At 50.2% G+C, this 111,546-nt stretch overlaps 8 protein-coding genes across 27 annotated transcripts; 3 read left to right on the top strand and 5 right to left on the bottom strand.

Moving 5' to 3' along the window:
• Positions 1–1,970: 1,970 nt before the first annotated feature.
• On the bottom strand, positions 1,971–33,606 carry TLN1 (talin 1). 3 transcript variants are annotated; one of them, XM_082404474.1, is made up of 58 exons: positions 33,481–33,606; positions 27,295–27,462; positions 26,954–27,051; positions 26,560–26,689; positions 26,306–26,458; positions 25,903–26,045; positions 25,666–25,793; positions 24,880–24,940; positions 24,122–24,226; positions 23,636–23,791; positions 22,772–22,873; positions 22,526–22,602; positions 22,119–22,299; positions 21,830–21,943; positions 21,608–21,716; positions 21,210–21,418; positions 20,955–21,053; positions 20,490–20,540; positions 19,770–19,937; positions 19,288–19,582; positions 18,567–18,733; positions 17,588–17,716; positions 17,308–17,424; positions 17,091–17,204; positions 16,752–16,886; positions 16,460–16,588; positions 16,180–16,282; positions 15,834–16,042; positions 15,372–15,491; positions 14,969–15,166; positions 14,638–14,777; positions 14,359–14,452; positions 14,168–14,257; positions 13,931–14,053; positions 12,505–12,648; positions 11,856–12,017; positions 11,477–11,617; positions 11,202–11,383; positions 10,869–11,001; positions 10,550–10,651; positions 10,294–10,464; positions 10,059–10,208; positions 9,850–9,951; positions 9,651–9,770; positions 8,750–8,896; positions 8,413–8,579; positions 8,121–8,304; positions 7,905–8,030; positions 7,685–7,801; positions 4,858–5,043; positions 4,609–4,716; positions 3,990–4,095; positions 3,666–3,790; positions 3,438–3,563; positions 3,242–3,304; positions 2,949–3,131; positions 2,670–2,798; positions 1,971–2,540 (listed from the first exon to the last, which is right to left on the bottom strand). In XM_082404474.1, the coding sequence occupies exons 2-58, from the start codon at positions 27,422–27,424 to the stop codon at positions 2,415–2,417; spliced, it is 7,677 nt and encodes a 2,558-aa protein (XP_082260600.1). In that variant the 5' UTR covers positions 27,425–27,462; positions 33,481–33,606; the 3' UTR covers positions 1,971–2,414. The 3 variants fall into 3 exon arrangements, with proteins under 3 accessions (XP_082260600.1, XP_082260599.1, XP_082260601.1); XM_082404473.1 differs by having other exon boundaries at positions 33,439–33,578; XM_082404475.1 differs by lacking the exon at positions 20,490–20,540 and having other exon boundaries at positions 33,439–33,578.
• Positions 33,607–33,784: 178 nt separating this feature from the next.
• Positions 33,785–37,951, top strand: CREB3 (cAMP responsive element binding protein 3). Of its 3 annotated transcripts, none has more exons than XM_082404484.1 (10): positions 33,785–33,926; positions 34,138–34,275; positions 34,381–34,528; positions 34,605–34,672; positions 34,780–34,878; positions 36,086–36,192; positions 36,303–36,371; positions 37,018–37,102; positions 37,200–37,284; positions 37,363–37,951. In XM_082404484.1, the coding sequence occupies exons 2-10, from the start codon at positions 34,138–34,140 to the stop codon at positions 37,677–37,679; spliced, it is 1,116 nt and encodes a 371-aa protein (XP_082260610.1). In that variant the 5' UTR covers positions 33,785–33,926; the 3' UTR covers positions 37,680–37,951. The 3 variants fall into 3 exon arrangements, with proteins under 3 accessions (XP_082260610.1, XP_082260609.1, XP_082260611.1); XM_082404483.1 differs by having other exon boundaries at positions 33,917–34,042; XM_082404485.1 differs by lacking the exon at positions 36,303–36,371 and having other exon boundaries at positions 33,917–34,042.
• Positions 37,952–37,959: 8 nt separating this feature from the next.
• On the bottom strand, positions 37,960–48,566 carry GBA2 (glucosylceramidase beta 2). 3 transcript variants are annotated; one of them, XM_082404476.1, is made up of 18 exons: positions 48,073–48,545; positions 44,900–44,991; positions 44,490–44,605; positions 42,433–42,651; positions 41,887–42,126; positions 41,559–41,661; positions 41,249–41,402; positions 41,033–41,158; positions 40,661–40,833; positions 40,278–40,382; positions 39,961–40,068; positions 39,709–39,860; positions 39,480–39,586; positions 39,190–39,332; positions 38,995–39,110; positions 38,704–38,895; positions 38,540–38,594; positions 38,244–38,410 (listed from the first exon to the last, which is right to left on the bottom strand). In XM_082404476.1, the coding sequence occupies exons 1-18, from the start codon at positions 48,405–48,407 to the stop codon at positions 38,379–38,381; spliced, it is 2,568 nt and encodes an 855-aa protein (XP_082260602.1). In that variant the 5' UTR covers positions 48,408–48,545; the 3' UTR covers positions 38,244–38,378. The 3 variants fall into 3 exon arrangements, with proteins under 3 accessions (XP_082260603.1, XP_082260604.1, XP_082260602.1); XM_082404477.1 differs by lacking the exon at positions 38,540–38,594 and having other exon boundaries at positions 37,960–38,410; positions 48,073–48,566; XM_082404478.1 differs by lacking the exon at positions 38,540–38,594 and having other exon boundaries at positions 37,960–38,410; positions 41,887–42,121; positions 48,073–48,106.
• Positions 48,567–48,686: 120 nt separating this feature from the next.
• On the top strand, positions 48,687–54,644 carry RGP1 (RGP1 homolog, RAB6A GEF complex partner 1). 4 transcript variants are annotated; one of them, XM_082404480.1, is made up of 9 exons: positions 48,687–48,917; positions 49,475–49,609; positions 49,985–50,121; positions 50,408–50,491; positions 50,593–50,742; positions 51,011–51,157; positions 51,370–51,497; positions 51,705–51,894; positions 52,400–52,787. In XM_082404480.1, the coding sequence occupies exons 2-9, from the start codon at positions 49,494–49,496 to the stop codon at positions 52,621–52,623; spliced, it is 1,176 nt and encodes a 391-aa protein (XP_082260606.1). In that variant the 5' UTR covers positions 48,687–48,917; positions 49,475–49,493; the 3' UTR covers positions 52,624–52,787. The 4 variants fall into 4 exon arrangements, with proteins under 4 accessions (XP_082260606.1, XP_082260605.1, XP_082260608.1 ...); XM_082404479.1 differs by having other exon boundaries at positions 48,694–49,059; XM_082404482.1 differs by lacking the exon at positions 48,687–48,917 and adding an exon at positions 49,024–49,127 and having other exon boundaries at positions 52,400–54,644.
• On the bottom strand, positions 52,848–53,823 carry MSMP (microseminoprotein, prostate associated; the record flags this gene model as incomplete). The annotated part of the gene is made up of 3 exons (XM_082404486.1): positions 52,848–53,028; positions 53,402–53,510; positions 53,694–53,823. The coding sequence occupies 3 exons, from the start codon at positions 53,821–53,823 to the stop codon at positions 52,848–52,850; spliced, it is 420 nt and encodes a 139-aa protein (XP_082260612.1).
• A 32,925-nt stretch (positions 54,645–87,569) lies between the features above and the next one.
• On the top strand, positions 87,570–105,357 carry NPR2 (natriuretic peptide receptor 2). 3 transcript variants are annotated; one of them, XM_082402313.1, is made up of 22 exons: positions 87,570–89,068; positions 89,898–90,103; positions 95,923–96,036; positions 96,340–96,475; positions 96,719–96,813; positions 97,041–97,173; positions 97,401–97,485; positions 97,717–97,846; positions 98,009–98,083; positions 98,295–98,372; positions 98,603–98,707; positions 98,825–98,896; positions 100,658–100,817; positions 100,999–101,154; positions 101,232–101,400; positions 101,560–101,706; positions 102,206–102,329; positions 102,519–102,587; positions 104,186–104,360; positions 104,432–104,530; positions 104,793–104,884; positions 105,018–105,357. In XM_082402313.1, exons 1-22 carry the CDS (start codon positions 88,402–88,404, stop codon positions 105,081–105,083), a joined length of 3,153 nt encoding a protein of 1,050 aa, XP_082258439.1. In that variant the 5' UTR covers positions 87,570–88,401; the 3' UTR covers positions 105,084–105,357. The 3 variants fall into 3 exon arrangements, with proteins under 3 accessions (XP_082258439.1, XP_082258441.1, XP_082258440.1); XM_082402314.1 differs by having other exon boundaries at positions 87,571–89,068; positions 97,726–97,846; XM_082402315.1 differs by lacking the exon at positions 98,009–98,083 and having other exon boundaries at positions 97,726–97,846.
• Positions 103,352–108,380, bottom strand: SPAG8 (sperm associated antigen 8). 3 transcript variants are annotated; one of them, XR_014247558.1, is made up of 7 exons: positions 107,696–108,380; positions 106,768–107,593; positions 106,491–106,665; positions 106,273–106,318; positions 105,889–105,951; positions 103,796–103,982; positions 103,352–103,639 (listed from the first exon to the last, which is right to left on the bottom strand). XR_014247558.1 is itself a non-coding variant. In XM_082402352.1 (7 exons), exons 1-7 carry the CDS (start codon positions 107,731–107,733, stop codon positions 105,582–105,584), a joined length of 1,461 nt encoding a protein of 486 aa, XP_082258478.1. In that variant the 5' UTR covers positions 107,734–108,380; the 3' UTR covers positions 105,456–105,581. The 3 variants fall into 3 exon arrangements, 2 of the variants coding, with proteins under 2 accessions (XP_082258478.1, XP_082258477.1); XM_082402352.1 differs by lacking the exons at positions 103,352–103,639; positions 103,796–103,982 and adding exons at positions 105,456–105,779; positions 106,074–106,188; XM_082402351.1 differs by lacking the exons at positions 103,352–103,639; positions 103,796–103,982 and adding an exon at positions 105,599–105,779.
• A 140-nt stretch (positions 108,381–108,520) lies between these two features.
• On the bottom strand, positions 108,521–110,928 carry HINT2 (histidine triad nucleotide binding protein 2). 7 transcript variants are annotated; one of them, XM_082402360.1, is made up of 6 exons: positions 110,560–110,844; positions 110,202–110,351; positions 109,206–109,346; positions 109,004–109,108; positions 108,828–108,900; positions 108,521–108,718 (listed from the first exon to the last, which is right to left on the bottom strand). In XM_082402360.1, the coding sequence occupies exons 1-6, from the start codon at positions 110,782–110,784 to the stop codon at positions 108,705–108,707; spliced, it is 708 nt and encodes a 235-aa protein (XP_082258486.1). In that variant the 5' UTR covers positions 110,785–110,844; the 3' UTR covers positions 108,521–108,704. The 7 variants fall into 7 exon arrangements, with proteins under 7 accessions (XP_082258486.1, XP_082258484.1, XP_082258485.1 ...); XM_082402358.1 differs by having other exon boundaries at positions 108,521–108,707; positions 110,560–110,712; XM_082402359.1 differs by having other exon boundaries at positions 108,521–108,707; positions 110,280–110,351; positions 110,560–110,698.
• Between the last annotated feature and the right edge of the window lie 618 nt (positions 110,929–111,546).

The following is a 111,546-nucleotide window of genomic DNA, read 5'->3' on the forward strand; positions in this document are numbered from 1 at the left end:
TTTGTTTTGTTTTTCGAGAAAAGATCTCCCAGATACCCAAGTCTGATAACCATGGTTTGTCTGTCAGTCATTCCTGCAGGTAAATGTGGTGCTCCATGAAAAAAGCAGCTAGTTCAGCTCACAACTCAAAGAATTGTCTAGGTGCTTTCCTTGAGACACCACCATACTTCGGTATGCAGCAGAAGTGCTCTATGCATACTTCCCAGTTCATCACACAGAATATTGAAAAGACTTGTTACTAAAGGACTAAGATTTAATAAAATTAATATTTTTTTACTGCCTCATCAAGGACATTCTTAAGTAAGAAGACAGCACTTATTTCTTAAATTGCTAGTGCATGGTGGTGAAGACTACAATGACTATTTGTAGTACAGTTTGGGCTACTGCCTTGATTTGTACTAAGGCAGTTTACCCACCAATGTTCTTGCACCATCAGTGCAGATGTTGACACTGTGAAAAAGGAAAATAATGTCTTAGTATTATTATGAAAATAATCTTGACCTTATGGACCCCTGGAAGGGTCTTGGGAACCTCTAGGGGCTGGAGGGCTAACCACATTTTAAGAACTGCTGGTCTAATGGGTATTCAAGTCTCTCCCCAGAAGGCTCCCTGAGGCATCACTAGTGAGAGGTACGTGATTGGTCACAGTTCCTGAGGATATGGCAGGGAAGTGGTAGCAGGAGTCAGCAGCTGTCCTGGGCTCATAGCTGGAGGAGTTCAAACAGGCTGGACTATCACTTGTTGGGGAAGTTGTAAAAGGGATTTGATCTCTAAGGTCCTCAACGATGCTAGGACATTGAACCTGGGGTTAGGGGGCCACAGCAGTACGTATTGCAGTTGCCAGTCTGCGTCAGAGAGGTGATAATACATCTCTGTTTTCCAGTGCTTAGCATGGGCATGGCTTAGTAAATATTGAATGAATTAATCACAGGCGACACGAGTGATGGTAGGAAGTTGGCACCTCCCCTAATGGGCAGCCCTGGGAAGGACAAACTCATTCTGTCTACTTTAAACTTACTCTAATGGGATAGGAGTAGAAGATGTCATGGCTTCAAGGAGGTGACAGGAGGTGACAAGAGTAGCAGCAGATGGGCAGTAATTGTGTTCTGCTTGGACGGAGAAGCAAGGAAATAACACTGGGCAGCAAGGCTGGTTAAAGAATCATGCATGAAAATAGCGGCAGATCTGAGAGGACTGCCAGGTGGTCCATGCAGCGTGGGCAGCGTGGGCGGATGTGGAAGCACACAGCACCCACCTCCCTGACCGCTTCCCTCCACTCAACCTACAGGTTAGCAGGGCAGCTGGAACAGGGCTGCCAGCACCCGCCTGGCCACTAGGGGAGCTCTGGTCTCTGATTATGCGGCCTCACACTTGGGTCCGGCTTTATCAGTTACTTTTCTTCTAGCGCTATTCTAGGCAGCAGAGGCCTGGGAGGGCCTGGAAGTGCCCAACCTGGTCAACAGTTGAGCCTACCTGAGGCAGCCTCAGGTTGGATTTTTTGCTTGTTAACTGCCTCAACCAAATCTGTGGCCACAGTTCTCTTAGGCCCAGACACTTGTATCCGTAGGCTTACTGTTTTCAGCAAAGCTGCTTTTTGAAAATTTGGATTTGGCTAGGGACTGGATTTGTTCACATCCTCTGAGCAGTGATGAAGCACAGAGTGTCCCTTGCAGCCGCATAGAGCAGCGGCAGCTGCTGTCCCAGCAACAGAAGAATGACACTTGGTGAGGCGTGGTGAGGCGCAGGCACTGGCCAGTGAGCTAGGGGACAACAGGAGTGCGACTCCTCGGGGACAGCTTCCTGACTAGGATGACTTCAGGGATCTGCGTGCAAGTAGGAGGAAGGGGCCTCGGGGCAGACTGCCGGTCTGCCCCCACTCCATTTCTGAGACAGATCAAGTGGGTACAGAACTGAATCCCACTCTCTCTGCCCTGCCCTGGGGGAACCTCCTCATGAAGCCAGGCAGAGGCTGCAGGCAGAATCACCTTTATTGGAGCATGACCTGTTGGGGGCTTGCACCCTCACGGCCCCCACAGGTAGCTGTGGGTGGGGCTCGCCAGTATCAAAAAGGAGGAGAAGAGCGGAGGCTGTGGGGACTGGCTGGAAGCTGCTGGCGGGGTGCAGCGGGCTGGGGCCCTGGCAGGTTCAGAATGAGGTACAGCAGCGTTAATAATACTCTCGGAGCGTTAATACTCTGGGGAGGGGCAGGCACTTAGGGGGCCCTAGGGCATGAAGGCACTTGGATCCGGGAAGGGACAGGGGATGTGCAGTGGGACTGGGCAGGGCCAGGCCCGGGGTTTGGCAGGCACTTCGGGCAGTGCTGGGGTGGCAGGCTGGGCCCGATAGCCCAGAAGGCTTTGGTGGTGGCAGGCACAGTCTCTGGGCTAGGTCTGCGTCGAACAGAAGCGGCCGCCCTAGTGCTCATCTCGAAGCTCTGAAGGCAGGAACTTGTACTGCTGTTGCCGGATCTGTGCCAGCTTCTTCCGCGCCTCTTCCAGCTCTCGTTCCTTCCGAAGCATCTCTTCCTGGGCGGCAATGATCTGAGGGATGGAGATCAGGGACTCGGGTCAGTGCGTGTGTGCGTTAGGGTTTAGGGTAGTTGGGACCGGCACGGGCACTGGGACCGCCCTGCTGACAGTGTCCCTCAGAGTGTCTGGGACAGAGCTTACCTGGGCAATGCCCCCGACCATCTTCTCCTTCACCACCACTGTCTCGTTCTCCTGCTCTTCAAAGGCTGCAGCCTTCTGTGCCGCCTTCACCAGGTTATCCGAGGCTCGTTTCACTGCATTGCCGGCAGCCTGGGTAGAGAGAAGGCAGCATGAGTTGAGAACTCAGGTAGGGTCCCAGCTGAGAGAGTCCCTCAACTCCCTCACAGAAAGCATGCCTTGGGGGTGACAGTTTAAAGCAGCACAGCTCAAGGTACAATGGGATGGGTCAAGGTTCCTCACCTGAAGCCGTTTCATTGCCTCAGAGTCCTGGTCAGCCTTGACCTTGCAGGCCACGAGGAGCTGGGCTGTGGAGGCAGCGACCTGCTTGGCTGATGAGATGAGCTTCTCCTGGCTGGCGTGGCCTTGGACAGCTGCATTGGCTGCCTCACACAGATTGTTGGTGGCTGCAGCCACCATCCGCGCCTGAAACAGGGAGATTAGATTACAATATGCCTCTTGCCCTGGTCCATCCCCTCTCCAGCCTTCTCAGGTCTCTGAAGCTCAGAGGGATGTAGGGGGAGTTATACACTCACGGCAGAAATGAGGCCCTGGGACCACTGCCCATCATCCAGTGCATTGGCTGGAATGGCGCCCACCTGTGGAGGAAGGCGGGAGCCTGCTTAGACCTGTGCTCTCCGCAGGTCCTAAGAGCCCCCCGGCTACAATGCAGGCAGGTGTGGACGGCAAAGCTGCTGCTGTCCCCTTTCTGCTGGCTATCCGAGTCCTTACCTTCCCTTGGGCCACCAGTTCCCTCTGGGCAGCGGATGCAGCCTTCACCAGGGCACTGGTGGCTGCTGCGATGGACTTGGCAGCTTCCAGTATCTGCTCCTCGAAGTTCAAGGACTCGTCCGCCTCCTGCAAAGAACAGACGAAGGTTGCAGAGAGAGATGCAAAGTAAGAGGGGGCTGAAGGTGCAGATGTTCTGAGGGTAGGGAAGAGGGAGGGAGCAGGACTGACTTTGGGTTTGGCCCGGGGCTTCAGCTGCTCCAGCTTTTTGGCTGCAGCCTCAATGGCAGCCGCAGCTCCCAGGAGCTCATTCTCAGCAATGACTGTGGGGTCCTCTGGGTCCACCCATTCTGTTCCTGGTGGGACAAAGTGGGAAAGGAAGAGGCTAAGGCAGAGCAGGGAGGTCAGGAGCACTGGGCAGCACGGTTACTAGCACCGGGGCCTTGGCATCTGTGAGGACCACGGGCAGAGGCCAGCTCCGAGCAGACTACCGGAAGTAGAGGTCTCCCCGGGACAAGGGTCTCCCTTCCCTCCCTGCCCCTGGTCGCCCCTCACCCTTCATGGCCTCAGCAGCCTGGATGAGCTCAGTGACTGAACCAGCCACACGCTTTGAGTGCCCCGTCAACTGCTGCTTCAGTTCTGGGCTGGGCTTCTGCAAGGTCTGGGGAAGATGGGGGCAGGGAACATCAGATCTTAGCTTCTACCTTGACCTTTGAAAAAGGGCAGATCAAAACCCTCCCCACCCCGCCCCCATTCCTAGACCGCTCCACACCACAGCCTCAAACACCACACAGCCTATCCAGGTGGACTCCAGGCATCACACGGCACACGTGGTGAAGACAGTGGGGCTGTGTGTCACTCACCGGCTGACAAGGAACAAGGAGAATGATGAAATGAGAAGAAAGAAGAGATGATGAGGTAGAGGAGGAGAAGGTCAGGTGGGGAGAGAGGAGAAAACAAAAAGAGGAAGAGGTGAGTGGGAGAACCAAAGATGCTAAGACTGATGGGGCCCCAGTGGAAAGGAGACTTGGAAATAAGAACAGATTTGGGGAAGAGATGGTAGGGTTGGGGGGGAGATTGGAACAAAAAATTAGAGAGCGGGGTCTGAGGCCTGTGGGAAGGGAACTGTGTGTTCAGGGAGGCTGGTGTGAGGAGCAGACAACTCCCGCCTTACCAGCAGCACGTGGTCCAGCAGTTCCAGGTAGCCATTGGCACATTCCCGGCCATAGTGCAGGGCTCGAAGCCGCACATCAGGGGCCACTTCTGGGTGGTAGGCTGCTTCCTATACCACCGGGTAATATGTTAGCTTTAGGATCCTTTGGGAGCTCCCAGTCCCCCAAGTCCCTACAGTTTCTCCCTACCATGTTCTGCCCTAAAGCTGCCTCACTGCCTCAAACTTCTGCCTCACCACCAGGATGTCTACCTTGCAAGCCCGAAGCATATCTGCGATTGCACGGCGACTTAGATTGGCTGTGGCAATGACATCCTCCTGGCGACAGGAGTTCCCAGCGGCAACAGCCTTGGCTGTTGCCATGGTGATACCCTTGGTCATGCGGATGAAATCTTCTGGGGTAGAGGTCTTGGCAGGTGGCTCTGGGGAACAGAAGACCTGTTGGGGGTAGAACAAGAAGAAAAATTCCACAGTGAGTGAGGCTGTAAGATAGCGCAGCAGTCATGTGATTGGTTTATTCATCCATGTGTTCACTCAACAAGCATTCACTGAATATTTATCATAGGTCAAGTGCTTGGAGACTTTCACACATTCACAGCTAATATAATAGAAGGCAGCTGGTCGTCATTTCTGACTGAAGTGATCAGGGACAATTTATCTGTTTGAAATTAAAGAAGTACCTCTGAGCTGGGTTTTCATTCATAAACTAAAGAGAAGCCTTGACAGGGTGAGTGGTGAAGGTGGGCAAGGAGCTGGGTCTTAAGAAATATAGATAACAGGAGGGCATTTTAGGTAAGTGGTAGAGCATGAATAACCAGGACGTCAAGTGGGAGAGTATCAAGGAATGTTCTAGAATACACGGATGGAGGAGAAAAGATTGTTGGGGTCTTGAATATCAGAATAAGGAAGTTAGAATTTCACATAATATGTAAAAGTCATAAAAATATTTTGATGTATGTGTTCATCCAACAAATTACTAAAGATCAGCTAGGTGGCAGATTCTGTGTGAGGTGCTAGGAATGCAATGGGGGATAAGGTAGACAAGGTCCTTGTTCTCGTGGAGCTTACATTCTGGTTTTGGATACAGATTATACATAGGTAAACGAGCAGAGAAACTAGACTGTGAAGGAAAAAAAGAGGGTGCTGTGATGAGAAAGAAAAAAGGAAGTCCTTTTTCAGAAAGGTGGTCAGGGAAGGCCTCAGAAGGAGGGGATGTTTAAGCTGAAGCCTAAAGGAGTAGAAGGAACCAGATGTTCAAAAAGCTGGAAGAGAGCAAGAGCAAGGGCCTGCAGTGGGTGGAGCTGAGAATGCAGGGGCCCTGGGGCCTGGGAGGCGATGGTAAGGAGAGTGGATTTTACCACAGATGCCAGGGCAGTCACTAAAGGGTTGTAAGCACTGAAGTGACGTAACCTGATATATATTTTTAAAAGATTATTCTGGGAATTCCCTGGCGGTCCAGTGGTTAGGACTTGGCGCTTCCACTGCCGTGGCCCCAGGTTCAATCCCTGGTCGGGGAACTAAGATCCCACAAGCTGCACGGCACAGCCTAAAAAGAAAAAAAGATTATTCTGGCTACCGTGTAGAGAGGATGGACTGGAGGGGGTGAGTGGAGTGGGGAAGCAGGGAGATTAGACAGATGCTATCACATCAACACAGCTAAGGACCGATGATGGTTTGGACAAGGTGGTGGTAGCAGAGACGGGGCAAAGGGAAAATGAGATCTATCTGGAGGGAGCACTAAAAGAACTGCTGATGGGCTCAGATGTAGGGAACGAGAGAAAGATGTTAAAGCTGGGTTTCTGTCTTTAGGAAATGAGTTACTAAGAGGTGCCATTTACTGATATGGGAAAGATGAGGGAATGATCAGGTTTGGGAAGCAGAAAGTTAGGAATTTCAATTTAGCCATCTCTAAGGAGAGGTGAAAACAGAAGATGAGAAAGACGAATTTAGAAGTTAGAAAGATGAGGGACTTCCATGGTGGTCCAGTGGTTAAGAATCCGCCTTACAACGCAGGGGACGCGGGTTCGATCCCTGGTCAGGAAACTAAGATCCCACATGCTGTGGGGCAACTAAACCCGCGCGCCACAACTTACAGAGAGCCCATGTGCTCTAGAGCCCGCAACGAAAGATCCCGCATGCCTCAACTAAGACCCAACGCAGCCAAATAAATAGATAAATATTAAAAAAAAAAAAAAAAAAAGCTTAGAAAGATGAGTAGGAAAGATGAAAGTGATAGAGACTGAAGGCAGGGACACCAGGTAGAAAACTGGCACAGCAGTCAAAGTGAGGGAGAACGCTGCCAGTGGGCCTGGAGAGGAGGGATGAAAGGAAAAGAGAACAGAGGAGGGTGGCTGGCAGGACCTGGCGATGGCCTGGATATGGTGAGTAAGGCAGTGAAGTCAAAGATGACTGAGAGGGAACCTTCAGGACCGGGAGGCTGTTACCATCATTAGTGGGAAGCAGCACGTCAGGAAGAACAGCTGGTTGGGAGGCACTGCATCTCGGTGCTGATGTCAAACAGGCAGTTGAAAATAACTAAACTCAGAATTGGAATTCAACTTGTTAGAGAATGATAAAGAGAGTGGTTAAACTTGCCAAAGAAGAGGATAGAGTAAGAGGGCAATGTGTGCAGTTCTGGGAAGGCCTCTACGTTTACTAGGTTGAAGGTGATTCAATGACGACTATAGAAGAGATGTGGGAGGCAAGAGAAAAGCCAGTGTCAAGAAGGCCAAAGGAAGAAAGGCTTTCAAAGAGAGGCTTGCTAAGGGAGTCAACTGCTTTGGAAATGTCTGAAGAAGATGAAGGCCAAGAAGCGGCCACTGCATGTGGCAACTAAGAGGCCACTGGTGACCAGAGAAAGTGGGGGGATGAAAGGGAGGTGTCAAATGCTAGGGCGGAAATAGGTGAGGAAGGGGAAGACACGAGTGCAGCTCGTGTAAGAAGTCTGGCAACGAGCAGGAGACTGTGTATCTACGTGTGTGTGTGTGTGTGTGTGTGTGTGTGTGTGTGGCGCAAGTTCACAATCTATCACGACCCTGCTCTCCGACCCAAGTCCCCGATGCCCCAGACTTGCACTCACTGCCAGTTCCTGCCGTATGTGCTCAGTGGTTGCCTCCAAGGCCCGTGTGCCTTTGGTGGCCTCATCCTCCACAGCTTTCACAGTCTTAAGCAGTGATGTCACATTGGTCACCATCACCTGGGGGCATCAGAGGAGGGAGGGAAGGAGGGATCATTTTAAGGAACAGGAGGAAGCACAATGATCCGCTCCCTCCCCAGAAGCAGCTCTCATTTCCTCCGACCTTGGCAGAGTTCTTGAGCTGCCACACGGCAGGGTCATCCCCAACTTTGCCAGCTGCAGCCTTTGTTGCACTGATGAGGTCTCCCAGGGCCTTGGCCACATCTTTCACTGCGTTGATCAGCACCACCTGTGTGGGAGAGCAGAGGCTCTGGTCTGTGGGAAGAAAAGGGGGAACAGGAAGTGGTTCTGGCCAGAATTAGGGGTGTGAGTTGGATACCTGGGTCTCTGGGTCCTCGGCTCCCAGGCTGGCTGCACCCAGCTTGACCACATCGGCGAGGCGGGTGATGGTGGCCACAGAGGACTGGGCAGCCTGTGCCAACTTCTCCTGGCTCCCAGCTGCATTCTGCACCAGGACCTTGGTGTCCTCCACCAGCACCTTTGCAGTCTTCAGAATGCCCTCTCTGGGGGAGGGTCCGGCCTAGTCAGCTCTTCTCAGGCCTCCCCCGGCCCCTCCAGCCTCTGTGGCCCAAACCCCACCCTGCCTCCATGAGGCCCAGTGCCCTCCTCACCGGTGGTCAGCGAAAGTTTCAGCGCCCTCTCGATTGAGTGTGCCAGCGGTAGCGAACATGATGGTGGTGTCGAGGTCAGCAATGATGCCGGACACAGCACTGGCTGCCGTGATGCAGGCCTGGGTGCCACGATTCCCGGCCTGGAGCGCAGCCAGCACGTGGGAGACCTGGGGGAGGAGAGTCATGTGGCGACTGCGGCCGGCGCCCCGTGAAAGGGAAAGGTCACCGGTGTCTGAGAGAAGGGACAGAGGAGAGGGCTGGGAAGGCTGGAGGAGGACGGGAAAGGCTGCAGGGCTGGGGAGCCTGGCCCTCAGTCCGTGGGCATGAGCTCGGTCACCTTCTCAGAGACTCTCCGGGCACACTCTATGAGCTCCTTCTTGGTGTAGGCGTCACTGGGGCTGCACTGCAGGGCGCCTGCCTTGGTGACCAGAGCAGCACAGCCGTGTCCCAGTTCCTGAACCCGGTGCTTGATGTGGGCACCTATCTGTGAGCACATGAAAAAAGGAGATGGATTTTACGAGAGGCGCTCAGCTACGTCCAGTGCGCTCAGAGGAGTCACTAAGGACCTAAGAAACCATGCACTGCAGACTGAGGTAGTGAGAAAAGCGCCTAGCACAGGCTTGTCCTGTGTCATAGCTTTTAGTCAGGAGGTCACCTCCCACACATGGAAAATACTGGCTTGTGGGCACCAGCTGTGAGGACCTTGTTAAGCACAGTGAGGAGGAGGGGAGAAGCACTTCATGCTGGGGTATCTGAATCAGAGGCCATGGCTTACAATTTGGCCTGTGTGCGGTTGTGGAGGGGTTTGGGGTTGGGGATTAGGTGTGTCATGCTAAGATCCAATTACTTGCTTTCTTGGAAAGCCAGGAGCTTAGGGAAGGAAGCGCTTCAGGGCTTTACAACACGGAAGAACTAGGAAGGGAATACAGGCTTGCAGCACAGCAGAAAAGCAGCCACAGGCCCAGAGGAGGGTCAGCAGAGAAACAGCGGCAGACCAGGAAAGCTCTAGATCCTGGGCTGTCTCCTTTATGTCTGTGACCAAAGGCTTTGATGCTGTCCCTATGCAGAGCCCTGATCACTCTTTCGTGGAGTGGCCCTGAGGAGGAGTTCCCCTTCCTATGAAAGATCAGAGGGGGCGAGGGTGGGACAGCCCCAGAGGCTGACATGATGGGACAAGGGGCATGCCTCTGGGGTTTTCTGTGAGGCGCTGGGGAAGGTCACAACTGCCTCCACGTTACCTCTTCATTTTCAGCAGCCACAGCTGCAGGCTTGGCCTGTGAGGCCAGACGGCCATAGTCACTGGTCAGCTGGTTAGCGAGAGGGCCCAGCTCCTCAGGGCTGGTGTTTGACTTCGTTACCTGGAGACAGTGGAAGAAGTGAAGTTATGTCCAAACTCAACTTTCCAAGAGCAGTCCTCTTATTCTCTCCCAAACTCACCATCTCCTGAACGGTGACAGCAATGGCCTTGGCTGTCCGCACCATAGTTGTCTGGTAATCCACGAAGGAACCTTCTGGTTCACCCATTGGTCCTTCATCTAGCTAAGGGGAGAGAATGGGGGAAGGGGAAAGATTGTTGGTCTCTGCCACTGGGCTCAGGGACCCTGGTCCACAGTAGGCTCTGTCCATGGGCACCCCAAGACTCCAACCTGGTTGATGGCCTGGGTGATGGAGTCCACCATGCCGCCAACAACCCCGGCAGCACTGGCTGCCTCGTTGAGGGTGGCTGTCAGGTCCTCCACGGCCTCTGTCATCATCTGTACAGCCTCCTCCAGGGCTTCCTGGGTGTGAGCTGCTTGCTGTGGGGCAGAGTGAGTGAGCTGGGGCCCAGCTGTTCCTGCTTCTCTTACTATAGAAGCAGCCTCTCAACCCGGCCCTCAGTACCTTGGGGTTACCGCCAGCCTCCTTGGCCGTGTACAGCAACTGCAGGGCAGACTCAGCCAAGGTTTTGGTCTGGTCCAGGAGTGCCATCTGCTGAGGGTGACTCAGGGTCTTGGAGGCAGCACCCACTGCAGCCAAGGTGAGTGGCTCAAAGTACTGGGCCATCTGGGACACCTGAGGCAGGGGATTGGAATGGGTCAGCCGGGCCAGGTACCCTTGTTTACCCTATCCCGGTCTCCCCACGTGTCTCCCCAGGTACCTTGTGTCCCAGCTGGGAGGCTTCCGCCCGGGCAGCACTGGCCAGTGGCTCAATAAGATGGGAGATCTCCTGCACTGCAGTGAGCATCTGGGTATGCAAGGCCTGGGGAGGAAGCGAACTTTAGCTCTGACTGTGACCTGCAAAGGGACCCTCTAGTTGCACAGGACCCCACTCTTCCTTCCACATCCAACTAACTAACCCCCTTGGCATGTTCCATACCCTCGATGTTTCTATGAAGCCCATTCCCAGATCCCCCACCTTCCTCAAGCCTGCCATAGCTCCTCCCAGACACCTTTCATAGAACCCCCTTCCCCCTTACCTCTTGAGAGATTCCCTCACGGGGAGCAAGCTGCTGGCTGATTGCGGCAAGGGAAGCCTGGTCTAGGTCCCGCAGACAGCTGTTCAGAGCTGCAATGGCCGCCTCACACTCCAGTTGCCCTGGAGCCTTGTCCCTGCAGACACATCACAGGCTCCAACACCAAGAACGTCCCTTTAACATAAGGCTAGCCTGCCTTTCCCTGTATCCCCCAAATCTTGGACAACAGGTGTCCTCCAACACCATCCCATCTCATTGCATGTAAGTGCCCACCCCTCCATTCTGTCACAACGTATATCCCCCAGTCACACCGGTTCTCCAGCCCGCCCCCTGTACCTCATGCTTGTAATGAGCTTCTTGATGGAGTCTGAGACAGTACGGGAGTGGCCAGCCAGCACCGACCAGCGCGGGGGGTCCCGGGGGTTGACTGCCAGGGCCCGGGCTGTCTGGATTAGGCCCCCAGCACTCTCCAACATTGTCTTGGCAGAGATCACAATGGGCTCCATGGCAGCCCGGCCCTGGGGAGAGGGGAAGCAGGGAGGTGAATCTCAAGACTCCTGGGAAGATGAGGCAGCAGACGGCCCATCCGTTCTGCCTTCACCCGGCCTCACCTCGGGGCTGATCTGGGCGGGAACGCTGGAGAACTCAGGGTTGGACGCAAAGGCACTCAGATTGTCCACAGCCTCCAGCAGCGGGGCCGTTGCTGCTCGGCACTGTGCACGGTTCTCCTCTGTGAAGGCCCCGTCCAGCGCCTGGAGAGGGAGTGATGGGGAGGCCCTCAGGACGGACTGCAGACAAAGGCGGTGCAGCCCAGGTCTCCCTCCTGAGCTTAAAGGGTGTGGGGAGAGGCTGGTGATGACCAGCGTGGATAGGAAAGGCCTTGGGCTCAGGCAGGTGGGATTTGGTAGAAAGCCTCAGGGAATGACAGGGGGTCAGGAGAGAGAAAACTGGATAGGTCAGGGAGAGGCTGAGAATTCAAACACCGGGAACCTTGATGGTCTTGACAAGATTGGCCGTGCTGTTGGCCACCTCCTTGGCCGACTGTACGAACTGGCGCTTGGCGGTAGGATTCGCAGTCCGGGCAGAAGCCAGGCGGCAACTGTTACACAGTGCAGACGTGTGTTTGGCCACAATGGTGGCTGCAGAGAGCACCTGAGGAGACAGAAACGTGCAAGAGCCACGATGAGGGCAGGAGGGAAGTGTCCACTCCAGGGAGCAGCCCCTTTAGCTCGGGGGATGTATAGCCATACCCTTGGAAGTCTAATTAGGAAAGACAAAGTCACCTGAAAAGTCCAGATCTGGGAGACAGAGAGATACCCAAAGATGAGCATGAGCAGGGTGTGGGGGAAAGGAAGATGAAAAGCCGACACACTAATGGAGAAATAGTAACAGGCTCTGTAGGAGAGTGAGCTCAAACATCCATAAAGAGGTGGTGAACTTGGCAGTAACTGAAGGAACAATGAGAAGCACGGCCGGAGAAGACAATGACCCAGAGATGCTGTGGGTGGGAGGTCAGAGCTGGGGCCCCAAGCTCTCCTTCCCCACGTGTCCTGCATCTCCTTCTCCCCCCAGGGGCTGGTCTGTCCTGGCTCAGCAGCCTTTCCCAGGCTTGTCCGTGGTGCCTGTCCCTTTGACTTACCTGGGCCTGGGTGCAGCCAGGCTCTCCCAAACTCTGACAGGCCATCTGAATTGCCTGGTTTGCTCGGGCAAACTGCGTGGGCTCCACCAGCCCTTGCTGTCCAGCTTGGCTATTGGGGTCAGAGACGCCAACCAGATATGCAGCCTGGGGAGAGAGAAGAGGTGAGGTGAGGAATAAGGAATATTCCTTAGGTGGGACTCGAATAGCGATAGTGGGGACAAAGGGGAGCAGGGGTAAGTTTAGTGGCCAGGGTTCTATGTGAGTGGAGGTATTAGCTACAGTTACACTATAAGAGGGAAAAAAACCTCTCCTGTTTTGTTAAATTTGTTCAAACATTTCAGAAGATTAAAAAAGTACACAAAAAAAGGAAAGACACACAATAAGGTTTTTATTAAAATTCTATGTGTATGTGTTTGTATGCTGGGTCTTAAGGTGAAAAGTACTGCTTACTGTAAGTGGCAGTAAAAAAAAGTTTGAAAGCCACATACACACACACACAAAACCTCTTTTAGAGATAGTTGTAAAACTACAGAGGGTGTTAGGCTAATTAACACTTACGATACCTCCAAGCTTCAGAGATTTGGAAAGAGGGAAGGGATGGGTGTAATGGTTGCCAAAATCTGTTTCTGCTTGGAAGACCATCATAAGGTTTGATTCTTACTTCACCCAACACATGGTAGCTTTGCTTTTTCCTCTTCATGCTTTTCCAGAAATAAGTCAAACCATATACAGCAGGCCACCCAACAGAACAGGACACAGGGAGGTAGGGAGATTGAAGGAGCAGGATGATAGGCCTTCAGGGAAACAGTCTGAGATGATGAGCTCTCAAGCCAGTTTGTTTTAAGGATTTATATATGAAAGCAAAATACTCTGAGCTAATAGGTTGTTTTACACTTCATAATGCAGAAAAGGCAAAGTTAAGTGGTGACGCAAGTAACTGGAAATTTAGTCCCTGGTACTATTCTAATAAAGTAACAATTATGTGGGGACTTTCCAGGTGGTCCAGCGGTTAAGACTTCCACTGCAGGAAGCCCAGGTTCGATCCCTGGTCAGGGAACTAAGATCCCACATGCCCTGCGGCACACCCCCCTGCTCCGCGCCCCCCCCCCGAAGTAATAATTATGTGAAAATAATTTGCATATGCTAATCAGCATATACCAAGAAAGCTGGGTCTGGAAACAGCCCAATGATTGGACAGTGTAACCATAACTCAAAGCACCAGGGCTCAGGAGTGACAGTGATCAGAATTGCTGGTGTTCTATGATTGCTGACAAATATCTCTACTTTAGGAGGGGGAAAGATCCCCAGTTTCCATACAGTTGGCTTTGCAAGCATAACTTTTTGACTTATCTGCAAGTGTGTCAGGCTGCGAGGAGGTGGGGTAGGGAAAGCAGGGGCATTCCAGGGACCATCTCAGGAGAATAACCTGTGCAGCTGCCTCGGTGAAGCCGCAGAGGGCCTTGGAGGCTGTGGCAATGGCCTCCCCAAACTCTGGCAGGTTTCCGTTCTTGGCATTTTGGGAGATGCCAGTCATGGCCTCACCCAGTACCTGAGGAACAGAGTGTGTCAGGAGAGTCAGAGCCTGTCCTCAGAGGGATAGAGCAGCCCCCGGTTAGTTCCATCTTCCTGTCCTCTGCCCTCCTGGGTTCCTGGGTGCACTTACCTTTGAGTTTTCCATGACACTGTCCAGGCAGCCAAAGTAGGACATGTCATTGATGGGCTGGACCGGGTTCTCTAGGAGTTCCCGGACCGTCTGTAGAGGGGGAGGGTGAAGTGAGATCCAAGACGCCCCCTCACCCTCCAACCAAGAACCCTTTCCTCAACCTCAACCCCATTTAGCCTGACAGAGCCCACCTCCAATTCCCGCAGGGCATTGTCACACTCCTTCTGGCCTGGCGCCTGCTGGGTGCACATGGTGATGAGCTGGTTGATGCTGTCCGTCACTGCCCTGCGAGGAAGAGAAAGGCAAGTGAATGGGTGCAAAGGTCATCATTTCTGCATCCTGTACGTGGAGGAAGTCTCTAGCCATTTCTCTTTTGCCTGGAACAACTCCTAAGCCAGGGACTTCTCATGAGATGTCCCCTCCCCAGTCTCTTCAACATTCTAGGGCTGGGCTTCCCAGCTCCTACATACCGGGCAGCTGCAGCCAGCTGACTCTTGAGGTTGGGGGCTGCAGGGTCTGTGGACAGGGCTTTGGCGGCCAGAAGAAGTTTGCTTGAAGACATGGAGATGCCCTTCAAGTTGGACACAACCTGGGCGCGGTCCTCCTGGCTCTGTTGAAGGCAAGAAGGTCAACACATTGTCCAGTCCTTTCTTATCTGTCTCTAAAAGGGATCTTCTGTCCCAGACACTCAAGTACTGCTAGAGACTGGGGAGGGGAGTGAGCCAGGAGCAGGTGAGGACTCCGTGGTCACAGAGATGCCTCTGTTCTAACCCTTGAACAGGACCCAGTGCCTCTTCGTACCGGAGCCTGGCCTGCCATCTCCACACCAGCTTCCAGGAAGGTGCTGAAGTCCTGTCCGAATCGACCTGAGGCTCGAGCCAGGTCCTGAGGGGTTCCCCGAGAGGCCTGCACCAGTTCTGTGGCTGCCTGATTTAGCCCAGCAGCGGCTTCATTCAGCCGGCTCTGAGCTTCTTGAAAAGTCCCGGTGCTGGGGGGAAGCTGCAGGGTCAGAGACAAAATCAGGTGCAAGAATGGGAAATGACATGAGGGAGAGTCTGGTAAAGGAGCGCTGAGAGGTGGGCACAGAGCCTGGGGGCAATGAAAAGGGATACATCTGGGGAGTCAGGGTCAAGGAGAGGTCCAGAGGTAGAAGCTTGGAGTCCTTCATCCTCCCTGTGTTCCCCCCACACCCCTGTCCTCCTACCGAGTCACTCAGGAGTCGCTTGCTGGCATCTCCCACTGCTCTCAGGGCATTGTCCACATCTCGCTGACCAGGCAGGCAGCTGACGCAGCGGTTCAGGGCCTGGGTCACTGCTTTAGCCACCTGAGGTGGGAAAGGAGACGGGTTGCCAAAATGGAAACAACTGGGAGATCCCCTCCTCCACCCATGGGAGACTCTGAAAGTGAAAGCAGAAAGGGGGTGTTTTAGCTGAACAGACTAGGGTATCACGTTAGGATATCAACTGATGGTGACCAAACTTCCCCAAATGTGGCTTTCAGCTAGGCCCCTGCCTCAGTCTAGCTAAGACACTTCTACTAAGACTGAGAAGGAAGGGAGGAATCCAGAGAGGAGCTGCGGTGTCGATGAGACTCTTCCCCCGTCAGGGTAGGCCTTCTGATGGGATCTGGGGGAGAGGGAGGGAGTGGCCCTGTCCCAATACCTGACCTGCGCAAGCCGCTGCTGGCTCTCAGGGTCCCCTGGATGGCCAGCTGCCTTCTTCGCCTCCTCGATGAGGCTGCTGGCCTTGTCCAGTACATCACTGGCTGTGTCAAGCACAATGGCTTGCACCGCAGGATCTGATGTCAGGGCAGCTACGCCCCTGGCGGCTTGGGCCAGTGACCGCAGCCCACCTGCCACATCCCGAGCTGCGATACCTGGGGAAACAAGGAGAGAGAAAGGAGGGGAAAAGGCACCTTCACTGCCAGGCCCTGATGCCAGTGGCTTCCTCCATCCAACTCCCATTCCCCTATCCTCCTCACCACATGCCCCATTCCCAGTCCTGTCCACGTACCTGCGTAATTCTCATTGCCCTGGGCAACCTCCCCCAGCAGCTGGGCGATGGCGGAGCTCACTGCTTTGGTGCTGTTGCCCAGGTCCTGGGCACACTTCTCCATCTAGGGATGAAGGGGGAAATTCAGGGGATCAGGTGCAGGAGGAACGGGGAAGAGGGAACCTGAGAAGCTATTCAGGGACAGCTGGCAGTTTGAGTGAAGGTTCTGGGCAGCTCTGGGGCACGGGTGAGAAGGAAGACCTCAGGGTTTGAGTAAGAATGAGGTCTTTCGAATACCTACCGTCTCCCCAGGTAAGGGCTTAAGCTTGCCATCTCGAGCTGCTGCCTTCACTTCCTGCAGATCTCTCTCTAGATTCTGTACCACACTCAGAGCAGAATCCATCTCCAGAGGCCCACATGCTTCCTGAGCCTACAAAGATACAGGGGGCGGGGGGGTTGAGGTGTAGGAGGTACACTGTGTCTCCCTCACACCTCAGGTCACACAATTACCCATTTTAGGATATTCTGAACAGATTCTCCATTATCCTAGGACTCCCCCCCTCATCTTCCAAAAAGAGAGCCAGCTCCTATACCTTCTGGGCAGCGGTACGGAGTTCAGCCAGTGCGGTGCCAAGGTTTTTAGCACACTGACTCAGCTGCATGGCCGATGCCTGGTCCTGAACTGTTGGCACTGAGGCCTTCGCGGCTGCCACCATCTTCCCACCTGGCTGTTGGGGAACAGGTGGGCAGATGAAGTGTACCATACGCCCTCTGGGCTTGGGTACAGGGACTGATGATGGTCAGGATGTGGTGAGCACTGGGGCTCAGTACTGGGAGAGAGGCTATTGGCAGAGATTGAAATTGATTAAATATAAGGCCTTATTGAGGAGTGGGAAGGGTCTGGTCTGAGTGGTGAGCGGAAGGTGCCTTGCCTGCAGGAAGCTCTGGCTGGCAGCGATGAGGGCTAGCTGCGCACTGGGACTGTCAGGCTGGGCTTGGCTCCCTCGGACGCCCTGCACCAGCAGTGGAATCTGCTCTGCCACAGCCTGCAGGTGAAAATGTCATCAGAGTCACCTCTCCGCAAGCTGGGGGAAAAGTCCCCCTTCTCCCACGCCTCCTCCCGCCCCCAGGCGCTTCCTGGCGTCTCACCTTGCAGCTCTGCATCAGCTGTGGCTGGGGGCCGGCAGAGGCCTTGGGGGTGGAGGCTGCATGTTGGGCCGCAGCGATGGTCTGTGTAGCTGAGGCTGCAGCCTGCTTGGCTGCGTGCTTTAAGGACAGAATAGTGAGGACGAGGCCCAGACATTCCTATACCCTGTCCCTGGCTTACCCTGCCCGTGCTATCCCCCCAAGGAAACATCAGCGTCCCCGCACATCCCTCCCAGTTTCACTCCTCCCACAGCACCTACACTGGCTTGGTTCCCAGCCTCACCTCCAGGCGCTGCACCAGCTTTTTCTTGATGGCGTTCTGTGCGGCTGCGTTGGTCGCCATGCGGAGACCCTCAGCTGCCTCCCGCAGCCGCTGCTGCTGCTCCTCACTGTCAGGGTGGGCGGCTGCCCCCTGAGAAGTGGCCAGGGGACAGTTACCACCCTGTGTCCCTGTGGACCCGAAATAAGCTCTTCCCTGACCCCTCCAAACTCAGAGGTATTTTCCTGAAGTCATTTCTAACCACCCCCACTGAAAGGTAATCATAGTTGAGACGAGCTACCTCAGGCAGGCAAAAGGGGAGCCTAAAGGGGCTCTGGCTTCCGTCTGGGATGCTGAAATCCCTTCCTTAGGTAGAATTGTTTCTGCTTCCCCTCTCTGGGGAAGCGGCCATATTTCATCCCCCCCTCCCCACAAAATACCACTAGCAAATGGGGGTGAGCAGGGCTCTCTGGGACAAGAAGGATGCAGTTTAGAGCAGGGATCTCAGGGATACCAAAGCAGGGGCCCTGGTTACTCCTGCAAAATGAAGAGCCCCAGAGCCCAGGGAGCCTGGGAATCTATTGGCTTCTTCCTGACAGTCCTCTGCACCCTTGTGTCCCTGTGTCCCACTGCCTTGTCTCTGTGCTGCTAGCAGCGGATCCCCTGGGACTGAATGCCCGCGTGCATTCACAGGAGACCAGGAAGCAGAGGGATCCAGGAAGCAGACAGGTGGTGGCAGCAAAGTAGGAACCGCAGGCCTTGGACTTAGAGTAAGAAAAAGGGTACAGTTTCCTGTCAGTCAGCAAGGACTCTGGGAGTCACACTGGCTGGAAGCCTGGCGCCATCCACTCACCGCCTAGGGGTGTATTTATTTCCTCAGTGCTCCTGTTATTTGTTCTCTTGTATCTTCTACTTTTCACCTCCCATAAATGAGGGTGACTATCTGGACCCTTCTACTTCCCTACAGGGCCCAGTCTGGGGGTGTGCACAGAAGGCTCTCTACCTTGGCAGCCTCCACCATCTTGGCTGTGGCATCGGCCAGGATCTTAGCGGCGCTTAAGAGCTTGCGGGAATTCTCCAGATCACTCTCCCCCTCGGCATCCGCCTTGATGGCATTGACCAAGTCAGAGGTGGCTTGGGCTAGGATGCGGGCCTGTCGCACCATCTCACCTGAGAGCGAAGGCACAGTCAGCGAAGGGAGCCAGAGACACTGAGAGGGTGTCGTGGTGGAGGAAAGTGGTGCAGACAAGGTAGGTAGGGCTTTTAGGGACAGTAAGGAGACAAAAAAGTTCTTGAAGTGATTTCCCTGGAGTTACTGTTTCCTGGGTTTAGGATCTTGGAAAGGAACGGATTTCCTGGTGCATTTTGATGGGGGGAGGGGCGGGGGGGCAGTCTCCAATGTGTATTTTCCACAAGAAGTCTTGAGAGGATGAGACTCCTTGTGAAGGATTTTGGGGGTTAGGGAGTAGAATGGGGATGCTATCTCTTAATACCATTTTCCATCTATTTTTGTGTATACTTTGGTATGTTCTTTAAATACACCAAGGAAGGCAGAGCAGATATCATATTCCTGCTTTACAGATGGGGAACTGGAGATTTCAGAGATTAAACACCCAGCCCACTGTGCTGAGTCCTTGGTGGGGGGTGATGGGTCTAAAAGGGAATTTCCAGTGGACTCGGGAACCTCACTGGGATTCTCTGTCTTCCCAGGGGGCTGTCCTTACCAGCATCACCCATGGAGCTAAAGATGTTCTCGGTGACAGTGAGGATGGTGTCAGTGGCCTGGTCATAGCGGCCAGCAGGCCCAGCCCCTGTGGCGTGGGCCCTCACGTGCTGCAGCAGCTCATTCAGGGCCTGGGTGACAGCTGTAGCTGCTGCTCCCACTCCCCGCAATAGCTGCCCGTCCTCTGTGGCGGCCTGGGAGGCGGACACGCAGCCCTCCACGGCTTTGGCCACTAGCCGTCCGGCCTCCACCAGCTGCTCTTGGCAGACAGGGGAGCTGATAGTAGGAGCCACCACCTGTGGGCACAGTGAGTGTCAGAGACGGAGGGGAGGGAAAGGAGCCGTGAGGTAGGGGTGTCTGTGGTGTTCACAATAGTTATTAGGTTGGGTAGTGAGGTCTTAGGGGCCAAAGAGATAAAATGAGAGGCTCTGTGTGTGGTAGCATCACCCCTAGGCACAGGCTGCAGCAACCTTCGGGGCTCACCTTGGTACAGGCCACCAGCTGCGAGGTGGACAGGGCACACTGTGTTGCTGCAGCAATAACCTGGGTCTGAAGCCCCGAGTCCTCTGTTCGCTGGGCCACACTCTTGGCCTTGAGGACCAAGGCAGCTGCAGCACTTGCCACGGCCTTGGCTAGTTGCATGAGCACCTCCTGTGAGAAAACGGCAGTCAGCATGGCCTGAGATCCAGCTTGGGATCCACGGACCCTTCTCAGAGGCATAAGCTGTTTCATTAGTCCCACCGACTCCAATCACAGAACAGTGTGTGCAGAAGCAACCAGAACCTACCCCAAGCCCCTGCCTCAAGCACCAAGTGGGACAGAACCCCCACCAAGGAACAAACCCACACCGAGAGAAACAGTGTCTACACCAAAGGGAGAAACGCATGAGGCGGATACACTCGGACGGCAATGGGGAGGGAGGGTGGGCCGCACTGTTACAATGGGGTGGAGGGAGGGGTCCCTCCCACCCGCAGCGTCTTTTCTCCATTTCTTCTCAATCTTGGTTGGAAGCAGTCACCCTGGAGTCTTGGGAACAAGTCCCTGTACTACCCTTCGGACCCCATTTTCTCAAGTCCTGCCTGTGCTGTGCCTCCCCAGCTCCCGTCATGTTCTGCTCCCCCAGGAGGCCAGGGGAGGGGGCAGAGCGAGTGTATGCGGCTCAGAGAGGACAAAGCTGGGAAGGCCCAGGCCAGAGGCCGTTACCGTGGGGGGATCGGGGGGAGATGGAACCCCAGCCCCTCTGGGCGCACAGATCTGCATGGGAAATCCAGGATGACAAGTCAGCTGAGGAGATGGGCATGGGGTGGGAAGGGGGAGCGAGAGGACAGCATCCTCCGGGTGTGTGGTCTAAAGGACTGGAAGTGGGGCTTCAAGATGCCCTCAAGTTGGGGTGAGGGCTACATATGGGGAAGACCAGGAAAGATGACAGGTGGCCAAAAACATATCACCAATAAGGGCCAAGAGTGAACTAACAGGTTAAGTTTGGATTCAGGGGTTCTGAATTCTTATCCCCAAAAAAGGGACTGGGGGTTCCCAGGGTCATCCCTGGAAACAGAGGTTCAGGTTGGCTCTGAGGGGTCAATTTACAGTAGCAGGACTGGAGCTGGATTCAGGACCAGAGGTTGCCTCCTAGAAGCTGGGGTTCTGGGGCTTGGGTAAGTCACCAACCTGGAAGTGGGGGTCAGTATCACTTTCCCCAATTTGCTGCAACAGCTCCCCACTGGCCTGGCCCACGTTCCCAGCTGCTTGCAGCAGGTTCTGACGGGGCTGTGGAGAGTGAACACCGGTCAGAAGCTGCCTAATCCATGTCCACGGGTCCTACACACCCATGGGTCTCACACTTCCATCCTGCAACCTGGACCGCCCCCTTCTCCTTGGGCTCAAACCCTCCCCTCTCCCTAGAGCCAACCCCTGGCCCCTGACCTCGGCACTGGCCGGCTGGGCACTGCGCAGCAGTTCTGACACCGCCCCCGCCAGGCCCTTTGCTGCCTGCAGCAGGGGCCGGCCACTGCCACCTTCGTCCTCCAGCAGGGCAGCCAGCAGCTTCACGCCACGGGACATCTCCGTCAGGTTGGAGGAGATTGTGGTGACTGCACAGCCCACTGCGGTGTAGTCTGTCTCGGCAGGGTCCCCTGGCGGGAGAAGGAAGAAGAGGAGGCCAGTCACAGGCAGTTAGTCACACACGCGTCCTGAGAGAGACGTACACACAAAGTCCCTTCCATGAGTCAAGGTGCGGTCACACCGAGCCAGTCACACTCATGCTTGCACGTGCTCGCCCTCCCCTCCGCCACCGCACACACAGGGCTGGGCATCCGGTCTACCTGCTGTCAGGTTCACCACGGAGGCAGTACCGGCTGTGATGGCGTCTACCTGGGAGTGGATTTCATGCTTTGATTCATCCATCTTGTTCTTACGCCAGGCTTTCGAGGCCTGAGAGGAAAGAGAAGAAAACCTCAGGATCTGCTCTGCTGCAGTTAACCCCAACCCTGTTCCTTGGAGTGCCAGCTTCAGCACCATCGGCCTCTCCTCCATCCCGTACTCACCGCATCCTGGCCCAGAGGGGGCAGAGTGTCAAGGTCATCCAGAGTGGCCTGGGCAGCCTGCACAGCCTGCATGCTGGAGTTGATGGTTCCAGTGAGTGCCTGCTGGGCTGACGTCTATGAGACAAAGAGAGAAGTAACAGGGAACATTTAGAGGAGAGAGAAGGTAAAAGAGAGCCTGAGGCCGAGAAGGAGACAAATAGGGACATGGGAAAGACTGCCGAACTCCTGGCTAGGCCCAGCCAAGGCGGGGCTACGCCCGGAATCACGGCGGCAGTGGGGGCACTCTTACCAAAGGAGGCATGTGTCCTCGGTGCATCTGGCCACTGGTAATCTGCTGCTGGGCAGGTGGCATGCTGCCCACCTGGAAATTTTCAGGACCAGAGGCTCCGGAGCGCATGATGGCAGGCAGGGCCACGGAGCCATGCTCCACCTTCCCCACCCGGTTACACTGCTGCTGAAGGACTGTTGACCTAGAGAGGGGACGTACGGGGAGCACTCCGAGGACCCCCTCCTGTCATCCCTTCCCGCCCCGCTCTACCGCCTCCGCACGTCCTATGGTCTGGGCGGTGCGTGAGGTCTCACCACAGCCTGCGACTGGTCAGAGGCATCCTAAGGACTCCCCACCTCCCACAGTCCTTGGGGTCATGCCTTGCCTTCCCTGCCCAAGGGATGGGGTCAGCCCAGTTCCCCTCGTACTTCTTGGGGGACACCGAGTCCTCCAGCATAGTAGACTCCTCGTCTCCCTCCAGCCCAAAGTGATCCTTGCTTTTTTTCTGTAGGGAGAAAAAAAGAACAAGAGTTAAAGAAGAGGGAAGTGGAAAAGGCAGCCTTCTCATTCTGCAGTCAGCCATCTTCCGGAACCTGGGTCCCCATTTCTAAAGGATCGGCTTGGGGACAAGGTAAGGGAGGAGAAGGAGAAGGTGGGGGTCAGGCAGTGCTCACCTTCTTAAGGATGATATCGATGTAGCCAGCAATGAGCTGTGCGATCTGCTCCCCCTCGGTTGTCTGCACCGAGTAGTAGCCATCTTGGTAGTCCCCGAAATCCTAGGGGGACGAGGTGGGGACTCAGTGGGAAAGCCTGAATCCACCCAGGATGGGAAAGGGTGGGGCGGAAGCCCAAGGTCGAGCTGATGAGGGGCGCTTCCCCACCCCGTGCCAACAGCCTCTAGGACAACAGCCTTTCTTCAACCTCCTATTTCATTTTCCTTGGAGAAAAATATTTTATTTCCAAGGAGTGCTCTTTATGCTGCATAGTTTCAAATGTGTGGCATTTAGGAAATCTCTCTTCTCTCACCCTGAATTGGGAGGACACATTTATTATTTATCATTAAATGACCATAGTTAAGGATTAGTACTAGTATCCAAAATGGAAAAACCACCTTTACTAATTTCCCTTCTCAGTGGGCCACTTCCTCAAGGTGGGATCAGTTTTCAATTCATAATGCCAAAACATAAAGCTAGAGGAGGAAACTACTATAAGTAGCTGTTGCTGAAAGAGGGGAGGCTTATTTTTCTTTCTGTCACCTTTTTCTTCCCTCTCCCCAAGTTTCCTGTGATCTCAGCTTGCTGGTTACGGTTTTGTTCCATTGATTTTAAAAAAATTGTTTCATTTAAGCTTCCCTCATTCTTCAGGAGAGTTTCCCCTCTAGTCTAATCTCCACGTTCCTGCAATAGTTCCAAAGTTTTCCTTTTTTCTGGAGTTGCATTCAGTGCACCTATCCCTGAGCAGGGGCGCGGGGGAGACCTCTGTGGCTGTCCCTTCTCTGAAAACTCCAAAGCCCTTTCTCCCCCGAGACCCCAGCTCACCAGGGTGAAGCTCTTGGGAGAGGCAGCCCAGCGTTTGATGTTGGTGAGGTTCCATTCCTGGATCACCTCTTTAGTCTTCTCGTCCACTCGCATCACACACTCCTTAGTGATGCCCAGAAGCCTGGGCACCAACTTGTTTTTTCCTTTCATCTTTTCCTGTGGGGCAGAGGTTGTCATTGGTGTTGTTGGTCAGGGGATCAGATCCAGACCACAGTGGGGTGCTGAGGTGGGCAGGAGAGCTAAACCACGGTGTCTATGGATGGACCCGGGACAAGGCTATGTTAGGATAAAGGGAAAGGGAAGGAAAATGCAGGGTAAGGAGGGAAGTGATGGTGGAGAACTGACAAAGGGGCAAGTTTTCACAAGGAAGAGAATGGGATTCTTGGGGAACAACGGGAAATGTGACTGGGGGCAGGGTTAGAGACTCAGAGAGGAAAGGGTAAGAGTGGAAATAAGGGCAGGCAGAGAGAAGAATCCGTAACCCACCTTGACCAGGAAGAAGGAGACGCCGTACGTCTTGAGGGAACGGGCTAGCTTCACGTAGCGTACCTTGGCCTCGATCTCACTCATCTGTCCACAGTTCTTGTGTGCCTTCGAGTATGAAATGGGGAAACATTTAGCAAAATGTGGGGAGGATGATATCGCAGATGAGGAGTTAAGTTGGGATGTGAACTATGATGGGAGAGCATTATGGGAACAGAGGAAAGGTTAGGGGATGCAGGCTATAAAAAATTAGAAGGTGAGGGGATGGGGCTGATAAAGGATATGCAGAAGCGATTATTCAAGAAGCCAGGGATACAGTTAAGGAACTTGCAGACATTCTGTAGAAGTGAATGGATGGTTAGGAAGTAGAAGGTCAAACACAAGGCCTTTTGGGCTGGGGATTCAAAGAGTGGGGATAACACCTTCCGTCTGTACGAAGATATATACTCTTCACAGTAATCTGGGCATACTATCTCGTTTGATTCCCCTATCAATCCTACTCAGGAAAGATAGTTATCCCATGTTAGAGGTAAAGAAAAGAAAACAAGATTACTGAACTGAGTTCCACAGCAGATGCAGTGTGCAGGTGGAGACCAGAAGCCCAGGTCTTCTGCTTTCTTGGTGCAGGAGGGGTGGGAGAACAGCTTGGAGGGTGGAAGCAGGGTAGGGGTGATGAGGAGGGGGCGGGGGTCCATTTAGTCAGTAGGATTAAGCAGCAAAGCTCCCGGGTCATCCCAAACACTTTCCCCATCCCCATTCACCTGGAAGATCTTACGCTCTCCCTTCTGCTTCACATATTCCTTGGGCAGGAAGTCCTTCAGGCTACACCAGAAAAGGGAGGGTCAGCATGTAGTGGACAGCATCAGGGCTATGTGGGCCATGGACTGTGGGCCTAGGGTTGTAAGGAAATGTCTAGGAGAGTATTATCTTTGGGGAGAAGGAAGACTCAAGGGACTAGAGTCTGGATCGTCCCTGAAATTGAGATGACTTAGTAATAACTCTTGAATACAGCCTGTGTCCCTCCTTACAGAGAAAGAGACTAAGGCAACTTGAGTTGGAGGCTCATTCCTTCAGGAAAAGAGGGTCGAGAGCACAATTTTAGGGAACCAAGAGCAGAAGGAGTTCACTAGAAGGATGACCATGCTTGTAGGAAGCTGAGAAAGCCACACCAAACTGTATATATTCTGAGAAATACCAGTGGATGAGACCTGTGAGACTTTTGAAATCTGATGTTCCCTGTGACGAAAATGTAGTTTCCCTCTGGCTATTGCAGTACAATTCTTCAGAGCATCTCAGAAAAGTTACATGCTTACTTCAGAGGTAGGGGGCAGGGGCAGAGATTCTGGACTACATTTATATTCTACATGAGGCCAGGGAGGAGACAAATGGACGATGGAGGCTGCAAAGGTACCCATATGGGTCAGACCCTGGGACCTGAGAAGAGGAAATAGGGGAGAAGATCTGGGATGGAGACAGGCCCATTGTGCTGGGGCCACAGTGGGAGGGAGTCCTGGGCCCTGACAGGGTATGGGATGAGGGTCACTCACTCGAGGAAACCAGCCTTGTGCTTCTGCTCATTGTGGGGCCCAAACTGGATCTGGCATTGGAAGCCAGCGAACTCACAGGCCTTGTCGAAGGAGACAGGGTGGGAGCCATTCAGGATGTCATCTCGTGCCTGCAGAGCACAGCGAAAGGAAGCGAATGTTGTCTGGGGTACAGAGATACCCCCACTGCGCTTCTGCCTCTCTCCCTACCACCCCATGCCAGGCAAGTCCTCTCCCTACCTGCACATAGAGAAGGTTCAGCTGGACAGGGTCCCGGGAGTCCACATTCTGGTCTGAGTAGAAGAACTTCCTCCGGAGCAGAAGTGTCTCGTGCTCCTCCACTCCCTGTTCCCTCAGCGTCCGGCCATGGTCCAGCCAGTTCACTGGGACACGGAGAGTCCCCTCAATGTCAAGCCCCTAGAGCCCCTGTGCCATCTAATCTCTGGCTGTTTGTTTCTTCATTTCCTACCCTCTCTCACTAATATGTTAAGTTCCGTGAGTGTAGGACTCTGTTTTACTACAGATGCATCCCCAGTGTTTAAACAGTGCCTTGCAAAAGCAAGTATTCAGTAAATAACACAGAAACGGCTGCCCCTGCCACCCTGCTTGTTTCGAATGCCCTCTTCTGTCCCTTTCTGCTTACGCTCGTCATCTGTGTGCAACTTCTGCTTTAGTTTCTCCATCTTCTTTTCATCTCGCAGCAGTGTCTTGTCCTTTCGTAAGGTCCCTGTCACCTCCTCCTTCTTCTCTTCCATGAGCTCTCGAACCAGTGAATATTCATCATGGTTGGTGATGCCTGGGGGAGGGGGTGGGTTGGCAGCATCCCAGGCACTGCAGCCAGGTCTTCCGGCAGAGCTGGGGCCTCCCCCTGAGCCTCCGGCCCCACGAGCCCCTTACCAATGCGGGCACAGATGGTCATGAGCATGTCAGTGACGGTCTTAGAGTCGTCCACCATGACAGTCTTCACAGTGCCATCCAGCATACGGATCTTCAAGGGCCTCTGTTTCTTCCTGTACTCCATGGTGTCCTATTGGGGCAGGAATAGGAGGCAGGGGCCCACTTTAAGCTAAAGGTATTACTTCCTTTTTAGGCAGCCAGAGGCAGGAGGAAAGTAGATTACTAAAAGGAAGACTATGGTGGCTCGCTCGAAAGCAGGGTATTTTGACTGCCTGTAATAGAAAAAAAGCATGGGGGAGGTCAGAGACAACAGACGCGGGTGTTGAAAATAGGAAGTGGAAGGAGGGAAGTGATGGAAGAGGATATTGGTGGTCCGTGATGAAGTCATACTCACCCCATTTCGGAGCATGTAGTAATCCAAAGCTTTCCCGGCCTCCAGCCATATACCCTTTTTGGGGTCATCGTCTGATAGAAATAGCCCAAAGTCGCTGGCTAAAAGAGAGGATGGATCACCTCAGACTTATAAGGACCCCAGTGTGGCTGAATGGCTGCACCATTGCCCCTTATTATTTTCTCAGTGATCCGGGGCCTAAAGGGGAGGGACGGAACCAAGGAGCACAGACCTGAGTGATGAGAAGCCCTGGGGGACAACAAAGTCATCCCCCAAGGCCAAGAGCCTGGGAATGAGAAGGGATCAAGGACTCCTGCCCCAGCCATCTGGGTAGTCAGACTCACGAGGGCCAGCCAGGGCCTCTGGGATCCGCTCACGGATGATGCGACAGGCGTCATACACCATGGTAGACGGCTCGAACTGCATCGTCTTCACCACATTCCCAATGCTGATCTTCAGCGAAAGTGCAACCATGGTGGCGGCTTCTCCTCTCCAGCCTGGCTATACCTGACCTATGGCATCAGGGCATTAGAATACACCCTTGTTGGAGGAGAGGAGGCCCCCCCCAGATGGAGCCCCAGGAAAGGGAGTCACCAAAACAGATAGCAGTGAAGTTGTTTTTGTTTTATTTAATAATTTTGAAGAATGAAAGATGAGTTGCATCAGATGGATGTCTAAGGTGTCTAAGACATCTGAAGGAGAGGCCGGTCTGCAAGGTACAAAAGCAGGTCTGAAACGCAGTGTTACCCGAGGACACCGCCCCGCCCCCAGCACTGGAATCTGTGCCTCCCTTTTTTCTTCCAAGTGTTTCTCTCTTACCCTTGTCCCTGCTCACCTCCTTTCCCAGCCCCGCCTCTGCCCTGTTTTCATCCTTCCTGGTTCAGTCTTCTTCTCTCTTTGTCTCTTACTATACCCTGCTGGCTTCATCCTGTCTGGAATTTTCAGAGCTCTGCCCTGACTCATCATATGATCTTCCCTCTCACAGCTTTAGCCTCCTCCTCTGCAGAATGAAGACGTTATATTAGATAATCCCCAAGGGCTCTTGAGACCTGCAAACACTGTCTCTAGCTAGTCCGGCAGGGAGGCCAAACACTTGCTGTTCAATCCATCCAGGCCCACTTGTCTCAGCTTTCCTCTAACCTGATGTGCTAGGGGCCTCCCGGAGGAGCTTGGCCCATGTTTGGTTCCCCAGCAGTCAAGCTAGAATCATGATTTTCTAATCCAAAGGGATCTCCGAAGTGATCTAATCAACTCTTTAATTTTGCTGAAGGGGAATCAGAGTGTGTGTGTGTGTGTGTGTGTGTGTGTGTGTGTGTGTGTGTGTGTGTTTCAAAGCAGGTCAGAGAAAGAGCCCAGTCCTTCTAACTCAGTCCTTGCTCCTTCTAAGTCACCAAGTTACTACCCAGTTCTCACCGTAACTCCTCCTATGCTCTCTCATCTTCAGTTAGTCCTTCTGAAACTCTGCCCTCCATCTCAGCTGCCTCTCCTGACAGTATTTTCATTGCGGCCAGGGACACCAGTCTCACCCAGCCCTCCCGGCACCACCTCTCAGTGGAGGCGGCAGGCAGTGCAGAGTGTACCAGACCACAAGTCTGCCTGACAGCTGATGATGTGACCCAGCTCTGCACAGAGATTGGTGCCTCTTACCTAAGAGAGTGAGCAAATCCAGGCTGCCCATTGCCCTCTCTGCAAACTGCTAGCCCCAAAGGGGAGAAAGCAGACTAGAGAGAAGGCTGGAAGCAGAGGTGGGGGTGTTAGGAAACAGCAGCTGGGGACCAGGGAACTTGGCAAGGGGTATGTTTTTGGAGGGTGAAGAGATTAGGAGGGATTGAAAATCTAGGTAGAAACAGGAGGCGGGAGGCAGATGTGGGAAAGGTCTGGACCAGGGATCTGATAGACAATTTCTAACCTTATAAATAGTACAGAGTCTCAAAAAAGAAGCAGCCATAGCTCGTCCTCTATCTTTACTCCCAAGAGCGGACTCTCCCAGTCTCCCCACTACTAGGTCTCTACTCCCCTCCCCATTCCTGGAGCACCTCTCCCCATAGCTGGACAGACCTGGCTGTTGGGTCGCTGGAAGGTCTGTGAAGCTGAGGGCACACTGAAAAGACCTTAGACCCTAAGCTGAAATTGCATGTCTCCCCCCATTTCCTCCGGACATATGGACACCCCCTTCTTCCTCAAGCACGGAAACCTCTGGTGAGACCCCGATAAGGGAGTTGAGTCATGGCTACCCTCACTTTCAGGCTGGTCCTCAGTGGACATCCACATGGCTACAAGAGGGTGAGGGAGGAAAGGGAATTGAGCGAGTTGGGGGCGATGATAGCACAGAACCAGGCCCCTGGAAGTATGGGGAGAAGCTGTCCAATTCCTGTTCCGGACTGAGAACTTTGCTCCCCTTTCTATCATGTTTTATGGAACAGCAACAATGCCCCCCCCTCTGTGTCCCCCTCCCAGAGAACTCCTCCTCCCTCAAGACATTCCTGAGATGCATTCCAGAGGAGTTGGGCAATTGGAGCGAGGGGGGGGGGGTGGGGGGGTGGGGATAGAGGACAGGAGGTCAAATCCCCAGCAAGGAATGGAATGTAAATGTACTGGGGGTAAGGAATTTGGGGTACATAGAGAATACAGTCAGAGCAGGTACCCACAAAGGGAGCTGCAGAAAGACAGGGAGTTACAGAGAGGGACAAAGGGAGACAGAAAGCTGAAGACAGAGTCAGAACGTAAGAGGGCTGGGGGAGTAACACTCAGTCTGTTACCAAATTTGGCCTCTGAGTCTGTAACCGCTGAGAGGGAGGGGAGGGTTGTGGGTGAGACTGACATATCCGGCCTCAGGCTGCTGGAGGCTCATTTAGGGCTGGACTGGGCAGCTGAAGGGCTGGACCTGACTTCCCCCAGCACGACCCTTCCCCACCTACATCCAGATCCATGCATATTCATTCTCTCTATGCACAGAGCCTATGTACCCCAGCCTATGCACAGAGGTCTTTCCCACAAAGCTACTTACACAGTCTCTACATACGCATTATCTCAAACACACAGCTCTACACAGATCCATCACAACCACGTCATCTTCCTATGGACTCCACCCCACGCACACAGCTGGGACGTACAAATACACCTCTATCGGCAAGCACACAGCACTCGGCCCCAACACCTCTCCTCCCGTTATACAGACATTCTCCTTCCATCCATCCAGCGAGCATTTTCGAGGGCGTGTTATGGGAAGGCCCTGGGCCAAACTCTCAGTGGCGGGTAAGCCCTAGCCTATGCCCTCAATGGGCTCCCAGTCAGCAGAGTGGATGAGCTACATACAAAGTTACAGAAGGCAGGATGTGGTAAGAACCAGGTGGTATGTGCTCATGGGAGAGATCCCTTTAGGTCAGGGAAGGGGGACTAAAATGTCTTCACGAAAAGTGTCATTTGAAGTTAGAATTAAAAAAAATAAAGATAATAAAAAATAACAATGATCTATCTTTTATTGACTATATGTCAATTGCTTTGTGTACATAATTTCATTTAATCCTTACAGCAACCCTGCAAGGTAGGTGTCGTTATTTCCATTTTTACAGATTAGGAAACTGAGGCTCAAAGAAGTTAAACACTTGTTCAAGTGTTTAACTTGAACAAGTCACACAGCTAATAAGTCACACAAACTAATAAGTTGTGAAGCCAGGATCCAAACCCAGGTCTCTGACTCCGAAGCCCAAGCTCTCTCCACTATTCCAGCCAGCCGGAGATGAGTCAGGGGTGGCATTCCAGGCAGAGAGAATAGCATAAGCAAAGGTGGAGAAGCAGGAAATCACGGAGGGGCATTCAGGGAAGTGAGGAGGCAGGCTGGTTGAAGCACAGGGTACCTGCAAGTGAGCAGTGATGGGGAAGTCACGGTTAGGGTGGAAAGGCAGGGGAGAACTCAGCAGGAGTATGTGGAATTTCACCTACCGGAGGGCAACAGGAGGCAAAGGGAGGCTTTGATCAGAGAAGGGGCATAATCAGAACTAAACTTTAGGAAAATAACTCTGGCATCTACCTTGGAGATTGGTTATAAAGACACTGCATTAGCACAAGTGGGAGGTAATGAAGCCAGAGTTAGAATGGTGGAGAGGAGGACGTCACTCATTAGAAATTTTAAGAAGTAGAACTGACAGGACCTGATGACAGTCTATCCTCAGAAACCAAGGCCCAAAGTCAGGCTGGGGTCCCATTGCTTCGCGTCATCAGTAGGCACTCAGAGTGGCTGGGAGAGCTTGAGTTTAGGCAAGGAACTGGGAAAGGGGGAAAGAAAGGAGCAGGTGGAGCTGAGAATGTGAAGATGAGGCTGCAGTTAGGGGATGTGGTTAGCAGCCAGGTAGGGGCAGAAGGGATGGGGTTAGTGACTGTATAAGCCTGGAAATGGGGAAGACAAAGTGTAAAGAAAGGCTGGGGAAGATAACAGTAGGAAAAATACGTCTATAGTTAGTCACTGGATCAGGCTGGGGGAAGAGGAAGAATAATTATGTGGATGGTGGCTAAGACAGGGAATGATGGAGTGAGGTCAGAGGCCAAGTCAGGCTGCAGGAGGTTGAGAAGAGATGTGGTAAGTGGCTAAATTAGGCTACATTAGTGGGATGCGGGGGGAGAGCGAAGGGACGTTGGCAGTGTCTAAGTAAAGATGGAGTTGAGGGGAATGGGGTGCAGCCAGTGGCCGGGTCAGGCTGGGTAGGGGATAGTGTTGTGGTCAGTGGCAGGGTCAGGCTGGGAGTGAAATGGGGGTGTGGTCAGTGGCCTGGCTGGGCGTGGGATCAGCAAGATCCAGTTTCCTCTTTGGGTCTCATTTCCTCTTTTCTCTTGGGGGAGTGGGGGAAGGGGATCTATAACTGGACCAAGAAATTAAGGAGGCTTAGAATCAGGGAATGGCACATAGCAGGGACCGTAAGGACTTGGCAGTAGTGTTGGACTGGTGGTGGGGTATTCAGCAGATGACCAGGAGGTATGCACTTGAATGAGTGGATGAAAATGGTGGGAGAGTGCTTTAAAATGATGGGAAAGCTCAGATTTGCACGAGAGTAGGATGTGCGGATTCAGGGGTGGGAAGGGAGGCAGAATTCACACTGAGAACGGATGGTAAGGTGAACAACATGGGAGCATTAAAGGCAAGGGAAGTATTCTGTAAGTGGGTAGGCCTGAAGGGTGTGAAATGCAGGGCCAGGGAGGAGAGTTGGAGGGGAAGGCTTAATATCCAGGGAATGAGGGAAGAGGGAGGCAGTAGGGCTGAACTTTCAGAGGATTAAGCCATCCCCTTCTCCCATGGGAGCAGTTTCCTTGGTCTGCTTCCCCCTTAATCACCATCCCTTCTCCCCTAGGCAGTCCCCCACTTGTTACTAAGCCTTGTACACCTCCTGAGTCCCTAACCCTTTCCCACCTCCTATCTTGTAAACAACATGGTCCAGAAACCCCTGCCCCTCAACTGTGGTGGTCACAGCAAGAGCCCTAGGCTTAGACAGTAGAATGAAGCTGGAATCCCAGATGCTTGCAATCCTAGCTGAAGCCCAGAACCCCTGCCTGAAATTAGTTTGTCATTTCTCTGGGCCAAAGAAGCCCCCGTGACTACACAGGCATAAGAGCCCTCCCCGCAAAACAAGGGCATCTACTTACTGCCAATCTCTTAAATTTTACCTGCCCGAGGTCAACCACCCCGACCTCATCTACAACACCGAAAACTGCCCGAAATTCCTAACATTAACCCTGACCCTAATCTGTCTCCTGATTCCCAGTACTGGCTTTGACACTCATCCCTTTCTTAGCACACACCTGAATCCAATCCCTGATCCCTAATTTTGATCTAATTTTTACCTTTAGCACCAAATCCCGACCTTAACCCTAAATCTTGACACCTAAACCTAAAGCTCATTTGTCATTTGATTCCTGATTCACCCCTTCCCTGTTTATCCCTAATACTGACTATGCCAACCTTCTCTAATCCCTAAAACTGGACTTCTAACCTAGTTCCTGTTGGTGACCCTTAACCTGACCCTGAACTCTAACTTTGACTTATGTTGGCTATCCTAGAAAACAAAATAATGCCCTTAATCCAAACTTCACCTACACAAAACGCACCTGACTCACACTAATAAGTCTAAATTTTAACCCCAGTTTTATAACTCCAAAAGCTAACCTTAACTCCTAAACCCAACTCCACCTAATCCGCAACTCACCCAATGTGTTCCTACTCACCCGCTATCAACTAACCTCAAAGCCGATCCCCGCCCTGCGCCACACTGCCACCCACTCCTCACCCTCCCCCAAACCTATCTGCTCCCAGGAAGGGCCTGGCTCCCGAAAAACGGCCTATTTAACTCCGAGCACAAGCGGAGATACACCGGACGCTGACCTCTCCAACAGGACCCGAAACAGACGCAGAAGAGTCAGCGGCCCCGCCCGCCCACCCGCCTCCCGGACCTGGCCTCGCAGCCCCACCCTGAAGCCCCAGCTCGCCCGGTCCTCCCTACCTGCGCTGCCCGGCTCTGTGCCCCGCCCGCTGGTCCGCTAACCCGCTCGTTCTCCCGGTGGCTCTCAGACTCCGGCCTCGCCCTCTCTTCGACACTCACTCGGCCACTTCCGTCCCGGGAACGTCCCCCACCCGCGGGCGGCGCCCTGGGCCCGCGCTCTATGGTCGCGGGGGCTGCAGGAAGCTGCTCTGGCTCCAGCTCTCGATGCTCGGGAGCCCGCCGACTACCGGCAGCCCCTCCCCGGCAGGAAGCGAGGGTGCGGCGCAGTCAGAGAAAGCGCCCGAACTGCGCCGGAGTTCCCTTTTAGGCTCTAATCCTTCCTTCTTCTAGCCCGGGGAGAAGGCGAGGGCGGTTCCCCAGAATGCCCGCCCTCAGGGAGTGAGGGGGCGGCAGGCACGTACCCTCTATTTGCATAGCGCCCGGGACGTGGCGCGCACCGACGCCGCTTCCGCGTCGGGGGAAACTCCAAGTCCCGGAATGCCTCTCGGGTAGGTGCGTCACTTGTGTTGTGTTGGAAGTTGCGGGGAATCGAGTCTGGGATGCGGGTCCGTTTTCAGAGACCCTGCTAGCAGCTAGGAGGAAAACCTCGCTGAGGAGCCTATAGGTGGGGTCGACTGACGGTCCGGGTCGCGCATAGGGTTGGGGATTGGGGCCGGGTGGAGGGGTGAACTCCTGCGTTTCTGCACATCTTTTCCGTAGATGTCTCATATGGAGCTGGCGTTGGACCCGGGTGACCATGACCTGCTGGGCTTCCTGCTAGAGGAAAGCGGAGGTTTGGGGGCGGCGCCCGATGAGGCCTTGGAGGCTCCGCTGGGTTGGGAGCTGCCACTTTTTGAGGTGGGTAGGGGTCTGAGTCGGGGAGGCCCGGGGCCGGTTGTGGGGTGTGTCCCTGAGGCAGTGGGTGGTGATAGGTTAAAGCCTGTTAATCTGAACCCTGTGCAGGCTCTGAGCAATTGGGACGTAGAGGATTTCCTGAGCTGCCTGCCGAGTCCCCCAGCATCGTTGAACGTTTTCAGCAGCTCTAACCCCTGTCTTGTCCACCATGATCACACCTATTCTCTCTCACAGGAGCATGTCTCCATAGATCTAGGTAAGTCTGAAATAAGTGAAGTTTTGGGGGAGGAGAGGACTCACGGGCCTGGCTATTCATACTTTCCCTTTTGCAGATAATGAGAGATATGGAGAAGAGGGGGCTCAGATGACTCCATTGCATGTGGAGGAGCCGGCAGAGCAGGTACTTGACTTGATTTACAGGAGGATTATTCCCGCATTGCACGGATTGGGGCCGGATGCCCCATTCCTTTCTGACATCCCTTTGCAACTCTGCTGCCCATCTCTCAGGAACCCCAGGAGACTGCTAGGCTAATACTGACCGAGGAGGAGAAGAGGCTCTTGGAGAAGGAGGGGCTTATCCTGCCTGGGACGCTTCCTCTCACTAAGGTAAGACTCCCATTGGAGGAGGGTTGTGAGTCCCAAGTAGGCCAGTTCTGTTAATTTTATATCAGTAACTTGAAAAAGAGCTGAGGTGAGAGATTAGCACATTTGCTGTTACTAGGAAGCTGGAGCATGTAGTTAGTGTGCTGGGTGCAAGGGCAGATGGTGGTTTTGTAGGGCTTGTACAAATTTTGGTGTTCTTTTTAAGTAAGAATTCAAAATTATCAGGGTAATATTAGTAAAGGAATTTGGAAAGTACTGTGCAAGCATGGGGCCCTGACACTTATATTTCACTGGTTTCGCGCTAATCTACCTATAGCTGAATAGTAGAATTAAGTATTAGGGTTCATCAAGGCTGGATTGAGTAGTATAACAAGAATAAGTGTAAAATCCCGATTTTCAAGCAGTGAGTGGCGGCTTCACATGCACAGCATTGTGATACTGTGATGAAATCAATGTTCATTAACAGAAAGGTTAAAAGAATTTTAAGTTCTTAAAAGTACAAATTGAGGGAATTCCCTGGCAGTCCAGTGGTTAGGACTCTGTGCTTTCACTGCCGAGGGCCAGGGTTCAATCCCTGGTTGGGGAACTAAGATTCTACAAGCTGCGAAAAAAAAAAGTACAGGTTGAGTCAATAGTGTGATATGGCTACTAAGAAAGTGAATGGAGTTTGGAAGCTGTATCGTCGGATACCAGTTATCTAACAGCGTTGCTGCTAGAAGGGCAGTAACCATCTTGCTCTCCTTTTTACTGGCCAGAAAGCATCTTAGTGTCCAGTTTTGAGCCCAGATCTTTGACAGATATTAAGAGGATGCAGTCCATCCTGAGAAGAGTAGATAAGATGATGAGTTTTTTGTCCAGTTTTTTTTAAATTCTGAAGAAATGTCGAGTGCTTTGAAATAGCTAAAGACCTTTGTTCTATTACGGCCCCAGAGATCAGGTGCTAGGTAAGTCCAATAGGTAGAAATAATAGAGGCAGATGTTGGCTCACGATAAGGAAGTTTTTTTTTTTAGTTAATAAAATTGTTACAGTGGTTTGGCTTGTGAGGGCATTAACAACTGGTCCTCGGAGGCACTCAGACAGAAGCAGAGTGCCTGTTGGTCAGGGAAGCTGTAGAAGGAATTTACGCATTGGGAAGATCGAATTCAGTTGCCTTCTAACTCTTTGGTCTAATGTTCCTCGGATGATACCCCTTTTCCTGTCTTCTCTCAGATGGAGGAACAAGTTCTGAAACGAGTGCGGAGGAAGATTCGAAACAAAAAGTCTGCTCAGGAGAGCCGCAGGAAGAAGAAGGTGTATGTGGGGCGTTTAGAGAGCAGGTATAAAAGGGAGCGGGACTCGGGGGTGGGGAGAACAGAGGTAATTGGAAGTGTTAGGTTTTTGAAGGGAGGATACAGGCCATGCCCCCACATCCCTGTTATTCCTCCAGGGTCCTGAAATACACAGCCCAGAATCTGGAGCTACAGAACAAAGTACAGCTCCTGGAGGAAGAGAATCTGTAAGCAGCTCTTCGACATCAGTCCTTTCTCATCCCTCCCATTTAATACTGTCTCAGTCTTTCTCCTGCTCCACACTTGATTTCTAACTAGGCAGCTCCCACGTGTAAGGTCTGGTGCTTGGCCTTTAGTGGGTCTCTGATTCTAAGAAGCTCATAGTAGCGGGGAATAAATTTACAAGTAACTATGGATAAGTATCAAGAAGGAGAAAGGAGGGAATAAGAAAGACCTCATGTGGTGGATGGCATTTGATAGCAGATAGGATTCTGGGGTGGAGGTGTGGGGAGCATTCTAGGCAGAGAGAACACAGCATAGTCCAGTCTGGCTGGAACCCTAACACGGGTGAGTTGGGCTGGAAGGTAGAGAACGTATAATCCCTGGTGAGGATTGTGTGCAGAGCTGATCAGGCAGTGTAGAACCACTGAAGGGGTTTGCAAAAGGAGTTTAAATCCGGGCAGAGACGTGTATGTTTGTTTTAGTGAGGTCAGGCATTTTGTGCAGAGAGAGGAAGAGATCACTTGCAAAAATAGGTCCAAAAGTAAGAGAGGATCCAGTGCACAGATGGAGGGGATGAACTTAACAGGAGGGTTTTGTTGTATGTCAGGGTGCCAGGCCAGGGGCTGCTGTCTGTCCCCTCTCTTCCTCTAGGTCCCTTTTGGATCAGTTGAGGAGACTCCAGGCCATCATGATTCAGACAGCAAACAAAGCCAGCAGCGGCAGCACCTGTGTCTTGGTGAGGATGGTGATGGAAGGAGAGATTCTCTTCTCAGGTGGCAGGGATAGGGGTGCAATGCAAAGCCCTTCTTCATCTCTTTTCTCCTGTGTTCTAGGTCCTGCTGTTCTCTTTCTGTCTCCTTTTCGTACCTGTGATGTACTCGTCGGACACAAGGGGGAGCCTGCCAGCTGAGCATGGAGGTGAGAGCCTTGAGGATACCATTAAGGAAGGACTAGGGGAGAAGCCCGGCCTGCCCTGAACAGCATTTGTCTCCTCAGTGTTGTCCCGCCAGCTTCGTGCCCTCCCCAGCGAGGACCCTCCCCAGCTGGAGCTGCCTGCCCTGCAGTCAGAGGTACCAGAGGACAGCTTGGACCATGAGCTCCAGGCTCCTAGCAATTCTTGCTGCCTCTTCTATCACATGCCTCAAGCTCCTAGCGCACAGCCTCCCCTGAAGTCGCCACTGCCTGACAGTTTCTCAACGTCCTCCTGCCCGGGTCCCATCTCTCCCCTGCATGCAAATCTCACAAGTGAGGGAGGATGGCTCTCTACCCACAGCTCCACGTCTGTTATCTTGCTGGGCAGATATTCAGGCTAGGTGTGAGGATGTGGGGGCCTCAGTCATGGTCTGCTGCCCCCAGTCTGTGTTCAGCGGAAAAGGGGCGGGAGGAGGCTCGCCTCAGGTCCTGGTGCCCTGTCAGGAGGCCTGAGGACTCAAACACACCACACTTACTGGCTTTCTGGGTCTTTTATTTGTACCCAAGTATGTCTGTCACCCCATGAATGGGCCTGGGGGAATCAACTGACCTCCTTGAACACTTCATGCAGTGAGGGGGTAGGGTGAAGAAAGAAATAAATAAGTGATTCTGATGCATGGGTCACCCTCAACCCCTCTTTACTGGCGCGGTTGGGTGGGGAGAAGGGAGGGCATGATTGTCCTGGTGGCTCAGGGCTGCAGGAGAGTGGGGGCGGGTGTGGAGGAGGAGGAAGGGCCAGGCTGAAGGCTGGGCTGTTAGCGCCTCCTTCCACAGTTCACGAGGCGCACTCTGGGCTTGGGTTTGCCACGGCTTCCTTTGGTCCAAGTTTGGGCCTGGTGCTTAGTCCCGTGTCCTGTTTGGCGATTGGCCCAGGGGCCTTTTTATGCTGCTGCTGCTGCTGCTGCTGCAGGGCCAGCTGCATGGCCCAGATGCTCAGCGGCCGCATGTAGGCCAGCGAGCGGAACACCTGCTGCTGGCAGTACGCCTCCGGCGTCTGGAAGGCCAGGCCCAGGCGCTCCCACACAGTACGGTAGCAGCCTTCAGCTGTCCGGAAGCCCTCCCAAGTCAGGCCCTGTATGGAGACATGGCAGTCATATAACTTGGCAACCCCTGAGTAGCTATTTCAGCTGGACAGACGGAGAGAATAGGGTCTGTGCCCTCAGGGAGTTCCCAGCCAGTGGGGGAGATAAACTTGACTCACAGGCAGGCCTGAAGGCAGGAGATAGAATGCATGCCAGGAAAAAGGGGGAGGCTCTCTGGATGGATAAGATGACATTGAATTAGGCTGTACAGAAGTTTGATGGCTGAGGAAGTTTGCTAGGCCAAGGTACAGATGGCAGAGAGATGGGGAAGGGAGTGAGTTACCTCTTGGATCATGGTGGCTGCCAGCCCGTAGACCACACCCACCCAGACTTCATCAGACTGGACACTGGATCTGTCAGGAACACCGTGGGGCTGCATTCCATTCACAGCCCCCATGGCCCCTCCTGCAAAGCCCTGGACATTGAACTCAAAGATAGTTTGGAGAGCACGGACCACATGTGGGGTAGGAAATACCTAGTGGGGCAAGGGAAGAAACACAGTCTCTTAAACTTGGTTCCCACCTCCAGGAAAAACCCTTACCTTTCTCTCCGGTTCCTCCTCCTAGTCTCTCACCTCACTGTCTCCTTCTCCTAGGCCACTGGCCCTCAGGAACCACTGGCCAGCACACTGGTCAGACATGATGCTATGGGACTGAGGCTGAGAGCTGCAGTCATAGTTGTAATAGCGGCCTGGAGGAGGGGAAGGACAAAGTAAGGCTCCTTGCCTCCCCAGAGCTTCCTTAAGATTCCTTAGGGTCCCCCAACTCACCATTCCACAGCAGTCTCTCATAGGCTTCTTGGCCCCGGCTAAGGATGGAAGAAAATTTATCCTGGACCTCCTGTGCCCCACACAGAGCAGCCATCTTGACCATCACAGCCACAGCTGCCAGCCACAGTCCTCCACAGTAAGCACTGATCAGAGACACAGGTTCAGGGAATTAGCCTGGCAGCTCTAGCCACTCCCATGTACAAATAATAGGCAGTCACTCTTCCTTAAGCCCACAATCTCTTGATGCCCAGTTCCCCACCTCAGGCCCCTGGAAATCCCTACCCCCCAACCTGGGGCCTGTGGTGACCCATCCATCATAGGTTTGGTCTGCATAGCCTCCATTCTCAATGAGTCCATCTTGGTCCTTGTCAAACTTCATTTCAGACTCCATCACGGCCTAGAGAGGGACCAAGATACTGAAGACCTAGATGCTAAGAAAAGACAACAGTAGCCAGCTGGGCTCTCCCCAAACACCAGGCAGCATGCCCCTGGCATGACCACTGCACATGCATCCCTTACCAGACACACAGGCCACATGTCCCTCAGGAAGCAGTGGTCACCCGTCAGGTAATAGTCCCGATAAACCTGCAGCACAAACTTCAGGTTCAGGTCCTTCCAGTCCGCAGTATCATGGACCACATACGCATTGACCCGGAGCCATGGCTCGTCATCTGGGGAGGGGAGAAAACCTGGTTCATCTGCACTGCAGGGTAGGGTAGAGGGTGCAAAAATTGAGGAAGAGAAGCTCACTTGTGGTGGAGGGACTTTTACCTGGATCCCCAACATCATGAGGCACGACGTTCCTCCTTTTCACAGGTGCTATTATCCCACTCATCAGGTACCGTTGCTGTGCCGGGTCCTCCCTGAGAGTGGCCAGAGCTGGGGGAGCAGATACACAAGCGGGGGCGGCGGGGCAGGGAATGGGTAGGCTTGGGGTAGGGCACAGAACTGTGTGTGTGTGATTCCAGAGGGGAACCAATAAGCAGGATCCACATTATGTTTGGGTGGAAGAGACAGTGTGAGGGACCACAAAGGTTCAGGGGCGTGGGGAGCTAAGAGGGCAGAAGAGGCACAAAAGGGACCCTCACCCATGTCATACTGCAGGCTGAGCTCGAGTTTGGGCCAGAGCATGACGAGGGCAAAGGAAGCGTAAAAGTGGACATCATATGTGTTGTACATGCGATATTCCTGGCCTGGAGGAATGAGGGAGACACACTGTTGCCAGGATTCCTGCTGCTCCTTCATATTGCCCTGCCTAGCTGCTCCTCTAGCATTGGGGGTGGGGCACCGTCACACTCCATACCTGGCACTTACCCCCTCATCCCAACCAGCACCCTGGGATAGGCAAAACCTCCCCCTCATCCCAACCAGTACCCTGGGATAGGCAAAACCCATCATCCCGCCTGGGGGCAGGGCACCAACTGGCCTCATGGATATGGCCTGCCATACTGCGCGCACCAGCAGCCCATACCTTCAAGGTAGCCGAATCGACCATACTCTCGTAGGAGGGGGCGGAGCTGACACATGCTCTCCACCGGCTCCTCTCGTAGGCAGTCCTCAGGAACTTCCAGCCATACTGTGCCCCCATCAGCCAGGAAGTATAGTTCATTGAACAGCGCAGATTTGTACCAGGCAGGCAAGGATCTGGGGAGTCAGGAGGAGGGAATGGTCTAATGAGTGTGGACCTCCCAGGAAAGGACGGATTCTGGGGTTCAGCAGAGTAGGGGTCCCAAGTGAATCCCAGCCCAACTCTGCTGACTTTGGTGGGTGGAGACTGAATCAAGGAGTCCCAGTTGAGGTGTGAGTGCCTGGGAGAAAGGCAAGAGATGGGCCCCATTGGCACCTGTCATCCAATACCGGACTCTGCCAAGCCGAGATCCTCTCTTCCCAGTCTGCATATCGGCACAGTGCATAGTGGCTAAGGGTGGGTGCTGCGTCACCATCTGGGCCAAAGAACCTTGTGTACCGCCTGCGGTGGAGAGAAAGGGGAGGGATGAGGGTGTGGGCTCCAGCTCAGAGCCCCAGCACCATGGACCGTGTGCTCTCTCATTCCCATCACCTGTAGTAGACCTGGCCCTTTGCTCCAAACATGATTCTGGGCATGTCCCAAGCCAGTGAGAACTCCAAGCGGCGCTGGCCTCGAGGTGGCAGCTTGCCCATAACACACACAGCCCCAGCGATGCCTACTCCTTTCTGCGAGGGGAGGCTTTGGCCTGAGAGAAGCGCAAGATGAATCAGCACAGGCACCCCCTTCAGCCGCAGGGGTCCCTAACATGGGAATAAAGCCTGCTTATTACCAGGCCTCCCACCCCTGCTCCCAAGGCAGGGACAACCTCTTCCCACCACCTCCCTGTCAGAACCCCCATCACCAGCAAGGGAGTCCAGCTGTCCATCCTGAAGTAGATCCTGCCACACCTGCTGCCCAGCGCTGTCAGGGTCAAAGGCTGTGAGGTGGGTTACCATGGTATCTGCCTGTTAAAGGGCCAAAGACTCTGTGAGGAGAAACTCCACAGGTATGCCGGCGCCTGACTAACTCTCCTGAATATATTCCCGCCTCCAAGTTCCAGAGGCTAGGGTGGTGAGGGTGGGACTCAGGAGTTGAGGAAGTGAAGAGACCATGGTGGCATGGGGGGTGGGCTCGGGCCAGGCTGAGAGTAGGGGTTCAGAGGCTATGGTATGGGGCAGGCTCCTCCATACCGTGAGTCGTGCAGCCACAGCCATCGTGTAGGGATTTGGAGGGGTTGGATGATGCAGAAGCAGCCCCTGTACAGTCTCCCCATCACGCTCCAGACAGAAGGGCTCATTCCACAACCCCCCTGGGGCATCGTCTTCACCCCCCAGTCCATTCCGCATGGAGAACATGATGGACACATCCAGGGCTTCATCCCCTTCATTTTCCACATCCCACACAAAGACTCCTACAGGCAGGCTGCTGTCCTGGGAGCAGAAGATCAGACTCAGATGGTCCCAGCGTATCCCTTCTGGCCCCACTCCCCAGGATCAGTCCTTGGCACCGAGGATCTGACTCAAATACCCAGCAATATACTCTGTCTTCCACTTGCATCTCCCCATATTGCCTGGCAGGCTGTCTGCCAGGAGACAGAAGACCAATTGGGCGGTGGTCCTGGGAAAGCAGCATGATGTTCACTCTCCACCCCCTCTTGCATAGGTCATGGAACTTCCAGGAGAGACAGATCCTGGGGAAGGGAGAGCAATGGAGGAAACACAGAAGGGGAGCCTCACCTGGTAGTCATGGGGCAAGATGGGTGTGATCTGGCGGCAGGTGAGGGTGACATTTTGGCCAGGAAGCTGATAGACAGTCCAGGCTCGGGGATAGAGGGCGTGGTAGAATGCAAAGTACCCACACAGGCCCCAGTTCCAGCTGTGCAGGACACTCGGGCGCTCCACAGACAGGACTTGCTGGTACACAGTCTGCCCTTTCCGGCGCAAACACACTGTGAACTAAACCAAGAAGGTACATGGGCTGGAACGGGGTAACCCACAGGTACCTCAAACAAGTCTCCCTCTCCTCAGAGTAGCTCCTGCCCTGCCAGAGCCCGCAGTGGCGACCAACGCACCGCAGCCTCACTCATCCCCCAGGCCTTCCCCCCAAGCTCGGGGTAACCACCGAGTCGTGCCTCCCCCATCTAGCTCCCTTCTCACTACTGCGGTCTTAGTGCCCTAAGCCAGGCCCTCACCATCTCTGCTTTTACCCTCTGCCTCTTCTCATTTGGATTTCAGACTGATCTTTCTTACAGAGAAATCAAGATATGTTAGTCTGTGTTTACAATGTTTCAGTGACTCCCCGTGGCCCTCAGGCTAAAATCTACCTGGCTTTCAAGACCCTTCTTGATGTGGCCTCTCCCCGCCCATCAGACTCATTACCTGTTCGAGCCCTTATATTCTGCTCATATCAAATACTGTTCCTTGAGAACACTACATTTCCTCCTCCACGCTTTTGCTCATGTTCATTCTCCATTTGGTAAAACCCCTCATCCTTCAAGGCCTAGGACAAATGCCCTCTCCTCTCCTCAAGCAGTGAGTCGTTCTCCTGCGTGTCCCCCTACCCCTCTAGTCTAGCATGTTATAATGTGCTCACATTCTGACTCCCTGACTCCCCTGGAAGGGAGGGCTATGAGGGATTAATATCTCTTCCTTGGTTCAAAGTATGCCTCATATCTTTAATGTTTATATGCCTGTTATCTATAATGTATATATCAAATAATTCTTTTATGTTGTTGGAATAGTAGGTAATGGTTAAGACCACGGGCTTTTAACCGCAGAGAAAACTGGTTCTGAATCCCTGTGCTTCCATTTACCAACCATGTGACCTTGGGCACGCTACTAAATCTCTTTGAATCTTAGTTTCCTCATGTGTAAAATGGGCCTAATAATGGTACTTCCCTTGTAGGACTGTCTTTAAATATTAAATATTATACGAAAGAGTCACAAGGTTGGAAGACATTCCCCCGGGATACCTCAGGGATGAGCCACAGAGGACCCTTGGGGCATTGGGCAAGGCTGGTAAACCTGAACTAGGAAGGGCACTATCATTAACAGGACTCAAGGTCTGCTAGTCATTTCTCCTTTGAAGGTAAGCTGAAAGCTGGAGGCCTCCCTCAGACAGGAAATAGGAACTTGGTGGACAACTCAACATGGGAGGGCACTAGAGAGATATGATGAAAGGTAGACCACATGCCTCTGGCAATCAAAGGCCTTCATCACTCCTTGATGAAGGAACACAGGGAAAAGAAATGAAGCTTCAGAAAAGGGAAGAAGTCTGGAGACCTATGCCTGGGAGAGGGGCTTCCCAGGCCCCCAGCCAGAGAGACTTCCAGAGGAGTGACCACCAGCAGAGAAGCTGGCCTCTGGCTGAAGCCTGGCAAATCAGGGCGAGCAGTGGGCGCTCTGTGCATCCTGTCTTCCTGTGCATTTGTAGACTGCTGGTTTGTTTTCCCTTCTGATCTTTCAACCAGGTTAAGTGATCCTGGAATTCTCTGACTCTCTGTGGCTGGGTTCTGGCTCAGCTAGTGGAACTGGGGCAGCGAAGTAGGTAGGAGGCATTTACTAGAAAAATGAAGGGCACAGGGGTACCTTTTTTCTTTCAGGGAACGTGTGCTCTGAGTGTCTCGTTCCTATAGTACATCCTAGCACAGGGCTGGGCACACGGAAAGCATCCTGAAAGTACTTACTGGACTGAATCATGTACATCTCTAATTGCCACATCCTACACTAGCGAAGAGACCCTTCCTGGCCTGGGAAGTACTGCCTGGACCTCTCCTCCACCTCCTGGCTCTTACTTGATCAGCAATGACTGTTTGGTGCTGGTACATTCCAGGATTAAGCTGCCAACGACAGAACTGGCCTCTCCAGCCTCGGGTGATAGTGCCTCCCCCAATGCCACCCAAGGGACAACCTAGAGAAAGAATCAGGATGGTTAGTGGGGCATGGGAGAGGAAAACGAGCCCATTTCTCACTTTCTAGACTATAAAGGTGGGTTCCTCTAAACACCATGGGGATATCAAATCGACACATTGTACATTTTAAACTTACACAATGTTATAGGTCAGTTATATCTCAATAAAGCTGGGGAAAAAACCCTAGGGGATGGGTCAGTGCAACTTAAATAAGCTGAAAGCCTCTGCCTAGCTCTGCAGTAGGCCTGGACGCTGGGCCCTCTCTGACTGGGGGGAGCTGGAGTGAGGCTCACCATAGATCTGTCTCAGGGGCACAGAGTTGATGAGGTCGATGAAAGGTGTCTTCTTCTCCACCTGGGTCTTCCGGTACCACCACTGCAAGTACCTAAGGAGCAAGGGGCAGTGTGAGTGGAGGGGCGGCGGGCGGCAGTCACCGGCCTCTCTTTGGACACCCAGCTGTGACTTCCCATTAAATGTCCCGAGAACCCATTGCCTTCACTTCCAAACCTCTCCTACTCTCAACATCTCTACAATTCAAGGTCCTCTCATCTTCCCAGTCACCCCAGGTCACAGTATGAGACTGTCTTTGTTTCTCCTCTCTAGTCTCCTTAGAAGGAGCTTTCTGATCTTTCCACACCACTAACTCCAGCACCACTGCTTTAATTTACTCCAGGAACTTTCGTCTGAGGTGCTGAAAGGGCCAGTTATGGTTTCCTGATTTATAATCACTCCCACCCCACATACAGGCATAGGCTGCTGTGATAACTTTCTTCTTTTTAAAATGATGATTTTTCTTCCTGATTATGAAAGGTGAAAATCTGGAGAATGCACTAGGTGGAAGGTGAAAAAAATCCCACCCATATACAACCAGTGTTTACATTTTGGGGCATTTCCTTTTAAGTCTTTTTCTCTTTTTTTTTCTTTTTCTTTTAAGTTCAGCATTTAAACTGTAAGCTTTCTAATTTTGCTCTCTCATAATATCCCAGTAAAGCCTTCTAAAAACCCCAACATTTTCCTGGTCTTATCACAGCTCTGTATCCAATAGGCAAATGATTCTGTTTGGGATTCAAGGCTTTGACATCTCTCTCAGTCTATTTTCTAATCTTCCTTCATACAAATTCCCATTCAGAGTGGGTCCTCGTTAAGCAACCCCTGCCCTGCCAAACTCTCTCCCAATTCCACTCTTCTCCCTCACCAGCTAGTTTATACACATTGTTCAAGCACACCACTTGTAACCATGTAATTGGGTAACCCTGCTGAGGCTTAGTTTCCTCATCTACAAAATGGGGATACCTCTTGCCCTTCCTACCTCAAGGAATGGTTGGAAGGGTAAATGGCACAGTAGATAGGAAAGCCACAAAGTGGAATATCCATGCATGCACTGTCTCAACTCCCAATCAGACACTGTCCTGTTATTTTAGTGTTCCTCATGTGAGTCTGACATACTTTTAAGTTTCTTGGGGAAAGGGACAGTGACAGACTAGTTGATTATTACCCACAGCTTCAAGCACAGGGCAGGGCACATGGTCTGCATTCAGTAACTATTTGCTGAATTTACAAAGAACGTATGTACAGACAATGGGGCATAAGAGAAATGAACAGGGACAGGAGCAAGGGGAGGGAAAATCTGACTAAAGAACAGGGAGGGTACATTCTGGGGGTGAGAGGAGAGGGAGGGAAGACGAAGGATGGGATGATGGGAAGGCAGATCTTCTTTGCCAGCTTAGAGGAAACTGGACTTTGAAACTAGAGGCCACAAAGGATTGGTGAAGGGAGGGAGGGCACAGCGCGGATTAGGGCAGTGAGGGAGAAATGCAAGATATGAAGATAGGCAGAACAAAGGAGTATCAGGCGCAGAACAAGCACTCAATACATATTTACTGAATGAATGGATTCTGGCTGAAAGGGAGAGCAACCAAAATTGAGTTCTTACCGCTCTAAGGCCAAGAGAACTCTGTCTTGCTGGAGCTCCTGACCACAGTACCTACCCCCAGTTCAGCTCCCTCTCAGAGCCCACCTTTCTCTCACTCAACTTAGCTGCTGGCCATTCCTGACCTATTTGGCCTTTTCCATTATTTCAGCCCCCACTTAAGAATAATCATTCAGAATTCTTCCTTGTCTCACCCCTGCTTTCTCCTCAATGCAGGACCTCATCTTATTCCAAAACCCCTGTGTCAGTGATCCCCACCCTGTCCTGGGATGCAGAGCCAAGTCCAGGGAGCTGAGCACAGACAGCTTCAGGCCTCTGTGATTCGGCTCATACTTAGGGACTGGGGGGCTAGGATGCCTACAGATGGGCTCTTGACCTCAATGTCCCCACCACATGCACCCCAATGTGCTGCTCTCAGTACCCCAGCCCTAGATCCTATTTTGACCCAAAGCCTTTGGGGGTCAAAACTAGGCTGGGTCAATTTCAGAAGCAGCCTGGAGGGATTATTTTTGTCTGGTACAGGCCACCCAGGGGAACTGGCAAAGGAGTCAGACACCCAGGCAGCGACAGGCCCTTCCCACTGCCTAGGGCTTGGGTTAGGTACATGGGCTCCCCACCCCAGCCCCAGAGCACTGACTGCAGAAGAGAAGGAGCCCCTATTTAAGAGGTTGCCAGGGCTGGGTTTCCCGAACTTTAAGCCTCCCTCCCCAGCTCTGTGTTTACTGTGTGGACTGACTCAGGATGACCTCTGGGTGATGCTTTCTGTTCTCACATCCACCTGTTCCTGTTAATAGGTCTTGGCCCCATCACTAGTCTTTGAACTCAGTGGGGATCTGGAGGGATCTGGAGGAGTTCTACAGCCCAGGATAAGCTCTTGGAGTGTCTGCCAGCCTTGTGTGGGGGGAGACCAGGAAATGCTCTGGAAGATTATTACTAAGCTCTGGGGACACCTAAGGCAGTGCCTCTCTGGTCAAAGGTCTTTGCTTTTTATATAACGGGCCGTCTATTCCGGAATAGAGTGAACAGCACCTCTTATCGCTCTCTCCTCTCCCTGGAGCCAAAGCTTGAGGAAAGAAGCTGATGGGTGTTGGGACTATTAAATGCTGTGCCTAAAAAAGGTTCAATGAATACTCCAGCTGCTCAGGAGAATCTGGGGCTAAGAATCCCGCCCCCTCCCCAGAAAACAACATTGTATCAGTACCACAGCTGCCAGAGTATCCCTTCCTACCTGTCACAAAGTATAGCTAACCCCAAAGAACAAACTCTGGAAGAGAGGGTGCATGTGAGAGGGAGCCCAAATGACTACAAGGCGCAAACGCTCCTGCTCTTTCTTGCTAAAAAGACAAGGTACTGGAAGGAAGGGGGTTGCAAAGAGATGTGACCTGGTCTCCCCCTCCAAAACCATGGGCTTAAGAATTATGTTGGGAATGGGGGCCACCTGACTAGGACAAGGTATCCACCTACTTTCTCACCCTTTCCTGCCTCTGCTGGAACAAAGTGAGGTATAAGGTAGTCTAGGCAATGGGATCTACTCACCTCAAGCCCATACCCAAATGCTTCATTAGGTTGCTTAGTGAGACATTGTTGGCATTAAAGGGTTTCCTCTTCTCTGCAAACTCGTGAGCCAGGCAGATGCGCCAGCCAAAGGGAGGCACCTGGTAGCCCTTGGCTTTACCCTCATAGGAAGCCATCAGCTGCCCAAAGTCCTGCGGATTGCTGTAGCCCTGCTCATTCTGGGGTTGACTGTCCTCAGGGTTCTGGCAGTCTGTAACCTGCACAGCCTCAGTGCCTCCAGTATTTTCAGGGCAATAAGCCTGTGGATCCCCTTTGGCACAGCTGGTCTGTTCCGAGGCTGGGACTCCGGTTCTCATATTCCCTGGATTCTGGGTCCCCACGACCTCGGTGGTCTCGGTTCCCGAGCTTTCTGGTACAAAGTATCTGGCCAGCCAAGCCCAGATGTGGGCGCGGATTATTGTTAGGTGTTCTCTCGGAGGGCCGGCCTCTGGGGAAAGCTGAGGTGAGCTGGTGTCTCCGTGGCGCCGGGTAACTGTTGCTGCTGCTGCGGTGGCGGCGACAGCAATAAAGCCGCCACGGTCTCCCCCTCGGTCGTCTCTCTGGGTCCTGGGCGGGAAGGATCGGGCCTCGACGTCATTGGGCCGCGGTGATTAGCTGGCCCTGCCAAAGGGCGACTGGGCCCGCGGAGAGGGGAGGAGCCCCGGGACCAGCCCGCCAGGCACCGCCCCCGGGGCCGGCCTGGGAGCTCGCGGAAGCCCCGGCCCAGTCCCTGGGCCGTGGCACCAGGCCCCCCCAGGGGTGGGCGCCGGGTCCCGCCGGCCAGTGTCCGGGACGGCGCTCGCACCCGGGTGCCAGGCCGTGGGAAGGTGACCCAGGGCGGCGGGACCACTCGAGCCCCTTCCGGCCCTGCCGGCCGGACGCTTCCGGCCGGAAGGGGCTCCGAGGGGGAAGAGGTGTGGGGGGCCGAGGGAAGTCCCGCCTCTGCCGCGGCCGCAGCCACGCACTAAGGTCCCGGCCCGGAGGGGCGGGCGACCGAGGGCCTCGGTGCACCGAGCCCCCAGTTTTGACCGTGCGAGGTGTCTGGGCTAGGGGCGCGAGATGCCGGGCGGCCGCGGCCCTGGGCTGGGACGTGGAACCTCGAGGGAAGGGGGCGGAGGCGGCCTGGGGGGTCCCGGCGGGGTAGGGGGAATATTCGGCGCTGAGAGGGGCGGGGGGCTGGGATCCAGAGCGACTCCCTCTCCCTCCGCAGTGCCGAGTCAGCTGCCGCCATACCTCCCTTCCGCCTTCCCACATCCCAAGTCTGGGCGCTTCCCTCTGACACCCTGGTGCTGAACGCCCATTCCCCGGGTCTTCACCCCCAAGCTCACCTGAGACACCCCCCGGGCCGTGGTACTGACCTCTGATACCCCTTGTTTCCTTCTAGATCCGATTCCGGAGCTGCCATGATTGAAGTGGTAGCAGAGCTGAGCAGAGGTCCTGTGTTTCTGGCAGGGGAGGCGCTGGAGTGTGTGGTGACCGTCACCAACCCCCTGCCCCCCACGGCCACTTCTGCATCCAGGTGGGGATGCTGGTACTGAAGAAGGTGGTCCTTCTGGAAGGAAGCCTGGTATCTATAGTGCTGAGCCAGAGCTCAGGTTGTCCTGTGACTACAGCACCACCTTCTTGCTCATTGTGCTCTCATTGTAGGAAAGGCTATTTAACAGAAGATGTGGGTGACATAGCCCTCCACTCTCCTTTCCTCTCTCCTCCCCCACTCCCCCTTTTACCCAGTATACTTTTCTTTGTTTAATGGTTTCTCTTTGGGGTTCTGGATTCTCTGATCCAGAGGACAGCCGCCTCACGGTGTTGGTCTTCTCAGTGTGGTAGGGAGTTTGGGGGAGCATTTGTGAGGTCAGGAACTGCCCTCTGATGTCCTCTTTTCCTCCTCCCACAGTGAGGCTCTGGCATGGGCCAGTGCCCAAATCCACTGCCAGTTCCATGCCAGTGAGAGTCGAGTAGCACTGCCTCCCCCTGACTCCAGTCAGCCAGATGTCCAGCCTGAGAGCCAGACTGTCTTTCTACCACACCGAGGTTAGTGATGGGGCATTTGCCTTTGGAGGGGGATGGAATCACTGTTACCCAAGGGTGAAATTGTCAGATTGTTCTGGTGGGTCATTATAGTCTCTGTCGCACTGGGGATGTGGGAGAGTGTAATTATTGCTTTGGTGGCGTAAAACTGTTCCTATCTCACGAGAAAAGAGGAGTGGCTTGGTTTGGGTTGCCCTCTGTTGGCAGTGCTTACTGCCCCCACTTGCTGTGCTAGCCTTCTCCAGTACTAGACAATGGGGTTATTAAGTTGCAGTCTTATCTTTTCTAGGTGAGAGGGGTCAGTGTATCCTTTCCACTCCACCAAAAATCCTATTCTGTGACCTGAGGCTAGACCCTGGAGAGTCGAAATCATGTGAGTGACTGCCCCCTGACCCCTCGATTGCCTTCTAAGGCTCCTGGAGGGAGGACCTCTCTGGCTGCTTCTGGCTGCCCTGACTACTACCTCCCAACCAGACTCCTACAGCGAAGTGCTGCCTATAGAGGGACCACCCTCCTTTCGGGGTCAGTCAGTCAAGTATGTCTACAAACTGACCATTGGCTGCCAGCGTGTCAACTCACCCATCACTTTACTCAGGGTCCCTCTGAGGGTTCTTGTGCTGACTGGTAAGTAAGGGTTCCTGGAGGGAAGGGCTGGAGAAGAGCCTCACCAAAATGATCCTTAGAGGGTTTGTGAGAGGGGCTGGAGGGAAGCTTCCTGGTCTTAGTGAAGGTGTGAGGGGGTTGGGGAGAGAAGGTTCTGGAGCATAGGTGAGATGTGTACCTCAGCCGTGGCACACCTTACCTACAGCCCTCTCAGATTGGAGTCTAAAACCCTAACCACTACTCTTCTCTCTGTTCTCTCCCACCACTTCTCCACTCATTTTCTCTCCAGGCCTTCAAGATGTCCGCTTTCCCCAGGAGGAGGCAGTAGCCCCATCCAGTCCATTCTTGGAAGAGGATGAATGTGGCAAGAAGGACTCATGGCTCGCTGAGCTGGCTGGGGAGCGCCTCATGGCTGCCACATCCTGCCGCAGCCTCCGTGAGAAGCCCTTCACAGTTGACGCACCCCATCCTCCCCTCATAGTATTCCTGTCTCAGAGACGGAGTCTCCTAACTGCCACATTCTCCTGAGGATCCAGTGATACCTCACCCCAGATTCTAAAGGAAAAGCCCCACCTTTTGGCCTCTGGCTTCCAGCCCTAGACGTTCCCCAGTGTGGACCCCAGGCTTACTGTGTCCCATTCTCCCCAGATCTGTACAACATCAGTGATGGCCGAGGAAAAGTTGGGACATTTGGCATCTTCAAATCTGTATACAGACTTGGCGAGGACGTGGTGGGGACCTTAAACTTAGGGGAAGGAACTGTAGCTTGTTTGCAGGTGAGAAAGGAGAGGACTTTGGGGGAACTGGGTCTGAAGGTCTAGGGTGGAAAGAGAGGGCCTGCATAAAGAGGGGTGGCAGGTAGAAATGGGCAGTGAGGTCAGCCAGGGTCCCTCTGGTAAAACAGCGTGAGGTTGGGCTGCCCTCCCACCCAGAGTCAGCGCATCCCAGCGCCTGCCAACATGCACTTCTCTTCTTGCTCCCAGTTTTCAGTGAGCTTACAGACGGAGGAGCGTGTGCAGCCTGAGTACCAGCGGCGCCGCGGGGCAGGGGGTGCCCCCTCTGTGTCTCATGTCACTCATGCCCGGCACCAGGAGTCCTGCCTACATACAACCAGAACGAGCTTCTCCCTCCCCATCCCTCTCAGCTCCACACCAGGCTTCTGCACAGCCGTTGGTGAGACCCTGACTATTACCAGGGGTGGGGGGCACAGTAAGATGCTGCGCTTAGGTAGCGTATAATGAATCCTGATTCCTAACAAACTCCCAGGCATACTCACATCCAGCCTCTGACCCTCAACACTTTCTCAGACCTTCAACCTGTTTCCTGGGTGCACTGACCCCTAAATTCTTAACAGCTTTGCACATCTTCACTCCCCCTACCCACTGGGACCCTGTGATGCACTGATCTCTGACTCGCCATTGCATTTACTTCAAGCTACCAAGTCTTGACTGTCCCACACTTGGGTTATTAGGTAGTTGATGCTGTTGTCCTTACTGTCACGGTTCCAGTTTACACACTAGATTTCTTCAGCCAAACTCTCAATCCTAGCTCCCTGCCCCACACCTCCCCGCTCTTCCTGAATACAGGGATGTTTTTTTTTCTCATTTGCTAACCACATCCTGTCATTGGGTTTTACTTCTGGCTTCTAATGCTTCTACCTTTATCTTTTTTCCCACAGTATCCCTGAAGTGGCGTTTGCATTTTGAATTTGTAACATCCCGAGAACCAGGTTTGGTGCTTCTACCTCCCATGGAACAGCCCGAGCCTGTCACCTGGACAGGGCCTGAGCAAGTGCCCGTGGACACCTTCAGCTGGGACCTCCCCATCAAGGTGCTGCCTACAAGCCCTACCCTGGCCTCATATGCGGCCCCAGGCCCCAGCACCAGTACCATAACCATCTGAAACTGGCCCACGTGGCACTACTTTCTTCAGGATCCTGAGAACTCAGCACCTGGACTCTAGTAGGACCCATTTTTTCCACCTGGGGTCCAGTGGCACAGATAATGAGAGGCAGGCTTTCGGCTGTAGCATTAATTTATTTATTCAGAATAAATCGGCAGCTGCTAGTGGTTTCCCTGGAAGTGGCAGCAGCAGTGGGCAGTCAGCAAAAGGGCGGTCAGTTGAGTTTAGCTGGAGTGGGGAGCAGGAGCCGCAGGAATAGGGGTGTTAGCTGAGCCCCACTCTGGGTCGGGCCCTCCCCCTTTGCAGGGCAGCTGAGGGTCAGATTTTTGCACCAGGGAGAACTGGCACGTTCCTGCCTCCTGACGTACCTCACACCCAGCGGGGAAGTCGATAGGATGCTGGGACCTGGGGAACCAAAGGACGGGGCAGGAGTCAGGACAGTGAAGGTCCGCCTTTATCCCTGTCTCGCATCCCCCCTCCCAGCATTCCTCCCATATCTTCCCCCAGTGCCCCTGTCCCCCCTAACCGAGCTCTTGCCTGCCATATATGGATTTTTTTCGTTTCATAGCAGGAATATTTTCCCTCCAGATCCACCCCAACTCCCCTTACTTTGTAGCCTGAAGCCTTCTCTCTCACATTTTTGTTGGTACCTTCAGGTTCGGCCAGCTTCATACTGCTACTTTGTTCATTCTCACACCGCAGCAATCTAGTCATGCCCTGGCCATCTCTTAGTCACTCACATCAGAGCCATTCTCTCTGGCCCTCAGTGGTCACTCACGTGTCACAGCAGCCCACACCGACGGGATGCAGACAGGTGCAGTGGAAACAGTCCTTGCGGAGCCAAGACTCGCCCAGGGTGAAATATTTCCCTTCATGGTGGCAGGGCGCTAGGGAAGAGCAGGAAATGTTAGTGTGCTAGAGCGGAGGGAGTAAGTGCTGCCGCCCCCGCGTTTACCCTCTCCTGTTTCCCAGCTCGGGGGGTCTGGGTCTTCTGACAGGATCACCCCTGAGCCCCCTTCCTCCCAGTGCCCTCTGCTCCTGTCCTTCCTTAACGCCTCACCCAGCTTTACCTTGAGCTTGGAAGTAGCACTTGCTGTGGACTCCTGGGTGCTGGAGGAGCAGAGATATCACCAAGCAGGTGATCCCCCAGCCGCCCAGGGTCCCCTTAGCCTGTCCAGCCCAGAGCATCCATAAGGCCATTCCTGCAGTACGGCCTTTTCGGACCGTTCTTGGCTTCTGTTCAGGCTGCTCTGGTCTTGTCTCCTTGGCTTTTCTTTGTTTCTCTCCTCGAGTCTTAGTTTCTGTCTTTCTCCCCTGGGCTCCTGTCTCGCACCATCTCCGTGCCCTCTCACAGGCTTGGGGATGTTTATAAAGTGAGGACCCTGGCCCCCTGCTGAGTAGAGCTGGAAAAGCTGTAACTCTGTTTCCTGAGGTGAGGGCATGAAAACAAGAGGTCTAGCTTTAACAAGCTGTGAGAGCTGATTCATGCCCCACACAGCTAGGGGGAGGGAGGTGGCCATGGAAGGGGCACTGGACTGGGCACTTCCCCAGCAAGGAGGTGGGAGGGGTGAGGGCCCCCAGGTGGTCTCCAGAACTCTTCCCTGGCCTGGAGAGGAAGCATTCCACCATCTCCCCCCGCCCTGTAACACACACACACACACACACACACACACACACACTCACTCACTCACACACTCCAGGGGTGTGTATGCTGGGATCCCTGCCTGGACCGGAGGGAGGCATTTCCTGGGGATGGCTAATCCTGTGCCCCAGCCAAACCGAGGAGATGCAGTAGGGTGCGACAGCCAGAGGCTCCAGGAGAGCGAACAGGCACCTGGAGTGGAGAATGTTTCTCTCAGACCCTAGGGCAGGGTCTCCCTGCAGTATCCTAGAGATATGGCTGCCCCTCAGAGGTTAGGGCTGGGGGGCTGGGGGGCAGGTGTCTCTTTTTTACAGGCATCCCAGAGATTATCCATTGTTCATCACCCCCAAACATAGTGCAAATAAAGGTTCTCCCCATGTCTGGGGATGGTTCTTTCAAAGAAGAACATCTCTAAATGCCCTAATGGTATGGGTCACTCCAGTTTCACAGAGATACCCCTCTTATCTCCTGTACATTATGGAATGAGAATTTAGGAACTTGTCCTCTGACATCCTTTTTTGGGTCTCCTGCAGGTTCTGGAGAACCTAAAGATGGGTGATTAAGAGTATAGGTTATAGAGTCAGACTCTGGATTTAGATCCTGATTCTACTTAAGAGCTGTGTGACATTGGGCAAGTTAGTTCACCTCTCTAAACCTGTTTTCTTATCTATAAATTGGGATAGCAATATCAACTCATAGGGTTGTCAAGAGGATGAAATGAGATAATGCGTGTAATGCTCCTAGTACTGTCCCTGGCACATAGCCCTCCGAAAAGAGTAACTACTGTGGCTGGTGCTAGACGTTCCTTTCTTTGAATGATGGTGAGCAGCTCTTGTGTGCACAGCTGAAAGCTTCTGCTGGGGCTGCTATCTCCTGGCACAGACTTCTGCCCCTTTCACACTTATGCTTCTTGTCATCCCTACCACCTTCAAAACCTGCCTCCAGCAACATTTTGCTTTTGGTTCCTGTATCCTTGAAATTCTAAATGTCTGCTTTGAGAAACAGTGTTGCTAATAAGCCTACTTTTCCTAGGTCATTACCCTCACTTCTACCCTGGGAAGAGGTATCCTTTTTCCATCCTTCCAGCTAACTTTAGGACTCCTGCTTTTTCTGGTAAGGATTCTGATCCACTTCCTCCCATCCCCACTCAAGTGAACTCTCAGGTTCTCCTTTCTGACCAGTCTAATGCTGGCCATCTCATTCGTACTAATTGCCCCAATCAAGCTGGATTTCTTTCACTTTTTCACACTTAAAAGACCCCTGTTCCAGCTATTCCCCTCCTACCCACAGGGCCCAATCACTTTGGCATTTATTCTATTTTTCCTTGTAAGTCTCTAGTTCCATTTACCCCAAGACTCCCACTCCCTGCCACTCAGTGGTTCAGATCCAACTACTTCTGGCTGACTTTTCTAGAGGGCTACCCTGCCTCTCACCTCCTCACCATTCAGAAACAACTTCGCCAGTCTACCCCAAACTCCCTATCTGTTTTTTTCCAAGAAGACAGCTTAAGTGGCTGGAGATGCGGACTGCACCGCACCTTCACCCTAGTCAGGTCTGATATCCTTTCCATTTCAGAGGAGCACCAAGAGAAAAAAAGAAAACTCACAGAGGAGCCAGGTGCCCTGATGTAGGCTGGCGTGTGGGAGGCATGGTCTTGGATTGCTCTGCGCCGGAGCAGGTGGATTAGAAGGCCTGACTAATAGAAGGGCCCAGAAGTCTTGTCAGTGGTCTATAGCCCTGCTGGTGCCTTTGTGGGGCACCAGCTGGCACCCTTGATGTTTGGACCATAGACTACCTTCTGCTCCTGCATCCTGGAGCCAAACCAATAGGGGGCGGACACAAGGGGGGTAGCTAGGGAGCTTGAAGATGGTGGTGGTGGTCATGCTGTAGGCAGAAGGGGCCTGATGGGGATTGGCGTGTGTGAGGTCATGGGACAGGAGAGGTGAGAGCCGCCTGTAATGAAGATGAGGTAGGCATATAGGGGCAGGAGTAGTGGGCTTCTGGAAAGAAAGGCTGGGGCGGAGCCAGGAGCCCTTTCCCATAAGTTGGTTGGGGGAGAGGGCGGCGGGGAGGTGTTGGTTGAACCCGCTTCTTGCACGCCTGCTGGTGTGCGCGCTCGCGTGTGCATCTGCCTAGCTTCTCGGGGCCAGAGGCCACGCTTGTGGTTGCCGCGTGTGTTGGGGGCTGGGGGTTCTGTGGTCAGGGCTCAACTCCGCGATGCCAGTTGGTGGGGGGCGCGGCGGCTGGCTCTTGGGCCGGGAGGGGGCGGCTGGCGAGCGCTGCCCACGCGGGGACAGAAAAACATCCGCCGGAGGCTCGGCTGGGCGGCGCTCCAACAGCTCCGGGCAGGTGCGCGCGGGGAGGAAGTGAGCGCATTCCGACCCCCCAGCCGCTGGCCCTTCGGTGAGTCACCGTCGACCCCCGCCGGATAGAATAGGAAGGGCTGGCAGCGGCGGCGGGGAGGTCTGGGGGCTGGAGCCCCGAGGAGCAGCTGGGCCGGCGTGGGGAGCCCGGGGAGGGTCGTGGAAGCGCCCGAGAGAGTTGAGGGGAGGGCCCCGAGGGGTCCGGGTCTGGGTTTCGCCCAGGCACGAAGCACCTAACAGACACCCACCGACCCGCAGAGCTTGTGACTGCCCGGGGAGGCGGGCGAGTCCCCAGGGGAACACTGGAGCCGAGGGAGAGGGGCCCCGGGGCAACACCGAGAGAGTCGGGGAGGAGAGGCCCGGAAAGGGCCGGGAGGAGTGCGGGGCTGCGGAGCGAGAGCGCTGTTGGCTGGAGTGCTGGATAGGCCTGGGCCAGCCAGAGCCTTAGATGGAAGGAGACTTCCACCCAGGCGGGAAAGGGGAAATGGCCATCCCCCCAGAGATCAGGTCTGTCCAGAGGCCGGTGCGCTCCGAGAGTGAGAGGTAGGTTAGGGAGTAGCGGGAGTTAGGGCTCTTTGGGTACAGTTGTGGCGAGGTCACTAAAGGCTTTGAATTCCGAGATGAGGAATTCGGATTGGCCTCGCAGGCAGAATCGATGGTCTCTAAGCAGTAGTGAGGAGCTTAAACGCAAGGTTATCTGTGTCTAGCACTACTGCCGCCTTCAGTCTTTGCCAAAGGATTAGGCATTGATCCTCTAATTTTTTAGTCATTTAAAATTGCATGACTACATTTATCAAACGATTTAAGTAATTTCGTTGAATTTTTAAAAATAGAAAAGTTGAAGAATCTGATTCAGTATTTGATTTAAAACCCAAAAGTGAGGCTACCAAGATTAGTTATATGGCATCGAGTCTTTTCCTTTGTCTTGCTTTTGTGCCATTTTCCCCTCACTGATGCGTGGGAGTTCTTGTGTTGTTACTGCTTCAGTTCTATGTCAGTAGCATAGCAGTTCTAGTTTTCCTCTCCCTCATCTTATGGTCTTTACTTTTAACCTTAACTTTTGTCTGTGCAGCCCTTTAACTTGCACTATGTATCCTAAATCCAGTAAAACATTTCATTGGGCTACAGTATAGAAAGATAAGTAACTCAGCTTTACCATATATGTTAGGTTACTTATTATTTTCTGTGGACATGTATGTAACTATAAAGTTTCTATATTTACCCTGTGGCTGATAGATACAGCTAAAGTTGTTATTCAGGATAGTATTTCTATAAACAGAGCAATTTATTAGTCTTATTTCTTTTCTAAAATCAACTCTACAGTGTCAGAAACTGACACTAATTCTATCATGATCTTTTAAATTGATGTTATCTTGGGCCAAAGGCAATTGCAAGGATTAGGGTTGTTATAATTTATTTTAAAGATCCTTAAATTCCAGTTACCTTTGGCCTCAAGCAAGAAAATCTGGGTCAGTTAATTTTTTAAAAAGAATATAATTTCCCACTCTGGGCCCTGTTGTTTTCTCCTGTGCTGTTTCAGCCCCAGCCCTACTTTATTCCTAGTGGCCTTTGCCTTCATTCCTTCTTTGCTCTGCTGGGCATCTTTAGAGGAAAACTTCACACCAACTTCCTCTACCATAAATTCTCTCCCTCCCCTCAACTCTACACTTCTCTTTGCCAACATACACCACTGCTTCTTCATTGATTTTGTTTTTTTTAAGCCTACAGCCCTTTCTGGCTCTTTTCCATCTTAAACTCTCTTATGTTGAAATCTCTTTTTCTTCCTTTCTCTTTGGTAAGACCTCAGATTTTTAAAAGGTTAGGCTTTATTTACTCTGCATGATCCACTTCTGTCTTGCTTCCTCTTCTATCACTTTTTTCTTATTCTGGACTCTTTGTACACTCTATTATGCTTGCTTTCAGCAAGGCTTCAACCTTCTCCTTGTGATTAAACATTCTTCCTCTAGATACAGCACAAGATGCTTATGCTTCCATTCTGTTTTCTACAAGAAAAAAAAGTCATCAAATTCACATCTACTTCAGTCTCATCTTCCAACATTTTGTATCCAGAATCATGACGTGGCTATTATTGTAAAGTCCATTGAGTGACCACTTAAGCTTGGTGTCGTGCTAGGCACTGTATAGTGCATTTCATAATCCTGGTGCCAGATTCCTAAATGCTTACCAATAATGGATGTTATCACATGTGTGTGCGTGAATGTTCTCATATATGTATACACACCAAAGTACACAGATAATAGAACCATAAGTCAGTAAATGACTATGAATATGTATATTCAGTATATTACATTATAATCAAGCCAAATACATTTTGGGGTGGAAGATGAGGATGAGTAGATTCATAGCTAGGATAGAAGGTTAAGAGACAGTATCCTTTGGCATTTTGTATTCAGATGAGAAGGAGAGGAGAGAGTCTTGCCTGTGGAGATCAAGAGACTGTTTGAAGGTGGCTGAGTTTCAGGAGTTGAGAGAGATGACTTGTAAGGCTGTGGTGAATGGCAGGAGGATGGGATGAAGGGGCCAGAGTCCCAAGAACAGACAGTTGCTGTACCCAAACAGCTCATATTCTCTCTGGCAGAGAATATAAAAGATTCTTTGGTTGTGGTACCGGTTTCAACTATAGTCAAGTTTCTCTTGATAACCTGTATTGAAGTTTTCCGGCCTTGTCTCTGCACCTTTAGAACCGTTCTTACCAATTTTTTCTTTTTAATTTTTTTCTGCTTATAAATCGGTACATAAATGATAGCCCCACCACTAATAATTAACCCCCAGCTAACCATCATTAATTCTGACTAAGTTCCTTATCTACTTATGTGCTTTAATTTTGCCTGTCTGCCCCACAGTCTACTTGTGGTAGTAGTGACTTTTAAAATGGTGTTTATGACTCTCACTTTTATCTCATTTGTAAATTGCTCTTTTCTTAAAATTGTAGACTCAAAACTAGATACTGAGAAGGCATCTAGCTCTTTGTTATCTCTGAAATATGACCAAGGAGGTCTTTGCTTAACTGTCTCTACTGAATGCAATGGATTACTGCCACCTGTGGTGAAGGTGGCCCATTCTATTGTCGTCTAGCTTTAGGTACTAGAGGGTTGTTCAGCTAAATCTGCCTTGCTATAGCATCTCATTTTTTTCCCCGTAGTTCTGCTCCTTGAAACATATGGGAAAAGTCTACTTGTTTTTCAATGTGGCAGCTCTTTAAAGATTTGAAAAGGTTTGTATTTTGTTAGCTATTTATCGAAGCTTTTTTCTTTACTCCAACACTGTTCAATAGAACTTACTATGATGATGGAAATGTTCTCTACCTGTCCTGTCTAAACAGTAGCCACTAGCCACATGTGGCTATTGAGCACTTGAAATGTGGCTAGTGTGACTGAGGAATGGAATTTTAAATTTTAGTTAATTTAAATTTAAATAGCTGGATGAGGTGAGTGAGTCTTGTGTTAGCATAGCTCTAAACTCTGGGAGTTAGTACCCTGTCACATGGCTGTCTTTTGGCTGCTCCAGAAATCTTATGGTCACCTCAGACCTGGTAAAAACATATGTAACTGGGCTCTTGATCTGTCTGGAGGCCAGTCTTACATGTTGTCACGACTAGAAAAAAACACAACTCCAACCCCCAAAGCCCTGATGAGTAATGTCAGTTTTTGTTGGAAGTTTCTTAGAAGGGGTAGAAGATGAAGGTTATATCTCATCTCCCATATCTCAAAAGCAACACTTAAAAAAAATCCCTCATTTAATCTCTCTCCCTGAGAGTCCCTAAAGTCCCTCTCCCTTCTCTTCCCTTCCTTCTCAGAAACATCTTTCCCCCTCTTCCTTGAGCCTTCCTCCTCCACACTCTTTGAGCACACCTCTGCCCCCTTCCCCTTGGAGAAGGGTTCTTGGGTGTGCTCCTCTTCCTCTAGCTCCCCTTAGGGAGAGGTAATTCTTATGCCCTAGGCTTGACCTTCCTGTGGCATAACTGCTGCATTACCCGCATTTTTTCCCTGCAAGTCTTCCTGGTGCTTCAGCTTTGCTTCCGCTCTTGACCCCACGATGCCAACACAAATAGGGAGGCCTCAGGTTACTAGGACAACCAGGGCACAGGAAACCGTAAAGGCCCAGCACTCCCACAGGCATCACAGACTGGCTGTGCCAGCTCACTTTCTCCTTAGGGACTCAGTCACACTTCCTAATCCCCATCCCCAAATTACCCAGACTGGAGTATACCCAGGCCTAAGTCACAGACCCCTGATTTTGTAGACCTGGTGGTGGAATATGGAATGGGTGGGATGAGGAATGGTGAATGAAGCTTTCTTACTAACACTGATATTCCAAGTCACCTTGGTGATAATTAACTTTTGTACCAGTGAGAATTACATTCCCCTGAGAGCTGATGAGAGTATAAGCTCTATTTATGTTATTTATACTTGCTACACTGGACCTTGAGTCTTGGATCTTTTTGGATCCCTGAGTAGATGTTTTCACAATTTGCTTTGGGTTAAAAGATATAGCAATCTACTTCTGATACACTGGCACCAGCTAATGTTTAGTAAGAAAATAATGGTTACCAGATAATGAATTTAGGTTCTATTTACACTTTATTTTAAAGCTAGTCATTTGTTTCAAGGAAGACCATCTGATTTGATTAAGTCTTTAAAGCCGTGAATAAGTGCAGATCTACTTGTACTTAGATGCTCAGAGAATGTTGAACTGATCCAAAACTGGAGCAGGCCACTTCTGTGGAACATTCCTGGTAGGCTAGAGCAAGAGAGAATAAGGGGGGATAAGGTAGACTTGAGAGCTCTTCTCAAACAATTGCAGGACTGTCCTATGGAAGAGGGGTTAGATTTACTTGGTTTAGCTTCACAAGGTGGAATAAGGACCTTTATTTCGGATGGCAGTGATGGCGGACAAATTTTGACTTAATAAGGAAGAACAGTTGAATAGTTAGAGGACCTCAGATTGGAATGAGCTGAATTGTTAGGCAGTGAATTATTTGTGACTGTATTGTTTATATATAGGTCAGATTACCATTTGCAGAAGCTTTGGATGAGATTTTGGACATTTAATTGGATTTGACCTATAAAGAGAAACAGGCAGATTTATCAGAAGTCAATTCACCCTTTCTAATATGATTATGTAGCAACTATCGTGGTCAGTACGATTTTCCTAGACACTTCTGCCAAGTTTACTCAAGTCATTGAATATTAGATTTGGTAGTAGAGTGTTTAGAGACTTCTCTAATGCTGTGCACTAGTCCTCTGTTGATTCCTCAGGAATGCCTCAGAGGTGCCTGAGAGGTGTAATGAAGGAGAGCTGGGGCTCTGAGCCCTTTACCTATGTGGGGAGCAGGGGTTCTGCTGGCAAAAACCCCAAAACTTAAAGGCCCTGATATTCCAGTTTCTTTATCTTACTGACAGGGAAAAAGATATGGAGCAGGGACGTGTCTTACCAAATGTCACACAGCTAATAAATTTCAGAGCTGGAATTCAAATCTAACTCTTCTAATTCCAATCATTTGTTTCTTCCACTCTACTAGTCTACCTTATTATAATTCAGGAAATTTTCTCTCCATTTTTCTGACCACCGCAGTAATCCAGAATTTTATTTCTTCAGATCTACTCTTCTCTATTAGCCACTGAACTAGTCTCCCTGCTGTCCAGTCTCTCCTTCTTCTTGTCTATATTATCTTCACTGTTGCCAAGTTACTCTTCATGAAACATTGTCTTCATCATGAGATTTCCCTGCTCAAGAACCTTTATGTCGCCTGTGAGAACTTTACAGCCTGGCACATAGTTAGCATTCCTTAGGATCCTTGTTGTTCAGCCAGCTGAACTTGAGCCCATTCTCTTATGGGCTGTGTAATAGTGAGATTAACTAAGTCCCACCCTATCCCTAGACTCCAACTTTGGTAGGATTTTTATGTACATTTTTAATCAGGGATGATGATAAGATACAAAAGAAATAGAAGATCACAGCTAATAAAAAGCAAGTTGTGTAACAATACGTATAATATAATCCAATTTATATGACACATGCATTTTTTAAAAACAAAAATGAGATATATAGAAACTGGAAAAAAACACACCAAACTGGTGACAGACATTAACTCTGATGAGGGGGATTAAGAAAAGTTGGGGAGTAGGGGAGGAAGGTGAGAACTTAAAATATGTATTTCTCCACTGAGGAAAGCCTCACAGGGTGGAAGGGAAACCTAAGGAACCAGGCTTGGAACTGACAAGAGAAAGAACTGCTCAGTTGTCTTGCCTGGCTCCACTGCAAGGCATTTCTTTGCCTCTTGCATCACTCTTTGAAAGAAAGAAAGTCGCATGAGATTATTTGATTGGTCAAGCTTAAGTCAAGGGCCATCTATGGCCCTATCAGGATATAGAGAGAAAGGATCTGGGGGAAGGACCCCCTAGGGAAGCTCCTTGGTTTCTCTCGAGGGAGGGCAAACATTGGATTTTAACTCTCCCAACAGGGCTGTACACAGAGCTAGAGAGTCAATTGCCTGAAAGGACATCAGAGTAGTCTTAGGATGCTGGGGGCTAGAAATGACAAATGTCCATTGACTTCATCACCCCTCCCCCACCTATCTGCATCTGGATCCTAGGCCTGCCTTTTCTTTTGGCTCAGCCAAGACCTCTGGTGTGGTTTGTGTTTTTTTGTTTTTTGTTTTTTTAAGATGGAAGCGTTTACCTCTCAATTATGTATTGAAGATTTTTTGGGCACACCGCACAGCATGTGGGATCTTAGTTCCCCGACCAGTGATCGAACCCATGCCCTCTGCTGTGGAAGTCTTAACCACTGGACCGCTAGGGAAGTCCCTCTGGTGTGGTTTTAACCTTTGCTAGAGAATGAGGGGCAGTGAGTTAAGGGGATGGGGCAGAGGAGAAGGGTAAGGTAGGGCAGGTAGAGAGGGCAGTTAGCAGGTTTTACTTTGCTTTCTCCCCTTCCTGTGCTTGCACAGAAAGCCTTTTCAGTGACTGACAGTTAAAAAAATGATCATAATAAACATTTGTGAGTCCAGTTACAAATAAAAACCTTATCCCTCTGGCTGTTCTAACAACCTGCTCCTCTGATGGAGGAGCCGTTCTCCCCCTGTGTCATGTAGACTGTGGCCAGGGAGGCATTTCTGTCCCTCTCCCGTGTATGTGTCCCTGCCAGCACACACACTAGATGACTGTCTGCCGTGTTTGGAAGGTCCAGACCCCAATCAGAGTATGTGCCAAAATCATTTTGTTTTCTCACAGTGGGGATTCTTCACTTTTGAAGCATTAATCTTCTGATAAAAAATACCTTTCTTCACCTCTTAACATAGCTTAGGCCTGACTTTTTGAAAATTAACTTGAGTTAATCACAAGAGAGTGTGCAAATTCACACTCTAACTTCTGTGAATTGGAAAGCAAATTCCCTGACCTACTCTATTTCTGCTGGTCAGAGAATCCATTCCTCTGGTATGTTTCAGAAGGCTGATGGATCAAGGATAATCTTATACCACAATGGACTGATTAACCTCTGTAATGACTTTTTGGCCAGCTACCATTGATAACAAAAAAAGACTTAAATAACTCCTTAACTGTTGCAGAATAATTATTTTTTCAACTTTATTGAAATGACAAGATGATGCACACATTTTATTTATTTTTAAAAAATTGTATTTTATTTTTGGCTGCGTTGGGTCTCTGGTTGCTGCGCGCGGGCTTTCTCTAGTTGTGGCGAGCAGGGGCTACTCTTCGTTGTGGTGCGCGGGCTTCTCATTGCGGTGGCTTCTCTTGTTGCAGAGCACGGGCTCTAGGTGCACGGGCTTCAGTAGTTGTGGCACATGGGCTCAATAGTTGTAGCTCGCGGGCTCTAGAGCGCAGGCTCAGTAGCTGTGGCGCACGGGCTTAGTTGCTCCGCGGCATGTGGGATCTTCCTGGACCAGGGCTCGAACCTGTGTCTCCTGCATTGGCAGGCAGATTCTTAACCACTGCGCCACCAGGGAAGTCCAATGCACACATTTTAAATGTGTAATCACTGAGTTTTGACAGATGTTTACACCCGTGTAATCATGTCAGCAGTCAATATGTAGAACATTTCTCTCACCCTCCCCAAATTCTCCTGTTGCCCATTGCAGTCAGTCCCTCCCCACCCCACCCCAGACATCCACTGATCAGATTTCACCGTTGATGTTTTGCCTACTGTAGAGCTTCGTATAAATGGAATCATACGGTATGTATCCTGTGTATGGCTTCTTTAATTCAGCATTATGTTTTTGCTATCCATCCATGGTTTTGTGTATATCAGTAGTTCATCCCTTTATTGCTGAGTAGTACTTCATTGTTGGATATACCACAATTAGTTTATCCATTCACCTGGTGATGGACATTTATTTTCCACTTTGAGCTGTGAACATTCACATACAAGTCTTTGAAGATATGTACACATGTTTCTTGGATAAATACCTTGGAGTGAAATCTTAGGTCCTGTGGTAAGTGAATGTTTTTAACTTGATAAAGAAAAAACTGCCAAACTTTTCCAAAGTGGCTGTTCAATTTTACATTTACTAGCATTGTATGAAAATTCCAGTGTTCTGCATCTCCATCAGCACTTAGTATTGTTAGTTAAAAAAAAAATCATTCTAGTAGGTGTGTAGTGATATCTCATTGTGGTTTTAGTTTGCATTTTCTCAACGATTAGTGATACTGAACATCTTTTCATGTGCTTAGTTGCCACCTGTATCTTATATCTGGTGAAGTCTTTTTAAATCTTTTGCCCATTTAAAGAATTAGAATGTTTGGCTTCTTGTTATTGCATTGTAAGAGTTCTTTATATATTCTTGTTATTATAAAGGTTTTAATATATTCTGGATACAAGTCCTTTGTGAGTATATGAATTGAAAATATTTCCTCACATTCAGTGGCTTGCCTTTTTATTTTCTCTGCGGTGTCTTTGGAAGAGCAGAAGTATTAAATTTTGGTGAAGTGTAATTTCTTACTTTTTTCTTGTCTAGTTAGTCCTTTTTGTGCCCTGCATAAGAAATCAAAGTCACAAAGATTTTCTCTTGTGTTTTCTTCTATATCCAGAAGTTTTATAGTTTTGACTTTCACATTTAGGTCTATTTATGTTTATGATCCATTTTGGTCACTTCCTTAACTTTGTCCTCACTGCACAACAGAGGCAGTAGGAAAGGGGGAATCTAAAATAAAGATGATAACCTCTCTCAAAAACAGATATATTGTAGAACAAAATATTAAACTTTTCTTCTGTGTGTTGTTATCTTCATCTAATACTATGTATTAACTATTCATTAGTAAAATATGTGTCATCAGCTACTGTGAGTCAGGCACTGAGATACAACAATGAACACACTAGACACTGTCCTTGCTCTGTGGAGTTTACATGTTAATGGGAGAGGTTGGGTTTTAGTGAGCATCCATTGTATGCATGGCAAAGTCAAGAAGATGTTACTGCCTCTATCTGTGATTCCTCAATTGAAGGAAGTATTTCAGATCCTTGGCAATCTGCTTAATCTTATTGTATGATAGAGCAGGAACCTCTTTCCACAAAGGGTCACTAATCTGTAGAGAAAAGGGAATCTTGGGCTGCATACAGCTGGCTATAATGCAGTAGGGGAAGTGGTATAGCAGTACAGGATGGAAAATGGTAGTAAATGGTCTCATGCTCCTGTTACTGCTGAGGTATAGTGACTGGACTTAATGCTCTCTTCCTTGGTTTAAGCTCAGCATTTTGTTTTTGTCTCTAATCCTATTTTTTTTTTTTTAAAGAAATTCACGTTCTTTTATTTATTTATTTATGACTGTGTTGAGTCCTCGTTTCTGTGTGAGGGCTTTCTCTAGTTGCGGCAAGTGGGGACCACTCTTCATCGCGGTGCGCGGGCCTCTCACCATCGCGGCCTCTCTTGTTGCGGAGCACAGGCTCCAGACGCACAGGCTCAGTAATTGTGGCTCACGGGCCCAGTTGCTCCGTGGCATGTGGGATCTTCCCAGACCAGGGCTCGAACCTGTGTCCCCTGCATTGGCAGGCAGATTCTCAACCACTGCGCCACCAGGGAAGCCCTCTAATCCTATTTTTAATGTCTTTTTGCCAAAAAGAGTTCACTGATTGTATCTTCAGAGAACTCCTCGATCTCTTTCCTGATAGCCAGAATGCCAGGTATCTTCTATAACTAACCATTCGTATGTTCTTTAAAACCAGTCATAATTTATTTGTGTTAATTATACCACCATTGTTCAAGCCACCTCAAGTATCAGTAATAAGTGCTATTTACTATTAACATTTATAAACTAGTACTAACATTAGATAACCAGATAATAAGTGGTGTTAATTCAGAGTAGGATGAGATCACTGTGGCCTACATTGACCTCTAAAGAAGAAATAAAGCTTGAATTAGTCCTGAAAGATAAGTAGGATTTTGGTTGATAATAAAGAGGGTGGATTAAGTAAGGAGGGTGGATTAATTTGGATTAATGGATTTGAGGAAGAAGAGATTAAGGACCAGCCCATACACCATTCATGGTATAACTCCCCTATCATCTAGCCATAGCAAATGTCATTAGTCCATCGTGGCACTCATTCTTACTGAGCCTGGACACAGCCCAGTAAGACTAGAAATAGATAATAGGAAAAAAAAATGTAGACATTAAATGGAGAGATATTTTGAAAGAGGTATCAGTGAAAATGTCTGACCCTGGAGGTTAAGATGTGGGGCATCTCCCATGTGCAACCGAGAAGTCCTTGGTACAGAGACTGTGAAGGGTTTCTGTTGCATCTGTGCTGAAAATACAAGCATCTGAGGGGTGTGATAAGCATCACAACCAGGCTCAGAAAGATAGTGCCAGGGGACTTCCCTGGTGGTCTGGTGGTTAAGAACCTGCCTTTCAATGCAGGGTACGTGGATTCGATACCTGGTCGGGGAACTAAAATTCCCACATGCCTTGGGGCAACTACTGAGCCTGTGTCCTCTGGAGCTCACATGCCACAACTAGAGAGCTCACGCGCTGCAACTTCTGAGCCCACGCGCTCTGGAGCCTGAGTGCCACAAGTAGAGAGAAGCCCGCGCACTGCAATGAAAGATCCCATGTGCGGCAACTAAGACCCGACAGCCAAAAAATAAATAAATAAAATAAATAATAATCATAAGAAGAAAGATGGTGCCGGGGAAGACAGTGCAATTTAGTTTGCTGGAGGGGGCCATTCAGGATGTTTCTAGGCTGGGAGAGACCCTAGAGTTATACCAGCCAGCAGAATAAGCAGCAAACAGGGGCAAAGGAACATTGCTCTGGAGATCTAGGAAGCCAGAGGACCACCAGTTCAAGGAGTTCAACTTTCTCCTGCTGCTACAAAGTCCCCTTCCCCTCGTACATCCAGATCCATCTCCAGCTAGAGAAGCAGGGGAGAGGTGGCTATGCGAGAGACTGAGCAATTTTTATTCAAGAGAGTCTAAGCAGTACCTTAAAGACTGTTTAAATGATCAGACCAGACTACATTAAACTGGTTCAGGGACTTCTGAAGGATGTGGTGTCAGCAACTGTGAAGATGTACAAAACCTTTATGTGAGTAGAAGGTGTCAGTCAGCTCATCTACCACCTTTGACGAGGTAAGGCAGAACTGAATGAGGAATGATGCAGGCCTGTGTACACGTTTCCAAGAGGGGCTAATTGGGCCCATCTGAGGTAGGTTAGGATGGATGCTTAGTGCACTCAGATTCAGGGGGACTGCTTACCCATGTGTACCGGCCTTAGCACCACCAATGTCCCAACACTGGCTGGACCCATGGCCAAGGAAGAACCATGTGACTGGAACACATCCACTACACCTGGCCTGATCAAACCTGTGAGGACAGATTCCTGTGATCTGCTATTTCCATTGGCATCTACCTTTTATCTGACCTCACTCATCCTGAGGAGACCATTTTTTGGGGAGTCATCCAAATTTCTTGGATTTTGTCATTTACTCATTTTCTCATTTACTCTAATATTAGTTGAGTCTGTTATGCCATACACTGTGCTAGGCACTGAGGATACAGTATTTTGTAGCGGTAAGGAAATAAACACAAATAACTATAATGAAGTTTGAGCAATATTAAGTTTGAAAAATATTACTAAGAAAGTACAGAACATTATTGGAATACACATTTTGGGGAGACCTCGTCTACAAAGGAAGTAGTGATGTTTACGCTGTGACCTTTAGAATGATTTTGAGGTGATCAGGTGAAAGGTGGGAAGAATGTTTCAGGCAGAGGGAACAGTATGTGCAAAGGTGACAGATATGAAAGGAATGAAAGAAGTTCAGTGTATCTGGAGCCTAGAGGGGGAGGGGAGGGATGTGATGTGAGATGAGGCTGAAGAGATAGGCAGGGACCAAATCTTGGAGCACCGTGAAATCCATAATAAGGTGTTCATAGTTCATCCTACTATGGAGGCCATTCAAGTGTTTTTATGCAGAGGAATGACGTTGCCAGCACTGCATTATGGCTGTTCTATAGACAGAAGACTGGAGAGGATCAACACTAGATGCTGGGAGACCAGTTAAGGGGCTGTTACATTGGTCCAGGTGAAAGACGATGGTGGTTTGGACTCCATAGGGTAGAGGCAATGGAGAAGTGGATGGCCTTGAGGGCATATTTTGGAGGTATATACAGCAAGACATGGATGTGGAGAGTAAGGGAGATGGAGAATTCAAGGATGACTCAGGTTTTGGCTTGAGCATGTGGGTGGATGGTGGGTCATTTACTGAGTAAGAGAACAGTGGGGTGGGAAGATATTTGGGGGGAAAATCACGTGTCAGGTTTTGGATACAGGAGTTCGAAGTGCTTGCAAGGCCATCAGGTGAAGAGATCCAGTAGGCAATTGGATATATTAGTTTAGAGCTGACAGAAATGGACTGGTGATTCATTCTTGGCCTATAGAAATGGTCATTGGAGTTATGGGTATAGATATAATTGTAGACAAGAGAGTTGGGTGGAGAAAATCTAGAGCCTTAAGGAACACCAGTCAACCCAAGGGACAGGTAGAGAAGGAAGAGTCGGTCAGAGACTGAGAGAGAACTGCCAGGTGGTTGGAAGGAACCGGCAGTGTGGTGTCACAGAAGGTGTGCCACTACAGTTTGCTCTAGAGATGTGTCAGAGCATTTGGGTGGACTCCTGATGGTGCTGAAGTTACCTGTAATGTTTGCTGGGGTGGGTGGGCTACAGAGGACCAGAGGAGCACACCTGGAGCTCCCCACCTACCTTAATAACCCAGCAGCCTTCTGCCTGTCGAATCTGAAGAAACCTGGACTCCAGGAGGTAGCAGGGGCTCAGAGGAAGGAAATGGTTCTCACACAGATGTATTACCATCAAGCCTCTGCCTTTAACCTGGTGAGGTTTGGAAGGATCAGAGTGAATCCCAGTCTATGGACCTGAGCCATCCCACAGATTTTGTTGCATTCTTATCACTTCTTAGAAGTGTATCCTCATCTTTTTTTTTTTTTTTTCCTGTCCTTGCCACTCTGATTCTGATGCCCAGTAGGTTCCCCTTGGTTCTTGATCTTTGATTTAGTTTGGCTTGCTCTCCCTTTCTGAGGAGTAGCTTTCATACATACATACTTCTTTTTTTTTAATTTTAATTTTATATTGGAGTATAGTTGATTAACAATGTGTTAGTTTCAGGTGTACAGCAAAGTGATTCAGTTATACATACACATGTATCTATTCTTTTTTTTAAAGTATTTAAAAAAATTTTTTTTAAATTATTTTATTTTTGGCTGCACTGGGTCTTCGCTGCTGCGCACGGGCTTTCTCTAGTTGCGGGGTGAACGGGGGCTACTCTTTGTTGCGGTGCGCAGGCTTCTCATTGCAGTAGCTTCTCTTGTTGCAGAGCACGGGCTCTAGGTGCACGGGCTTCAGTAGTTGTGGCACACGGGCTCAGTAGTTGTGGCTTGCGGGCTCAGTAGTTGTGGCTTGCAGGCTGTAGAGCGCAGGCTTAGTAGCTGTGGCACATGGGCTTAGTTGCTCCACGGCATGTGGGATCTTCCCCAGACCAGGGCTCGAACCCGTGTCCCCTGCACTGGCAGGCGGACTCTTAACCACTGCGCCACCAGGGGCAGGGGAGCCCCCCATGTATCTATTCTTTTTCAAGTTCTTTTCCCATTTAGGTTATTAAAGAATATTGAGCAGAGTTCCCTGGCTATACAGTATTGGTTATCTATTTTAAATGTAGCAGTGTGTACATATATACATACTTCTAATAACCCCTCTGCTTGACTGGCAAGCCCTGGAAGCTGCCTCTTTGTGCTTATCATAAGCAGTCACCACCGAGCACAGCCCAGTTTTATAGGCCTAAATAAGTGTAGATGCTTCCTTTACCCCCTCTAGAGGTGTTAGTTGCTCTGAGCCTTGGAAGTTCAGTTCTCAGTCATCTCCTTCTCTTCTGTTTTGCTTGGCTGAAGCATATTTATTAGCTAGATTTTAAGGTGGTTCTACCTTTCAGTGAAACTTGGCTTTTATATCTATTATTCTGGGCTAGTATCTGGGCCCAGTCTTGTTCATGGCCTTAAGGCTTTTGATGGCTTTTCCTGTGGAGTAATATTCTGTGGAGCTTTCTACCATGGGCTTTCTTTCCTGCCAAGATTAGTAAAAAAATTAGCCCCAAATTGCTACCCTCCTATTCCAAAAGTCTGTAACCTTTATGTTCCATGTATTGGGTCTGAGGGATGACTGTAGCCCTTAGCTTATTTCAGGACCCGTGATTAACATACCCTGCGTCTAAATAATGAATTTGTAAGCCCAGTGGTGGCTTGTAATTTCTATATAGAAGCTTAAGGGCAGAAATCTGATTGGAAGGGGAGGGAGGCGGTTAGAAGATTCATCTTGAAGCTGAGTCCATAAGAGTAATGTGATCAGCTGACTAAGACTGACCACCAGAAAAATAAAAAACAGAGATATGATTAATAAAAATATGTACTTTGTTCAATAAGTGAGTTTTATAAATATAAAATCTAGGGCCTTTAAAAAATATTTTGTAGGCCAATTATTTCATTTACTTAGTTTCTTCCTTCCCCAAACAAAGTATGATACCATTAACCTGAGAATTTTAAACACATGCTTTGCTGACTTTTTCTGTTTGTATTTTTAAAAGATATTTATTTATTTATTTATTTAGGCTGCACCAGGTCTTAGTTGCAGCATGCGGGCTTATAGTTGTGGCATGCATGAGGGATCTAGTTCCCCAACCAGGACTTGAACCCGGGCTCCCTGCATTGGGAACGTGGAGTCTTACCCACTGAACCACCAGGGAAGTCCTTATTTGTGTATTTTTATTTGGTTTACTTTATGGGACGGGGGAAGGAGTTTACTGCCATTGATGCCAACAACTCTTCCTCAGTTCCTCCAAGCAGTCTTTTCCTTGGTAAGTTATACTGTAAAATTCTAATCATTACTGTTGTGCAATATCAAAATGCCTTATATATGTAGCAATGACAGCACACATGCCCACACCCAGGGAAACAAGGTCATATTCCACCTGAAATTATCTCCATTGAAGTGATAGATCATGCCATGATCGTGGATGAACTCTCCGAGGAAATGACTATGGGAAGAAGAATGCCAAAAGCGGAGGACCAGAGCGTTGGTGGGGGATGGGGGTGGGGGTGGATGGCCACAGTTCAGAGGAGGAAGAGGATCTGCACCACAGTGAGCGATCAGTGGACACTGAGATGGAAGGATGACTAGGAGGATGAGCTGTGGTGGAAGCCATGGTAAGAGATTTAAGAGGAAGGTGCTGGCCGACAGTGTCAAATGTGTTCGAAGTACAGTGGAGGAACTTACCGTCCCCTGTAAAGTAGGAACTTCACTGGGTTCTTCCTCATCTCGATTATTTTATTTATTTATTTATTTATTTATTTATTTATTTATTTATTTATTTAATGGCTGTGTTGGGTCTTCGCCTCCGTGTGAGGGCCCTCTCCAGTTGCAGCAAGTGGGGGCCGCTCTTCATCGCGGTGTGCGGGCCTCTCTTGTTGCGGAGCACAGGCTCCAGATGTGCAGGCTCAGTAATTGTGGCTCACGGGCCCAGTTGCTCCGTGGCATGTGGGATCTTCCCAGACCAGGGCTCGAACCTGTGTCCCCTGCACTGGCAGGCAGATTCTCAACCACTGTGCCACCAGGGAAGCCCCTCATCTCAATTATTTATAAAAATTTTACACTAGACTATTCAATTCTATTCAACAAGTATTTACTGAGCTGCATACTAACTGTGGTGGGGTTGTATAAAAGAGGTAGAAAGTGTTTTAAAGTAATATGTCTTTATAAATAAATATACTGGCTAATTGTACATAAAAGCTCCATCAGTTTGGAATGGTATATTTGTTAAATGGAAACTACAGACCTATTTCAGTGACATTTGAAAAAACATCTTTTGGTATCCTTTCATCCCTGTGATACCTTTTTTTTTTAATCCTCATCTAATTTTTTCTTATTATAAAAGTGATATGTAATCATTGAAAATACAGTTATATATAAAATTCTGACTCATTCCCAAAAGATAGTGATTATTAACATTTTGATTTATATCATCCCAGGTGTCTACTATGTATTTATATGTGTGTGTGTGTGTGTGTGTGTGTTTAATGAAACTGGGCTCATTCCATACATTTTTCAACTTTCTGTTTTCACTTAATGATATATCGTGAACAATCTTTGATATCACACATCTCTGAAACAATGTTTAGTGGGCTGCTTGGATTTTAATGTATGAGTGTAACATAATTTAATTATACAATGTCCTATTATTAGAAACTTAAGATCTTTCCTAATTTTTCATTATTACAAACAGTGCTGTATTGAGTATCTTTGAAGCTAAATCTATGATTGTTTTCTTTAGCTAAAATTCTTTTTTTTTTTTTTCTTTAGCTAAAATTCTTGAAGTGGAATTGATGGGTTAATGGTAAAAATATTTTAAAGGCTTTTGATGGAAATCACCAAGTTGCTCTCTAAAGTTGTTCCAGATTGTACTCCCACTAGCAGTATGTGAGAGTACCATTTTCCTACACACTTGCTAGCGTCAGGTATTATTATTTCAAAAAATCTTTTTTATAGGTGAAAAAATAGTCCTTCATTGTTATTTCAGTTTTATAGCCATTTTATGTGTGTGTGTGTGTGTGTGTATGCATATATATATTTATTGGTGGCAAATACTTATTCTTCGAAGATAAATTTTATTAAAACAGAAGTGTTTTAACAAGGTGAATGATCCATCTTGGTAGTACAGTTTTTGACTGAATGTAGATGTGACCCTGAAGTGGCCATATCCCGGTTCTGTCACTTACTAACTGGATAGTCTTGGGCAATTGGTTAACGCCTCTAGGCCTCAGAGTCTTTACCAAATGAGCACTATAATAGTACCTGTCTTAGAGAGTTGTTAGGCAGATTAAATGAGACAACTAGATGCAGAACGCATGGCCCGGTAGTTGGCATACGGCACAGAATAAATATTAGCAGTAGTCATTGATGAGCCTGATTTTCTCATGTGGTCTCAAACTGGCTGAAGGCAGCATCAAAAGTGAAGTTTCAGAAACAGTTTTTTAAAGGCATCATCTTGGGAGTGATCATCTAGACTCCAAAGGATACTGTTCTTTCCATCAACAAATACTGTAGGTGCTGAGAGGATCCAAAAACGAATAAAACATGTCTTCTGTTTTCAAGTAGCTTACTGCCTCACAGGAGGGATGAGATGTACCCTCATTACTCTAATATGAGGCAGAGAGCGAAAGCCTCGCAGAAGAGATCGGATAGAGCACCATGAGGGTTCAGGTGAGAGACAGTTCTCTAACAGATGGCAGCAATATTTGAACCAGACCTTGAAGAAAGGTTAGGATTTGAATTTGTGAAATATGGGATGGGAGTGGGGAGGGTTTTCTTGGCAGAAGGAATCACCTGAGCATGAAGGCAAGTAAAGCTGGACATAGAAATCTAGGTGTTATCAACCTCTGGCACTAGCTAAAATCGTGGAAGTGGATAAATGTGTAATTGGTATAAATTGCACAAGTCACAGACTTGGAGGTGTAGGGATTTTAACTTTTGTTTTTAGAACTGGTATCCCCCCCCTCCACTGAGAGAGGAAAGCTTACTCTTGTACATTTCAGGTATATATCTCTGGGCATTCTACCAGTTTAGTTCTGTCCTTCAGAATTTGAATTCAAGGATGCAAGCCAGGCACTTGTAGGGAGGCTTGTATCCTTGTTATGGGTCTCATCTTGGTCATTTCTTCCCTCTGCAACAGCTTGTCATGTTCTCCTCTCCCCATAGCTGGTCCTTTTTTTAGTTTTTATTGGAGTCTAGTTGATTTACAATGTTGTATTAGTTTCAGGTGTACAGCAAAGTGGATCAGTTATACATATACATATATCCACTCTTTTTTAGATTCTTTTCCCATACAGGTCATTACAGAGTATTGAGAAGAGTTCCCTGTGCTATACAGTAGGTCCTTATTAGTTATCTATTTTATATACAGTAGTGTGTGCATATGTCAATCCCAGTCTCCCAATTTATCCCTCTTCCCTTTTTCCCCCCGGTGACCATAAGTTTGTTTTCTACATCTGTGACTCTATTTCTGTTTTGTAAATAAGTTCATTTGTACCACTTTTTTAGATTCCACATATAAGCGATATCATATTGTATTTGTCTTGCTCTGTATGACTTCCTTCACTCAGTATGAAAATCTCTAGGTCCATCCATGTTGCTGCAAAGGGCATTATTTCATTCTTTTTTATGGCTGAGTACCCATAGCTGGTTCTAAGAAGATGATGGCCTGTGGTGGTTTTGATGGATGGTGCATAGATAACTCCTTGGAGACTCATCCACTGTCTACCTCACCACCAGCAGGTGAACCCTGCACATCCTCTTGCTCTTTCAGAGACTCTTAGGGTTGGCACTCCAGCTCACTTTCCCTTCTAAAGCCTACAGTTCCCTCTGGGCCCATATGAATTTAAGAATCCTTTCTCTCCACTCCCGGGTCCTTAGGAGACTCAGCCTCCAGCATCCTGCACCCCCCCTAATAGTACATGCACCATCCCTGAGAGGCTGGCCACTGGAGCTCTGGACAAGGCAGGCTGCCCAGGTCCATCACTGGATGATCCAATGGGTAGACTAGATGTGTGCTTAGGGCACCAGCAAAGCAGGGCCACAAAATAGGTTTGGAGGAAAAGATTTTGATATATTTTTTTAAATGTGAAAGTAGTTACTGTGGGAAAAAAATCAAATTTATTGTACTTCTTTATACTTACATTGTATTATATTGTAAGTGTAAAGGACTCATTTTATTTTTATTAATTTTTTTGGCAGGTGGAATACCGTAATCTTTCAGTGTTTTGGGTTTCTAAAGACCCTAATTTGGCCCTGTGCAGGTCTAGTCTCCTCTTTGACTCATCTGAATTTTAAGGGGGGGATTATCCTTGCCCTTGTCAGCGGCCCCTTCCCCAAATTATCCTGAGGACAGAGAAGTAGGAAGTCCATAATGCTCCTTTCTCTCTCTTTTCCCCAACTCTTTTTCTCTCCTGATTTCCTGTGTTCTTTTGGAAGAAGAGGAAAATCAATTCTTTCTCTTCATTCCTCTGTGTAACTCAGTCTGAACTCACACCAGTAGCAGTGAGCTTTGAGTTTAGCAATGTTGGAATCGGGGTCTTTGCTCTCAATAGCAGTCAGTTCATTTTTGGCTTAGCTGCCACATTTCGAGTCCAGCCAGGAAAACAGAAATCACTCTAAGTATTTAAATCAGAGGGAATTTCATCCAGAAAATTAGCTATAAAAGTGAAGAAAGAGCTGGGAAGTCATTCAAGGGAAGGCGAGGCAACCCAGAGATTAGCAACAGCAGGAATCGTCTATCATCCCTGGGCTGAAGGAACAAGGATGAGTTAGAAGCTGGAACTTGGGAGTGCCTGCCTGAGGGCGGCTGCAGCCACAGGGGACACACAGCTTCTGCGGGAGATGCTGGCCAAGGCAGAGGGAGAAGGGGAGGAAACACTGGCTCTGGCTTCCTTGTGACATTCTTCTGTCCGTGCCCCTCACTGACGGCATTCAGCAGGGATCCGGGAGCCAAGGGCTCAGTCTGTGAATGTCAGCCTCGCTGGAGAGGGAGTGGCGTCGATCTGATAAGAAACAGGCCAAGGACTGAATGGGTGGGTAGGGCCAGTGGGCGCAGGAAGGAGCACGTCACCACTTTGCCACATAAAATGGCTTTTGTCCCTTCCTAGTTAGTACACGTCTTCAGGGTGGGTGAGGCAAGGAACTATATTCTGACTTATTTTTGTGTCCTCTGAAGTCCTCTCAATAAATATTTGTTATATCGAACCGAATTTAACCGAATTTCTAAACTCTCTTTTGGTCATGTATCACTGACTGGCTCCTCCTCTTAGACTTTTCAGTGAGGAGATGAAAATTTTGAAGATCTTTGCACAGTTGCTGTGAAAACAAGCAGACTCATTTTCTTTAAACATTTCACCTTTCCAGACTGTGACCTCAAACTGCTGATGGTGGGGTCTAGTTCCTTTCTGGGTAGGAAATATCCGTAATAATTACCATAATAATTAACATTTATATAATGCCTTACAACTTACAAAGTACTTTTACATTTATTTTCATCATAAGTAGGTTTTAATCTGGGGATCCTGGAATCCGTTTATTTGTCCTCTGTCAGACTAGCATAAAGCTTAGATGTGAAAGAAAAACATCAGGGTTCTTTTCTTGTTCTCTTCTGAATCGCAGATAGTGGGCAACCTTCTTGGCCCTTTTTGTTAGACAGTTTAGTTACTTTCAGTAGCTGATGGACATGTTCTCAGCTGCCGTTTGTTGGGAGAGACTGGCATCACATTACTGCTCCGTTTTTCTCCCTCAGGGACCTAGCAGGTGTTTGAAGACAGTGACCATCTCATCTGCTCACATGGGGTCTTTGTAGTCATCTGTAGCACACCTGTTGTTTTTAGAGCCCTATTCTCATCCAAATATGTATATATGTACAGTTGACCCTTGAGTAATGTGGGGTTTAGGGGCACCAACCCTCCAGGCAGTCTAAACTTCATGTATAATTGTAGAGGTGGCCCTCCATACATGGTTCCTCATCTGCAGATTCAACCAACCATATAGTACTGTAGTACCTATTTAATTGAAAAAAAAATCTGTGTATAAGTGGGTATCATGGCATGATATGGAAAAATAAGTTGAACAGTGTTAACCAATCAGAATAGTTTGGACTAAACATGTCATTTAGAAAACTGGCATCTGGTGTGGATTGCTTCTGGGTGTATGCACGTCCCTAAATGTCTGACCGTTCAGGATTTGCCTTATCCTCATAAATACCACTCCTTCCTCCTACATAGAGAACACTGGACTCTCACCTCCTGCTTGCTTTCTCTTAGCCTAAGAATTGTTAATCTGGGGTCCTTTGGCCTTCAAGGGTCTCAGAAGATCCTGGGTTCACGTGTCCCCAAAATGATATGCAAACTTTTGTGTGTAATATATATATGTGCCTTTTGGAGGTGGGGGGTAGGGAGAGAACGTGTCCATGGCTTTCATTCAATGTTCTACCCCCAGCCTGTCTCTGTCTTCTTTCTTTATTCTGCCTGAACCTTCAACTCCTAGTTCTTTCCCTCACTCAGAAGATGCTTTTGCTTCTTCATTTAGGCATGCAGTGGAGCCCCTTATTTCATAGAATTTTTCCTTCACTTCAGCATATTGTAGAAGATATTGAGTCGAATTTTTCCTGTTGCCCTGGAATTGGTGACTAGGGTCTAAAAATGGGGACAAAGAAACACTAAGCACCACACATTCTGGAGAGAGCTGCTAATGGCTGGGGTCAGTCACCCTCTCGAGGGCTTACAAAGAGATAGCAGAACTGGCCCTGGTACCTCTAACCACTAACCCTACCCATCCCTCATCACCTCACCTTGTTCCCAGTCTGTGTGAGATGTAAGAGGACTCAAGGGAGGGAGTCATGAGCCTACCAGGGAGTACCTCCCCCTCCTTTTGCCCCCCAAACCAAGCAGGAGGGTATCAAAGAGAGTCTACATGAAAGAGAGACTGATTTCTCATTCCCTGGCTAGACTCTGTGTTTGGACAGTGGACTTGTATAGCTCTGCATTTATCTGAGAAGAAGAAAGGCAATTAGGTGTGAAAGACAGGGGCTTAGCGGTAGAATAGCCTGTATTCCTTCTGTTTGGCTTAGCAAGGACATGTGAGTTTCTCGTGGTTCCGGGGATACTGAGGAAGATAGCTGGGTTTGAGCCATCTTGTTGGTAGTCCATGCAAGAGGCTGCCTGCTGGACAGAAGCTAGGAGGGTTAAAGGAGGTGACCTGGAGTGGGATTGTTTCCATTAGGGCACAGCTCAGTGGAGAGGCCTCACAGTGCCCTATAAGAGAGCTGGCATTTTGACATCTGTCAAACAACAGGCTCGGGTGGCCTGTCATCCACAGCCACCAGTGCTTTGTGATGACAACTACCTTATTAAGTGAGGAGACAGTTAATCTCTTCCCTCTCTGCTCTCCTCCTGCTTCCCAACCCCTGTAGAGCTAGACCCCTTGTAGAGAACCTTCTAGAGAAGTAGAAGAGGAGGAGAAGCCACAGGAGGGAGCATGCTCTCCTCCCCACTTCAGGTTCCTTCAGCCATGGCTCAGGCTTGGGCTGGAAGAGGGGAGCAGATGAGTTCTGTGTTGGACCTGAGATTGGAGTTTAAATCAATTGGATTGGACTGAATTGTCACATAACTAAAAAGGAGCGGAGAGCTGTGGAATCTGTCTGTGCTATTGTGAGGAGTGGGAAGGAGACATGTCAAGGCACAGATGAAGACTGTGATGGGGTGGGTGGCAATGTTTATACCTAGCTGAGTTCAATGCTCAACCAATAGTTACATTTATCTATCACTAAATCCATCCCTGAATTCATTGTTCCATCTTCCCCTGCAGTCTAAGAGGATATATTTCTTTTTCTGTAAAGTGAATCCCTTCATCTGTACTCTTGTTTATTCATTGAGAACACATTTATTTGACATCTTAAATGTATTGCCCCTGTTGAGGTACAAAGATTAAACATGAAAGAATTTTTTTCCATTGTAGAATACACAAACTAGCCGGGTAGGGTAGAAAGTAACTACCTGCCTTAAAAACAACATCTTAAGGGTAATAAAATGTGGCCTGGAGGGCTTCAAAGAAGAATAGTAGTTGGAAGGCAAAAGAAGAGAAGACATTTCAGGTTGATGGAAAAGCAGTGGGCATGGACTAATGTGGCCCACTTAGGGTACTACAGATAGTTCTGTATGTTTGGAAGGCAGATGTGGCAGCAGAGGAAGCTGGAGAGAAAGGTAGGAGCCAGATCCTGATGGGCTAATGTGCTTGTTCTCTATTCTGTAGGCGAGTGGTTCTTCACAGCAGTGGTACTGCCCCTGGAGGGGCATTTTGGACATTTGTGGGGCATTTTTCATTGTGATAGTGATTGAAGGTGGGTGCTACTGGCATTTTAGTAGTTAGGGGCCACAGGTGCTAGACTCTGCAATGTGAGAACAGTTCCACATAATTAAGAATATATTGTTTTAGGGCTTCCCTGGTGGCACAGTGGTTAAGAATCCGCCTGCCAGGCTTCCCTGGTGGCGCAGCGGTTGAGAATCTGCCTGCCAATGCAGGGGACACGGGTTCGAGCCCTGGGCTGGGAAGATCCCACATGCCGCGGAGCAACTGGGCCTGTGAGCCACAATTACTGAGCCTGCGCGTCTGGAGCCTGTTCTCTGCAACAAGAGAGGCCGTGATAGTGAGAGGCCCGTGCACCGCGATGAAGAGTGACCCCCGCTTGCCGTAACTGGAGAAAGCCCTCGCACAGAAACGAAGACCCAACACAGCCAAAAATAAATAAATAAAAGTTAGCTTAAACTTATTAAAAAAAAAAAAAAAGAATCCGCCTGCCAATGCAGGGGACACAGGTTCGAGCCCTGGTCTGGGAAGATCCCACATGCCGCGGAGCAACTAAGCTCTAGAGCCCGCGAGCCACAACTACTGAGCCCATGCACCACAACTACTGAAGCCCGCGCGGCTAGAGCCCTGCTCTGCAACAAGAGAAGCCACCGCAATGAAGAGTAGTCCCCGCTCGCTGCAACTAGAGAAAGCCCGTGCAGAAACGAAGACCCAACACAGCCAAAGATAAATAAGTAAAATAAATTTGAAAAAAAAAAGAATGTATTGTCTTTAAGTAGATACCTGCCTACCCCACTAGGTCATGTATTTTATGAGAGAAGGACCTTTTTTTTTTTTTTTTTTGGCTGCACTGCACAGCACGTGGGATCTTAGTTCCCTGACCAGAGATTGAACCCGTGCCCCTGCAGTGGAAGTGCAGAGTCTTAACCCCTGGACCACCAAGGGAAGTCTGAGAAGGACTTTTTATCTTGTTAATCTTTGTACTTCAACACTGGCAATACATTTTGGATGTCAAATGACTTGAGTTCTGCATGATTTTTGAATGTTCCACCAAACATTTGTGTAGGGTGTCATATATAAATAAATCTGGTCTGTTGTTACTTATCCTAACACTGGTGTTTAATCTGGTTGTTTTTTTTTTTAATGGAACGGCTTCTGATCTTACTTCTCTTAAATCCTAACTTACTGATTCCTTACAATTAGGTGCAAGAATCTGAGTGCTTCAGTAAGTCTTCTATGATGGTCATGTCCAATCATTTATGTATTGAAATACCTATTATTTTATTATAAGTTATTGTTTTTTATTTCTCTTTTATCTTAGATTTAGGACATTTTATTGGTGTTTTGAAATTATGTGTATAGATAGCTTGTATTATCTATGAATTTCGTTTTAGGTTAGTAACGGTGCTGTTATTTAAAATATTTATTAGAAGAAGGAAGACTTAGGCCTGATAGGATCGAGAGCCACTATGTAGCCATTGGTTTCCAAAGTGTTGTTTGGAGCCACAGAGCTCAGATGTTTTGCTCATGAGCTCCCTAAAATAACAATAACCCCCTCACACAGTTTTAAGTTGAAACCTAACATTTATTATCCAAGTTTACATTTATATATTGTTAACAGGAGATAGAAAATATTAATCATTTTATAAGTTGAAATAAGCTGAGGATTGACTGTAATCATAAAAAATATTTCATGATGATTTGACAAATTAGACTTTGAACTAACTTACTGAATAGAGCACGCCAAATACAAAATAAGTTACTGAATTTTTTATCCATGGGTTTTTTCAGTGTATCTGAATTTTTTCGTGGCCTGTAAGACTTTCCAATTACATTTTTTTTTAAGTCAGGATATTGAGGTATAATTTATATATGGTAAAACTCAAATGTGTACCCCAGTTACTTTTAAAAGAAAGTATGTCACTAATGTATTTTCCTTTGGCTGTGCCAGTTGTAGAGAATCCCAACATGGGCTAAACACCCCATTTCCAATGCCAAGTTTTACCCTTAACAGAAGTATGTATATGGTAAGGAAGGCAGGAAGCCCCATTAGTTTAAGGCCCCTTGATTAATCTTTAAACATTTCCCTAGACCAATATCTTCATTTATATATCCCTTTGTTGGGTGCCCCAGTATTTACACTCTAGAACAATTCATCATAGTAAGGTTTGGCGGCAAGGGACACGCTTTTCTTTTGTAAAGTGGGGGAAGGACTGTGTGAGCCCAAGTCCATTCTCCAGAAGATGAATTTTAGGAAAGAGTACACATGGAAGACTAGGGTCCGGAAATGGATTCCTTTGAAATGATCTGTATATACATAGCCCTTGGAAGATCTTTCTCTCCTCCCCTTGCTTGAAGGCTACCGCCCAGAAGTTCAGGGCTCAGAAGCTCTCTCTGAGAGAGCACGAAGGGCAGGGGATGCGGATTTCTGGGCTCACTTCTACTACTTCTCCTGGAGCACCTGGGCTTCTTTTCTGTTTCACATTTAAACTTTTGTTTGAAGGAAGGGTTTTGCTGCTAAAAATATCACTTTGAAAAGCACAGCTTCCATGGGGAACCATTGAAGAAGTTCAAGCAGAGAAGTGACATAATTAGGTTTTTGTTTCAAAAGGGTCATTCTGGCATCTGAACATGTCATCGCAGAGGATGAATTGGAGAGAGGTGAGACTGGAGGTCCAGAGACCTGTCACAGAGGCATTGAAACAGTCCAAAGGAAAAACTGTAAGAACTGGTGACTCTGGGCTCCATCCTAGAGTGGCAGCATCCACTTTAGAAGGAGCAGGGCCTTCATGGTTTGTAAATCCCCATCCAGCTGCCTCTCACATTTACACTTCCTGCGTGGCCCTGGAGGGCCTGTGCCTTTGTGACCCCAGCCTTAGAGGAATCTTTGACTCTTTCCTCTTCACCTGTGGATCCAGTCTGCCACCAAGTCCTGTTGTTTTTTCCTTCAAATCATCTTGTATTTGTTTCTCTCTCTCCATTACTATTCCGTCATCTTAGACCAGGTGCTTAGCATTTCATGCTTAGATTTCTCCAGGAGCCTCTTAACTTACCTTCTTGCTTTCAGTCTGTCTGCCAACCAATCCTACATTGCCACTGTAGCTACTCTTTTTGTTTTCTATGACATAATTCAGCCACGTAAAAAGAGTATAGTTTTGTCAAATCTTGCCTCAGGTTTCTCCTCCTGTCCCAGTCTTTGGCTTCTCTAGAAAATTCTAAGCAGAGCAGAAGATTAAAATAGGGATTAATACATTTCCATTCTCTAGAAGCTGTTGTTTAGATCTAGAAGATTATGTTTCCTTTGCTTCTTTTTTTGTGAGATATTTGTAAATTGAGCAGGACTTAAAAGGTGAGGGAACACATGCCACTTTTTCTCAGTGAAAGATTTTGCAAAGAAAGTATAATTTTAAGTAGAGTAGAGAAGGAAATAAAACTGAGAATATTATATTTAAGACTTTATGGCATCAGATGCTCCCAAGGGGTGGTAAGTCATTACTGGGTATGTTAACAATAGTGAAGGGTGGGAACAGGAACATAGGGAAGCAGTATATAAACCTGGGAGAACAGGCCAAGTGTGGAAGAGCAATGGAAACCACTGGGACCTTCTTGGACACTCACAGAGGTGCTGGTCCAGGCTTGGAGGGAGCGGATGGGTGAAAAAATGGGTTCACCTGGAGCTTGAATCATCATGGAGATAAATGTATATGGTGTCTTCTCTTGACAATTCTTAAATTGCTTCTTAGGAATCGTTGGCTCTCCATGAAGCATTTTCCATGGAAAAAACTGCTCTTCTGGACCGTCTTTTCACAAAACTGATATTTGTGGCCCTCGCAGTATGTATCATTTCAACTTTTAGAATACATATCCAGACAGGTAAGTTAGAAGCTGGGATTTGATTTGAAAATATTTTAAATTTTAAAACTTTTTTAACTTATACAAGAAAACTGTGTGTGAATTCAAAGTAAAAACCCTTGACCCTGTAAACAATAATAGCAGCTCTTTGGGGATATTGAATATGATGAGAAGGTGAACCCAAGGTCTAGAACCATGCTGTGTGCTGCTGTGTGGAAGGTGAGGGGAGTCGGGAGGGGGAGGGGAGGGGGCCACATGAGCAATAATGGGGGTTTGACCTGTTTTCAGGAGTCTCTCTTTCCCTCACTAGGGCTAAAAGAAATCATGCAGAATTTTAGTAAGGTCTTTTTTTGCCTTTAATATGCTTCAGTATGTTTTGTTTTTGTTTTTGTTTTTAAAATTTTTTTTGGCTGCAGCCATGTGGCTTGTGGGATCTTGTGGGATCTTAGTTTCCTCACCAGGGGTTGAACCTGCGCCCTCCGCAGTGAAAGTGAGGAGTCCTAACCACTGGACTGCCAAGGAATTCCCACTGTGTTTCTTTTTTTATACTGCCTCCCCCTCTCCCTTACTGAAATGCTGCATTTGAAAATGTATCTTTTCTGCCTTATTTTATCTTCCTTTCCACAGCTGCTCTCTGCCCTCTGTTGGCAAGTTCTCTTGGACCTGTCTTGTGTGCAGGAGACAATCACATATAAGTCAAAGCCTTTTTCTGCAAGTCAGGTTGGTTAAGCAGAGAGAAGACTGGAAGGTGTTTTGTTTCTCTGGAATCCTATAGGCTTGGAGGCACAGTCTTGGTGTAGAGCAAACCAGAGGGTCCAGAGTTAGCTGTGAAATCAGGGAGGTTACAAGTTCAGTACTGAACTGGGAGTTTGTTTGGGGCATCAAGGCTTGACATGGAGATTGGCATGAGCCTGAATCCCATGTCAATCTCAGAACTCAGCAAGGGTCTTGAGGCTCCTTTGGCCTGAGTGTGACAGGCCTCAGGACTTCTTTGCATTAAGGAAGAGGGCAACTTGGAAACTACCATAGCTTCTAGCAGCTAGCTAATTGATGTTCCACAGTTTAGTTCTGGATCAGATATGAGGTGTTTGGGCTGGCCCTGTCCCAGAAGAAATTATAGATGGTGTCTGCGAAGTAGTGGGAGGCATTACCAACTCTACAGAGATAAAGTTGGCTCCTAGCTGGGTGCTGCTCAGGCCAGCAGGACCTTTAGGTTTCCCAGGCTTTGTATGGGTAGCAGTAGGGCCACCAAATACAGACAAAATCTTATTGTCCATATCAGTGAGGACATAATTAGATAGTTGGAATATATAGATAATCAATCTCATTTATCTAATATTTTCAGCCTCTCCCTACAAATAAAACAACAAAACAAAAAACTTTCATTGGATGTTAGTAAGAAACAGCATTGATTAACTTTTATTTCCCTGGCCTTTCCCACTTTCTAGTCAGTGGCCAGCTGGAATATTTTCAGCCTCTCCCTACAAATAAAACAAAAAAACAAAAAACTTTCATTGGATGTTAATAAGAAACAGTATTAAGTGATTAATTTTATTTCCCTGACCTTTCCCACTTTCTAGTCTTAGTGGCCAGTTGGAAGGAAGAGGGAAGGGGCAAGATGCTTGAAATGACACGTCATGCATTTAAACTTGTCTGGGGAGTCTGGGCAACAGTGGTGTCTGGTCCTCACTTGGGTCTGCAGGTGTTCCAGAGAGACTCTTCTGGGTCTTTAGTGGCCATTACCCTCTAAGCACAGCCTCACATGGTAAATTCCTTGAGTCAGAAGAATATCTGTACAGAGCCTCACTTTAGAGACCAGGAAACTTGGATTCTAGTCTCTGCTCTGCTATTAAAAAGCCATGTAGGATTGGGGGAGAGGGGCGGGGCAGGGAGCTATGGGACTTCCCTCTCTGGGACTCAGTTTTCAATTATCTTTAAATGAGGGGAGTGAACAATATTATTTATAAGATTCCTCCTAGCCCTGAAATTCTGTGATTCTGGCAGAGACTGTGTCGTTTGGATTTGCTTCTCTCATTAAACTGTGTGTAGTTGCTTGAAAAGTATTATTTGGTGGATTGGGTCTGAAGTTAGAGCCATGTCTTTTTCAGGTTGTCCCATCACCCTTTTGACTGGTCTATATCCTTCTTTTCCTTGCTCAGATAGGACGAAATTTCTTTACGCTAACAGTGTCAGGAGCTGGAACTGGAGTTAATCCATCTGTGTTAAAGAAAGAGCTGCCCTAAGATTTCCATTTCTACCAGGCTGAGGGCAAGAGACGTTGTTGGGGGACTTGCCTTTGGCCTCTGTGCCCCAGGGATTCCAACTGTATGCTCCTCAAAGGTAAGTCTGTATCATTCAGCATTTTGTATTCACCCCCATAGCTTGTGCAAGGCAGCCGGTGTTCAATAAAGAAATATCGTACCTAAGAATAAAATGGCATTGTCCTTAATTTCCCCCCAAACCACTAGGTGTCGCCTTCATCTCAGAGAAACTACGCCCCTCCACTCCCTCCCCGCCCACCCTCCTCCCTCTACTCCAGCTTTCTCAGCTTCTTGGCACTGCTTTCTGGAGAAGTGGCTTGAAGCAGGAGACAAACTGTGGCTCTTGGCAGGGGGAGGAGAATGGGTTTATGTGCATCTCCTTTATGACAATTTGAGGAAAACTCCCTAAGGTCCCATTGCAACCCCTCCCAGCAACCATGATATCATCCCTCACAAGCTGTTCCTCGGGATCAGATCAGCACTCCAAATATGGGGTGTCTGGGGTGAGCCTTCTAGGATGGAAGCTTGGGAGTGGGGTAGAACCCAAGGGGGGCACAATGGGCTTCCACTGCTGGGGAAACGTTTTGCTTAGTCAGTCTCTGAGCCTTTATCAGGTGGAAGCCCAGGCTGTGCAGGAAGACAAAAGAGAGAAGAGGCTGCTCTGGGCTCCCACCCTGGAGCAGATGGTGTGGTGGGAGCCCAGTGGGCTATGGTGGCCTCTGAGGACACGGGAGGGCACAGAGGGGGCGTGGGGACAGAAAGAGGGAGATTGGAGGGTTGAGTCCTAAGGAAGAAGGAGACTCATGGACTTCGTAAGGACTCAGGAAAAATCGGTCACCGGAGCGCCTTGGTCCCGGAGGGGCTTATCTTCCAGGGACCAGGCATGTCTTACTGGTGAAGGAGGGAGAGGTTCCCGTCAATGAGAGGGGTGCTGTCGTTTACTAGGTGGAGGACAAGTGAGGATACCAAATTTGTGGGGATCCCTGACTGTTTCCTGGAGGCTGGAGTGTTTGAGGGACTCAGGGGAGTTAAGAAAGGAGACCCTTAGAAGAGCGGGATACGCGAGGGGTGGGTAGGGAGGCCCTGGGCTCGTGGGAGTGTGTGAGATGGAGAGCGCGCGGCGGGGTGGCCCAGGGGCCTGGGGGAGACGGGGTAGGCCTTAAAGTGAGGGGACGCCCGGAACCTCGCCGGCTTGAGAGGCCCTTGCACGGAGCCCCCGGGCTGTCGCCGGGTGGGTTGGAGACCTGGGAGGTCCCCGGGCGCCCGGGTGGGAGTGGGGAGTCGGGGGCAGGGTAGACAGCAGGCGCCGGAGGGTGGGGCCGGGCGGGGGAGGAGGAGGGGCCGCGGGGAGGGGGCGGGGAAGGCGCGGGGCGGGGGCGGGGGCGGGCGGCCTGCCCAGGGAGTCACACTCTGCAGCCGCCGGCGCAGCGAGCGGAGGCGGCCGGGCCGCGGCAACCTGACCTGGACGAGCGGCGCGCCCGGGGGCCCAGGCGGGGGGCGGGAGGAAGCGCAGGGCAGCGCCGGCCGCCCGGGCCCAGGAGAAGCGGAGCAGAGAGGAGCGGGGACACGGGCGGGGCCGCCGCAGCTCCGGATGGGACCAGCGCCCTGGGCCCGTTAGTCCAAGCAGGAGCTTCGGGAGAAGCCTTCACAGGGAGATTTACCCCTGCCTTTCCTTCTCCTCCGGCCCAGGCCTCGCTTCGCTGCCCGCCTGCCCATGGTCCCAGTCCTTCCGCCGCGCCGGCCCCCTCCCACCTTATCCCCTTGGTCCTTCTTTTCGCAGCTCTCTGCCCTCCTAGCCCTTTCAGCGGTGAGGTCCCCCCAGGCCTTCTCTTTGTACCAGCCTACGCCCCCCGCTCCACCCCATCCCAGTCTCGGATCCCCTTTTCCTTCTCAGCTTTAGATTTATCAGACGGCTTCACCTCTCACTCTCCCCATCCCAGTCACAGGCCCCCTTGGTCCCTCCCTCCTCCTGCCACCCTACTCTTAGCCCTCCTCCGTCCTTGCCCTAGGCTGGTGGACCCACTCCTTACCCACTCCCCGGGGCTTCCTCCCACCTCCTCCTCCCCGATTCCTGCCACTTTCTGTATCCCAGCCTACCTAGCTTATCCTCACTTCTCTCCCTGGCGGCCTTCCCCAGGTTCCACGCTGGGCGGTGCTTGTGGCTCCCCCGTAGGCCAGAGTGGCCCCAGGTTCTGGGGGGGGTGGGGCCGCTGCTATCTCCCCATGGCACTGCCATCACTCCTGCTGTTGGTGGCGGCCCTGGCAGGTGGGGTGCGTCCTCCAGGGGCGCGGAACCTGACGCTGGCGGTGGTGCTGCCAGAACGCAACCTGAGCTATGCCTGGGCCTGGCCACGGGTGGGTCCCGCTGTGGCACTCGCCGTGGAGGCGCTGGGCCGGGCGCTGCCCGTGGACCTACGGTTCGTCAGCTCTGAACTAGATGGTGCCTGCTCTGAGTACCTGGCCCCGCTGCGCACTGTGGACCTCAAGCTGTACCACGATCCCGACCTTCTGTTGGGCCCCGGTTGCGTGTACCCCGCTGCCTCTGTGGCCCGCTTTGCCTCACATTGGCGCCTTCCCCTGCTGACTGCGGGTGCTGTGGCCTCTGGTTTTGCGGCTAAGAATGAGCATTATCGTACCCTGGTGCGCACTGGTCCCTCTGCTCCCAAGCTGGGTGAGTTTGTAGTGACGCTACATGGGCACTTCAATTGGACTGCCCGTGCTGCCTTGCTGTATCTGGATGCTCGCACAGATGACCGGCCTCACTACTTCACCATCGAGGGCGTCTTTGAGGCCCTGCAGGGCAGCAACCTCAGTGTGCAGCACCAGGTGTATGCCCGTGAGCCGGGGGGCCCTGAGCAGGCCACCCACTTCATCCGGGCCAACGGGCGCAGTGAGTGTGGCCCGGGCTACTTAGGGTCAGGGGAGGAGGGTCGCTGTGTCCCTGGAGCTGAGTACTGGGAAGCTGTAGATGGAGCTAGCCGTGGAGGAGCCGAATGTGGTGGTTGGGATCAAGAAACACGTGTGGATGGAGCCCCTGGGAGGGGCTAAGGCATTATATTGGGGGGCTTGTGGATGTCACAGACAGATGTGAACAAGGAGTAAGATGGCCTGAGGGGAGAAGCTTGTGTCGGGGAGAGTGTGGGATTGGGGGAAGTTGAATTTGGGGGGCAGTGTGAGTTCCCTGGAGTAGTGAATGTGGTTGATGGTCACTCCAAAATGTGTGCCTGTCTGTGAGCAGAGACTTCTCAGACTGGGCTGCCAATACCCCTTGGTGGCATAAAGAGCATGAAGACTCCATAAATGGGCTTTGGGGTGCAGCTGATTAGGTTGGGAAAGACAGGTAAAGCTCACACTGAGAGAAATTCTGAGCAGTCAGTACCTTTGAGCCTAGGGAAAGACAGGGCAGAGTGGGGGAGTGAGGAGGGCTGGCGGGGGGGGAGCAGCAGGCAGGGCTCTGGGAAGAGGGGGGGCTTGAAGGATAGCTCCCTTCCTCTGGGGTCTGGAGTCAGGCTCTGACTTCTGCCAGATGGTCCATACGGTCCCAGGGTACTTATGACATAGACTCCAAGGGGGAAGGGATGGGGAACATCTGCTGGGTGGTTGATAGATTAGGGCCTCTCTTCCTCGCTAAAGATGGAAATGCAGATGGTCAGAGAGGGGGCTGTTTAGGGTCCTGGATGCTTTCTCAGAGTGCCCCTCTGTCATGTACCTGCTCCCAGTTGTGTATATCTGCGGCCCCCTGGAGATGCTGCATGAGATCCTGCTTCAGGCCCAGAGGGAGAACCTGACCAACGGAGATTATGTCTTCTTTTACCTGGATGTCTTTGGGGAGAGTCTCCGTGCGGGCCCCACGCGCTCCACAGGCCGGCCCTGGCAGGACAATCGCACCTGGGAACAGGCCCAGGCCCTCAGAGAAGCTTTTCAGGTATCATTTGAGCCAAACTTGAAGGGAGTGGGGAGAGGAGCTTTTTTTGGGATTCTCTGTCTCTCACAAGACCCCATAGAAACCCCAGCAAGAGGACGAGAATTGTGAACCACAGGGGTGAAATGGACGGAGGCTTTCCAAGTCTAGTCTCACCTTTGTGGCTCTTTCTCAGTGTGTCTTCCAAGGCTACCTCCCAAGATCCTGGAACACTGACTTTCCTAAGTACCAATGGTGGATATACCGTGGGGTGGGGGGGAAGTTCAGGGAAAGATCTAGGTCCCGTCCCTGGGAGGGCTTCCACCGTTTCTGGAGAGGTGAGGCATGATTGTGGTGCAGTTAGATGCAAGTACAAGAAAGGATGTGATGATGTGTCCTGGAACAGACACTAAGAACTTGAGTGGTTCAGAGGAGAGAGTCACTGTGGGCTGGGTTTAGGGAAGGCTTTTATAAAGGAAGCAAGACTCTATGGTGACTTTAAAGATAGATGTCATATTCCTAGTCAGAGTGGGAGAGAGGATGCAGGCAGCCGGAGCAAAGAAAAAGAGATGGGAATAGACATGTTTGGGGATCCAAGAAGATGCTGACCTGACAAGAAAGAACGGTTCACTTGGAGCAGATTATAGGAAATAATGCTGCAGAGGTAGATTCAGATTAAGGAGAGCTCTGAACCTAAGACTGAGGCACTTGGACTTGAATGGTGGGGTCTTTGAGGTTTTTTTGTGATGAGAAATATACGGACAGAATTCAGGTTGGATTAGAAGAGGAGGAGACAGTGAGGCCACCTGCAGTAGGTTGGAATGCAGTATGGAGGTGTGGGCTTGAACTATGGTGATGATAGCAGGAATGAAAAGAGATGGGTATGAGAAACAGTTTGTAGGGAAAATTGACATGACTGTCTTCATTTCACTTCTCTGCTCAAAACTTTCAATGACTTATTTCCTACAGAATAAAGTCCTGACTCCTTATCATGAAATTTAAGATTTTCTACAGTCCTCAACCCACTTTTAAAATCTCACCTCCCAGTACTGCTGAGTACTCCAGCCGGCTAGACCTCACTCAGACCTGCTACCTCGGGCCTCCCTGCCCCCCTGCCTTTGGGCTCTTTGCTGCTTTTGTCCACAGTGGTCTTCCTCCCCTTACCCCAAATCTCTCCCTCTCAAAATCATACCCATGAATTGCTCCCCGATTCTCCCACCAATTTTACACTTACTTATGTACATAAGTACTTTTTAAAACTTATTTATGCATACCCCCTTCTTAACCCAAAAAGGATTTGAGGTGGCGTATAGGATAACCTTAAGGTCCTTTCAACCCTGAGATTCTTTGACTCTAAGTAGATGTGTATAAGGGCTGGACTTGGGTGGCCACCTTCTCCAACGAGTAAGGTTTTATGTGGCTGTGATTATATATTTGGTAGCGTCTGACTGTGAATGATATATCTGTTTGCATGCCTGAGTATGAGTCTGTGACCGTCACACTTGAACACGGGCAGTGGCAGGACAGGTTTTGTTGCTGCTGAACTTTTGCCTAAAATGACCTTCTCACCTTTGTGTGTCTGGATAATGCTTGTGTATTCTATTATACTCAGATCAGTTATTTTCCCTTCTAGGAAACAATCCCTGAATCCTCAGGTTGGACTGAATTTCCCACTCTTGTGCCTAACTCTATCTCCTCTAGAACTTACAACATTATTCAGTCCATGTTTGATTCATCTGAAGACTGACTCATTCTGTTAGTGTTTACTGAGCACCTGTTATGTCCTAGTCACTGTGCGAGGTGCTAGTATACAGCAGAGAACATAACAGATGTCCCTGCCTTTTGGAGCCTACATTCAGTAGAACAGACAGACATAAACAAGCAATAGATACAAACATAGAACAAACTGTGATGTGTTACTTAAAAAAAAAAAAAAAAAAGGCATAGCGTGGTATGAGAAGAGAATATCAGGGGTATTGTGCTTTAGCTAGTGTGGTCAAGGAAGGTCTCTCTAACCCTCCCAGATGGGAAGACTCCACAGCCTTCTGGGCCATATTCTCTTTGTGGAGGGAACACCTCTCTTCTTGTGGGAGAATTCCTACCAGCCAAGGGGCCCCAGCACTTAGGGTAGTAGGAGGAGGAGGGATCTAGTCTGCTAACAATTAGCTACATACAGTTGACTCTTGAACATTGTGAGGGTTAGGGACATCCACCCTCTGTGCAATCGAAAATCTGAGTATAACTTTACAGTCAGGCTTCCCTCTTGGAGGTTCCATCCACATCTGTGGATTCAACCAACCGTAGATCATGTAGTACCGTGGTCTGCGTTTATTGAAAAAAATCTACGTATCAGTGGACCCGTGCAGTTCAAACCCAGGTTTTTCAAGGGTGAACTGTAAATTAATTCTCAGCTCTCCCACTCACTGTAGGCATTATTCAGACAGAAAAACAAAGAGGGAGATTTTGCTACAATACAAGAGAAGGGGCAGTCAAGAATATGCTGAGGGGAAAATCAAAGTGGTGGGGTGGGGTGAGTGGTGATGAGGTATCCTCTGACAAAGCTACTCTTATCCTTTTCCAATCTGGGAAGGATAAGAGTAGCTTATCCTTACCCCGGGCAGGGAGTGAAGGAAGTTGTGTGGTCAGCTCCAGACAAGGATGAAAGAGCAGAGAGCCCACACCCCAGAGATACCTGGCCCACTGGGGTCCCAGACCAGGCCAGCCTGGAAAAGGTGGCGGCAGAGGTGAGGAGTCCCTGATATAGATGCCCACAGCCTTTCCAGGAGGGTGTCATGCCCAAGGAAGGGGTCCCAGCTCATGTTGGATACTAGCTATTGGGGGAGAGGACTCTAAAATTAAGTATGTTGCTATGATTTTTCTCCCTCATTAAACCATAGCCGCTTGAGGGCAGGGATCATGCTTGTCTTTGTATTCTGTGTACCTAGCACGTTTGCTGAATTGAATCAAGGTGTGTTTTGGGAAGAGGGGGGACGGGGTTAGGAATTCATTTAGACAGGAGTAGAGCTGGCAGGTACTGTAAACCAAGATGATCAACCAGGAAACGGAAGAATAAGTAGATATGGTGGAACTAACCAAATGGGTAGGCTCTAAGGATCCAGAGGCTCTGTCTGGACATTTGTGGACCTTCTACAGGGTCAGAAACCCAGGCAGAAGCCACAACCTAGGTGATCAGCATGAGACTGGGTTACAGATGGGGGACACCAGCGGCTAGAATGGAAGTAAGCAGTAAACCAAGGGCCGTGTAAGGCAGCATCTCTTGTGGAGACCATTCTGTTAATTTAGGCCACTGTTGACAGCGCCTCCTGTGGCAGCCAGAGTGGGTCTGGGTATGGGTGGGCCCACAGGCGGAGCCAGGCATCTGCTGCCCTTGCACATTTCCCAGGTGCCCTCCTGGCTTCCACCCACCGCTGTACCCATTTTGGCAGCCTTTGCTTTTTTTTTTTTTTCCGCCTGGGGTCCCCTGTGGAATGGGACACAGTTACCTACCTTTCCCTTCTCTCTAGCCCCTGAGCAAGAACAGAAATTCTTTGGAAGTTCTTCTGCTTCTCTCTCTTTTTTTTAGTAGCTAGTAACCACAGCAAAACAGAGTCGAGCATAGCGGTTCTCAAAGTGTGGTCTTGGGATCCTGGGGGCCCCTGGAATCCTTGTAGGGGGACCATGAGGGCAAAACTATTTTAAAAATAATACTAAGGTGTTATTTGCCTCTGTCACTCTTCATTCTTCCATGATTGTACAGTGGAGTTTTCCAGAGGTTATGTGACGTGTGATGATGTCATCATTCTGGCAGCTATAGGAGGTGTGCTTGTGTATTCTTGTGTTTTAAAACTTTGTCAGTTTTAATTTCTAATATGGTAAATATTGATAGATGTAATCCAAACAAACAAAAGCTCCTTGGGGTCCTCAATAATTTCTAGTAGCGTAAAGGGGTCATGAGACCAAAAAGATTGAGAACTGCTAGTCTAGCAAAGAAACAAACCTAGGGAATTACTCTTTAAAAAGCATTAAAAACCTATTATCAACCTTTATAATGAAATAGAAATTGTGTGAAGCCTGATCTTTTCCAGTTTTTTAACTAACTTTTTACATTTTTTGTCAACCATATCCTACCCTTCTATTTTTCTTTTATCCTTTGAATAGGTGTTACTGAACGAACCCTTCCAGCCCCACCCTCAGTCTCCCTCTCCTTTTTAATTCTGCCTGACAGTGGGGGAGTATTAGCAGTGTGTGATCAAGCATCCGAACGCTCCAGTAAGAATAATTACATCATGAAGTAGACTCCAGTCTAATATAATCAATGTGTATTAGAAACTGACTTCATTATTTCCTACCTGGAATGAATTGATCTATAATAGATCGTAAGTGATATATCTAGTATCTCTATGGTACTTTCTATGACAGGAATTAACACAACTGGTAGAAATGGCTAGTTTTATTTTTTTTAATTTTAAAAATTTTTAATTTTTTTAAAGAATGAATTTTATTTATTATATTTATTTTTTGGCTGCGTTGGGTCTTCGTTGCTGCGCGTGGGCTTTCTGTAGTTGTGGCGAGCAGGGGCTACTCTTCGTTGTGGTGCGCGGGCTTCTCACTGTGGTGGCTTCTCTTGTTGCGGAGCACGGGCTCTAGGCGCGCAGGCTTCAGTAGTTGTGGCACGCGGGCTCAGTAGTTGTGGCTCGCGGGATCTAGAGCACAGGCTCAGTAGTTGTGGCTCTCGGGCTTAGTTGCTCCACGGCATGTGGGATCTTCCCCGACCAGGGATCGAACCTGTGTCCCCTGCATTGGCAGGCGGATTCCTGACCACTGCGCCACCAGGGAAGTCCCAAAACGACTAGTTTTAATCTCTCATTTCACAAAGTCACGTTTCACAAATTATATTGATCTGAAGTCTTTCCCCAAAGTTGCAGTGCCAGTTTCCTGACGAAGGCAGAGGCTGGTCTCAATGATTGTGGAGGCCTGAGGTGGAGGCAGAGGCCGAGAAGCAGGAAGTGTGTGAGGCCAGTGGGAGCCAGGCAGGCATCCCAGTGAAAGACAGAGGCATGCTGACTGTGGCCAGTGAGAAGTGTGCATGACTGAGACCATGTGTGCCCCTGGCTTATCTATGAGATGTGTGTGGGCATGTGACTGTGTGTTTGCCTTGTGACTCATGATGTGTGGGACTATGCCAGTATGCAGGACAGTGCTGCATATGGTGGGTGTTCCATGCACATTAAAGGAGCCAGCTCATGGCTTTTTACAGATGGAATCACTCTCTCAAAGTATTTCCCCCAGTTGTCATAGAACCTGAAATCTCTAATTCACTGGGTGGAGGCACTGTGCTCAAGTGGCCCAAATGAAAATGTAAACATTTTACTGATGACATGAGCAGTAATTAACACCAGGGAGAGGAGCTGTTGCTCAGTGTTGTCCTTGCCAGTAAACAGGCACCCAGAAAGGGTGGGACAGAGGAGCTGTGTTACAGCAGCCCTGCTGGGAGGCCTGGGTGGTAGTAGGGGCTTCAGGACGATGAGGAGCCCGGTTTGGGGGATGGAGTTGACTTCATCTATTTCCCAGTCTCCACCTTCCCAGAACCATCCTATCTATCTATCTTGCATGGAGGAGTGCCACCTGCTCTCCCCAGAGTATTAAACATACACACACACACACACACACACACACACACACACACACACACACACACAGAGTTTAGTATCCTCTCGGCCTTCAGAGTCACCCATGTACATTTTATATCATGTATATTTCACCAAGTTTCCCTGTCCTGCTTCCTCTCTTTCCCTAATGCCCATCTTGAATCATTTCCACTCTCCCATGTGCTGTTGGTACAGATGGTATTGGTCATCACATACCGAGAACCCCCGAATCCTGAGTATCAGGAATTCCAGAATCGTCTTCTGATAAGAGCTCGGGAAGATTTTGGTGTGGAGCTGGCCCCTTCCCTCGTAAGTAGATCTCTCTTTCCCCGAGAATCAGGCCAGGCTTTGAGGAAAGCCTCTTCTCCCTAACTCACAATCAAGCCTTGGCCATGGAGCCAGCCCTACTTTGGGGGCTGTCCACTTCCATTCAGGATTTTCTCTTCTGCCTTAGTGTTCAGTGAGGTAGGAATGGCACCTTAGGAATGAGAGGAGGGAAGAAAGCAAACCAGAAAGAGGAGAGGTAGAAGGAGACCCCAGAGATGGAAAAGGGGGCTGGGGAAGGGGCTTAGCAGGACCTTTGGAGAGCACTGCTGAAGTTACCACCCCCAGATGAACCTCATTGCTGGCTGCTTCTACGATGGGATCCTGCTATATGCTGAAGTCCTGAATGAGACAATACAGGAAGGAGGCACCCGGGAAGATGGACTTCGAATTGTCGAGAAGATGCAAGGAAGAAGATACCATGGTAATGGAGAGGGTCAGATGGAGGCCAGAGTGCTGCTGTCAGGCTCAGGAGTGGAGTGGGCAGAAGAAAACACAGACACCAGGGGCAGGAGGGAGAGTTAGTAGGGGCCAGAGAACATGGCAGAGGTGGACACATATTAAGAATGGGGGCAGGGACAGACTGTGAGGTGATTGGAGGGATTGGGAGGATAGGAGAGGGGCCTAGGGTAGATCTCAGAGTGAGGGGTACTCCTTTCTGTCTTAGGTGTGACTGGACTGGTCGTTATGGACAAGAACAATGACCGGGAGACTGATTTTGTCCTGTGGGCCATGGGGGACCTGGATTCTGGGGACTTTCAGGTGATGGGGGACGAGGCAGGGAGGAGAGTGGGGGGCCTGGCAACCCAGCTTTCAGGGGGTCCACGGGGGCAGAGTCACAGGTTCTAGAGGCAGGGACTTATTTCCTCTGCTGGAGCTGCATGGTGGGTGGGCGGTAGGCTGGGGAGAAAAGCAGCCAAATAGCTGGGTTTGTGGGGAGGAGGCTGGTGGGAGCAGGCCTGTGGGCCCTGTTTTCTCCTTCCTCACAGCCTGCAGCCCACTACTCGGGAGCCGAAAAGCAGATTTGGTGGACAGGACGGCCCATCCCCTGGGTGAAGGGGGCCCCCCCCTTGGACAATCCCCCCTGTGCCTTTGACTTGGACGACCCATCCTGTGATAAAAGTGGGTGTGTGCAGGGACTGGGAGCAATCCTTCCTCCCTTGACTTTCCGTTCTTTTACCTCCTCCTCGCAGGCTCCCCCACCCTTAGCTCTGTCTCACCTCTCCTCCTATGCCCACTGCCTGCTTCTTTACCTCTAGAGATCTGTCTGCTCCCTGCACCTAAGAGCATCCCCCCTCCCCGTTCACAGCACCACACACAGTCTTTCTCAGGGCCCCCTCTCCCTTCAGCCCCACTTTCCACTCTGGCAATTGTGGCGCTGGGCACAGGAATCACCTTCATCATGTTTGGCGTTTCCAGCTTCCTCATTTTCCGGTGAGTTCTGGGCTTTCCGCTGACCTACTCCCTCCCTCCCATTTCCACACAGCCTTCTGGCTGAGGCCAGGAGGTCCCTAGAACACGGGGGAGGGAATGCATCCCTCTCTCTCAGTCCTGTGTCTGGGGTGTGACAACTGCAGCTTCAGGAGCTGCCGGGAAGTCCCTGCAACCCCGCTGTTGGCTTCTGGGGTGGTAGGATTGGGCTTGCCAGTCAACTGAGGTGTGCAGTCCTTACAGAAAACTGATGCTGGAGAAAGAGCTGGCTAGCATGTTGTGGCGCATTCGCTGGGAGGAGCTGCAATTTGGCAATTCAGAGCGATACCATAAAGGTGCAGGCAGTCGCCTCACACTGTCGCTGGTGAGCCCTCGTCTCAGCTGTCCCTCTGCTTCCCTCTGAGTGCCTGTCCTTTCGTACCCTGGACCTTTCCCAGCACATCAGCCTGTAATGATAGCACCTGCACTACCACCACCATCTAATGTTCCTTTCATCCTTCCGCCTCCATGTTGCCCTTGGCCCCAGCGGGGATCCAGTTACGGCTCGCTCATGACAGCCCATGGGAAATACCAGATCTTTGCCAACACCGGTCACTTCAAGGTGAACAGTCGTCCACTTGTTCTGGTCCCCACCATTTCATCCTGTCTCATCTGCATCTGTCACCTCTTCCCGTGACCCTCTGCTCCTCATAACCCTCCTCTCTCTGTCCAGCTGAACTCCTGGATGCTCCCACAGTTCTCCAGTCTTTCCCAGCACCCAGAGACCCTTTCTGATATTAATTTTCCTCTTCCCCTTTCACTCCCACCATCAGGGAAATGTTGTTGCCATCAAACACGTGAATAAGAAGCGCATTGAGCTGACCCGGCAGGTTCTGTTTGAACTCAAACATGTAAGTCATGGTGTATGGGTTGAGGGCCAGGGGTAAATAAGAATGGGGAAGGGGAAGGGGAAGGGGAGAACTAGGGAATAGTAAAATTGGCTAGGAGGGCAATGGGTTTATTTATAAATGATTTCAAGTTGTAAGTATAATTAAGAGAAAGGTCCTCTCATGTAGTGGTAGATTTCTGTATCTAATTTTTAGCTCTTTCAATTCTCTTTTTCTTCCTTTTTTTTTTCTAGATGAGAGATGTTCAGTTCAACCATCTCACTCGCTTCATTGGCGCCTGCATAGACCCTCCCAACATTTGCATCGTCACCGAGTATTGTCCTCGTGGGAGTTTACAGGTGAGGGATATAGGTGGGGATTATAGGGGCAGGGGAGATAGGCCCAAAGTTACACTGACTGTGCAGGTAATAGTGGGGCTAGGATAGTCACATAATCTATTCCATGTCACTTACCAGGATATTCTGGAAAATGATAGCATCAACTTGGATTGGATGTTTCGTTATTCACTCATTAATGACCTTGTTAAGGTGAGTCTTCCCCACTCCTCCTTGAGTTCATCCACTTTAAAATGCCTCCCTCTTTCTATCTTTGCTTATGATTTCTCTTCCTAGTCTAAAAATTCCATCTCTCCATTTCCCCTTATTCTTAAGGTTGGGTAATAATGGGTAAACAATGGATTTGGGGCTTTTAATTGGGGGGAATGAGTTTTATCTGCCACAAAGAGTCCTGTACTTGTAGAGAATTTTTGTCTTCCTGCCCTATCTCAAATCTCAGGTCTCAAATACCTCAAATCTCCCTCCATCATCTTTTCTTTTTCCTCCAAGGGTTTATATTAAAATCTCTTAGCAGGGAAAAATTACTGGGGTCTCCAAACATATTTATCTTCTGTTTTTTTTCCTCATCATTTACTCTCTACCCAATATTTGGCATATCTGCTCTTTTGTTCAGAAAAACTGAAATTCGAAATGAACATTTATTAGTAAAAATAAGAGAAGCCAAGGAAAATTATACTAAATGTTTGGTATCTTCTAATATACTAGGTTTCAGCTATTTTCAAGTGACCCAGAGGTCCGTGGATTTGTGGAGGCATAAATTTGAATCCTGCACAGGTGGGACAGGTGTTTAGAAGCAAGTCCCCCAGCCAGTGAGCTAGCCTAGTGGACCACCTGTACCACACCTGGAGCTGGCTTTGGTTTTTCTGTATAGTTTTCAAGAGGTTATTTAAAAAATTTTGTGTGTGTGTGCTAAAGTTTGCCATCAAATGAGAGATAAAATATTAGGTAAAGTTGATGTGGTGCTCAGCTGGAGGTGTGATGATAAATATAAGAAAAACATGACTCTTGAGAGAACAGTGATTTGATGGAGAGGTGATTTAGAACAAAGCCAGAAGCCTAATATCTGTATTCACGAGTTTGGAGATTCCCAAAGGTTTGTTGATATCAAGATGAAACGAATAAAAAGGAAGAGTTCACAAAGACTAGGGTTTTGAGTTGTTTAAGCCCAGAGCTAAACATTTAAAGGAGGTTAGCATACAGGACACTGTATCCTTTTTCTATTCCACCTGAAGTGACTTCCCAGGGGAAGCACCACTCTGCCCTCTTAGGACCTGCCTTAGAGTCCCTCACAGGCAAACTTTCTTTCCTCTCTGGCCCCAGGGGGGCCAGAAGTTTCAGGCTTCTGCATTGGCTTGGTAGCTACCTCCTACCTTTGTCCATTTCCCAGATTCTTCTAATTTACTATTTTCTCCACTTTCTCTCTGGCCCGACATCCCCTGTAGTAGATCGCTTTCCTCCTCCATCTCGACTTGCCTGCCTATACATGGTTGTATGTTAAAGTTTACAACTGGCTAGTCTTCCTTGGTGCATCCAGATACTCTTGATACCTGGACCTCAAGCCATGTCTTCCTGAGTAGTGGCCAAGCATTTGAGGCCACCATGGGTGTTGTATTCTTGGAGTTCACTCTCAGAGTTCCGATCCCTTCATTACTCAGAAGACAGACCGCCCTTTCCAGGGTAATAACTGATAGCTCCCCTTGTCCTTCCTCTTAAGCATGTCTCCTATCCCTGGTGCCTGGGTGCCGATATACTGCTTAAGTTACCAGGAAGAGACGACTCTCCTATTTTGCCTGCTTCCTGGGGTGGAAACTGTACAAAGGATGCATTCCAAAATTAGCTTATTGTTTTTATGGTCCCAAGATCTTTAGACAGCTAGCTAATGCCCATCTCACGGAGAGGGGATATCCCAAGCCAGATATGATCCAATCCCATGACTTGATCTGTATCCTGCAGGGCATGGCCTTTCTCCATAACAGCATTATTGCATCCCATGGGAGTCTCAAGTCCTCCAACTGTGTGGTGGATAGTCGTTTTGTGCTCAAAATCACAGACTATGGCCTGGCCAGCTTCCGATCAACTGCTGAACCTGATGACAACCACGCCCTCTATGCCAGTGAGGCCTTCCCCCACAACCTGCTTTTACATTGCCCCCCCTGGCCCTGATCATTTCCACTTAGGGAGGGTGGGAGAGGGAGACGGAGTGACAGTAATACGGTGAGCATTATGGGAATGAGGCCAGGTGGGCTTGGGGATTCCCTTTTTGAGGACCTGGCCAGCCTGTTCCCTCTTTTCAGAGAAGCTGTGGACTGCCCCAGAACTGCTCAGTGGGAACGCCTTGCCAACCACAGGCATGCAGAAGGCCGATGTCTATAGCTTTGGGATCATCTTACAGGAGATAGCACTTCGCAGTGGTCCTTTCTACTTGGAGGGCCTGGACCTCAGCCCCAAAGGTGAGAGTCAATCTACTACCCAGAGCCTCCTCTACTTGGGGGACCTGTTCTTCATTCAAACCCTTTATCACCCTCAGAGATTGTCCAGAAGGTCCGAAATGGTCAGCGGCCTTATTTCCGGCCGAGCATTGACCGGACCCAACTGAACGAAGAGCTGGTTTTGCTGATGGAGCGGTGTTGGGCCCAGGACGCAGCTGAGCGACCAGACTTTGGACAGATCAAGGGCTTCATTCGCCGCTTTAACAAGTGAGAGGGCACCATGGTGCAGGGGCTCCCCAGGGCTAGAAGCCTCATCAGTCTTAGTGGATGAGGTGGGGTTGGCGGGGCTGAGAGGGTGGGTTGGGTAGAAAGCCCTGGGAGTCTTGAGCATCTTGGAGCAGGTACCCTATCCTGGCCTCCTTCCAGGGAGGGTGGCACCAGCATACTGGACAACCTCCTATTGCGCATGGAGCAGTATGCCAACAACCTGGAGAAGCTGGTGGAGGAACGCACACAGGCCTACCTGGAGGAGAAACGCAAGGCTGAGGCTCTGCTCTACCAAATTCTACCCCAGTGAGACTTCTCTCCCCCTTCCTGAATTTTCCTTTGGTATTCTTCTGTTGGTTTCTGCCGAATCAAGCTCCTGAGAACTCACTTCCCAACCCTTAGAATGCTGCTTTGTTACATCTTGCTACCGTGAGCCCATTCTGGCTCTAGACCGTGTGTTTTCATTCTGTCTCCAAATGAGTTGTGCTGCCTTCTTCCTGGCTTCCCATCCCTTCTTCTTAGGACACTGCTCTACCAGACCTTTGCTCCAGCAAGTGTATGTAGAACAATCCCAACTTGAGATGTTTAGCCCGCATCCCCAGGGATCCCCTTCCAACCCCACACCACTTGTACACCTTACCTTGCCCTGGACTGTAATGTCTTCCCAGCCACCTTCCTTCTCCTCCACCAGGCTCAGCTTTCATGTTCGAACTCATCTCTGCTCCAGCCATACTTTCCTTTCCTCTCTCTCGCCCTCCCACCCTCTTTATCTGAGTTTGGCTCAAACTGTACTTTTGCTTCCTAGTTCAGTGGCAGAGCAGTTAAAACGGGGAGAGACCGTACAGGCCGAGGCCTTTGACAGCGTTACCATCTACTTCAGTGACATCGTTGGCTTCACAGCTTTGTCAGCAGAGAGCACCCCCATGCAGGTGAGAGCCAGGTGAGGGGCAGAGGGTGGGGTAGAGACCTGCGGGAGCTTCACTGGGGCATAGAGATCCTTGATAATAGGGAAGATTAGCTTGGTCTGTAGTTTCCATATCTTGTTACGGCTTGTGTGTTAAGAATTCTTAGAAAGTTAGACACAAGTCTTAAGGCCTCTACTTTCCCATCCCTGTTAGGTGGTGACACTTCTTAATGATCTGTATACCTGCTTTGATGCCATAATTGACAACTTTGACGTCTACAAGGTGAGAGCTGGGGCTGCCCTTACACTGACACTCTTTTAAAACCCAGTCTCCCCGAATCCCACATGCCTTACCTGCTCCAGGGTCAGTTTTCCTGCCTGGGTCTCCAGCATCCTAGTGCTAGAGTACCCTTTGTAGACAAACGAGGCTCTGGCACTGTAATTGTACATTCCCGTCTAATCTCTTGTGAATCCTTAAGGCTTCCCTAATCGGAACCATCACGAGATCTAGCCCCTGTCTGCCACTTCTTGCCTGGGGGTATAGGCATAGCCTAGTCATCTTTTCTCTTCTCTTCATCCCCTCCAGACATGGAGGAATCATACAGGATGTGGGTATAGAATGATTTATTGGGGTGAGGGACAAGCTATGTAGTGAAAGCTTTTTGTTGAAGTCATTGAGTTGGCACAGGGTAGGCTTTATTGTGCTTAGGAGTAAAAATGATCGGGCTGTGTGACCGACCAACCGTGTGGCCTTGGGCAAGTAACAGAAGCTCCTGAGCCTCAGATGTTTTATCTATGTGATGGGAATAATAAATTTATTGTGGAAAATGCCTAATATTGTGCATATAATAATATTTATTACCCACTCCTGTCCCTTCCCTTTGGACTTACTCTGCCATCTCTGCTATTACTGTAAAAACTCCCATAAACCCTTTACTTGCATTCACCAATTGTTCATATTTTCCCCCATTTGCTTCATTTTAAAAAAATCTATGTATCCATATATTATTTTCTGAACCTTTTGCAAGTGAGTTTCAGACACAGTGCCCCCTTTTTTAAAAAAATAAATTTATTTATTTTATTTTTAGCTGCGTTGGGTCTTTGTTGCACGCGGGCTTTCTCTAGTTGTGGTGAGCGGGGGTTGCTCTTTGTTGCGGTGCACAGGCTTCTCATTGTGCTGGCTTCTCTTGTTGCGGAGCACGGGCTCTAGGCGCGCGGGCTTCAGTAGTTGTGGCTCGCGGGCTCTAGAGCACAGGCTCAGTAGTTGTGGCGCACGGGCTTAGTTGCTTCCCGGCATGTGGGACCTTCCTGGATCAGGGCTCGAACCCATGTCCCCTGCATTGGCAGGCGGAGTCTTAACCACTAGGCCACCAGGGAAGCCCCACAGTGCCCCTTTATCCCTAAACAGGTCAGTGTATAGTTCCTAAAAACAAGGACCTTCTCTTACACAGCTTCAGTACAATTAACAAAGCCAAGTGCCTGCTTTCTTACCTTTGACCCTTCAGGCTGTCTGAGGCTCATTTCATTGGGCCTCGTTGATGTCCCCACCAGCTTCTGTGCTCTTCAGGGCAGCCCTGTTGTCTTGCTTCCCATTTCCTGACAGCAGAGGCTATTTGACCGTGTCCTGTTGCAGACAGGGTGTCCATTCAGCAGACATTTGTAGAGTATTCGCCAGGTGCTGGGGTGGGCAGGAGGATTTACAGATTCCCTTGACTTCCCCTTCTCCCAGATTCTCAGGACCATGGCACTTATTTTCTAGTCAATGTTCTGCCCTCCAGGCTGTCAGGATGACTCATAGTGGTACCCAGCTTGTCTCCTTCTGCTCTTCCCCATCCCCACTGATACAGATAGAGGTGACCTTTTCATCCCCCTCTCAATCAGGTAGAGACGATTGGAGATGCCTACATGGTGGTATCTGGTCTCCCAGGCAGAAATGGTCAGCGCCATGCCCCGGAAATTGCTCGTATGGCCCTGGCATTACTGGATGCAGTTTCTTCCTTCCGCATCCGCCACCGACCCCATGACCAGCTGAGGCTACGAATAGGGGTCCACACGGGTAAGGCTGACTCTCACTCCTGTCCTCATATAGACTTTTCCCAGGCTCTCCCAACCTATTTCTTCTCATAGGGCCCGTCTGTGCTGGGGTCGTTGGCCTGAAGATGCCCCGCTACTGTCTTTTTGGAGACACAGTGAACACTGCTTCCCGAATGGAGTCTAATGGTCAAGGTGAGACATTAGCCCTCAACCCCAGCTTCAGCCTCAACCTGTGTTGGCCTTTTCTTTTCAGAGTTCCTCCAAATCTCATTCTGAGAGACCACAGTTCCTGATTGCCCCATCCTTGGACATATTTTGGTTCTAGTGCACGTGCCCTGGGAATACTGAGACCCTCCTGAGGGATGGTGGTTGGGTAAAGCTCTCTCCGATACTGCCAGTTCTTCGGTTGCCTTTTCTGATTCTTCTTTCCATCATTTCCCCTATCCCACCCCAGCCCTTAAGATTCATGTCTCCTCTACCACCAAGGATGCCCTGGATGAGCTAGGATGCTTCCAGCTAGAGCTTCGAGGGGATGTGGAGATGAAGGTGATGGCAGGCCACGGGGAGGGAGTCATGGAAAGGGAGGATGAACACAATTATGGGGTTTGTGGGGGGAAGGGAGGGAGATATGAGGAATAACATAGAAGAATCTGAATTATCTCTACTTCTCCGCTTCCAGGGAAAAGGAAAGATGCGAACTTACTGGCTCCTAGGAGAGCAGAAAGGACCTGCTGGGCTCCTGTAAACCCCACTTCTTCCCAAGTCAGACAATCCCCTGCTGCTAGTACCCAGGTGGGCAGTGGCCATCATCTCTCCACATAGCAGAAGTGGACATTGTCACATGAGATGGAAACCAACATGCACAAAACCCCCACCTTATATGGAAGTTGCTGCCCTTTGCAGCCCAGCCTTGTACATATACCTGTCCCTCTCTGGCCTGGTTCCCTTCCTCCCTACCTTCTGTAAATATCTGTATCTAAACCAGAATATTTTGGCCAAATATAAAACAAACAAAAACAGTCATGGTGACATAGTCTGTGTTAGGGGCAACTCCAAGGAAAGGTTATGGGGTATGGACACGGTAACTCACAGAATCACTGAATGAGCAGTTTCAGGATGAGAGAGAACCCTTTTTATGTAAAGAGCTGCTTCACCAAGTACAGACCAAATTCACTTCCTCCCCATCTCTCCAGTACAGACGGAAGGAGATTCCATATTCCACATCTCCTTCCCTCCTTGACCCTTAGACAGGAGTAGTTCTACCCCTCCCTCCACCACCCTGCCCTCCTCCCTGATGGCCAAGGGAAGATATTTTCCCCAAGTGGTGGGAATAATTCTCGGGTTCATAGGGCAAGGGCTGCCCTAGAGACAAAGGCACTGGTGTTGAGAAGCTGCAGTTCTTCCGGAATGGCGTGTCCAGAGTCCTGATGTTACTGACACCCTGGAGGAGTGCCGGAATGAGGACAGAGCCCGCTCTCCACCAAGCCGGGGCAGAACAGCCTCTTCCCATCCCTTTCCCCCACTCCCAACAGCTGGTCACCCTCACACACCTGTAGCTGTGGTGCCCTCTGTAGCCAGAAGGTTTCAGGCTGTTCCTTATGGTAGTCGTGAGGCTGTGAGGGAGATATACTGAATAACTCTTGGCCTGAAGCTCCCTCTCTCAACCTCTGGGCCTGCTGCTTTCCCACAGCCTGTCAGGGCCCAGCTGTACAAGTAGGGTGGGATGGGTTCTTACCTTTGTTGGGGCAGGAGGCCCTGATTGCACCAGCTCCTTTCCATAGTCGTGGTGTGTCACAGACTTGACCTCAGAGTCCTTCCTTGTGGGTTCCTGCTCTGCCTGCACCTCTTTACTACATTGGCCTGGGGGGCATCAAGGCCATTCTCCCCTGATTTTTGTCCTCCCCCTCCCCTTTCCCCTTCACCCAGCCTCTCACCAGATCTGGTGGTGCAAGAGCATCTCCAGCATGGCTTCACGCTTCCCTGTGGGAGGTCAGGGAATGGACAGAGTTGGGGGAGTCTGGTTAAGGAACAGGCCCAGAAGAAAAAAAATTGGGGAAAAGGAAGAACTGAGCTTTGCCCTTACACCCATCAGACATTCCTCTCTTTTTTTCTCTGCTAGACTCACTCTGGCCCATTCTCTCATGTTTCATACCTCGAATTGGCTGAGAGTGGTTTCCTGGGGGCTGGTATGAGTCTTTCTGGGTGGTGCTGGAGCACATGGGTGACTGTGGCTCCAGGGTCAGCAGTCCCCGGTGTCCGTGTCGGAAAAAGAAACTCTCAGAGCCATCCTGCATGCTTGGGACTTGATCCAGGTGGTTGGTGGCTCTCTGTGGGCCCCAAGTTGAGTGACCATGATATCCTTTCTGGTACCCACCCTCATCAACTGGGGGCAGCCTTCAAGAAAAGGGAGCAGGTTAAACCCTTAATACCTCCTCCTCCCAGTTGTAGAGAAGGCACTGGCCCCGTGGCAGTGTTTCACTGAGAACCTTACTTGTCCCTTCAACCTCAGGGGGCTTCCACAGCCCTCGGGCACCAGGTTCTGAGACTTGCAAAAATTTCCAGGGTTGTTTCTGAGGCTCCCAGTGGCTGTGGTGACTCCAGGAGGCATAATTAGGGAGCAGATCTGCCCTGGGTTTTCTGAAGCCTGAAGGAGCAGAGGAGCTGAAACCAGGGCCCTGGCCAGAGCCTGGCCTATGCCTAGAATCAGCGGCAGGAGCAGGACCAGTGCCTCGACCAGAGCCGTCACCAGGACCTTGACCAGAGCCACTGCCAGGACCAGAACTGGAGCCAGGACCAGGGTCAGAGCTGAAGCCAAGACCAGGGCTAGAGCTGGAGCCAGGAACAGGGCCAGAGCTGGAGCCAGGAACAGGGCCAGAGCTGGAGCCAGGAACAGGACCATGGCTAGAGCTAAGGTCATTTGCAGTATAGGGATTCCAAGCAATATGGGAAACAGAGACAGGCTCAAAGCCAAGTCTCCCGTGGCCTATCTTGTGGGTAAATCTGGGTCCAGTGTAGCGCTCCCCAAGAAGACTTTCAGAGGAGGGCTCCATGAGAAGGCTCCGTTCAGAGTAGGGCGCTGGGGTCTTTGTAGATAATGCAGCTGCTTTGGTAGTGGAGGCGGCTGCAGTGGCTGCAGCAGCTGCTGAAGTTTCTGCGGTTGCAGCTTCCAGGGCTGACCTATGACAGCCATCCCAAGAAGGAAAGGGATCCGAAATGGACCCTAGTCCTTCGGAGCTGGGCTGTACGTCTAAAGATCTGAAAAAAAGTGAAAGCGGCAAAGTTGTCAGAAGCGCAGCAAAGCGAGTCTATTAACCTTCCTTGTCCCCTTAAGCCTGCAGCCAGAGCTGTGCCTCTCACCGCGACTGTGATCCCTCGGTAGACTCAGTGGTCTCCATCTTCAGAAGCCAGCTACCGGGTTGCCATAGAGACGGCAAATCATTCCAGGAGACTGCGCGTAACCAGATCTGGGCTGACGGGGAGGGTGGGGGTGGAGGCAAGGTCTCTGCGGGGCGGAAGTCTTGCACCTGGCGTAGTTTGGGAAGTCTGCCTTCCGTCCGGCCTCCCTTCCGCCTCAGCCCGGCTTTTAAGGTTCCGCTGGCCTAAGGCCTCGACCTCCATACCTAAGCAGGGCTTACTGAGGCTTTCTAAGGTGGTTCTTTGCGTTGAACAGGCACAGAGCCGTTATATCAGATGAAAGTCTACTTGGTATGTTTATGTTGGGGCAACAGTAGTTCATTCTCAAAAGTGGGGGCATCTTTTCAAAAATTTTAAGGATGAAAAGACATCAGACACAGCTTAAAAGCAAAATGGTGAGACATGGGAAATAGTCAAAGGGTAGCGACTTTTTTGGTGTGATTACTTCTCTTTCAATAAAAGGCCTTCACATTGACAATCCTCCTTCCAGACCCCCTTAGAACATGGTTTGGCATCTGAATTAAGCAAGTCCTGGGACTCAGTCTCTTCCTACTCATTCAGGCTTATTCCTACTGCTACTTTTCTAGAGGCCTGACCCAGGTAGACCATGAGTCCTAAGCTCTCAGATATATAGGCAAATGCTCCTTTAACTACAGGATGGGCCTCCTTAGTGTCTCAGACCATAGTCAAGGGGGATCATAGTCTTGAATCAGTTTTCTTTCCTATTTGTGGTATAAATCCTTATATATTTAAGACAGGGATCCAGAATTGAGGGAGAGCAAGTTTATTAGCATTACAGGGTGCCGTTTTCCCCCACCCCCATCCAAGCATCCAAGTCTGAGATCCTTGGTCATTTGGTAGGTTCAACCTGGAGGCCACTGGAGCTGTCGGCCCCCAAGTACGTGAATGTGCAGGTGATACACAGATTGTGCACCCAGCTTCCCATCGTTGATCACTGAAATGGAGCTTGGGTTAGGGGGTCAGGATCATGGGAAAGGTCAAAGAATGAAGATCATACTGAGGGGTAGGTATGAGAATTCATAGGTGAGGGGCTCAAGGGCCAAACGTCACTCACCAAGTCGGTATCCATCTCCCAGCCCCTCAGCCTTTGCTGTCTTCTTGGCCACAAGGAGAAGGTGTCCTAGAAGCTACAGGGAAAGGGGAAGGAGACATGTGGCTTCATTTACAGGGAGCAAAATTTCTAGCTGAGTACAGGGCTCCCCCAGCCAACCCTGGCCCTTTTCTTCCCACCTGCTGATCTTCTTCTTCAGCCTGGCTAATGCGAGGAATGGGCTTCTTAGGAATGACCAGAAAGTGCACAGGAGCCTGAGGGGCCACATCACGGAATACGAGACACTGGGAGCAGTGACAGGACACAGGCCACCATGTTATTTCAACAGGCTGGATGGTATTTATGAAATTCCTAAGGGGATGGGTCCTAAGGGCGCCCCACCTGCTGGTCCTCATACAGAATGTCAGCTGGGAGGCTTCGATCCAGGATCCGGGAGAAGATGGTTGGGGCTGCCCCACCAGGAGCTGCCTGCTGGGCCTTGGCCACTTCATTCCCATCAGTCACAGCTGCAGCTCCTCGGACCTGAAGGTGGGTCAGACACACCCAAGGGAGGAAGCTGGCAATACCTGTCTCATGTACTTAGTTGGGGCTGGCAGAGGCTGGCCATTAACTTCACCCTTCTAAGAACCTGTTAGTGGTTCCCACTCAAAGGGAAAGTTCCTCACTTTCAGAGCATCAGCAGCAGAGAACAGGGCCAGATAGTGCTGGGCCTGGTCAGGTAACAGGCAGATTTCACTGCAGGATTCAGCAGTGCAATTGATTCCTGCTCCTAAAGGGTTGAGGAAATCTAGCAGTGTTCAGGGGAAAGGATCCAGAATGAGAACCTGGAGGCTTAGGTCCAAGTTCCTATTTCACTATTGAATTACCTTAGATAAATCCCTTCTCTCGGCTTCAAATATAAAGGGGGTGGTTTGCATCATCTCTTAAGACTACTTGGACTCTTTCCATTTACTCTCACCTTGTTAATAAGTTTCCATTTACTTTCATTACTTGTTTTCTGATCTTTAAGCCGTGTTAACTATCTTATCCAGCTTTTAATACAATTGCCCTGTTTGACACAAAGGTGTCTGGGTATCACATCTGACCTCTTAACTGTGAATTTTCACTCCAGTCCCCTGAATCGGTGGAGGGAGGAGTTCATTTGAGTGAACACAACCCCAGCCCCTGGGGATTGAGGGTAGGGAAGTCCCAGTTTCCCAGGGACTGAGAGAAGGCTGAAGTCAGAGATGTCACATTGTGGGGAAAAGGGACAGGATGAATCTGACCCCTTGAGTCGCTGTGGCAAAGAGGAAGAAGAAGGGGAGTTAGCATTAGTGCTCAGTAGAAAGCCAGGAGTCTGACGGGGCAGAAGACTGGCTCCCAGGAGAAAAAGCTCACGTCCCGCAGGGGGCACTGAGGAGCTGCCCAGAGTAGGCGTTCGGTCGGCTGGGAGATGGCGGCAGACGCTGCACTGACCCTGTGTCCACCTCGGTGCCCGGGCCTGTGCAGGGCGTCGTTCATCGCCGGTTCGTTTCTCTCGCGGTGAAGCTTTAAGAGAGGCTGCCGTGACCTCACCGCACAGCCCTGGAGCCTGCACCTTGGGAGGGACAAGGTTCCCGGCCGGGCGCTCGGGCTCCGGCCCCGCGAGGCCGCAGGGCTGCGCAGGCCGGGGCGAGCCGGGGAGGAACGCGCCCCCCGGCCCTGGAGGGCGTCAGAGCCCGCGGGACCCCTTCCTCGCCCCACGGCCACCTCTCACCTGCACCCCCCGCGGCCCCGCTACCGCCACCGCCCGGCGCGCCGCGCACAGCCCGGCGGCCAGCACCGTGGCTGCCGCCATCTTCCCCTCGGCCGCGGAAACCTCCCACCCCGGCCAGCGCTCGGGCTCTGTGGCCAGCCGAGGTGGGGAGGCGGGGAGCCGGCGAGCGGCGGCCATTGGCTCCGCCCGCGGCCGGGAGCGAACCCCATCATCCCATTGGGTCATGCTCCTGGGCCCGGCACGCCACTGGCTCCGCCGCCACGGTAGAGGCGGGATCTTTTCATCCCATTGGCTTCTTGTGCCAACTCGAGGGCGAATTTTTCTACTCCTTTGGCTTCGTCCTCTAGTCAGAGTGAAAGTTCCTTTACGATTGGATCCCCTTGCTAGTTGCGCTGTGAGATAGTTTCTCACTCCATTGGAAGGATTGAGAGACCTGGAGGTGGGATTTTCTTCCAATTGGCTCACAACACAAGGCCGACCCACCTTAGGTTGCGGCTCGGGGGGCGGGGGTGTAGTGGGGCTTTTATCGTATTGGCTCCTCCTATTCGGGTCGGGCCCCTACTGGTGGGCTGGGAGGAAGGGGGCGGTGCTCCGTCACCTGCCGCGCAGAGGCTCAGAGGTTGTGGACCCTTTCATTGCCTTGGCCAGGAGGAGGGCGGGGTTCGGAGAGGGGCCGCTCCGCGCTTATTGGCCCCAGGAACCACCACTACCCCCTGGAATTCCAGGCGGTAGGAGTCCCGGAAGAAAGAGGAGGGTGGAGGTCGCCGGGCGGGTTGGCCTGAAGGTGAATGGGGCCGGTTTTTTTTTTGTTTTTTGTTTTTTGTTTTAACTGGTGGGATAGATACCCAGCATTATTCCCTACAAGGACAGTTTCAGCCCCTTGACCATTTCAAAGATGTTAACTTACTCATGTGAGGGCAGTTCCTCCTTAGTTTATGTGCTTGTTAAAATATTCCAAGACTAAAGATTCTGCAGTTTGTTTTCCGG

Source organism: Balaenoptera borealis (genome assembly GCF_965194805.1).
Source record: "Balaenoptera borealis genome assembly, chromosome: 8".
NCBI lineage: Eukaryota > Metazoa > Chordata > Mammalia > Artiodactyla > Balaenopteridae > Balaenoptera > Balaenoptera borealis.

What these genes read in the sequence shown, in the direction of transcription:
- TLN1 (XM_082404474.1), bottom strand. Translation starts at nt 27,424, where the DNA reads ATGGTTGCACTTTCGCTGAAGATCAGCATTGGGAATGTGGTGAAGACG. An exon ending in GACCATCTGTGCCCGCATTG is followed by an intron (nt 26,459 to 26,559) that starts GTAAGGGGCTCG and finishes CCCCTCCCCCAG; the next exon opens with GCATCACCAACCATGATGAA. An exon ending in AGGCAATGAAACGGCTTCAG is followed by an intron (nt 2,799 to 2,948) that starts GTGAGGAACCTT and finishes CTCTCTACCCAG; the next exon opens with GCTGCCGGCAATGCAGTGAA.
- CREB3 (XM_082404484.1), top strand. Translation starts at nt 34,138, where the DNA reads ATGTCTCATATGGAGCTGGCGTTGGACCCGGGTGACCATGACCTGCTG. An exon ending in GCATGTCTCCATAGATCTAG is followed by an intron (nt 34,529 to 34,604) that starts GTAAGTCTGAAA and finishes TCCCTTTTGCAG; the next exon opens with ATAATGAGAGATATGGAGAA. An exon ending in CTCCTGGAGGAAGAGAATCT is followed by an intron (nt 36,372 to 37,017) that starts GTAAGCAGCTCT and finishes CTCTTCCTCTAG; the next exon opens with GTCCCTTTTGGATCAGTTGA.
- GBA2 (XM_082404477.1), bottom strand. Translation starts at nt 48,407, where the DNA reads ATGAGAACCGGAGTCCCAGCCTCGGAACAGACCAGCTGTGCCAAAGGG. An exon ending in TCTTGCCCCATGACTACCAG is followed by an intron (nt 42,127 to 42,432) that starts GTGAGGCTCCCC and finishes TTCTGCTCCCAG; the next exon opens with GACAGCAGCCTGCCTGTAGG. An exon ending in ACATGTGGCCTGTGTGTCTG is followed by an intron (nt 39,587 to 39,708) that starts GTAAGGGATGCA and finishes GTCCCTCTCTAG; the next exon opens with GCCGTGATGGAGTCTGAAAT.
- RGP1 (XM_082404480.1), top strand. Translation starts at nt 49,494, where the DNA reads ATGATTGAAGTGGTAGCAGAGCTGAGCAGAGGTCCTGTGTTTCTGGCA. An exon ending in TGTCTTTCTACCACACCGAG is followed by an intron (nt 50,122 to 50,407) that starts GTTAGTGATGGG and finishes TATCTTTTCTAG; the next exon opens with GTGAGAGGGGTCAGTGTATC. An exon ending in CACATCCTGCCGCAGCCTCC is followed by an intron (nt 51,158 to 51,369) that starts GTGAGAAGCCCT and finishes CATTCTCCCCAG; the next exon opens with ATCTGTACAACATCAGTGAT.
- NPR2 (XM_082402313.1), top strand. Translation starts at nt 88,402, where the DNA reads ATGGCACTGCCATCACTCCTGCTGTTGGTGGCGGCCCTGGCAGGTGGG. An exon ending in CATCCGGGCCAACGGGCGCA is followed by an intron (nt 89,069 to 89,897) that starts GTGAGTGTGGCC and finishes ACCTGCTCCCAG; the next exon opens with TTGTGTATATCTGCGGCCCC. An exon ending in TGGATTCTGGGGACTTTCAG is followed by an intron (nt 96,814 to 97,040) that starts GTGATGGGGGAC and finishes CCTTCCTCACAG; the next exon opens with CCTGCAGCCCACTACTCGGG.
- SPAG8 (XM_082402352.1), bottom strand. Translation starts at nt 107,733, where the DNA reads ATGGAGACCACTGAGTCTACCGAGGGATCACAGTCGCG. An exon ending in CTCTTGCACCACCAGATCTG is followed by an intron (nt 106,189 to 106,272) that starts GTGAGAGGCTGG and finishes AGGCCAATGTAG; the next exon opens with TAAAGAGGTGCAGGCAGAGC. An exon ending in AGAGGGCACCACAGCTACAG is followed by an intron (nt 105,780 to 105,888) that starts GTGTGTGAGGGT and finishes GCACTCCTCCAG; the next exon opens with GGTGTCAGTAACATCAGGAC.
- HINT2 (XM_082402360.1), bottom strand. Translation starts at nt 110,784, where the DNA reads ATGACCCAATGGGATGATGGGGTTCGCTCCCGGCCGCGGGCGGAGCCA. An exon ending in CGGGGCCGCGGGGGGTGCAG is followed by an intron (nt 110,352 to 110,559) that starts GTGAGAGGTGGC and finishes CCTCTCTTAAAG; the next exon opens with CTTCACCGCGAGAGAAACGA. An exon ending in CTCAGTGCCCCCTGCGGGAC is followed by an intron (nt 109,347 to 110,201) that starts GTGAGCTTTTTC and finishes ACCCACCTTCAG; the next exon opens with GTCCGAGGAGCTGCAGCTGT.